The 125,812-nt window shown below is 44.4% G+C and overlaps 2 protein-coding genes across 2 annotated transcripts; both read left to right on the plus strand.

Moving 5' to 3' along the window:
- The first annotated feature begins 25,423 nt into the window (after positions 1–25,423).
- Positions 25,424–69,219, plus strand: LOC130283359 (cystathionine gamma-lyase-like). The gene is made up of 12 exons (XM_056532747.1): positions 25,424–25,876; positions 28,459–28,540; positions 32,420–32,515; positions 36,941–37,050; positions 44,226–44,357; positions 48,134–48,191; positions 48,365–48,442; positions 52,028–52,180; positions 53,254–53,375; positions 59,352–59,404; positions 65,871–66,009; positions 68,788–69,219. The coding sequence occupies exons 1-12, from the start codon at positions 25,703–25,705 to the stop codon at positions 68,851–68,853; spliced, it is 1,263 nt and encodes a 420-aa protein (XP_056388722.1). The 5' UTR covers positions 25,424–25,702; the 3' UTR covers positions 68,854–69,219.
- Positions 69,220–81,495: 12,276 nt separating this feature from the next.
- On the plus strand, positions 81,496–107,397 carry LOC130283357 (cystathionine gamma-lyase-like). The gene is made up of 12 exons (XM_056532746.1): positions 81,496–81,749; positions 83,715–83,796; positions 84,741–84,836; positions 86,896–87,005; positions 92,474–92,605; positions 94,440–94,497; positions 94,653–94,730; positions 97,850–98,002; positions 99,309–99,430; positions 101,113–101,165; positions 102,816–102,954; positions 106,205–107,397. Exons 1-12 carry the CDS (start codon positions 81,576–81,578, stop codon positions 106,268–106,270), a joined length of 1,263 nt encoding a protein of 420 aa, XP_056388721.1. The 5' UTR covers positions 81,496–81,575; the 3' UTR covers positions 106,271–107,397.
- The last annotated feature ends 18,415 nt before the right edge of the window (positions 107,398–125,812 follow it).

Genomic DNA, 125,812 nt, shown 5'->3' on the forward strand with positions numbered 1-125,812 from the left:
AAATAATACTGTAACCTACTGTACCCCCTGCATATAAAACTATCATCCACTGTACCTCCTGCATATAATACTGCCACCCACTGTACCCCCTGAATATAATACTGCCACCCACTGTACCCCCTGAATATAATAATGCCACCTACTGTACCCCCTGAATATAATCCTGCCATCCACTGTACCTCCTGAATATAATACTGCCACATACAGTACATACACACACACACACCATTCATGCATACAGTACACACACACATCATAGACACACCGCCTCCGCCCCCCCCCCACATGCATAATACATACACACATCATGCATACACACATCATACATACACATATCATACATACACCCGCCGCCTCCAGATCCCCCCCCCCCCCCCCCCCCGCATAATACATCTCCTAATAGAGATGAGCGAACTTACAGTAAATTCGATTTGTCACTAACTTCTCGGCTCGGCAGTTGATAACTTATTCTGCATATATTAGTTCAGCTTTCAGGTGCTCCCGTGGTCTGGAGACTCTTTCCTAGGACTGTATCCACCTTTTCCAGCCCACCGGAGCACCTGAAGGCTGAATTCATTTATGCAGGATAAGTCATCAACTGCCGAGCCGAGAAGTTCGAGACGAATCGAATTTACTGTAAGTACGCTCATCTCTAATCTCCACACATCATACATACATATTGTTTACACACATCTACCATTCATAAACACACATCATTCATACATCATAGATACAGTACATATACACACATCATTCATACAGTACGTACACATCTTACACACACACCATACATACAAACGCTGTCTCCGGACCCCAAATTCTATGATCACCTCATGAACAAGCAGATACCATTATTCAGGATGGCTGAACAGCCCACAAACAGCCCGCCCCACAGATTCAATACATTTTCTGCCGCAGATTTGCCGTGGTAGATTTTGCTACCCATTGAAGTCAATGGGCAGCAAAATCTGCTGAAGCAAATCTGCAGCAAAAATACGCGAATGCACCCTTAGGGTACGTTCACACGCGTGGGTTTTCCGCTGCGTATTTGAAAGTGGACGGGCTCTTCTCGGCTGTCCGCAATTTATGCTGCGGAATATCTGCCACAGTCCCTACTGACTTCAATGGGGCTTGCAGCGGATTTTCCACAATGTACATTCCGCCGTGGAAAATCGGCTGCGGACAGCCGAGAAGAGCCCGCCCCCTTTCAAATACGCAGCGGAAAACCCGCTAAAAAATCTGCGCGTGTGAACGTACCCTTAGGGTAGGGTCACATGTAACAGATCAGTAGTGTATGTTACTCTGCTGATCCGTCAATGACCTGACCCTATAGTGTGCCTCCAGCTGTGCTTCCGTGTCCTGCTTACAGCAGCAATCTGCCGCTACAAGCCGCTCCACGAGGTCTCAGAGTACACAGTATGTGCCCACGGTAACTCGCAGGTCCCTGTGTGGCTGCTTGTTAGTGGCAGATTGCTGTTGTGAGCAGCACACGGGGTGAAAACAGCAGGAGGCACTCTATAGAGTCAAGTCATCGGAGGATCCGCAGCAGAAAATACGCTGCGGATCTGTTACATGTAACCCTACCCTAATATTAATCTGTACAGGATGATTTATGATGAGGTTTCCACTATATATATTTTTTTCTCTAACTTAAAGGAGAACTCCAGGATGCAAAAATTGTCATTCAGACTGCCGGCAGTAAAATAATAAATATACATACCTGCTGTCGCTCCCCAGGTGCCTCCAGTAACCCGCTCGTCTCGGCCGCGATACTCTTCCCGGTTGCTGGTGGTCGGTGAGTCACACTGCCGCTCAGCCTATCGCCGGCCGAGGTGGGACTTTGCTGCAGCCGGTGATTGGCTAAGTGCAGTATTACTCACCGACAACCTGGAAAAGGATCGTGGCGGAGGCCGGAGTGGGTTACTGGAGGCACCTGGGGAGCGACCGCAGGTATGTATATTTATTATTTTACTGCCGGCAGTCTGAATGACAATTTCTGCATCCTGGAGTACTCCTTTAAGACATTTACTGTTAGCCAGTGTTTTCCAACCATGGCACCTCCAGCTGTTGCAAAACTACAACTCCCAGCATGCCCAGACAGTCTTTGGCTATCCAAGCATGCTGGGAGTTTTAGTTTTGCAACAGCAGGAGACACAAAACTACAAATCCCAGCATGCCCAAACAACCTTTGGCTGTCCAGGCATGCTGAGAGTTGTAGTTTTACAACAGCTGAAGGCACCATGTTTGGAAAACACTGGCTTCTGACATCAGAGGATGTCACTATGCGCAACTACTATGACGTGAGCGCAGGAACTTCATAGCCATGCCATAAATGAACGGCGCTGCACGCTGGAGCGCCGTACATTTATAGTGTGCAGGGTTTACTCCTACCGGGCGGGATATCGGGGTCCGCTAGCGGGAGGGAAGGGAAGCGTCCTGCGGGCAGCCGTGCATAAGGGTCCTGCGGGCGGGCAGCTGTGCATAAGGGTCCTGCGGGCGGGCGTCCGTGCATAACAGAAGGAGAGAGAAGCGGGACTTCCTGTTGGCGCCGTACGTGCCCTGCCCCTCCTCCTCCACTCACTCAATGTGGCGGAAAGGCAGGGGTGGGATAGTCAGCAGGGGTGGGATAGTCAGCAGGGGTGGGATAGTCGCTCAGGTCCCACCGCAGGTCATGTTGACTCCGCTGCTGCCTAACGGACAGGTCTGGTAGCAGCGGCTGTCATACTGATTAATTAACACGATGGCGGTGCCGGCCATCATGTGATTGTGGCAAAGGGGGCCCTGCGGTCCCCCCTGGCTAACGGGCCCGGTCGCCATGGCAACCGTTGCGACCTCTATAGCTACGCCACTGCCTATCAGTCACGTTATCGCTGAGACCAATGCCGCTGACTCTTCAGCAGTGTTTCTCAACCTATATCTCTCCACCTGTTGCAAAGCTATACCTCAGTCCTCAGACCAGTGTTTCCCAACCAATGTGCCTCCAGCTGTTGCAAAACTACAACTCCCAGCATGCCTTCCTTGCTAGGAAATGTAGTTTTGCAACAGCTGGAGGCACCCTGGTTGGGAAACACTGCCTCATACAAACCCATAATAGCCTTCAGCTGTCAGGGCATGATTTTAGTTTTGCAGCAGCTGGAAAGCTACATATTGGCAAACATTGCTCTGTTGCATACAAAGCTATCCATAGATTGATTGGCAAGCCTGTTGAAGCCAGACACCTACCCACAGCTGCCCGATCTCCCATGCACTCCTAACTGTAGAGCATTGTGTGGTGTCCCGGTACAGGACATGGTCCTGTACCATCTCTAGGTCCGCTCCAGAAGAGTCCCTGCAGTCCATAGGGCTCTCCTACAGGGCTCACCCCTTGCTCACCCCTTGCTCACCTTCTGTTAATGTGTTGTGTACATATTGTTAATTATACATAAAGTTGTACAAATGTATAGAGTTTAGTCATGTGAACCACTGTCATGTGACACTACCCAGTGGGCCATGGGCACAGGAACCACAGGCTTAGCAACCAATGGGCTTTAGTCCAGCTTCCCTAGTATATAAGGGGCTGTAGTCTCTAAACTCTCGCTCTTGATTCCTGGATTCATAAGAAAGCACAATACCTGTAGTATCTAAATTCATCTAATCTAGGCCAAAGCCTAAAGAACCTGCAGCCACTTCAAAACGTGAGTTATCAAGCTCTATCTGCAATTCTAGTGACTACTACTCAACTCAAGTCTAAATTCATCTCATCTAGGCCAAAGCCTAAAAAACTTGCAGCCACTTCAAAACGTGAGTTATCAAGCTCTATCTGCAATTCTAGTGACTACTACTCAACTCAAGTCTAAATTCATCTCATCTAGGCCAAATCCTAAAGAACCTGCAGCCACTTCAAAATGTGAGTTATCAAGCTCTATCTGCAATTCTAGTGACTACTACTCAACTCAAGTCTAAATTCATCTCATCTAGGCCAAAGCCTAAAGAACCTGCAGCCACTTCAAAACGTGAGTTATCAAGCTCTATCTGCAATTCTAGTGACTACTACTCAACTCAAGTCTAAATTCATCTCATCTAGGCCAAAGCCTAAAAAACGTGCAGCCACTTCAAAACGTGAGTTATCAAGCTCTATCTGCAATTCTAGTGACTACTACTCAACTCAAGTCTAAATTCATCTCATCTAGGCCAAAGCCTAAAGAACTTGCAGCCACTTCAAAACGTGAGTTATCAAGCTCTATCTACAATTCTAGTGACTACTACTCAACTCAAGTCTAAATTCATCTCATCTAGGCCAAAGCCTAAAGAACTTGCAGCCACTTCAAAACGTGAGTTATCGAGCTCTATCTACAATTATAGTGACTACTACTCAACTCAAGGATAATATTAGTAGCACAGTGGCCTGCATAGATATTCTCAATACTACAAGTCCCAGCAAGCCTGCGAGGTATCCTGCATCCCGGTTGCCTCTAGAGAAACTGCATATTTGTAAAGACTGTTTAATAATAATTCCAAGTAAAAGTTCCTGTAGTGGACATTCCTTTATTGCCTGCCGTTTCTGGGTTGGTTGTCGGCAGGGCCTTATACCGAAACAACCACACCCTGGCGTCACGACTAATCAGGGGTTAATAATATCTTACCCCACAGGGTTAATACCACCAGACCCTGCTACACCATTGCAACACCCCAGACACCACAATTGTAAGGTACACCTGTCTAGAATAGGGCCTGTTCATAATTGTTGTTAAAAGGCCTAGATGGGCCTGGTCCAAGCACTTGTGTGTACATCCTCTGACCCTGAGGGAGCTGAGGTACAAGTCAAACCTGATGCCTGAGTGAGGTAAAAGAGGTATTATAAAAGGTATATGATAAATGAAAGCCCCTATAGATCGTGAAGGAGCCCATAGAGTCTTTAAAGGGGTACTCCGGTGGGAGACTTTTTTTTTTTTTTTTTTTTATAAATCAACTGGTGCCAGAAAGTTAAACAGATTTGTAAATTACTTCTATTAAAAAGTCTTAATCCTTCCAGTACTTATTAGCTGCTGAATACTACAGAGGAAATGCTTTTCTTTTTGGAACACAGAGCTCTCTGCTGACATCACGAGCACAGTGCTCTCTTCTGACACCTCTGTCCATTTTAGGAACTGTCCAGAGCAGCTTAGATAGTTCAGACATTTATGCACACGGTGATACCACATAATATGTTTCTAAAAAAAAAATGTACGCTTTTTGGGGGTAAAATGGGAAAAACTGACAATTTTCATTTCTATTGGGGGAGATTTTTCACTTTTTTTTACTTTTTATTTTTAAGTTTTTCAACTTTTTTTTCAACTTTTTATGTCCCCATAGCGGACTATCTATAGCAATCATTTGATTGCTAATACTGTTCAGTGCTATGCATAGGACATAGCACTGATCAGTATTATCGGCTATCTCCTGCTCTGGTCTGCTCGATCTCAGACCAGAGCAGGAGACGCCGAGAGACGGCCGGAGCCAGGTGAGGGGACCTCCGTCCGCCATTACAGATGATCGGATCCCCGCGGCAGCTCTGCGGGCGATCCGATCATCTATTTTAACATGCGCATTGCCGCAGATGCCGTGATCTGTACTGATCATGGCATCTGAGGGGTTAATGGCAGACATTATTGGCCAGTCCCCGGCTGCCGTGTATGACGCGAGCACCGCTCCGATGCTCGCGGTCATACACAGGACGTAAATGTACGTCCTGGTGCGAGAAGTACCGCCAAACCAGGACGTACATTTACGTCCGTGGTGGTTAAGGGGATAAAGACTCTATGGGCTCCTTCAAGAATACGGGTTTGTCTGAGGCAGTGTATCCCAACCAGGGTACCTCCAGCTGTTACAAAACTACATCTCCCAGAAAGCCCTGGCAGCCCCAGGTTGGAGATCAGTCATACTGTAGATATACTCATGGATGTAAAAGCAAGACCTAAGTTAAAGGGGTGCTCCGGTGGAAAACTTTTTTTTTTAAATGAACTGGTGCCAGAAAGTTAAACAGATTTGTAAATGACTTCTATTTAAAAATCTTAATCCTTTCAGTACTTATTAGCTGCTGTACACTACAGAGGAAATTATTTTCTTATTGAATTTCTTTTTTGGTCTTGTCCACAGTGCTCTCTGCTGACACCTCTGTCCGTGTCAGGAACTGTCCAGAGCAGCATAGGTTTGCTATGGGGATTTTCTCCTGGACAGTTCCCCATACGGGGATCAGGTGTCAGCAGAGAGCACTGTGGACAAGACAAAAAAGAAATTAAAAAAGAAAAGAATTTCCTCTGTAGCATACAGCTGCTAATAAGTACTGGAAGGCTAAAGATTTTTTAATAGAAGTACTTTACAAATCGGTTTAACTTTCTGGCACCAGTTGATTTAAAAAATAAATATGTTTTCCACCGGTTTACTACGGTTTTCACAGTCAAACTGTGACTCCGGTCGGCTCATTAAAGTCAATGGATTTCAGTGCCGATCCGGCTGGGGTACGGGAGCTCACGGTTTTCCCCTCCCCCAGCCGGATTCGGCAGCCGTAGTCTGAAAACGAGGTGTGTATGCGACTGGTGTGATGTTCCCTTGTGATTGCCACGTCATGACTTTGTCCACTTATTCTCCAGCTATCAATGTGTCCAGGACTCATCAGTCCTCCATTTTATCATTCATTGCTGCCTTGCTCTGCACTAGAGATGAGCGAACTTACAGTAAATTTGATTCGTCACGAACTTCTCGGCTCGGCAGTTGATGACTTTTCCTGCATAAATTAGTTCAACATTCAGGTGCTCCCGTGGGCTGGAAAAGGTGGATACAGTCCTAGGAGACTCTTTCCTAGGACTGTATCCACCTTTTCCAGCCCACCGGAGCACCGGAAAGCTGAACTAATTTATGCAGGAAAAGTCATCAACTGCCGAGCCGAGAAGTTCGTGACGAATCGAATTTACTGTAAGTTCGCTCATCTCTACTCTGCACCATAACCGTGTTTCCTTCTTGGTGTGGAAATTTCAGTGTTGAGGAGGGAACATCACACTAGTCCTAAAATGTACTGTAGCCAGACCCCTCTAGTCTTCATTCCAGGTACACTGAGAGATTGGGACACTTTGGAAAAATGGCCATACCACTGGGTCTATGACCAAACCAGATTAAAGGGGTACTCCACCTCTAGATATCTTATCCCCTATCCAAAGCATAGGGGATAAGCTGTCTGATCGTGGGGGTCCCCCCCACTGGCTGCGCCGGCACTCCAGACATCTGGTACACGGAGCAAACTTCGCTCTGTGCCAGATGACTGGCGATGCGGGGCGGAGGCTCGTCTTGCTCGTGATGTCACGGCCACGCCCCCTCAATGCAAGCCTATGGGAGGGGGCGTGACGGATGTCACGCCCCCTCCCATAGACTTGCATTGAGGGGGCATGGCCGTGACGTCACGAGCCTCCGGTGCTGCACCCGACGCGCTAAGCGAACGCCGGGTGCAGCAGGGAGATCACGGGGGATTGGGGATAAGATGTCTAGGGGCGGAGTACCCCTTTAAACTCGTTTGGCCGTGGACCCAGTGGTATGGCCATTTTTTTCCAAAGTGTACCAGGAACTGGTTTTCAACTAGACAACATGCAAAATATGGTTGGATAAGAGGGTGGTCTTCTCAAAGAAGTGTTCTTTTGGGGTCACTAACGAGTCCAGGTGAGGATATTGTGGTATTATATGGGGGCACATGGAGTGAGACACTAGACATGTTGGGACGCAGTGTGTTTAGTGGGTTGTATGTAGACCCTATGAGGATTGCAACTAAATTCTGTTCTCCCAATCAGCATTTTGTTTACTTTAATTGGGCCATTACTACTAGGAGGGTACTAATTCTCATTGGGGAATACAGTTTGTGTCTTACACCCAATGCTCTCTGGGAGAAAAGATATGCAAAATATTTGTAGTAAATAGAAATAGTGTTTGTCGTGAATATTCGCAATTCGCGAAATCACGAATATTGCGAATATATTCAAAATTACGAATATTCACTTTTTTTCCGCATATGAGAATATTCCTTTTTTTCACTTGTGGGCCAATTAGAATGATGCAAATATACTTATCAGAGGTTATCAACAACATCCCTAGCAACCAATAGTAAAGTTGGCCATCCCCTCACTGTTTTCTTCCTCGAATATGCGAATCTAACGAATATGGGAAATTTGCCAATAAAGGACGAATATTTGTATATATATTCTTTAAATATTGCGAATTCTAATATGGCCAATGCCGCTCATTACTACTCAGAAATAAGAAAATATCCCCTTTACTGCAATCGATAGGTATCTAATCTCTAATTCAATACCTGACTAGGGATATCAGCCAAACCCAAGAAACTTAACTGCCAATTGATACCTGGAATTAGAACTTTGTCAACACGAGGATCCTTCTCCGAAAACATGGCCGCTGCCAGAGCGTTATAGAAATGTTGTCTCATTCAGAGATGTAAGGTCTTCAGGCCGTGGTTGCACAGGTAACAATCGAATGGGGATTGGATGGCGCCAAGATTGTTAAATTCGGTATGTAACGCAAATATTTGAGGTTTATGACACATGGAGTAGGATGGAGAGATGAAATACAAACAGGAATTTAATATGATCCTCCGGCTCTGAAATGCAGTAGACACTACAGGGACTGACATCCGACAGAAGAAGAGAAGCGTTAGCCTTGATCAAACAGTGAAGTAGCAAAATAATAAAACTATAAAACTAGCAACTATGGGAAAGCAGTGTAACGCATACAGATTTCTATTGGAAATTCACAGCAAAAATCAGGAAGAAATTCACAACATAAATGAAACAATTCTATGTGTGGCGTGCACCTAAATCCAGGCAGGCATTTCCCACCACATGACTTGTCTGTCTCTGGTCCTGGCAGCAGCTCCAAACTCTGGACCAATCAGGACAGCTGATGAGCCATCAGTATCTACCTCTGGGTGGACAATTTGCATTGCCTGTGATAGAGGTTTTGTACTTGCAGAAGCTCCCATGTACTCCTGACCTTTTGGCTTGTTCCCTGACTACTCCTTTGCTTAGTGATTTGGTACTACGTGACTTACTGGTTGTGACTTGGCCTTCCTGACCTTGCTCTTTCTGTTTGTTTGTTTGTTTGTTTGTCTGATTGCTGTTTATCTATCTGTCCCTTGGTTAACCCTTTGTGTTCTGACTTTCTCCCTGACCTACATACTAGTCTCTTTTTGCGTTTGACCTTGCTCCGTCCTGCAATTGTTCAGAGTAGGGACCATCACCCAGTTTGGAGTTGGTCACATAAGGCAGATCGTCATGTAGGCAGGAAAAGGAGTTGTGGGTGAGCTGCACTTCTCCCTGTCCTGCAGCTCTGTAATCCAGTATCCACTCCATAAGTTCGCATATGGTGCTCTGTATGATACAGTCTTCTACAAATATAGTCCAGACTTACTAAAACTGTCTAATTCTTAGACTATGGATGCTTTAGATTTATTATACTGTATCATGCTTGCATTGCGTTTGAGACACCTGTCACATTCTTAAGGTGTTTAGTCTAAATTGAGAACAATTATTAGTTGGCTGAAACTGCACCATAATCTTGCTCCAGAATTTTGATGCACGGTGTCACAACTTAAAGGGTTTGTCCAATGATGAAAACTATTTTCAACTGTCTAATAAATGCACATATATTGGTAAATAAGGTTATTTTACTACTTTTCCTATGCTTTTGATGCAAACAGTCTGCTTTGTTGTCTTCAGCCCAATCTCCTGTCTAGTGTACATCCTGAATGGACTTCCTGTTCCTGTGTATTGGACACTCTAGCTCGAAATTCAGCCAACTCTATCTCCCTCCCACTATATGAGATTGGTGACAGTTGAGAGTGTAGTGGAAAGGGGATAGAGTTGGCTGAATTCCTGGCTAGAGTGTCCTGTGCACAGGAACAGGGAGTCCATTAAAGGATGTACAGCAGACAGAAAGTTGGGGCTGAAGACAACAGAGCAGACAGTTTGCATAAAAAGCAGAAGGAAAGCATAAAAGACATCAGAAAGGTAGTAAAATAACTTTATTCATCAATTTATGTTAATTTATTAGACAGTTGAAAATACTTCATCGTCAGACAACCCCTTTAAGCTAGGCCTCTCTTGTTGACCACTGTGAAAGAGTGTCTAATAAGTGTCTACAACTTATAATAAGTGTGGTGCAAGAATTCTGGCGCATTTCCAGTAATAAATTTGCCCCATCGTGACCTCTCCTGGGTACAACAACTACTCTGTGATAGCTGTAATAAGATATATATGTGATATAGATATATATAGATATATATTTTTGTAGTGTCACCTTTTGCTGCACCATGACTGCCATGGATTAAAGAATACCTAAAAGTTTTTTTTTAAATGTTTTCGCATGTCATAAGTTTTGATCAGTGATTGATTGTGACCCTACCACCAATTTCCATAACAATTGGGCAAAAGCACTTAGGCGAGTGCTGTGCCCCTCCATTTCTTAGGGTGGGTTCACACCTAGATATGAGCTGCATAGGCCATATTCGAATTCGCGAATATTCGCGAATATATGGACGAATATTCGTCATATATTCGCTAAATTAGCATATTTGTAATATTCTCGTTTTATTTTCGCATATGCGAAAATTAACATATGCAAAAATTAGCATATACAAAAATTAGCATATGCGAAAATTCGCACGCCAGTCTCACACAGTAGTATTACAGCCTTCTTTACACCACACAAGCTGGAAGCAGAGAGGGATGATCACTGTGATGTGTACTGTAAAAAAAAAAAAAAATTCGTAATTACGAATATATAATGCTATATTCGCGAATATTCGTGAATTCGCCAATATGCGATATTCGCAAATAAAATTCGCATTGCGAATATTCGCGAGCAACACTATTCACACCACGTTTTTCTAAGTACGTTTCCCGTATACGTTTTCATTATTGAAAACATATGGAACTGTAATGAAAACCGTATACAGAGAGAGAAATAATTGAAAACCGTATGCACCCAGATGCATCCGGTTGCGTACTGTTTGCTTGCAATACAGTTTTCTCCCGTACTCTAAACTGTAGTTGACCACGGTTTTGTCTCCGGTTTAAAAACCGTACTGTAACCGCATACGTTTTTTTTTTTAACATGGACGTCAATGGAAAACGCACATGTATACGGTTCAATACGGGAAACCGTATACAGTTTTTACTTTGCACATGCACATTTGCATCCTAAAGTCCCCACCCAAGACCCCTCCCATTAAAAATGGACAAAATTATCAAAAACGTATGTTTTTTTTTTTTTATTAAAATGGACGGAACTGTATGCACTTTTAAAAACAGTATATGGTTTAAATAACGCATACGGTTTACTTTTTCCCATACTGTTCCATCCTTTTTTTTTGCTATACGGTTTTCTTTAGAAAAACTGATTGAAAACAGTATGGCAAAAACGTGATGTGAACCCAGCCTTATAGGTGCCCTTCGTAGATCAGATCATGGGGTGCACAGATTCCTAGAAAGTTTGTGAAAATGGGTAGAAATTCAGCTTTCCGAGAAAAGCGTGTAAAATAAAAGAGAGGCACAGAAGTCATGGTCTGCTACCTCTGTATTATAGGAATTACAAGGGGGTCACCCAATTACTTTTTTTTTAAATAAATTATAGAAACTTCTTAATTGCCTCATTGAAGTTCACCAGAGTGTCTTCTCATACAGTAGTTTTGATCCCAGACCTCACAGCAGCTACCTGGTGGCATTAGAAACTCTACTAAATGTTGGGATTGGAAACTCTTCCCAATGCAATCACAACTATATAAAATGTTAAGCTCTAGCTCCCCTAGTGGTAAATGTCATGAACTACAGCGGTCTGAATACATAGTAAATAACCAAACAATTCCACAAGAGGAAACTCTTCACTCCCTTTCATACAGTTTGTCGCAGTCGACTAAAATTAATCCCATGATGACATCAGTATGTCATGAAACACGAAGAGTTAAAGGGGTACTCCGGTGGAAAACCTTTATTTTATTTTATTTTTTTTAATCAACTGGTGCCAGAAAGTTACACAGATTTGTAAATTACTTCTATAAAAAAATATTTTCTCCTTCCAGTACTTATTAGCTACTGAATACTACAGAGGAAATTCTTTTCTTTTTGGAACACAGAGCTCTCTGCTGACCTCACGAGCACAGTGCTCTCTGCTGACATCTCTGTCCATTTTAGGAACTGTCCAGAGCAGCATATGTTTTCTATGGGGATTTTCTCCTACTCTGGACTAGTTCTTAAAATGGACAGAGATGTCAGCAGAGAGCACTGTGCTCGTGAGGTCAGCAGAGAGCTCTGTGTTCCAAAAAGAAAAGAATTTCCTCTGTAGTATTCAGCAGCTAATAAGTACTGGAAGGATTAAGATTTTTTAATAGAAGTAATTTACAAATCTGTTTAACTTTTTGACACCAGTTGAATTTAAAAAAATAAAAATAATAATAATAATAATAATAATAATAATAATAAATAAATTTCCACCGGAAATTTTAAATGTTTATTTAAATGCCCTTTAAATGTTATTCATTCAAAAAAACAGTATTTTCTAATTAAGTTCAAATGTTTAGATGAAGGCGCAGTTTGGGGGGATATCTACTGTGCAGTGTTGGAAAACAGTCTATTGAGGCCCTGACCCAGTGTTTCCCAACCAGGGTGCTTCCAGCTGTTGCAAAATTACAACTCCCAGCATGCCCGGACAGCCTTCGGCTGTCCGGGCATGCTGGGAGTTGTAGTTTTGCAACAGCTGGAGGCGCCCTGGTTGGGAAACACTGCCCTGACCAAACAAACAGGTGGCTCGTGCACAGACTGCCCCCTGGTGGGCAAAGCCATTACTACTAGCAGTTTCATACTGCAGCAGACTTACATTTGTAAACATGTGCAATAGATAAAATAAGTCACATGAACAGATTTAATAGGTAACTCAATGAACTGTCACTTGTTCCGGTGACAATAATGTCATGTGATTACACCAGTCAATCGCTTCCATAATGTATCCAATCCCCCCCCACAACTTGCACCCCTGTCCTCAGTAACATCTCGTGGGTACCACCCTGCCGTTTTAGGCAGGGGTTTTGGGCAGTCCATAGTTAATTAACACCCCCTCTTTTTCTTGCACTAGCCTGGAGGTAATGGGGTTATCAGTTAGGGGTTAATCAGGGGTGGGATGCAGGACAGGAAGGGGTGGGATGCAGGACAGGAAGGGGTGGGCAGTATGGGGTATATAAGCCCATCCTCTTCCTCTTACCTGAATGTCCAGCAGGAGTTCCCACCCATCCGTCCTTCCTTTTATTGTTGGTTTCCGTGTTGTTTTTATCCCCTTTTTATAAAAAAAAAACTATAATAATAATAATAATAATAATAAAAAAGGAGAGATAATTGGAATTTAATTTCTTTATAATTATCTGTTCCTTATCATTTGTCGGATGTTTGTGGTGTTTGGGATGTTTGTTTCGGCAGGTTCGCTTGCCTGGAAGAAGATGGCAGTCACCTTCGGTTGCTGGTTTTCCTTTGGATTTTGAAGTCACGGCTGGCGGTACAGGAGTGAATTGGATAAATAATGGAGATGGATGGCTGAGTTGCCCGCCAGTCAATGCCGGCGGCTGGCAGTGCGCTTCCTCTCTGGTCACCAACCTACAGGAGGTTGGAGGTTCATTTTACATCCATGTTAAGTTGATTCGATAAAGCTGTGGCCGACCCCCCACGTCCACTTAAGGTTAACACTTATTATGTCGTTATTGGGGGGGGGGGAGAAAAAAGGGGGAATGTATTGGTACGGGTGTGAGGGGAGCCTTTCACATAGTCCAGGATCACAGGTCACTGCCCCCCCCCCCCACAAGGTCAGCACACTCCTCTCCTGCTGTCCTCATTCCCTTAATCAGATTCGCTACAGATTTTTTCATGGCCACCCAAATGTATCCACAGGAATTAGCATCTGTGGTGGGCCACGGGGGTGCGATGTGAGGTGTATGGGGCAGATGTTGTAGCCCTGGGGCAGATGGTGTCAACCCCTAAATGTTGTAGTTTTCGTTTGGGTCAGCTGTTGACCCACAGGCTGTATCGGGGCATGCTGGGAGTTGTACTTAGTAACTTACTGCAACTCCCGAATTTAATTTAAAAAAAAAGTGACCATCAAAACAAAAAATTGGGTGCAAAAAATGAGCCTCATACATCCCCGTATAAGGAGAAATAAAATAAAATTACTCCCCCGCAAAATTTTTCCCCTGCATATGTGTAACCTGTGATGTCACGCATATATAATTAATTATGCAAACTAGCATGGCCAGTGATTTTGTGCAAGAAAGGTGGCGACCCTACTCTGCACAGTTTTGATAAATCTCCCCCAGAGACTTTAAAGTCCACAGGGTGCTCAAGTCTGCAGATTTGTCGCAGATTTTCTGCGTGGATTTCACCACATTTATATAGCGGGGGAAATCCACAGCAGAAAATTCTCACTTGTCCTTATTTCACCTTGGCTAATAAAACCATGTACAGTAATTTATCGAGTCACCAGGTTAGAAGAAGTTAAATTTTGACTTATCAGAACCTTGGACAAATTTCCAAGTTAAGATTAACCCAGCAGTCAGCACAGTGCACATTATAAAAACTTTTTGCACCATCACAGTATAAATGTTAAAGGAGTACTCCAGGATCTGAAAATGTATCCCCTAACCCAGTGGTCTTCAACCTGCGGACCTCCAGATGTTGCAAAACTACAACTCCCAGCATGCCGGACAGCCGTTGGCTGTCCGGGCATGCTGGGAGTTGTAGTTTTGAAACATCTTGAGCTCCGCAGGTTGAAGAACACTGCCCTATCCTATCCTAAGGATATGGGATAAGTGTTGGATCGCGGGGGTCCGACTACTGAGACCCCCCCGCAATCTCCCATACGGGGCCCCCGCAATCTGCAAAAAGGGGGCGTGTCGACCACCACACTAAGCGGCGGCTGACACATACCCTAAATATAACTCTATAGAAGAGCCGGAGCTCTGCATTCGGCAATCTCCAGCTGCAATACTGCTGCATTGAGGGGGCGTGTCGGCCGACGCTTCGTGCAGTGGTTGACACGCCCCCTTTCTGCGGACTGCCGGGGGCCCCATATGGGAGAATGCAGGGGGTCCCAGCGGTCAGACCCCCCTGCTATCTGACACTTTTTTCAGATCCTGGAGTACTCCTTCGCCAAAATTAAGTTCCATATCCAGGTAGTAAAATGTATTTGGCACTACCCTGTCCAACTCCAAAAAGCGTATTGTTACCTACAAAGGCACCAACCACCCAAAGAAAGGAACTCTTGACTACCTCCAAAAAGGAGCTTTTAACTGCATTACCCTCTTCACTCCTCAGCCGCCAGGACTGGGTGCCAAGGAATGCTGTGTTTAAGAGGGGGAGTTTGTGGTATCCCAGCACCAAAGGCTGTCCTTCAGACTTCCTCATGCGGACCTGCGACACAGGTGTTGGGCCCACTAGAAGACTGGTTGTTATTGTTATTCTGATCATCCACTTTATCGAATAGTTAATATATTTTTCATAAGTACTATGTTATTTAGTTATGTGTTATGCCTTTAAAAGTGAAGCAGTGCAAGCCCATGTGACCCTGTATGCCCAATTGGAACCCCTAAACTTTTAGGTATATAGAGTAATGGAGTTGCCCTGAGTTCAGTTCTAGTCACTGTTGAGAGCAGAGCCCCCAGTGTGGTAAAGGTGTGAGGTGTGTGGAGAAACTCTGAGGGAAGGCCCAAAACAAAATGTTATCGCAAGTCTTATCCAGTCATTCTGCAAGGATCACCGCACGGTGGAAGTTCATGCCCTGGCGGAGAAAGCTACATGATCTTGAAAAAACCCTAGCTACCTGGAAAATCTCCAGTATTTAATCAAAGAAACATATCTAGTTGAGACCAATATATGGAGGGTGGAATTTGACCACTAACTCATAGACTACCAAAAAGGCAGCCCAAAAAAAACCTTTTTTCCCATATATCAAAAAAGTGAGATTAAAAGTGCAATCTTTATTGTATTAGGTTCGCACTTAGTAGTGTTTTAAAATATAGAGCACCATGTCGTCCTACTTCTTTAAATAAATATATATATATATATATATATATATATATATATATAAATAGACCATCTGGTCTAATGAATTGAATACACACTGAAGCGTGTATTCAATTCATTAGACCGGATGGTCTATTTTTATATATATATATATATATATATATATATATATATATTTATTTATTTAAAGAAGTAGGACGACATGGTGCTCTATATTTTAAAACACTACTAAGTGCGAACCTAATACAATAAAGATTGCACTTTTAATCTCACTTTTTTGATATATGGGAAAAAAGGGTTTTTTTGGGCTGCCTTTTTGGTAGTCTATGAGTTAGCAGTATTTAATCAATTGGGTGAAAAGCCCCACAAGTCCCAGTAAGGGAACAGGGCTCCCAAGGGGTTACACTGCATCCTCTCACTCTACACCATACTGTTGGTGAGTAATACCATCTGCACCCTGCTCAGTAAAAGGCAGTTTTACATAACCCAACGTCGTTGTGTTTCTTTACTCCTCGGGTCTGGCCCAGGAGAAGCTGTCTCCAACCTTGCACCGTGTATAGGCTAAAGGTCCCCTGGCGTCACGAAGGGATAAGATATTTCCTAGCACCTTGTGGCTACACCATATCTATAGGTGCACAGATACAGAATCCTATAGTGTATAGTTATATCTATGGGTGTATATATACAGAATCCTGTAGTATATAGTTATATCTATAGGTGTATAGATACAGAATCCTGTAGTGTATAGTTATATCTATAGGTGTATAGATACAGAATCCTGTAGTGTATAGTTATATCTATAGGTGTATAGATACAGAATCCCGTAGTGTATTATCTATAGGTGTATAGATACAGAATCCCGTAGTGTATTATCTATAGGTGCACAGATACAGAATCCTATAGTGTATAGTTATATCTATGGGTGTATATATACAGAATCCTGTAGTATATAGTTATATCTATAGGTGTATAGATACAGAATCCTGTAGTGTATCGTTATATCTATAGGTGTACAGATACAAAATCCTGTAGTGTATAGTTATATCTATAGGTGTACAGATACAGAATCCTGTAGTGTATAGTTATATCTATAGGTGTACAGATACAGAATCCTGTAGTGTATAGTTATATCTATAGGTGTACATATACAAAATCCCGTAGTGTATATAGTTATATCTATAGGTGTATAGATATAGAATCCCGTAGTGTATAGTTATATCTATAGGTGTACAGATACAGAATCCTGTAGTGTATAGTTACATCTATAGGTGTACAGATATAGAATCATGTAGTATATAGCTATATCTATAGGTGTACAGATACAGAATCCTGTTGTGTATAGGTATATCTATAGGTGTATAGATACAGAATCCTGTAGTGTATAGTTATATCTATAGGTGTACATATACAGAATCCCGTAGTGTATATAGTTATATCTATAGGTGTATAGATATAGAATCCCGTAGTGTATAGTTATATCTATAGGTGTATAGATACAGAATCCTGTAGTATATAGTTATATCTATAGGTGTACAGATACAGAATCCTGTAGTATATAGCTATATCTATAGGTGTACAGATACAGAATCCTGTTGTGTATAGGTATATCTATAGGTGTACAGATACAGAATCCTGTAGTGTATAGTTACATCTATAGGTGTATAGATACAGAATCCTGTAGTGTATAGTTATATCTATAGGTGTACAGATACAGAATCCTGTAGTGTATATAGTTATATCTATAGGTGTACAGATACAGAATCCTGTAGTGTATAGTTATATCTATAGGTGCACAGATACAGAATCCTGTAGTGTATAGGTATATCTATAGGTGTATAGATACAGAATCCTGTAGTATATAGTTATATCTATGGGTGTATAGATACAGAATCCTGTAGTATATAGTTATATCTATAGGTGTATAGATACAGAATCCTGTAGTGTATAGTTATATCTATGGGTGTATAGATACAGAATCCTGTAGTGTATAGTTATATCTATAAGTGTATAGATACAGAATCCCGTAGTGTATGTAGTTATATCTATAGGTGTATAGATACAGAATCCCGTAGTGTATAGTTATATCTATAGGTGTACAGATACAGAATCCTGTAGTGTATAGTTATATCTATAGGTGCACAGATACAGAATCCTGTAGTGTGTAGTTATATCTATAGGTGTATAGATACAGAATCCTGTAGTGTATAGTTACATCTATAGGTGTATAGATACAGAATCCTGTAGTATATAGTTATATCTATAGGTGTACAGATACAGAATCCTGTAGTGTATATAGTTATATCTATAGGTGTATAGATACAGAATCCCGTAGTGTATAGTTATATCTATGGGTGTATAGATACAGAATCCTGTAGTATATAGTTATATCTATAGGTGTACATATACAGAATCCTGTAGTGTATAGTTATATCTATAGGTGTATAGATACAGAATCCTGTAGTGTATAGTTATATCTATAAGTGTATAGATACAGAATCCTGTAGTGTATAGTTATATCTATAGGTGTATAGATACAGAATCCTGTAGTATATAGTTATATCTATAGGTGTATAGATACAGAATCCTGTAGTGTATAGTTATATCTATGGGTGTATAGATACAGAATCCTGTAGTGTATAGATATATCTATAGGTGTATAGATACAGAATCCTGTAGTGTATAGTTATATCTATAGGTGCACAGATACAGAATCCTGTAGTGTATAGTTATATCTATAGGTGTATAGATACAGAATCCTGTAGTGTATAGTTATATCTATAGGTGCACAGATACAGAATCCTGTAGTGTATAGTTATATCTATGGGTGTATAGATACAGAATCCTGTAGTGTATAGTTATATCTATAGGTGTACAGATACAGAATCCTGTAGTATATAGTTATATCTATGGGTGTATAGATACAGAATCCTGTAGTGTATAGTTATATCTATAGGTGTATAGATACAGAATCCTGTAGTATATAGTTATATCTATGGGTGTATAGATACAGAATCCTGTAGTGTATAGATATATCTATAGGTGTATAGATACAGAATCCTGTAGTGTATAGTTATATCTATGGGTGTATAGATACAGAATCCTGTAGTGTATAGATATATCTATAGGTGTATAGATACAGAATCCTGTAGTGTATAGTTATATCTATAGGTGCACAGATACAGAATCCTGTAGTGTATAGTTATATCTATGGGTGTATAGATACAGAATCCTGTAGTGTATAGTTATATCTATAGGTGTACAGATACAGAATCCTGTAGTATATAGTTATATCTATGGGTGTATAGATACAGAATCCTGTAGTATATAGTTATATCTATGGGTGTATAGATACAGAATCCTGTAGTATATAGTTATATCTATAGGTGTATAGATGCAGAATCCTGTAGTGTATAGTTATATCTATAGGTGCACAGATACAGAATCCTGTAGTATATAGTTATATCTATAGGTGTATAGATACAGAATCCTGTAGTGTATTGTTATATCTATGGGTGTATAGATACAGAATCCTGTAGTGTATAGTTATATCTATAGGTGTATAGATACAGAATCCTGTAGTATATAGTTATATCTATAGGTGTATAGATACAGAATCCTGTAGTATATAGTTATATCTATGGGTGTATAGATACAGAATCCTGTAGTATATAGTTATATCTATAGGTGCACAGATAGAGAATCCTGTAGTATATAGTTATATCTATAGGTGTACAGATACAGAATCCTGTAGTATATAGTTATATCTATGGGTGTACAGATACAGAATCCTGTAGTATATAGTTATATCTATAGGTGTACATATACAGAATCCTGTAGTGTATATAGTTATATCTATAGGTGTATAGATATAGAATCCCGTAGTGTATAGTTATATCTATAGGTGTACAGATACAGAATCCTGTAGTATATAGCTATATCTATAGGTGTACAGATACAGAATCCTGTAGTGTATAGTTATATATATATATAGGTGTATAGATACAGAATCCTGTAGTGTATATAGTTATATCTATAGGTGTATAGATACAGAATCCTGTAGTGTATATAGTTATATCTATAGGTGTACAGATACAGAATCCTGTAGTGTATATAGTTATATCTATAGGTGAATAGATACAGAATCCTGTAGTGTATAGTTATATCTATAGGTGTATAGATACAGAATCCTGTAGTGTATAGTTATATCTATAGGTGTATAGATACAGAAGCCTGTAGTGTATAGTTATATCTATAGGTGTACATATACAGAATCCTGTAGTGTATAGTTATATCTATAGGTGTATAGATACAGAATCCTGTAGTGTATAGTTATATCTATAGGTGCACAGATACAGAATCCTGTAGTATATAGTTATATCTATAGGTGTACAGATACAGAATCCTGTAGTGTATAGTTATATCTATAGGTGTATAGATACAGAATCCTGTAGTGTATAGTTATATCTATAGGTGTATAGATACAGAATCCCGTAGTGTATAGTTATATCTATAGGTGTATAGATACAGAATCCTGTAGTGTATAGTTATATCTATAGGTGTACATATACAGAATCCTGTAGTGTATAGTTATATCTATAGTTGTATAGATACAGAATCCTGTAGTGTATAGTTATATCTATAGGTGCACAGATACAGAAACCGGTAGTATATAGTTATATCTATAGGTGTACAGATACAGAATCCTGTAGTGTATAGTTATATCTATTGGTGTATAGATACAGAATCCTGTAGTGTATAGTTATATCTATAGGTGCACAGATACAGAATCCTGTAGTATATAGTTATATCTATAGGTGTACAGATACAGAATCCTGTAGTGTATAGTTATATCTATAGGTGTATAGTTATATCTATAGGTGTATAGATACAGAATCCTGTAGTGTATAGTTATATCTATGGGTGTATAGATACAGAATCCTGTAGTGTATAGTTATATCTATAGGTGCACAGATACAGAATCCTGTAGTATATAGTTATATATATATGTGTATAGATACAGAATCCTGTAGTGTATATAGTTATATCTATAGGTGTATAGATATAGAATCCCGTAGTGTATTGTTATATCTATAGGTGCACAGATACAGAATCCTGTAGTGTATAGTTATATCTATAAGTGCATAGATACAGAATCCTGTAGTGTATAGTTATATCTATAGGTGCATAGATACAGAATCCTGTAGTGTATAGTTATATCTATAGGTGCATAGATACAGAATCCTGTAGTGTATAGTTATATCTATAGGTGCACAGATACAGAATCCTGTAGTGTATAGTTATATCTATAGGTGTAGAGATACAGAATCCTGTAGTGTATAGTTATATCTATAGGTGTATAGATACAGAATCCTGTAGTGTATAGTTATATCTATAGGTGTACAGATACAGAATCCTGTAGTGTATATAGTTATATCTATAGGTGTACAGATACAGAATCCTGTAGTGTATAGTTATATCTATAGGTGTATAGATACAGAATCCTGTAGTGCATAGTTATATCTATAGGTGTACAGATACAGAATCCTGTAGTGTATATAGTTATATCTATAGGTGTATAGATACAGAATCCTGTAGTGTATAGTTATATCTATAGATGTATAGATACAGAATCCTGTAGTGTATATAGTTATATCTATAGGTGTATAGATACAGAATCCTGTAGTGTATAGTTATATCTATAGGTGTATAGATACAGAATCCTGTAGTATATAGTTATATCTATGTGTGTACAGATACATAATCCTGTAGTATATAGTTATATATATATAGGTGTATAGATACAGAATCCCGTAGTGTATAGTTATATCTATAGGTGTATAGATACAGAATCCTGTAGTGTATAGTTATATCTATAGGTGTATAGATACAGAATCCTGTAGTGTATAGTTATATCTAGAGGTGTATAGATACAGAATCCTGTAGTGTATAGTTACATCTATAGGTGTATAGATACAGAATCCTGTAGTATATAGTTATATCTATAGGTGTACAGATACAGAATCCTGTAGTGTATATAGTTATATCTATAGGTGTATAGATACAGAATCCTGTAGTGTATAGTTATATCTATAGGTGTATAGATACAGTATCCCGTAGTGTATAGTTATATCTATGGGTGTATAGATACAGAATCCTGTAGTATATAGTTATATCTATAGGTGTATAGATACAGAATCCTGTAGTGTATAGTTATATCTATGGGTGTATAGATACAGAATCCTGTAGTGTATAGTTACATCTATAGGTGTATAGATACAGAATCCTGTAGTATATAGTTATATCTATAGGTGTACATATACAGAATCCTGTAGTATATAGTTATATCTATGGGTGTATAGATACAGAATCCTGTAGTATATAGTTATATCTATAGGTGTATAGATACAGAATCCTGTAGTGTATAGTTATATCTATGGGTGTATAGATACAGAATCCTGTAGTGTATAGTTATATCTATAGGTGTATAGATACATAATCCTGTAGTGTATAGTTATATCTATAGGTGCACAGATACAGAATCCTGTAGTATATAGTTATATCTATAGGTGTACATATACAGAATCCTGTAGTATATAGTTATATCTATGGGTGTATAGATACAGAATCATGTAGTGTATAGTTATATCTATAGGTGTATAGATACAGAATCCTGTAGTGTATAGTTATATCTATAGGTGTACAGATACAGAATCCTGTAGTGTATAGTTATATCTATAGGTGTATAGATACAGAATCCTGTAGTGTATAGTTATATCTAGAGGTGTATAGATACAGAATCCTGTAGTGTATAGTTATATCTATAGGTGTATAGATACAGAATCCTGTAGTGTATAGTTATATCTATAGGTGTACAGATACAGAATCCTGTAGTGTATATAGTTATATCTATAGGTGTATAGATACAGAATCCTGTAGTGTATAGTTATATCTATGGGTGTATAGATACAGAATCCTGTAGTATATAGTTATATCTATAGGTGTACAGATACAGAATCCTGTAGTGTATATAGTTATATCTATAGGTGTATAGATACAGAATCCTGTAGTGTATAGTTATATCTATGGGTGTATAGATACAGAATCCTGTAGTGTATAGTTATATCTATAGGTGTATAGATACAGAATCCTGTAGTGTATAGTTATATCTATAGGTGCACAGATACAGAATCCTGTAGTATATAGTTATATCTATAGGTGTACATATACAGAATCCTGTAGTATATAGTTATATCTATGGGTGTATAGATACAGAATCCTGTAGTATATAGTTATATCTATAGGTGTATAGATACAGAATCCTGTAGTGTATAGTTATATCTATGGGTGTATAGATACAGAATCCTGTAGTGTATAGTTATATCTATAGGTGTATAGATACAGAATCCTGTAGTGTATAGATATATATCTAGAGGTGTATAGATACAGAATCCCGTAGTATATAGTTATATATAGGTGTATAGATACAGAATCCTGTAGTGTATAGTTATATCTATAGGTGTATAGATACATAATCCTGTAGTATATAGTTATATCTATAGGTGTATAGATACAGAATCCTGTAGTATATAGCTATATCTATAGGTGTACAGATACATAATCCTGTAGTGTATAGTTATATCTATGGGTGTATAGATACAGAATCCTGTAGTATATAGTTATATCTATAGGTGTACATATACAGAATCCTGTAGTATATAGTTATATCTATGGGTGTATAGACACAGAATCCTGTAGTATATAGTTATATCTATAGGTGTATAGATACAGAATCCTGTAGTGTATAGTTATATCTATGGGTGTATAGATACAGAATCCTGTAGTGTATAGTTATATCTATAGGTGTATAGATACAGAATCCTGTAGTGTATAGTTATATCTATAGGTGCACAGATACAGAATCCTGTAGTATATAGTTATATCTATAGGTGTACATATACAGAATCCTGTAGTATATAGTTATATCTATGGGTGTATAGATACAGAATCCTGTAGTATATAGTTATATCTATAGGTGTATAGATACAGAATCCTGTAGTGTATAGTTATATCTATAGGTGTATAGATACAGAATCCTGTAGTGTATAGATATATATCTACAGGTGTATAGATACAGAATCCTGTAGTGTATAGTTATATCTATGGGTGTATAGATACAGAATCCTGTAGTGTATAGATATATATCTAGAGGTGTATAGATACAGAATCCCGTAGTATATAGTTATATATATAGGTGTATAGATACAGAATCCTGTAGTGTATAGTTATATCTATAGGTGTATAGATACATAATCCTGTAGTATATAGTTATATCTATAGGTGTATAGATACAGAATCCTGTAGTATATAGCTATATCTATAGGTGTACAGATACATAATCCTGTAGTGTATAGTTATATCTATAGGTGTATAGATACATAATCCTGTAGTATATAGTTATATCTATAGGTGTACATATACAGAATCCTGTAGTATATAGCTATATATATAGGTGTACAGATACAGAATCCTGTAGTGTATAGTTATATCTATAGGTGTATAGATACAGAATCCTGTAGTGTATATAGTTATATCTATAGGTGTACAGATACATAATTCTGTAGTATATAGTTATATCTATAGGTGTATAGATACAGAATCCTGTAGTGTATAGTTATATCTATGGGTGTATAGATACAGAATCCTGTAGTGTATAGATATATATCTAGAGGTGTATAGATACAGAATCCTGTAGTGTATAGTTATATCTATAGGTGTACAGATACATAATCCTGTAGTGTATAGTTATATCTATAGGTGTATAGATACATAATCCTGTAGTATATAGTTATATCTATAGGTGTATAGATACAGAATCCTGTAGTATATAGCTATATATATAGGTGTACAGATACAGAATCCTGTAGTGTATTGTTATATCTATAGGTGTATAGATACAGAATCCTGTAGTGTATAGTTATATCTATAGGTGTATAGATACAGAATCCTGTAGTGTATAGTTATATCTATAGGTGTATAGATACAGAATCCTGTAGTGTATAGTTATATCTATGTGTGGCTGATGGACTCTCTTTTTTTGCAAACCAAATGAATTATGTTAACATATGAAAATTCAGCGAGCGCTAGGATCACTCCGAAATGTGCGGCCTCATAGACGGCAATGCATTTCCGTGCTGAATCCGCAAAAAAAACACTTAATAGGTTCAATGTTTTTGCGGACGCCGGAATCAGGATTTCTGCCACGTGAACAGGACCGCAGAATCCCCTTGAAATCAATGGGACTCGGAATGTACGTGCGGAATATTTATACGGAATTCTGCCGTGTGAACATACCCTAAGGATGCAACAGATTTATACAACAGCTGGAGCCACTTCCATAAATCTTTTGAAGACTGTTTAGTCTAAGTTTACGCCGCCTAAGAATCGTTTAGTAACTCTGGGTCATCGGACGCTTGTATAGTTGCAGTATAAAATCTTTAACCCCTTCCTAGTGATGTTGATGAAGACGACAACGCCTCCAGGCTCAACCAATGCCCTACAGCCAGGGAATGGGGATCTGTTTATAAAGAGGCGTAGGTTCAGGGCACAATGCCACCACAGCCGGCAGCAGCAGCATGCAGCAGGAGAACAAGCAATGTCCAGCACAGGGCTACCTGGAGCTTTTCAAACACTTCGCCACCGAGGCCATTCACACCGGGCAGGAACCTGAGCAATGGAAGTCTATGGCGGTGGTGCCCCCCATCTTTCTCACCACCACCTTCAAGCAGCACAGTCCAGGAGAGTTTGCGGTGAGTTTCCTTCCACTACTTTATGATTCTTATATCTAGGTTCCTCTTCAGATCCTGAGCAACTTGCACTGATCACAGAAATGTTCATCTTATTTCTATCTGTAGCGAAATCCCCGCTCTATAGTTGTAATGACACACATATATATATATATATATATATATATATATACACAGTGGTCCCTCAAGTTACAATATTAATTGGTTCCGGGACGACCATTGTATGTTGAAACCATTGTATGTTGAGACCATATCTCTATAGAAACCTGATAATTGCTTCTGAAGCCACCAAAATGTCATCCAGAAATAGGAAAAAGTGAGAATTAAAGAAAAATAAGTAGATAACTAATATAGATAAAGCAAATCCTTACATATAAAAGTAAGAAAGATCTGCTGGGAGCTGTAAATCACTGTCTATGTCAGTGTTTCCCAAGCAGGGAGCCTCCAGCTGTTGCAAAACTACAACTCCCAGCATGCCCGGACAGCCTTCGGCTGTCCGGGCATGCTGGGAGTTGTAGTTTTGCAACAGCTGGAGGCACCCTGCGTGGGAAACACTGGTCTATGTAGAGGATAGGAGCTTCTTCGGGGTCCTGTACAGTACATGCAATGTCCTAAAAAAGTAACGTGGAGTCGCCCTCAACTGGTGTCCAAAGGAGAAGGTAACCCTGGTACAGGTAAAGAGTACAGAACATGTAATACCTCCCTGTACTGTAGGGGGCGCTACCAGACAACAGTCAGTGCATACGCTTCAGTAATACAGGTGTTTTACCAGTAAATTGCCCATTCTGATTGGTCAGTTCCTCCAGTTGTGACACGTTTCACAGATCTGGACTGTCCGTAATATTGTATGTTGAGTCTGGTTTCAAGTTACAATGGTCCAGAAAAGATAATTGTATGTTGAAACTATTGTATGTTGAGGCCATTGTAAGTTGAGGGATCACTGTGTATCTATATATATATATATATATATATATATATATATATATAGGCAAAAAACAGAGCGGTTGCAGCACTGAAATCAGATGAAAAAAGTGGGTAGCTTTAAAGGGGTATTCCAGGCAAAACCTTTTTTATATATATATCAATAGGCTCCGGAAAGTTAAACAGATTTGTAAATAACTTCTATTAAAAAATCTTAATCCTTCCAGTACTTATTAGCTGCTGAATACTACAGAGGAAATTATTTTCTTTTTGGAACACAGAGCTCTCTGCTGACATCACGAGCACAGTGCTCTCTGCTGACATCTCTGTCCATTTTAAGAACTGTCCAGAGTAGGAGAAAATCCCCATAGAAAACATATGCTGCTCTGGACAGTTCCTAAAATGGACAGAGAGGTCAGCAGAGAGCACTGTGCTCGTGATGTCAGCAGAGAGCTCTGTGTTCCAAAAAGAAAAGACTTTCCTCTGTAGTATTCAGCAGCTAATAAGTACTGGAAGGATTAAGATTTTTTAATAGAAGTAATTTACAAATCTGTTTAACTTTCTGGCACCAGTTGATTTAAAAATAAAAAAAAGTTTTCCACCGGAGTACCCCTTTAAAAAAAGGCCTCTGAAAAATGAAAGCTGGGATCTGATTGGTTGCTATAGGCAACAGTTCCATCATTCGTCTGCACAAAGTTTGATCAATCTCCCCCATAATGCCTGGTGCTTGTGAAATACAATCTCCGCTGTTATAAACAGCAGCTGCTGGGTTAATCTTAACTTGGAGATTCGCCCAAGTCTAAAGTCCAATTTCTGTCCCACGTTAACTTATTCTTAGGACCTTGTCTCGCCACGCTAGATAAAACCAGGGTCATATTAGAGTTTATATGACCCTGGTTTATCAAAAATGGTGAAATTATGTCCTAAGAGCAAGTTCACACAGGACAGACATTTTCTTGAGTCCTGGTCATCACTTTTAGGGTGCGTTCCCACACGGCGTATACACAGCGTATTTCACACTTGGCAAAATTTGCGGCAGAAGCGGGAAATACGCTGCGTATTCCTTGCTCACTATACACAGGGCTTTCCGGCGGCAGCCCTATGCGTGTAGTGAGTTTTGGAGGCGGAGGAGGCGCACGTCACAGTCACGCCGGCACACGCCCCCGCCTCTAAAACTCACTACACACATAGGGAAAGCCCTGTGTATAGTGAGCAAGGAATATGCAGCGTATTTCCCGCTGCTGCCGCAAATTTTGCCAAGTGTGAAATACGCTGCGTATACGTCGTGTGGGAACTTGCAGGATTTAAAAAATAAATAAAAATGCCCAAAAAAAGACATACATTAAAAAACGCCATGTGGTGAGTTGTTAGCTGGGATTCAATAGGGAAATATGAAACGCCAGACCCACATAGTGTTTTTGTATTTAGCTTTTTTTCCGCCTTTTGTGGTGTTGTTAGGCTCAGTAGCAGCACTCTAGCTTTGGCATTTTTTTTCAAGACATTGTGGCATTTTTCCTCCCTTAGACTTCTATAGGATGAAAAAAAAAACATAGGTCAACAAATATTGGTGTTTTTTCTGGCATTTTGTTTCCTAATTCTATACTATATAAAGCATAAACCAGCAGAAATATTTCTTTGCATTTATATATTTATTTATTTTTTAGGGTTATGAGTACAGCCGATGTGGAAACCCAACAAGGGACTGTCTGCAGAAAGCTGTCGCCGCCCTTGATGGGGCCAAATACTGTAAGATTTCAGATGTTGATTGGTCAATTGTTTTTTCGGGTCACAAATTGCAGTTGTACAAGACTCTGTTCACATCTCAAATGAGAAATTTGAGGAAACATTGGTGGTAAGGCCATGACCCATTTCGGTGGTACCTGGAGTACTCGCCATTGTGTGATGATGAAGTCCTCAGTCATGACAAACTATGGCTTCACCGGTCATAACAACTAGAGAACAGGCCCTCAGTCTATTGGCCAAACATGTACTCCGGAATATAAAAACGTATCCACTATCCTCAGTGTCAGATTGCAGGGGGGGGGGGGGGGATTCCCGAACACAGCGCTTCGGCTCTCCCATAGAGATGCATTGAGGGAGCGTGTCAGCCATCCCAGTGGTCAACACGCCCCATTAAAGGGGTACTCCGGTGAAAACCTTTTTTCTTTTAAATCAACTGGTGGCAGAAAGTTAAACATATTTGTGAATTACTTCTATTAAAAAATATTAATCCTTCCAGTACTTATTAGCTGTTGAATGCTACAGAGGAAATTCCTTTCTTTTTGGAACACTGATGACATCATGAGCACAGTGCTCTCTGCTGACATCTCTGTCCATTTTAGCAACCATGCATAGCAGATCTATTCTAAGGGCAGCATGGTGGCTCAGTGGTTAGCACTGCTGCCTTGCAGTGCTGGGACTTGGGTTCAAATCCCACTAAGGACAACAATAAATAAAGACTTATTATTATTATTATAATAACGTCAGCAGAGAGAACTGTGCTCGTGATGTCATCAGAGAGCATTCCAAAAAGAAAAGAATTTCCTCTGTAGTATTCAGCAGCTAATAAGTACAGGAAGGATTACGATTTTTTAATAGAAGTAATTTACAAATCTGTTTAAAGGGGTACTCCGGTGAAAACTTTTTTTCTTTTAAATCAACTGGTGGCAGAAAGTTAAACATATTTGTAAATTACTTCTATTAAAAAATGTTAATCCTTCCTGTACTTATTAGCTGCTGAATACTACAGAGGAAATTCTTTTCTTTTTGGAATGCTCTCTGATGACATCACGAGCACAGTTCTCTCTGCTGACGTTATTATAATAATAATACCACTTTATTTATTGTTGTCCTTAGTGGGATTTGAACCCAAGTCCCCAGCACTGCAAGGCAGCAGTGCTAACCACTGAGCCACCATGCTGCCCTTAGCATGCATCTGCTATGCATCTGCTATGCATGGTTGCTAAAATGGACAGAGATGTCAGCAGAGAGCACTGTGCTCGTGATGTCATCAGTGTTCCAAAAAGAAAAGAATTTCCTCTGTAGCATTCAACAGCTAATAAGTACTGGAAGGATTAAGATTTTTTAATAGAAGTAATTTACAAACATGTTTAACTTTCTGCCACCAGTTGATTTAAAAGAAAAAAGGTTTTCACCAGAGTACCCCTTTAACTTGAAATCTTATGACCTTGGATGCCTTGTCGTAAAGAAATAAACCAAATCTTGCAATAAATGTAATTTTTGTGTGTATTTGTGCTATATAGTGATCCCTCAACTTACAATGGCCTCAACATACAATAGTTTCAACATACAATGGACTTTTCTGGACCATTGTAACTTGAAACCAGACTCAACATACAATGTACAGACAGTCCAGATCTGTCATACCTGTCATAACTGGAGGAACTGACCAATCAGAATGGGCATTCACTGGTAAATCAGTGGGTAGGGGTAGCGCCCCCTACAGTACAGGGAGGAAATACAAGTTCTGTACTACTCCTTACCTGTGCCAGGGTTAGCTGCTCCTTTGGACACCAAGTAAGGGCAGCTCCATTTGGGACACTGTGTGTTCTGTATAGGACCCTGAAGAAGCTCCTGTCCTCTACATAAACCATTGTTTCCCAACCAGGGTGCCTCCAGCTGTTGCAAAACTACAACTCCCAGCATGCCCGGACAGCCAACGGCTGTCCGGGCATTCTGGGAGTTGTAGTTTTACAACAGCTGGAGGCACCCTGCTTGGGAAACTCTGACATAGTCAGTGATTTACAGCTCCCAGCAGATCTTTCTTACTTTTATATGTAAGGATTTGCTTTATCTATATTAGTTATCTACTTATTTTTCTTTAATCCTCACTTTTTCCTATTTTTGGATGACATTTTGGGGCTTCAGAACCAATTACCAGGTTTCCATAGAGTTATGGTCTCAACACACAATGGTTTCAACATACAGTGGTCCCTCAACATACGATGGTAATTCGTTCCAAACGAGCCATCGTTTGTCGAATCCATCGTATGTTGAGGGATTCATGCAATGTAAAGTATAGGAAGCTGTACTCACCTGTCCCCGCCGCTCGCGATGGTGTCCCCGCCTCTCCCGATGGTGATCGCGGCCTCCGCTGGGCTCTCCTGGTCTTCTCCGGTCCTCTGCTGTCTTCTCCGGTCCTCCGCTGTCTTCTCCGGTCCTCTTCTGTCTTCTCCGGTCCTCTGCTGACTTCTCCGGTCCTCTGCTGTCTTCTCCGGTCCTCTGCTGTCTTCTCCGGTCCTCTGCTGTCTTCTCCGGTCCTCTGCTGTCTTCTCCGGTCCTCTGCTGTCTTCTCCGGTCCTCTGCTGTCTTCTCCGGTCCTCTGCTGTCTTCTCCGGTCCTCTGCTGTCTTCTCCGGTCCTCTTCTGTCTTCTCCGGTCCTCTTCTGTCTTCTTCGGTCCTCTGCTGTCTTCTCCGGTCCTCTTCTGTCTTCTCCGGTCCTCTTCTGTCTTCTCCGGTCCTCTGCTGTCTTCTCCGGTCCTCTTCTGTCTTCTCCGGTCCTCTGCTGTCTTCTCCGGTCCTCTGCTGTCTTCTCCAGTCCTCTTCTGTCTTCTCCGGTCCTCTTCTGTCTTCTCCGGTCCTCTTCTGTCTTCTCCGGTCCTCTGCTGTCTTCTCCGGTCCTCTGCTGTCTTCTCCGGTCCTCTTCTGTCTTCTCCGGTCCTCTGCTGTCTTCTCCGGTCCTCTGCTGTCTTCTCCGGTCCTCTGCTGTCTTCTCCGGTCCTCTGCTGTCTTCTCCGGTCCTCTTCTGTCTTCTCCGGTCCTCTTCTGTCTTCTCCGGTCCTCTGCTGTCTTCTCCGGTCCTCTTCTGTCTTCTCCGGTCCTCTGCTGTCTTCTCCGGTCCTCTTCTGTCTTCTCCGGTCCTCTTCTGTCTTCTCCGGTCCTCTGCTGTCTTCTCCGGTCCTCTTCTGTCTTCTCCGGTCCTCTGCTGTCTTCTCCGGTCCTCTGCTGTCTTCTCCGGTCCTCTGCTGTCTTCTCCGGTCCTCTGCTGTCTTCTCCGGTCCTCTTCTGTCTTCTCCGGTCCTCTTCTGTCTTCTCCGGTCCTCTGCTGTCTTCTCCGGTCCTCTTCTGTCTTCTCCGGTCCTCTGCTGTCTTCTCCAGTCCTCTTCTGTCTTCTCCGGTCCTCTGCTGTCTTCTCCGGTCCTCTGCTGTCTTCTCCGGTCCTCTGCTTTCTTCCGCAACGCCTTACTGGGCCTGCGTAGCGACGTCATTACGCCGCTGCGTACGCCATTCCTATTGGATGACGTGCGCAGCAGCGTTTTGACGTCATCGGAGAGGGCCGAGAAGACACCGGAAGACCAGCGCTGGACCCGGAGGGCACCCCGGAGCATCGTGGAGGGGTAAGTAATACTTACCGCACCACACGGGGAACATTAAGCTGCTATCCGGCAGCAGCTTAAGCATTTGGCGGTGCCGGATAGCACTTAATGCGATGGCCCCGACATAAAAAAGCATTGTATGTCGATTTAATCATATGTCGGGGCCATCGTAGGTCGGGGGGTCACTGTACAATGGGCGTCCAAGAACCAATTAATATTGTAACTTGAGGGACCACTGTATTATCCTTGGCGGTGTTCCATTACTGCTCTTTGTGTTCTTTTTATTCAGGTTTGTCTTATGCGTCGGGCCTGTCTGCAGTACTAAATGTTGCCCACCTTCTGGAAGCTGGAGACCACATCATCTGTAATTGTATTGTGTATGGAGGTAAAATCACAATCACTTGCCTGCAAATATTGCTTTCAAATATAAAGTGCTGAGAGGGTAGAGAAATAAAAAAAACATCCAAATTGAAATGATATCTAAAAATTTTTTTTTATTGAAATCTTACTAGAATTTTCCACCTATAAATCAGCCTTTTCAGTTTAAAGTATAATAAATGAGAAAAGAGAAAAAAAGAAATAAAAAAAAGAAACACACACACGCGCCCCTAGTGCGGTACTGTGAGAAATATTTGGCAAAGGTAAAGGAATCACGCTGTGGGCACAACACCATATAGAGCATAAGAAAAGACTCCGCAACGCGTTTCTTGCCCGTAAAGGGCACTTCATCAGGCAATCGATACACATGCCTGATGAAGTGCGCTTTACAGTCAAGAAACGCGTTGCGGTTGTGTTCTGAATAAACCATATGAAGTAAATCCCTGCATTACGGACTTTTCTTCTACTACGCTGCGCCGGACTAGGATCCAGCTTTTACACTTGCTACTTTTGCTGCTTTTCAGTTTAAAGGGGATTTCTGTTCTTACACAAAATGCAACAAAGTACTTATGTGACTGAATTCTGACCAGAGGATAGCACCAAACCCTGCCCAGCTCTGTGCTGCACCTCTGTTTTAATGCTGCCAGAGCTTTCTGTTGGCTGACAATGTAACGGACTACAGTTTACATGATTCTTCTCAGTCATGGCCTCTATTTACAGCTGCCTGCGTACCCCTCTATTTACAGCTGCCTGCGTACCCCTCTATTTACAGCTGCCTGCGTACCCCTCTATTTACAGCTGCCTGCGTACCCCTCTATTTACAGCTGCCTGCGTACCCCTCTATTTACAGCTGCCTGCGTACCCCTCTATTTACAGCTGCCTGCGTACCCCTCTATTTACAGCTGCCTGCGTACCCCTCTATTTACAGCTGCCTGCGTACCCCTCTATTTACAGCTGCCTGCGTACCCCTCTAATTTACAGCTGCCTGCGTACCCCTCTATTTACAGCTGCCTGCGTACCCCTCTATTTACAGCTGCCTGCGTACCCCTCTATTTACAGCTGCCTGCGTACCCCTCTCTTTACAGCTGCCTGCATACCCCTCTATTTACAGCTGCCTGCGTACCCCTCTCTTTACAGCTGCCTGCGTACCCCTCTTTACAGCTGCCTGCGTACCCCTCTATTTACAGCTGCCTGCGTACCCCTCTATTTACAGCTGCCTGCGTACCCCTCTAATTTACAGCTGCCTGCGTACCCCTCTATTTACAGCTGCCTGCGTACCCCTCTATTTACAGCTGCCTGCGTACCCCTCTATTTACAGCTGCCTGCGTACCCCTCTCTTTACAGCTGCCTGCATACCCCTCTATTTACAGCTGCCTGCGTACCCCTCTCTTTACAGCTGCCTGCGTACCCCTCTTTACAGCTGCCTGCGTACCCCTCTATTTACAGCTGCCTCCGTACCCCTCTATTTACAGCTGCCTGCGTACCCCTCCTATTTACAGCTGCCTGCGTACCCCTCTATTTACAGCTGCCTGCGTACCCCTCTATTTACAGCTGTCTGCGTACCCCTCTATTTACAGCTGCCTGCGTACCCCTCTATTTACAGCTGCCTGCGTACCCCTCTAATTTACAGCTGCCTGCGTACCCCTCTATTTACAGCTGCCTGCGTACCCCTCTATTTACAGCTGCCTGCGTACCCCTCTATTTACAGCTGCCTGCGTACCCCTCTATTTACAGCTGCCTGCGTACCCCTCTATTTACAGCTGCCTGCGTACCCCTCTTTACAGCTGCCTGCGTACCCCTCTATTTACAGCTGCCTGCGTACCCCTCTATTTACAGCTGCCTGCGTACCCCTCTCTTTACAGCTGCCTGCGTACCCCTCTATTTACAGCTGTCTGCGTACCCCTCTATTTACAGCTGCCTGTGTACCCCTCTATTTACAGCTGCCTGCGTACCCCTCTATTTACAGCTGCCTGCGTACCCCTCTATTTACAGCTGCCTGCGTACCCCTGTATTTACAGCTGTCTGCGTACCCCTCTATTTACAGCTGCCTGCGTACCCCTCTATTTACAGCTGCCTGCGTACCCCTCTAATTTACAGCTGCCTGCGTACCCCTCTATTTACAGCTGCCTGCGTACCCCTCTATTTACAGCTGCCTGCGTACCCCTCTATTTACAGCTGCCTGCGTACCCCTCTAATTTACAGCTGCCTGCGTACCCCTCTATTTACAGCTGCCTGCGTACCCCTCTATTTACAGCTGCCTGCGTACCCCTCTATTTACAGCTGCCTGTGTACCCCTCTATTTACAGCTGCCTGCGTACCCCTCTATTTACAGCTGCCTGCATACCCCTCTATTTACAGCTGCCTGCGTACCCCTCTATTTACAGCTGCCTGCGTACCCCTCTCTTTACAGCTGCCTGCGTACCCCTCTTTACAGCTGCCTGCGTACCCCTCTTTACAGCTGCCTGCGTACCCCTCTATTTACAGCTGCCTCCGTACCCCTCTATTTACAGCTGCCTGCGTACCCCTCCTATTTACAGCTGCCTGCGTACCCCTCTATTTACAGCTGCCTGCGTACCCCTCTATTTACAGCTGCCTGCGTACCCCTCTATTTACAGCTGTCTGCGTACCCCTCTATTTACAGCTGCCTGCGTACCCCTCTATTTACAGCTGCCTGCGTACCCCTCTCTTTCCAGCTGCCTGCGTACCCCTCTTTACAGCTGCCTGCGTAGCCCTCTATTTACAGCTGCCTGCGTACCCCTCTATTTACAGCTGCCTGCGTACCCCTCCTATTTACAGCTGCCAGCGTACACCTCTATTTACAGCTGCCTGCGTACCCCTCTATTTACAGCTGCCTGCGTACCCCTCTATTTACAGCTGCCTGCGTACCCCTCTATTTACAGCTGCCTGCGTAGCCCTCTATTTACAGCTGCCTGCGTACCCCTCTATTTACAGCTGCCTGCGTACCCCTCTATTTACAGCTGCCTGCGTACCCCTCTATTTACAGCTGCCTGCGTACCCCTCTATTTACAGCTGCCTGCGTACCCCTCTATTTACAGCTGCCTGCGTACCCCTCTATTGCACGATGTAAAGCAGTGTTGTAATACTCACTGGCCCTTATTTACTAAGAGTGTTGTGTAGTTTTCTTTGTGGGTTTTAATTCCCTACAATTAATTTTCCACGGTATTTACTAAGATTTCCCTACATTTTCCACTTTTCCCTACATTTTCCACTTTTCCCTACATTTTGCTTTTTTTTACACCTGCTCTGATCTGTCGGGTTTTCCTCAGCTCAAATCCACCACATTTTCTGTGGAAACCTTAGTAAATATGTTGTTTTTTTTTTTTTTTGTGAAAATGTCGGGAGCACGCTCCTTTTTGGAGACCACACCCCCTTTGCCTGGCGGCCGTGACACTTTTTCGGGTTTTCTTAAAAATGGAGAGTCAGTCTGTTGTTTTTTTTCAATTCTGGTGCAAAATCTGGCGCAGACAGAATTTCTGGCGCAATGCGACAGAATTTGGCGCACAACCCGACAAAACATGTCAGGTTTGCGATAGTAAATGAGGACCACTGTCTGCTCTGTTGCTCTGTTTCTTAGTAACTGTACATTATTTGATGCCAAGTATGTTAAACATGATCCCCTCCTGAAATGTAGGGAGAATAAGGAGAAGGACAGAATTTCCGTGGGACTGGCTAACTATCTAAGGTGTATGGAGATGTTCTGACCCTTCCCTGACAGCGGATGTACGGAAGGGGGGGGGGAGGAGAATTGGGCCTGTTAATTATTCCCTGTCTCCCCATTGGGAATCACAGACATCAGATTGTCAGCAGATCTGCAGATAAGTATCTCTTGGATGAGCATCTTAAAGGTGTTATCCTGTAGATAGAGGATAAATTTAAAGGGGTACTCCGGCCCTAAGACATCTTATCCCCTATCCAAAGGATCCCCAGCGGCAGGACCCCCGCGGTTAGACATCTTATCCCCTATCATTTGATAAGATGTCCCCCGCTATGCAAGTCTATGGGAGGGGGCGTGACGGCCGTCACGCCCCCTCCCATAGACTTGAATAGCGGGGCGTCACGTCACACGCGGGCGGAGTCGTGACATCACGATACTCCGGCCCCGTGGTCGGCACCCGGCAGTTTTGTGAGATGGCAGCGCGGAGTGCAGTTCAAAGAGGTGGGTGACAAATGTAAGATTGCGGGGGTCCCCAGCGGCGGGAACCCCGCGGTCAGACGTCTCATCCCCTATCATTTGGATAGGGGATAAGATGTCTTAGGGCCGGAGTACCCCTTTAATGTACAGGAGTTCCCCTTTAACCAAAGACTGAGAATTGATCGATGCATTGCTGCCACCCCCCCCCCCCAATAACGTCCGTCATTGCTGTAGCAGGATAAGATGATCCATGACTGCACAATTTGTTTTTCCCGGCAGGTACACACAAATATTTTACAAAACTTGGAACAAGAATGGGCATGAAGGTGACGTTTGTTGACTGTACTGACCTAAATTCTTTGGACGCTGCGATCACCCCAGATACCAAGGTAAGTGATGTCTGTGTATAAAGTGACTGAGGATGTGACCCCCTTAGACACGAGACCCGAGTCCAAGATACTAGGATGAGGTGAGGGACTATGGGGTATACCCCTTCTAGAGCAACCCATATACAGTGACCCCTCGACCTACGATGGCCCCGACATACGATAATTTCCCCATACAATCACTCTCAGAGTCCATCGCATGTTGAAGGCAGCATCAACATACGATGCTTTGTATTTCGGGGCCATCGCATAAACGGCTATCCGGCAGCGCAGACTGCTTCAGCTGCCACCGGATAGCCGTTTACGGTGCCCCGTGTGGTCCGCTGACGATCACTTACCTGTCCTCGGGGCTCCGGCGCCTCCTCTTCGGGATCCCCTGCATCGTCGGCGCTCTCCATCGTCGTCATCACGTCGCTGCGCACGCCGTCCAGTCATCCAATAGGAGCGGCGTGCGTAACAACGTGATGGCGGTGACGGAGAGCAAGGATGCCGGGGAAGAAGAGGCCTTGCCAGAGCGTCAGGGACACCACGGGGACGCGGCGACAGCGATGGACGGCGACATCCAGGGCAGCGGTGACGAGCGATGACGGTCCGGAGCGGCGGGGACAGGTGAGTACAACTTCCTCTACCAGTGGTCTACAACCTGCGGACCTCCAGATGTTGCAAAACTACAACTCCCAGCATACACAGCTGGGTGTTGTAGTTTTGCAACATCTGGAGGTCCGCAGGTTGTAGACCACTGTCCTATACTTTCCATTGCACGGATCCCTCAACATACGATGGTTTCAACAAACGATGGTCCATTTGGAACGGATTACCATCGTATGTTGGCGGATCACTGTACAGTATGTTATAAAAGGATACGCCCATCTTTTTAACTTTTTTGGAGGAAAGATGGGGGCAGGATCGGTATTTTGCACAGGAGATTGTTTTAGCCACAGACTCAGCATTTTGTTGTTGCTTATCTTCTCTTTCTATTATGACAAACAGTGAAATGGTTCCCCCACCCGCACCCGCGCACCGTAGGTTGAGAATAAAAGTGCCGATACACCTTCAATAACTGTTGGCCAAACATTCAGTTGGACAGATGGCTCTCTCTCCCATTCATCCTATACAAATGAACGTTTGGTGAGAAGAGCTGCGGGATGAGGGTAAGCTGCTGCCAGACAGCTCTGGTGGTGTCTTATCTTTCTAAAAACTACAAGGTTCGGTAGTTTAAATCCAACATGTCTAATTCTTTTCTCCACACCTTCATCTGTTAGGGTACGTTCCCACACGGCGTATTTTGCTGCGTATTTGCTGCGTATTTGGTGCTGCGTATTTTCCTACCCATTGACTTCAACAGAGAAAATAAAATACGCAGCAGCAAATACGCAGCAAATACGCCGTGTGGTAATGTACCCTTAGGGAACATTTGGGAGGCCTCCATACACATTAGACAGTCGTAGTTCTGCTGAAATTGTCAAATATATGTAGCGTATTTTTCGCCCTATAGGACGCACCGGCATATAAGACGCACCCAATTTTGAAGGTGCAAAATCTAGAAAAAAAAGATTCTGAACCCAACAGTGATCTTCAACCTGCGGAAATCCAGATGTTGCAAAACTACAACTCCCAGCATGCCCGGACAGCCGTTGGCTGTCCGGGCATGCTGGGAGTTGTAGTTTTGCAACATCTGAAGGTCCGCAGGTTGAAGACCACTGGTATAGGAGGTAATACTCACGTGTCCCCGCCGCTCCGGACCCATCACCGCTGCCCTGGATGTCGCTCCATCGCTGTCGCCGCGTCCCCGTGGTGTCCCCGACGCTCCGGACGTCTTCTTCCCCGGGACCCACGCTCTCCGTCGCCGTTATCACGTCGCTACGCACGCTGCTCCTATTGGATGACGTTGAAGGAGAGCGCCGGCCATGCAGGGGATCCAGTCACAGAGCAGACACCGAGGAGGCAGGTAAGGTCCCTCCCGGTGTCCTGTAAGCTGTTCGGGACGCCGCGAATTCACCGCGGCGGTCCTGAACAGCGTGACTGAGCAGCCAAGTTACTGTCACTTTCCCTTCAGACGCTGCAGTCAGCTTTGATCGCCGTGTCTGAAGGGTTAATACAGGGCATCACCGCGATCAGCGATGTCCTGTATTCGCCGCGGGTCCCGGCCGTTGATGGCCGCAGGGACCGACCCGATAGGTGTGTATTCGCCGTATAAGATGCACCGAATTTTTCCCCCCAGTTTTGGGGAAGAAAAAGTGCGTCTTATACAGTGAAAAATACGGTATATGTTTAAAGAAACAGTGCTTCACAAAAAGTGTGGTTCTCCGAAAATGTAAGTCAATTTGAAGTGATTTTGTTGAAATAGCAGCAACACTGCAAATAATATGCAAGGGTGACATCTATTTATTAATTCACTACTCGCCCATAGTCAGAAATAAGCACCACCTGAGGTGAGATACTCACCTCTCCTCATGGATAGTGCAGCTCAATCTGCGCCCCTTCATACACAGATGTGTGGTGAGGGTGTGATGAGGGCAGATGGAATTACCCTGGGGCATATGGCATTAATCCCTTGTGTTCGTGATGCCAGGGTGTGGTTTATCCTCTACACCACCCCATGGAATACCGCTGGATCCTGGGCTAGGCACGGGGGCAAATAATGACTCCGATAGCAAGTTACGGAACAACGGCAGCTTTACTGAGTCAGACAGATGTAATAGTCTATACAGCTTGGCTAGGCCCAAGGAGGTGACCAGTGACTTCAGAGACCAAAGGGCTTGCTGGGACTTATGGTGGACTTGGACAATTTAATGCAGGGCCATGCTGACTTGAGACAGACTTAACTTGAGACTGACTTGACTGAGACTGACTATGACTGACATCACCGCGTTTGTAGCTTACCAGGTTAGGTGCTAGCTGGCCGGTATCCTCCTCTCTCTTCTAGAATGTTCTTGGATCTAGTTAACCAGATTGAACAAGCTCTTTTGATACAAACACTCAATGGATAAGAAATGACTCCACTCTGTAATCCTCGCTATGGCTTTGTTTACTCGGTCCAGATGTCTCTAGGGAGAAGGGTACACTTGGGCCCAGCTCTTCCACTTCTGCTTCCCTCCCTTGCTGACTTAAAGGGGTACTCTGCCCCTAGACATCTTATCCCCTATCCAAAGGATAGAGGATAAGATGTCAGATCGCCGGGGTCCCGCTGCTGGGCACCCCGGGGATCGCCGCTGCAGCACCCCGCTATCATTACTGCGCAGAGCAAGATCCCTCTGCACGTAATGACGGGCAATACAGGGGCCGGAGCATCGTTACATCACGGCTCCGCCCCTCGTGATGTCACGACCCGCCCACGTCAATACAAGTCTATGGGAGGGGGCGTGGCGGTCATCACGCCCCCTGCCATAGACTTGCATTAAGGGGACGGGCCGTGATGTCATAAGGGGTGGAGCCATGACGTCATGCTGCTCCGGCCCCTGTATCACCCGTCATTACGCACAGAGCAAACTTGCTCTGTGCAGTAATGATGGCGGGGTGCTGCAGCAGCGATCACCAGGGTCCCCAGCAGCGGGACCGCGGCGATCTAACATCTTATCCCCTATCCTTTGGATAGGGGATAAGATGCCAGGGGCGGAGTACCCCTTTAAAGGGGTACTCTGGTGGAAAACTATTTTTTTATGAACTGGTGCCAGAAAGTTAAACAGATTTGTAAATGACTTCTATTAAAAAATCTTTACCCTTCCTGTACTTTTTAGCAGCTGTATGCTACAAAGGAATTCTGTTCTTTTTGAATATCTTTTTTGTCTTGTCCAAAGTGCTCTCTGCTGACACCTCTGTCCGTGTCAGGAACTGTCCAGAGCAGGAGAAAATCCACATAGCAAACCTATGCCGCTCTGGACAGTTCCTGATACGGGCATCAGGTGTCAGCAAAGACAAAAAAGAAATTCAAAAAGAATAGAATTTCCTCTGTAGCATACAGCTGCTAAAAAGTACAGGAAGGTTAAAGATTTTTTAATAGAAGTAATTTACAAATCTGTTTAACTTTCTGGCACCAGTTGACTTATAAAGACCTTAAAAAAAAATGTTTTCCACCGGAGTTCCCCTTTAACCCCTTAAGGACACATGACGTACTGGAACGTCATGTGTCCACTCCCGATCTATAACGCGGGGCCACGGCGTGGCCCCGCGTCATAGCGGGTCGGGCCCGGCCTCTAACAACGGCCGGGACCCGTGGCTAATAGCGCGCGGCATTGATCGCTGTGCCGCGCGCTATTAACCCTTTAGACGCGGCGTTCAAAGTTGAACGCCGCGTCTAAAGTGAAACCGAAAGCATGCCGGCTAGCTCAGTGGGCTGTTCGGGATAGCCGCGGTGAAATCGCGGCATCCCGAACAGTTGACAGGACAGCGGGAGGGCCCCTACCTGCCTCCTCGCTGTCCGATCGCCGAATGACAGCTCAGTGCCTGAGATCCAGGCATGAGCAGTCATGCGGCAGAATCATCGATCACTGGTTTCTTATGAGAAACCAGTGATCAATGTAAAAGATCAGTGTGTGCAGTGTTATAGGTCCCTATGGGACCTATAACACTGCAAAAAAAAAGTGCAAAAAAAAAGTGAATAAACATCATTTAACCCCTTCCCTATTAAAAGTTTGAATCACCCCCCTTTTCCCATAAAAGAAAAAACACAGTGTAAATAAAAATAAAAATAAACATAAATGGTATCGCCGCGTGCGGAAATGTCCGAATTATAAAAATATATCGTTAATTAAACCGCACGGTCAATGGCGTGCGCGCAAAAAAATTCCAAAGTCCAAAATAGTGCATTTTTGGTCACTTTTTATATCATGAAAAAATGAATAAAAAGCGATCAATAAGTCCTATCAATGCAAAAATGGTACCGTTAAAAACTTAAGATCACGGCGCAAAAAATGAGCCCTCATACCGCCCCATACACGGAAAAATAAAAAAGTTATAGGGGTCAGAAGATGACAATTTTAAACGTATTAATTTTCCTGCATGTAGTTATGATTTTTTCCAGAAGTCCGACAAAATCAAACCTATATAAGTAGGGTATCATTTTAATCGTATGGACCTACAGAATACATATCAGGTGTCATTTTTACCGAAAAATGTACTACGTAGAAACGGAAGCCCCCAAAAGTTACAAAACAGCGGTTTTTTTTAAATTTTGTCGCACAATGATTTTTTTTCCCGCTTCACCATAGATTTTTGGGCAAAATGACTGATGTCATTACAAAGTAGAATTGGTGGCGCAAAAAATAAGCCATCATATGGATTTTTAGGTGTAAATTTGAAAGAGTTATGATTTTTTAAAGGCAAGGAGCAAAAAACGAAAATGCAAAAACGGAAAAACCTCCGGTCCTTAAGGGGTTAAGGACCTTCAAAATTCCTTGCAATGCTTTGGGGTCTGCAACTCACTGGGGCACTGTGTTGAAAGTTCTAAGCCACTCTGTCTCTGGGACTGTCCAGTCTAAGCGAGTGGTACTGGAAGGCTGACTCTCTCCCTTAGGGTGGGTTCACACCACGATTTTCTATACAGTTTTTGGATACGGTTTTAAAAAAAACAAACGTATGCAACTGTACAGAAAACCGCGCCCATAGACTTTCCATTCAAAACCGTGTGCACCATATTGCATATGGCTGTCTTCATTTTTCACACCACACAGTTATTTACTTTTTTTTTTTCTGGACAGAAAACCGTGGCCTACCACGGTTTTTGGTCCAGGTGAAAAACCGTATTGACCCGTATACGTTTTTTTTTTTACATGGGAGTCAATGGGAACCGTACAGACCTGTTTGTGCGTACGGATCCATCCAGTTTTTACCATACGGTTTTTGACTTTGCACAGTTTTTTTTCTTGGAATTTCAATCAAACAAGTGAAACTTTATTCATAATGGAGTGAAAAGTTCAAAACGTATGCGTTTTTTTTTCTTAAAAAACGGATGCAACCGGACATCACTTTTCAAACCGTATACAGATAAAACTTTGTACACACGTTTTGATACAGTTTAGTCAGGTTTTGAGGAATCCGTTTTTTTATCAAAAACCTGAAAAAAAAACTGTATTGCAAAAACGTGGTGCGAACCCAGACTTAGCACGGCACCTCCGGAGCTCCTTTCTTGCTGCCTGCCAACTCCAGACTTTCTCTTTCTTGGCTAAAACACACAGAACTCCTCCTTACCCCTCTCAGTCTCAGCCACTGGGAACCCCCGCGATCTTCTGCACGGCCCCCAGTAAGTCACATGCACCGAGCGATCTCTAGATATATCTCTCTGGGAGATACAGAGATACGCAAACGCTGCATCTCCATCTCTTCCATTGACTTGAGAGTTGCTCCGAAGCATAGCACTGCCGGTGTTCTCAACATAAGTGTTAAGAACGCTGGGGTGCCCGGTAAGAGATTGCAGGGGTCCCAGCAGTCGGACCCCCTGCAATCAGACATCTCATCCCCTATCCTTTGGATGGCATCGGAGTACCACTTTAGGGAGGTACTCCACTGGCCAGCATTCAGAACTAAATGTTCTGAGCGCTGTTTTCACGCTGGGGGGTGTCGGCCACACCCCTCGTGACTTCAATGTCAATGGGAGGGGGTGTCAGGGCCATCATGCCCCCCTCCCATAGACTTGCATTAAGGAGGCGTGGTCGTGACATCATGAGGGACGTGGCCGACCCTTGCAGCATGAAAACAGCGCTCAGAACATTTTGTTCCGATTGCTGGCCAGTGGAGCACCCCTTTTAAAGGGGTACTCCACTGCCCCAGTGTCCGGGAACATTTAGTTCAGAATGCTGGGTGAGAACTGTGGGGGTCATGACGTCACACCACGCCCCCTCAATGCAAGTCTATGGGAGGGGGCGTGACGTCCGTCACGCCCCCTCCCATAGACTTGCATTGAGGGGGTGTGACGTCTTCACCCCCACACCCAGCGTTCTGAACTAAATGTTCCGGACGCTGGCCAGTGGAGTACCCCTTTAATGGGACAGCTGACCGATCCAATTATCTGCATTGCTGAGCACCAGGCAGGCGCTGTTATATTGCACAAGACCTCATGGATGTACCGTTTAGGGAAAGGGCATTTAGCGAAAGTGATTGGCGCCCACCACGTCACCGTAGTAGTGGATCGGCCCAGTTACTGATTTGGCTTTAACTAAAACCTGTTTTCTTTCCTATCCAAGCTCGTGTGGATCGAAACCCCAACAAACCCAAATGTAGTGGTCATTGATATACAAGGTTGTGCCGATATTGTTCACAAGCATCAAGGTGTGCTTCTGGCCGTGGATAACACCTTTATGTCCGCCTATTTCCAGGTAAGTGATTCTGGTAAACGTTCAGGACACTCACTGTGGGTTTATTTGTATTTGTTGCATCCTGTCCATTTCCACATTCTCAGCCACATGACAACTTCTTGCGGAACGTAGCTGAAATAGTTGTGAAGTTTTTTTTAATAATTTTTTTTATTTTTCCTTCTCTCTCTGTGCCAGAAGGTGGGGTGGGGGTGGCTTTAGGGTTGGGGGGGGGGGGGGGGTATTAATAATGAATAGGCACACTTTTCGGATGTAGATAAGGACAAGTATGGCTATATGGCCTCTTTTTTCTCTTTTTAATGTTGATATGTATATCTGAATCGTATATGGTAATTTTGTAAATTTTATTTTTAAAAGAAATAAAGAAATAAAAAAAATAAAAAAAAAAATAGTTGTGAAGTAGTTGAAATAGTTGTGCTGGGACACTGCTATCACGTGACAGCTATCACGCCCCCTCCCATAGGCTTGCATTGAGGGGCGGAGCGTGACGTCACACGGGGGCGGAGCCGTGACATCACAATGCTCCGGCCCTGTGGTCGCCGGTAATCAGACCCGGAGCGAACACGCTCCGGGGACTGATTATAAATGGGGTGCCGCGTGCAAGATCACGGGGGTCCCCAGCGGCGGGACTCCAGCGATCAGTATTCTTAAAGTGCCATAGAGGCCTATGGGGATATTACAGTACAGTATAAGCAAAATATCCGCTGAATCAGCACAAATCTGAGGAGATTTATCAAAATCTGTGCAGAGGGAAAGTTGACCAGTTGCCCATAGCAACCAATCAGATGGCTTCTTTTATATTTCAGAGGCCTTTTAAAAAATGAAAAAAGCGATCTGATTGGTTGCTATGGGCAACTCAGCAACTTTTCCCCTGCGCAGGTTTTGATAAATCTCCTCAATTGTCTCTAAATGTTTCAACTCTGTGGGGTTTGCAAATGTGGAAGAATATGTAAAAGAATAATCTGGTTTTGCTACAGGAAGCTCTACAGCAGCGGTCTTCAACCTGCGGACCTCCAGATGTTGCAAAACTACAACTCCCAGCATGCCCGGACAGCCGTTGGCTGTCCGGGCATGCTGGGAGTTGTAGTTTTGCAACATCTGGAGGTCCGCAGGTTGAAGACCGCTGCTGTAGAGCTTCCGGCTATGTTCACACAGCAGAATTTCCGAGCGTAATTCCGCCAAAAAATTCTGCTAGAAAATTCTGCCAATTTTAGTGCACATTACCTTCAATGGGGATTCCACTGTCTAATTCACACTGCGGACATTCCTCCATGGAAATTTCGCATTCTGGATACTGCAAAAAATTACAAGATGTGTCTTTAAATTTTGCGGAATTCCGTTCAGAGCCCCATTGCCGTTAATGTGACTTTGAATTCGAGTGGAATATGTGTTTTAAAAGCACAAAAAGTAAAAAAATAAATAAAAATTCACAGTCCGCTTTTCTGAGTTGAATTCAAGCGGAATAGCAGAATAAGGAAAATTTGATAGAAGTGATGGATTTTTTTTTTACAATGTTTGAGGCTTCGTTCATAATCGACAATTTTGAGAAAAATTCTGTTTGGGGTTATCCAGGAAAAAACTTTTTTTATATAAATATATATCAACTGGCTCCAGAAAGTTAAACAGATTTGTAAATGACTTCTATTAAAAAAATCTTAATCCTTTCAGTACTTATGAGCTTCTGAAGTTAAGGTTGTTCTTTTCTTTCTAAGTGCTCTCTGATGACACGTGTCTCGGGAAACGCCCAGTTTAGAAGCCAATCCCCATAGCAAACCTCTTCTAAACTGGGCGTTTCCCGAGATACGTGTCATCAGAGAGCACTTAGACAGAAAAGAACAACCTTAAGTTCAGAAGCTCATAAGTACTGAAAGGATTAAGATTTTTTTAATAGAAGTCATTTACAAATCTGTTTAACTTTCTGGAGCCAGTTGAAAAAAAGTTTTCCTGTATCAGGTTTTTGATGAAAAACGGATTCCTCGAAACCTGACTAAACTGTATCAAAACGTGTGTACAAATTTCAACCCGTATACAGTTAAAAACCTGTATACAGTTTGCAAAATGATGTCCGGTTGCATCCGTTTTGTAAGAAAAAAAAAATGTATGCGTTTTTAACTTTCCTCTCCATTTTGAATAAAGTTTGACTTGTTTGATTGAAATTCCAAGAAAAAAAACTGTGCAAAGTAAAAAACCGTATGGTGAAAACCGGATGGAACCGTACCCACATACAGTTCTGTAGGGTTCCCATTGACTCCCATGTTAAAAAAAAAACGTATACAGTTCAATACAGTTTTTCACCCGAACCAAAAAATGTGGTAGACTATGGATTTGGGTACTGGTAAAAAAAAAAACTGACAAAACCGTACAGGATGCAAAACGGACACAACCTGATGCATCTTTTGGCTTACGGTTTTCAATGGAGAGTCAATGCATACGGTTTTCAATGCGGTTCCGTACGGTTTTCCCATTGAAAACGTACAGTGGTCCCTCAAGTTACAATATTAATTGGTTCCAGGACGACCATTGTATGTTGAAACCATTGTATGTTGAGACCAGAACTCTATGGAAACCTGGTAATTGGTTCTAAAGGCACCAAAATTGTCATCCAAAAAAATTAGGAAAAAGTGAGGATTAAAGAAATGTAAGTAGATAACTAATATAGATAAAGCAAATCCTTACATATAAAAGTAAGAAAGATCTGCTGGGAGCTGTAATCACTGTCTGTGTAAGTGTTTCCCAAGCATGGAGCCCCCAGCTGTTGCAAAACTACAACTCCCACCATGCCCGGACAGCCGAAGGCTGTCCGGGCATGCTGGGAGTTGTAGTTTTTCAACAGCTGGGGGCACCCTCCTTGGGAAACACTGGTCTATGTAGAGGACAGGAGCTTCTTCGGGGTCTTGTACAGTACACAGTGTCCTAAAAAAGTAACATGGAGCCGACCTCACCTGATGTCCAGAGGAGCAGGTAACCCTGGTACAGGTAAAGTGTACAGAACATGTAATACCTTCCTGTACTGTAGGGGGTGCTACTAGATATCAGTCAGTGCATACACTTCAGTAATACAGGTAAAATGTACAGAACATGTAATACCTTCCTGTGCTGTAGGGGGTGCTACTAGATATCAGTCAGTGCATACACTTCAGTAATACAGGTAAAATGTACAGAACATGTAATACCTTCCTGTACTGTAGGGGGCGCTACTAGATATCAGTCAGTGCATACACTTCAGTAATACAGATAAAGAGTACAGAACATGTAATACCTTCCTGTACTGTAGGGGGCGCTACTAGATATCAGTCAGTGCATACACTTCAGTAATACAGGTAAAGAATACAGAACATGTAATACCTCCCTGTACTGTAGGGGTCGCTACCAGACACCAGTCAGTGCATGCACTTCAGTAATACAGGTAAAATGTACAGAACATGTAATACCTTCCTGTACTGTAGGGGGCGCTACTAGATATCAGTCATACACTTCAGTAATATAGGGGTTTTACCAGTGAATGCCCATTCTGATTGGTCGGATCTTCCAGCCATTGACACGTTTCACAGATCTGGACTGTCCGTAGCATTGCATGTTGAGTCTGGTTTCAACTTACAATGGTCCAGAAAAGACCATTGTATGTTGAAACTATTGTATGTTGAGGCCATTGTAAGTTGAGGGATCACTGTATACGGGAACTGTTGCAAAAACGTGGTGTGAGTGCAGCCTTAAATCGTTTATTTTGCATAGAGATGATGTATTGCGAACAGTAACGATTAACCCTTTTTTCCCTCCAGCGGCCATTGTCTCTGGGAGCAGATATCTGTATGTATTCCGCAACCAAATATATGAATGGTAAGTGAGCCCCCCACAGGGTGTATGGGGGGGGGGGATGATCCGCCCTTCTGTTAGTTGGTAAATGAGACAGTTTCCCAAGAACGCACAGCAAATATCCCCCAAAATAGCCTTTTCATTTGAACGTTTTTACTTTTACAGAGAAAAATCACATTTCGCTCTTGGTGTTTCAGGCCACTCTGATGTCCTCATGGGATTGGTGTCTGTAAACTGCGACACACTGTACGAAAAGTTAAAGTTGCTTCAGATGGGTGAGTAAAGACGTAATGATGAGTTTTCGTTCCTAGGATTATGGAAGGGTCTGGACACTTGTCGGTTCAAATAATTGCAATTCACAGAGTTTGCCACTAGGGGAGCAAGAGGTTACAAATCTACCTTTAGGACATGGCCACTAGAAATGAGCGAATTTACAGTAAATTCGATTCGTCACGAACTTCTCGGCTCGGCAGTTGATGACTTATCCTGCATAAATTAGTTCAGCTTTCCGGTGCTCCGGTGGGCTGGAAAAGGTGGATACAGTCCTAGGAAAGAGTCTCCTAGGACTGTATCCACCTTTTCCAGCCCACGGGTGCACCTGAAAGCTGAACTAATTTATGCAGGATAAGTCATCAACTGCCGAGCCGAGAAGTCCGTGACGAATCGAATTTACTGTAAATTCGCTCATCTCTAATGGCCACACATAAATGCTGTGGATTTTCCTCAGCAGAAAATCTGCGGTATTCCTGCACTGAAATCTGCAGTTGTAGCGGGCATTATCACAAGTGGGCTGCAGCTTTTGTAGAGATGTATCCAGATCGGTGATCTGTACACATCCCTGGTAACTAACACAATAATTTCTGTGGCGCCCAATGCATCAGCGTAGGTCACCACTGAAAGTATGTAAATGAGCATGGGCTCCTTCTAAAGACAGGTGTCCCTGTTTATTTCAAAGTGTGAAAGATGAGTCACCATGACCAACACCATTACCACCATACTGATACTGAATAAAAACCACTGTGCACAGACCAATACCCCCCATACAGTGACATTATATTGGTAGACCGTATACATGATTACAGTGCATCTATATCCAGTGACTCGCAGAGGGCATCTTCTTGAAGTCGTCCTCTTTCTTCTCTATTTTGCTCGGACCGTCATAAAGACGTCTTCCAACCCTAACTCGTCTATGCAGAATCTGCCAGACAACAAGCATATTAGAATCTGCACCTTTGTAGCACATTCTCCACCTCTTCCTTACCCTTAAGTCCCTAAATAATGGCTCCCTTGGTGCCCTGCATATTATGAGGGAGTAGGTAAGCTAGTTGGGGGGAGGGTAGGAGGATTGTATGGTGGTGGGTAGGTAATTCACCCTTATTAGGTAGATGCCCCAAGTACAATGGCGCAAAAAAGTATTTAGTCAGCCACCAATTGTGCACGTTCCGCAGGGAATTCCACAGTGTGAACTTAACATTAGTGTGAATGGGTCTCCGCGAGACCCGTTTACACTGCGGAATTTCTGCGGCGGACAATTTAGCCACTGAAATTGTTCCGCGCAAAGAAAGAACATGTTCATTCTTTGCGCGGATTCTGCGAGCACTGCATAGCTTTCAATGGTGACGGCTTAGTGCCCCGCGGCCCTAGCGCAGAAGCATCCTCGTGGCGGCCGCCAGGAGGAATCTCCGCACGCGGAATTCAGCGAGCGGAGATTCCACAGTGTAAACCCACCCTTAAAAAGATAAGAGGCCTGTAATTTTCATCATAGGTTATAATCTCAACTATGAGAGACATAATGAGACAAAAAATTCCATAAAATCCCATTGTCTGATTTTTAAAGAATTTATTAGCAAATTTTGGTGGAAAATAAGTATTTGGTCACCTACAAACAAGCAAGATTTCTGTCTCTCACAGACCTGTAACTTCTTCTTTAAGAGTCTCCTCTGTCCTCCACTTGTTGTCAGTATAAAAGACACCTGTCCACAACCTCAAACAGTCACACTCCAAACTCCACTATGGCCAAGACCAAAGAGCTGTCGAAGGACACCAGAAACAAAATTGTAGACCTGCACCAGGCTGGGAAGACTGAATCTGCAATAGGCAAGCAGCTTGGTGTGAAGAAATCAACTGTGTGAGCAATTATTAGAAAATGGAAGACATACAAGACCACTGATAATCTCCCGCAATCTGGGGCTCCACTCAAGATCTCACCCCATGGTGTCAAAATGATCACAAGAACGGTGAGCAAAAATCCCAGAACCACACAGGGGGACCTAGTGAATGAACTGCAGAGAGCTGGGACCAAAGTAACAAAGGCTACCATCAGTAACACACTACAGCGCCAGGGACTCAAATCATGCAGTGCCAGACGTGTCCTCCTGGTTAAGCCAGTACATGTCCGGGCCTGTCTGAAGTTTGCTAGAGAGCATTTGGATGATCCAGAAGATGATTGGGAGCATGTCATATGGTCAGATGAAACCAAAGTAGAACTTTTTGGTAAAAACTCAACTCGTCGTGTTTGGAGGAAAAAGAATGCTTAGTTGCATCTAAAGAACACCATACCTACTGTGAAGCATGGGGGTGGAAACATCATGCTTTGGGGCTGTTTTTCTGCTAAGGGATCAGGAGGACTGATCCGTGTAAAGTAAAGAATGAATGGGGCCATGTATCATGAGATTTTGAGTGAAAACCTCCTTCCATCAGCAAGGGCATTGAAGATGAAACGTGGCTGAGTCTTTCAGCATGGCAATGATCCAAAACACACCACCCGGGCAATGAAGGAGTGGCTTTGTAAGAAGCATTTCAAAGTCCTGGAGTGGCCTAGCCAGTCTCCAGATCTCAACCCCATAGAAAAGCATTGGTGGGAGTAGAAAATCCGTGTTGCCCAGCGACAGCCCCAAAACATCACTGCTCTAGAGGAGATCTGCATGAGGAATGGGGCAAAATACCAGCAACAGTGTGTGAAAACCTTGTGAAGACTTACAGAAAACATTTGATCTCTGTCATTGCCAAAAAAGGGGATATAACAAAGTATTGAGATGAACTTTTCTTATTGACCAAATACTTATTTTCCACCATAATTTGCAAATAAATTATTTAAAAATCAGTCAATGGGATTTTATGCCTTTTTTTTTTTTTTTTTCTCATTCTGTCTCTCATAGTTGAGGTTATAACCTATGATGAAAATTACAGCAGCCTCTCATCTTTATAAGTGGGAGAACTTGCACATTTGAAGGCTGACTAAATACTTTTTTACCCACAATATCACACCTCAGTAGGTAGGTTGATAATTCCCCTCTTCAAATTAGATAGATAACCCCCTCCCCCCTCGTGGGGAATATATCTACTTTGGTCCTTCAAGTTAAAGCTTTCAGTCAGGGTGTGCTGCCACTAATCTTCAGGCTGCATTCAATGGCCACTACAACTTCTTGAAAGGCATTAGGCTCCCCTGGTTCCACTCTGCCTATCTCACTGCATAAACTTCTGTATTGTAAAAGACCTGCTACCTCGATCATCAGTAAAGAGACAGTTATCCATAACCTGACATCTATGTATTCATTATCCCGCGCCTGGCCCAGAAGAAGCTGTGACAACCTCGGTCCCTGTAGGTTAACGGTGCCCTGGTGTCACGAACTCCAAGTCATGAGTCACGTACCACAGTCTGTCCAGTTCCCCGTGGCTGTCACACATGTCATTATAAAATGCCAAAAGTTTTTCCAAATTACAGGAATCCTTTAATACATGGCAGTAGTGGTACAGCACAAAATCCCGCTGCGTGTTCTTAAATCCAAGACATGACTTATATGTTTTCTCCAGGTTTTCATGCTGCAGTTTTCCAGCAGAAATGTTCTTATATCCTACAGATCTTGGCGCCATCCCATCCCCTCTTGAATGCTACCTGTGCAACCGCGGCCTGAAGACCTTACATCTCAGAATGAGGCAACATTTCCATAACGCTCTGGCAGCGGCCATGTTTCTGGAGAAGGATCCTCGTGTTGACAAAATTCTATTTCCAGGTAAATCTAAGTATTATCAATGATGCAGTTGAGTGTCTCTGGTTTGGTCTGTACCCTTGTGAGATATTGAATTACAAATCAGGTACTTAAAGATGGCACTAATGGGGTTGAGATCTGGAGACTGGCTAGGCCACTCCAGGACCTAAAAATGCTTCTTACGAAGCCACTCCTTCATATCCCGGGCAGTGTGTTTGGGATCATGGTTAGTCCATGGTTCAAATTCTGGGGTCCCTTGTCTCAATGCTGTGAATGCCAAGTATAGTATATAAGCTATGGGTTCCTTCCGGAGGAGAGATCATTTGCATACCTTTTTTCCCAGAGAGCATTGCCTGTTAGACACCCAACTGTATCCCCCAATGAGAATTAGTACCCTCCTAGTAGTAATGGCCTAATTAAAGTAAACAAAATGCTGATTGTGAGAACAGAATTTAGTTGTAATCCTTATAGCTTTGGTGTCCATACTACCCACTAAGCTCACTGCGTCCCAATATGTCTAGTGTCTCACTCCATGTGCCCCCATATAATACCACAATATCCTCACCTGGACTCTTTAGAACACTTCTTTGAGAAGACCATCCTCTTATCCAACCATATTTTGCATGTTGTTGTGTTGAAAAACACTTTGGAAAAAAATGGCCATACCATTGGGTCCACGGCCAAACGAGTTTAAAGGGGCACTCCACTTCTAGACATCTTATCCCCTTTCTCCCGCGATCTCCCTGTTGAGCCCGGCGGCTCGTGACGTCACGGCCAAACCCCCGCTCGTGACGTCACGGCCACGCCCCATCAATGCAAGCCTATGGGAGGGGGCGTGACATCCGTCACGCCCCCTCCCATAGGCTTGCATTGAGGGGGCGTGGCCGTGACAACACGAACAAGACGTGACGAAAGGCAGACAAAAAGCTGATTGGGAGAACAAAGTTTAGTCGCAATCCTCATAGCTTTGGGGTCCATACAACCCACTAAACACACTGCATCCCAACATGTCTAGCGTCTCACTCCATGTGCCCCCATATAACACCACAATGTCCTCACCTGGACTCCTCCTATACACTGTGACCCTCTTGTTTCAGGGCTGCCATCTCACCCACAGTACGAGCTCACCAAGCGTCAGAGCACTGGAGCTGGAGGGATGATGGCAATTTACATTAAAGGCAACCTGGAGCATGCAAAGATCTTCCTCAGGAGCCTGAAGGTAAATGACTACAAATGTATATAAACCTCCTATGTACGGCACCCTCAAAGGAAGCTTAAAGGGGTTAGTAAAATGAGTCTGATATACATAAGATATATATACAGGGTGGGCCATTTCTATGGATCCACCTTAATAAAATGGGAATGGTTGGTGATATTAACTTCCTGTTTGTGGCACATTAGTATATCTGAGGGGGGAAACTTTTCAAGATGGGTGGTGACCATGGCGGCCATCTTGAAGTCGGCCATTTTGAATCCAACTTTTGTTTTTTTCAATAGGAAGAGGGTCATGTGACACATCAAACTTATTGGGAATTTCACAAGAAAAACAATGATGTGCTTGGTTTTAACGTAACTTTATTCTTTCATGAGTTATTTACAAGTTTCTGACCACTTATAAAATGTGTTCAATGTGCTGCCCATTGTGTTGGATTGTCAATGCAACCCTCTTCTCTATATACTGCTATATAATACTATATACACCGCAGGAAAAATGCTAGCACAGGCTTCCGGTATCCGTATACACTGCTATATACTACTATATACACCGCAGGAGAAATGACAGCACAGGCTTCCAGTATTCGTATACACTGCTATATACTACTATATACACCGCAGGAGAAATGCTAGCACAGGCTTCCAGTATCTGTATACACAGCTATATACTACTATATACACCGCAGGAGAAATGCTAGCACAGGCTTCCAGTATATACACTGCTATATACTACTATATACACCGCAGGAGAAATGCTAGCACAGGCTTCAGTATTCGTATATACTGCTATATACTACTATATACACCGCAGGAGAAATGCTAGCACAGGCTTCCAGTATCCGTATACACTGCTATATACTACTATATACACCGCAGGAGAAATGCTAGCACAGGCTTCCAGTATCCGTATACACTGCTATATACTACTATATACACAGCAGGAGAAATGCTAGCGCAGGCTTCCAGTATCCGTATACACTGCTATATACACCGCAGGAGAAATGCTAGCACAGGCTTCCAGTATCCGTATACACTGCTATATACTACTATATACACCGCAGGAGAAATGCTAGCACAGGCTTCCAGTATCTGTATACACTGCTATATACTACTATATACATCGCAGGAGAAATGCTAACACAGGCTTCCAGTATCTGTATACACTGCTATATACTATATACACCGCAGGAGAAATGCTAGCACAGGCTTCCAGTATCCGTAGTTTCAGGTGCTGCACATCTCGTATCTTCACAGCATAGACAATTGCCTTCAGATGACCCCAAAGATAAAAGTCTAAGGGGGTCAGATCGGGAGACCTTGGGGGCCATTCAACGGGCCCACGATGACCAATCCACTTGATGTGTTTCCCGCTTTATGCACTGAAGCTGCACGTTCCCGGAGTTTTTCCACCAAGATGGTGACCACCACATTATGGGTGTCAGGTCCGAGCATTCCTAGATGAAAAGTTTCCTGGAAAGTGGATTGATCGTCGTGGGCCAGTTGAATGGCTCCCAAGGTCTCCCCGTCTGACCCCCTTAGACTTTTATCTTTGGGGTCACCTGAAGGCAATTGTCTATGCTGTGAAGATACGAGATGTGCAGCACCTGAAACTACGGATACTGGAAGCCTGTGCTAGCATTTCTCCTGCGGTGTATATAGTAGTATATAGCAGTGTATACGGACACTGGAAGCCTGTGCTAGCATTTCTCCTGCGGTGTATATAGTAGTATATAGCAGTGTATACGGATACTGGAAGCCTGTGCTAGCATTTCTCCTGCGGTGTATATAGTAGTATATAGCAGTGTATACGGATACTGGAAGCCTGTGCTAGCATTTCTCCTGCGGTGTATATAGTAGTATATAGCAGTGTATACGGATACTGGAAGCCTGTGCTAGCATTTCTCCTGCGGTGTATATAGTAGTATGTAGCAGTGTATACAGTTACTGGAAGCCTGTGCTAGCATTTCTCCAGCGGTGTATATAGTAGTATATAGCAGTGTATACGGATACTGGAAGCCTGTGCTAGCATTTCTCCTGCGGTGTATATAGTAGTATATAGCAGTGTATACGGATACTGGAAGCCTGTGCTAGCATTTCTCCTGCGGTGTATATAGTAGTATATAGCAGTGTATACGGATACTGGAGGCCTGTGCTAGCATTTCTCCTGCGGTGTATATAGTAATATATATAAGTGTCTACGGATACTTGAAGCCTGTGCTAGCATTTCTCCTGCGGTGTATATAGTAGTATATAGCAGTATATAGAGAAGAGGGTTGCATTGACAATCCAACACAATGGGCAGCACATTGAACACATTTTATAAGTGGTCAGAAACTTGTAAATAACTCATGAAAGAATAAAGTTATGTTAAAACCAAGAACATCATTGTTTTTCTTGTGAAATTCCCAATAGGTTTGATGTGTCACATGACCCTCTTCCTATTGAAAAAAACAAAAGTTGGATTCAAAATGGCCGACTTCAAAATGGCCGACATGGTCACCACCCATCTTGAAAAGTTTCCCCCCTCACATATACTAATGTGCCACAAACAGGAAGTTAATATCACCAACCATTCCCATTTTATTAAGGTGGATCCATAGAAATGGCCGACCCTGTATATTTGTAGAACAAGCGACATGCAGCCTGGAGTCATTTTAAAAACTACCTCCTGGGAAATCACCGTACCACTGGTTCCACAACCAAATCAAAGCAATGTGAGCTACTAGTGCACCTGAAATGACCATAAGAGGGGTCCGGCTACAATACATTATGCCCCCCACACCATAATACTGGGAGTAGTTTCGATGTAACTTTTTCTCCTTAAAGGGGTACTCCACTGGAAAACATTAATTTTATAAATCAACCGGTGCCAGAAAGTTAAACAGATTTGTAAATTTCTTCTATATAAAAATCTTAATCCTTCTAGTACTTATCAGCTGCTGTATGCTCCACAGGAAGTTGTGTAGTTCTTTCCCTTCGGACCACAGTGCTCTCTGCTGACACCTCTGTCCATTTTAGGAACTGTCCAGAGTAGAAACAAATCCCCAGAGGAAACCTCTCCTGCTCTGGATTGTTCCTAAAATGGTCAGAGGTGTCAGCAGAGAGCACTGTGGTCAGACAGAAAAGAAATTCAAAAAGAAAAAGAACTTCCTGTGGAACATACAGCAGCTGATAAGTACTGGAAGGATTAAGATTTTTTAATAGAAGTAATTTACAAATCTGTTTAACTTTCTGGCACCAGTTGATTTATTAAAAAAATTTTTTCCAGTGGAGTTCCCCTTTAGGATTGAAATTGCAACATCAAATACAGCACACAAGCTTATGGTACAGAGCAAGTCAGGAATGGCGGCTGGAATGGCGGTCTGTGCTCTTTGGGGAAGAGTCCCGCTTATATTCCGGATGCAATGATAACTGGAGATTTGATGGAGACCACATTTGCAACGCCATGAAGAGAACCTTACATTGGGACTAGAGATGAGCGAACTTACAGTAAATTCGATTCGTCACGAACTTCTCGGCTCGGCAGTTGATGAATTTTCCTGCATAAATTAGTTCAGCTTTCCGGTGCTCTAGAAAAGGTGGATACAGTCCTAGGAGACTCTTTCCTAGGACTGTATCCACCTTTTCCAGCCCACCTGAGCACCGGAAAGCTGAACTAATTTACGCAGTATAAAGTCATCAACTGCCGAGCCGAGAAGTTCGTGACGAATCGAATTTACTGTAAGTTCGCTCATCTCTAATTGGAACATTTCACTGGTCCAACTCCCAGTATAAGGGTGTGGGGTGGCATAATTTACGGTAGCCGGACTCCTCTAATCTATGGGGAGCCAGCTTTAGCAACCTACAAGGGTGCAGAGTCTACAGGCCCAGCTGTAACATCTGTGGGCAAATGTGCCACAGCATACCATAGGGCAGTGTTTCCCAACCTGGGTGCCTCCAGCTGTTGCAAAACTACAACTCCCAGCATGCCCGGACAGCCAAAGGCTGTCCGGGCATGCTGGGAGTTGTAGTTTTGCAACAGCTGGAGGCACCCTGTTGGGAAACACTGTCATAGGGAACCTGTATACCTCAGTGCCCTAGCTATATCTCATCTTGTATCAAGGCTAAAGGTGCCCAACATGGTACTAGACCCTCCTTTCTATTGTACAGTTTCCCCCAATAAACTTATCCTTTCCCTTTAAAGGGGTTATCCAGGAAAAAAAAAAAAAAAACTCTTTTTTTATACGTATATCAACTGGCTCCAGAAAGTTAAAGAGATTTGTAAATTAATTACATTAAATCCTTTCAGTACTTATGAGCTGCTGAAGTTGAGTTGTTCTTTTCTGTCTAAGTGCTCTGTGAGGACATCTGTCTCGGGAACTGTCCAGAGTAGAAGCAAATCCCCATAGCAAACCTCTTCTACTCTGAGACAGACAGAGGTGTCAGCAGAGAGCACTGTGGTCAGACAGAAAAGAACAACTCAACTTCAGCAGCTGATAATTATTGGAAGGATTAAGATTTTTTTTTTTTTTTTTTTTTTATATAGAAGTAATTTACAAATCTGTTTAACTTTCTGGAGCCAGTTGATATGAAAAAATAAAGTTTTTTCCTGGAATACCCCTTTAATATTGTAATCACTTCCATAGATCACCATTGCAGTCACATTTACAGAGTTCTATTAGATTCCAATAACGCCATCTTGGTGCGTTTTATATTTCTGGACAACCCCCTGGCTGTAGATATGGGATAAGCAGTAGTGACTGACTCTCTTGCCTTGTGGTAACAATATTGCGGACACCTCTTGGCACAGATTAGGAAGCATTTACCAAACCATTGTTGGCACCTGCTGGTATATTTACCATATTAATGTTGTGATTCCAAACATTGACCATATCACTAAGTGCCTGTTATTTCTCTGATCTCTAAATATGTGCTCAAACAGCTTCTAATCTGCAAATACTCAGCACTTAAAGGGGTTCTCCGGTGGAAAACTTTTTTTTTTTTTTTTTTTTTTAAATCAACTGGTGCCAGAATGATAAACAGATTTGTAAATTACTTCTATTAAAAAAAATCTTAATCCTTCCAGTACTTATTATCTGCTGAGTACTACAGAGGAAATTATTTTCTTTTTGGAACACAGAGCTCTCTGCTGACATCACGAGCACAGTGCTCTCTGCTGACATCTCTGTCCATTTTAAGAACTGTCCAGAGTAGGAGAAAATCCCCATAGAAAATATATGCTGCTCTGAACAGTTCCTAAAATGGACAGAGATGTCAGAAGAGAGCACTGTGCTCGAGATGTCAGCAGAGAGCTCTGTGTTCCAAAAAGAAAAGAATTTCCTCTGTAGTATTCAGCAGCTAATAAGTACTGGAAGGATTAAGATTGTTTTAACAGAAGTAATTTACAAATCTGTTTAACTTTCTGGCACCAGTTGATTTAAAAAAATAATGTTTTCCACCGGAGTACCCCTTAAAGGGGTACTCCGGGGGAAAACATTGTCTTTTTTTAAATCAACTGGTGCCAGAAAGTTAAACAGATTTGTAAATTACTTCTCTTAAAAAAATCTTTACCCTTCCAGTACTTTTTAGCAGCTGTATGCTACAGAGGAAATTCTATTCTTTTTGAGTTTCTTTTTTGTCTTGTCCACAGTGCTCTCTGCTGACACCTCTGCCCGTGTCAGGAACTGTCCAGGGCAGGAGAAAATCCCCATTGCAAACCTATGCTGCTCAGGACAGTTCCTGACACGGGCAGAGGTGTCAGCAGAGAGCACTGTGGACAAGACAAAAAAGAAATTCAAAAAGAATAGAATTTCCTCTGTAGCATACAGCTGCTAAAAAGTACTGGAAGGATAAAGATTTTTTAATTGAAGTCATTTACAAATCTGTTTAATTTTCTGGCACCAGCTGATTAAAAAAAAAAATGTTTTCCACCGGAGTACCCCTTTAATGGAGTATAAAGTAGAGCAGCAAAGTAAAAAAGACAGAATTCTTATTTCCTCAGGTGTTTGCACTCGCTGACAGTCTTGGAGGATATGACAGTCTGGCTGCGCATCCGTAAGTATATCTGACATTCCTGCCGTATAACAGCGGCTCCTAGGAGCAGAGAGGCTTTTCTACCCCCTCGGGCCCCAGGACCAGGCGCTATTCCTACCTCAGCCCCCTGTGGGTCAGTGAGTGTACACACAGGGGCCTGGACCACGTTCACCTAGTAGGGTCGCCACCTTTGTTGGAAAAAAAATACCGGCCATGCTAATTTGCATAACTAATTAATTATATATGCGTGACATCACAGGACACACATATGTGGGGGAAATTTTGTCCTATTCTGACCCCTATAACTTTTTTATTCCTTCTTATACAGGGATGTATGAGGCTCATTTTTTGCGCCCCGATCTGCAGTTTTTAATGGTATCATTTTTGTTTTGATGGGACTTTTTTGATGGCTTTTTTTAATTAAATTTGTGAGTTTCAGTTAGTTACTAACTACAACTCCCAGCATGCCCTGATACAGCCTGTGGCTCAGCAGCTGCCCCAAACGAAAACTACAACTCCCAGCATGTTGGACTATATAGTAGTATATAGTTTAGGTCAGTGTTTCCAAACCAGGGGTGCCTCCAGCTGTTGCAAAACTACAACTCCCAGCATGTTGGACTGGGGTGTCCCGGTACCGTATTACATACAGTCCCTTGGTAGGGGTCCCAAAAGTCAGAGTTCCTAGGAACTGTGGGGTCCTCAGGTTTAGTCTTCTCCTAGTCACCCCTTAAATAATTAATATATGACTCAGGTAAATGTAAATAAATGTATATAAAAGTGTACTTACCTTGCGCTGGCGTCGCAGGACCTGCGGGTCACGTGACGAGGCTTTAGTCTCTATGGTTAATGCAAAAGACCTTTGGAGGTTCATAGGCCATGTGATACCCACAATGCCTTGTGAGGCTGATTGACAGATGGCGTGGACCAATCCTAGAACGGCCAGCCCCTGCCCGCCCATATAAGGGAGCTGCGGCCATTATTCTCTCTCTTGGGTTGCTGTCACTGAATGAGGTAGGACCTCCGCAACTTTCAGCGACAATTACTAGGCCAAAGCCTTGTGGCCTCCGCTGAATTACACAGTGAGTTCTTCTAAATTCCCCGTAATTATTGGCAAGGACCCTGGACCTAAACATAACCCTAAATCCAGCAGATCTGCGCATACTAAATCCCTACAAGTTAAAGAATTTACGAAAAGTCCCAACCAACAGTCAATCTCAGCCAAGCTGTTCATAGATTCTGTTACAAAGACTGTTCTTATGTTCGTATGTTACAGAAAATCTTCAGTAAAGTTTACGCAAGTTTTCAGCGAAGCTCTGGTTGTGGACAATACTTTATTATTCTGCAAACACCTATCGTCCTTGGGAAGGGTGGCGATAGGCCAAGTCATACAGCATTTAACCCTCACCCTGGCGTCACGACTGGCAAGGCTTAATAACACCCTTTATAACCTGCACAGCAATATCCCGATCTCAATTCACACCCTCAAGGCGACCACCACAGGACTATATAGTAGTATATAGTATAGGTCAGTGTTTCCCAACCAGGGGCGCCTCCAGCTGTTGCAAAACTACAACTCCCAGCATGCCCTGATACAGCAGCTGCCCCAAATGAAAACTACAACTCCCAGCATGTTGGACTATATAGTAGTATATAGAATAGGTCAGTGTTTCCAAACCAGGAGTGCCTCCAGCTGTTGCAAAACTACAACTCCCAGCATGCCCTGATACAGCAGCTGCCCCAAATGAAAACTACAACTCCCAGCATGTTGGACTATATAGTAGTATATAGTATAGGTCAGTGTTTCCAAACCAGGGGTGCCTCCAGCTGTTGCAAAACTACAACTCCCAGCATGCCCTGATACAGCAGCTGCCCCAAATGAAAACTACAACTCCCAGCATGTTGGACTATATAGTAGTATATAGTATAGGTCAGTGTTTCCCAACCAGGGGTGCCTCCAGCTGTTGCAAAACTACAACTCCCAGCATGCCCTAATACAGCAGCTGCCCCAAATGAAAACTACAACTCCCAGCATGTTGCACTATATAGTAGTATATAGTATAGGTCAGTGTTTCCAAATCAGGGGTGCCTCCAGCTGTTGCAAAACTACAACTCCCAGCATGCCCTGATACAGCAGCTGCCCCAAATGAAAACTACAACTCCCAGCATGTTGCACTATATAGTAGTATATAGTATAGGTCAGTGTTTCCAAATCAGGGGTGCCTCCAGCTGTTGCAAAACTACAACTCCCAGCATGCCCTGATACAGCAGCTGCCCCAAATGAAAACTACAACTCCCAGCATGTTGCACTATATAGTAGTATATAGTATAGGTCAGTGTTTCCAAATCAGGGGTGCCTCCAGCTGTTGCAAAACTACAACTCCCAGCATGCCCTGATACAGCAGCTGCCCCAAATGAAAACTACAACTCCCAGCATGTTGCACTATATAGTAGTATATAGTATAGGTCAGTGTTTCCAAATCAGGGGTGCCTCCAGCTGTTGCAAAACTACAACTCCCAGCATGCCCGGACAGCCGTTGGCTGTCCGGGCATGCTGAGAGTTGTAATTTTGCAACAGCTGGAGGCGCTCTGGTTGGGAAACACTGGTATAGTATATGGTGCAAAATTCTGGGAGTAGGAGTATTGGTTGGATAAATACCGGCCATTGCATTGACATTATCTTTAATATATAAATACCGGCAGGGTGGCCAAAATACCGGCTGTGCCGGTAAAATACCGGCAGGGTGGCAACCCTATGACCTAGGAGCATTCACTTGTGGTCATTGCAACCAAGTGGGACAAACTAAGTGACCTTACCCTATGCATGGAGCAAAGTGGCTTGAGTTGTAGGGTAAATATGCAGACTTATACCCTTTACCTATTAAAAAGGGGTGGGATGGGTGATGCACGACGCAATGAAGTTGGTGGTAAGCGAGCACCCGCAGTGTTTAAGAGTGGACAGTTTCCCACAAAGATAGGCCGACACATCAGCCTTAAAGGGGTACTCTGGTAAACTTTTATTTTTTTAAATCAACTGGTGCCAGAAAGTTAAACAGATTTGTAAATTACTTTTATTAAACAAAAAATCTTAATCCTTCCAGTACTTATTAGCTGCTGAACACTACAGAGGAAATTCTTTTCTTTTTGGAACACAGAGCTCTCTGCTGAATCACGAGCACAGTGCTCTCTGCTGACACCTCTGTCCATTGTAAGAACTGTCCAGACTAGGAGAAAATCCCCATAGCAAACATATGATGCTCTGGACAGTTCCTAAAATGGACAGAGGTGTCAGCGGAGAGCACTGTGCTCGTGATGTCAGCAGAGAGCTCTGTGTTCCAAAAAGAAAAGAATTTCCTCTGCAGTATGCAGCAGTTAATAAGTACTGGAAGGATTAAGATTTTTATATAGAAGTAATTTAAAAATCTGTTTAACTTTCTGGCACCAGTTGATTAAAAAAAAAAAAAAAAATCCACCGGAGTACCCCTTTAAACATATACATCATTTATATCTCAAGCATGAACCCGTAATATTCATATAACAAGATCCTGATAACTACTAACATTCTCCCGTGTGGATTTGAGATGTCGCTAAAGCAATAAGAAGCTTTTTGAATATCGTGCTGGAAAATGCAATTTGGAGGGCGCTGGGCCTGTTCAGATATGGTAGAGTGACCTGATATGGCTTAGCTGTACACCCCTAATTGGAATGACCTGATATGGCTTCGCTGTACATCCCTAATTGGAATGACCTGATATGGCTTCACTGTACATCCCTGATTGGAATGACCTGATATGGCTTCGCTGTACATCCCTAATTGGAATGACCTGATATGGCTTCGCTGTACATCCCTGATTGGAATGACCTGATATGGCTTCGCTGTACACCCCTAATTGGAATGACCTGATATGGCTTCGCTGTACATCCCTGATTGGAATGACCTGATATGGCTTCGCTGTACATCCCTAATTGGAATGACCTGATATGGCTTCGCTGTACATCCCTAATTGGAATGACCTGATATGGCTTCGCTGTACATCCCTAATTGGAATGACCTGATATGGCTTCGCTGTACATCCCTAATTGGAATGACCTGATATGGCTTCGCTGTACATCCCTGATTGGAATGACCTGATATGGCTTCGCTGTACATCCCTAATTGGAATGACCTGATATGGCTTCGCTGTACATCCCTGATTGGAATGACCTGATATGGCTTCGCTGTACATCCCTAATTGGAATGACCTGATATGGCTTCGCTGTACATCCCTGATTGGAATGACCTGATATGGCTTTGCTGTACACCCCTAATTGGAATGACCTGATATGGCTTCGCTGTACATCCCTGATTGGAATGACCTGATATGGCTTCGCTGTACATCCCTAATTGGAATGACCTGATATGGCTTCGCTGTACATCCCTGATTGGAATGACCTGATATGGCTTTGCTGTACACCCCTAATTGGAATGACCTGATATGGCTTCGCTGTACATCTCTAATTGGAATGACCTGATATGGCTTCGCTGTACATCCCTGATTGGAATGACCTGATATGGCTTCGCTGTACATCCCTGATTGGAATGACCTGATATGGCTTCGCTGTACATCCCTGATTGGAATGACCTGATATGGCTTCGCTGTACATCCTTGATTGGAATGACCTGATATGGCTTCGCTGTACATCCCTAATTGGAATGACCTGATATGGCTTCGCTGTACATCCCTGATTGGAATGACCTGATATGGCTTCGCTGTACATCCCTAATTGGATAGCAGCATACGAAGAACTAAAAGGAGAAGTCCAGTTCAGAAAGATTCTGTTCCGTCATCCCTGGGCTTCCAGCATATAAAACAACAAAGTAGACTTACCTACCATCACTCCGTCAGTATCCCAGTATTGCCGCTCCAGTTTTGTGGTGCCGGTGGTCAACATGTGACACTGCGGATCAGCCTATCGCCAGCGACAGCAATGTCCCGCCTCGGCCAGCGATAGATGGGCTATGTTCACACTGCCACTGTGCACCGCTAAAGAACGCTCCGTCACTCAGTCCGTTCAAAGGACTGAAGTTGGGCAGCGAACAAAATAATATATATCCAATCTTTTAACTTTCACTTAGACACCGGGACTCACCCAGTAAAGCCGCCACTAAGCCTACGATACGGCTTACACCCCAAAATGCAGCATGCGGAATCGTTTAAAAGCGGAAACTCCCGCAAACAATTCAGAGATGTCGCCATGATGTTACCAGTAATCCAATGTTTAAGAGGGGAAAGTTGCCCTTCCCAAAAATACAGATGGAAACATCGGCCTTAAAGGGGTACTCCGGTGCTCCAGCGTTCTTATCCTTTTGTTTAGAACGCTCAGACCTGGAGTCCGTGATCGTGATGTCTCGATCACGCCCCCTCATGACGTCATGACATGCCCCCTCCATTCATGTCTATGGGAAGGGGCGTGTTGGCCAACATGCCCCTTCCCATAGACATGAATGGAGGGGGCATTACGGGATGTCACAAGGGGGCGTGGTCGCAACGTCACGACCAATGCTGCAGGAACTTGGCATTTGTTTAGAACGCCGAGTGCTGCTGGGGCCCTCTGTGATAGGACATCTTATCCCCAGTCCTTTGGATAGGGGATAAGATGTCTAGCAGCGAATTACCCCTTAAAGGGGTACTCCTGTGGAAAACTTTTTTTTTTTTTTTTTTTTTTTATCAACTGGTGCCAGAAAGTTAAACAGATTTGTAAATCACTTCTATTAAAAAATCTTAATCCTTCCAGTACTTTTTAGGGGCTGTATACTAAAGAGAAATCCAAAAAAGAAATACATTTCCTCTGATGTCATGACCACAGTGCTCTCTGCTGACCTCTGCTGTCCATTTTAGGAACTGTCCAGAGCAGCATATGTTTGCTATGAGGATTTTCTCCTGCTCTGGACAGTTCCTAAAATGGACAGCAGAGGTCAGCAGAGAGCACTGTGCTCGTGACATCAGAGGAAATGCATTTCTTATTTGGATTTCTCTTTAGTATACAGCCCCTAAAAAGTACTGGAAGGATTAAGATTTTTTAATAGAAGTAATTTACAAATCTGTTTAACTTTCTGGCACCAGTTGATTAAATAAAATAAAAAGTTTTACACGGGAGTACCCCTTTAAATCACTCATCTGAACTGGCTTTTCATATGGGAGTTTTATTGTAGTTAACTAATTACTGACTGATTTTTACAATAAACATTTACAGGCACTATTCTAGACTATTCTAGACTATTGTAGGCTGCCATATATAACAGGAGATCGGAAGCTGTGGGTTGGTGTCCGGCTTCAGTTGGGTTGCCAATCTCCATACAGCAGAGTAATGGTTTAGCAGATCCTACAGTAAAATGTGCAGGAGGAGGACAGATGGGCTCGTAAGTGGATCATGTCCTTTCAGCACTTATGGTCCTTGTAATACTCTTCTCCCTCTTGTGTAGATAAATAATCTGTCCCCTCTTGTGTAGAGCCATCATGACTCACGCCTCAGTACCGGAGGAAGAGCGAGCGCGCCTGAAGATCACCGACAACCTCATTCGCCTCTCCATAGGGTTGGAGGACACAGTAGACATTATAGAGGACCTGGACCAAGCATTGCAGGTTGCGGTGAGTACTCATGGGTCCCAAAATCAAAAACATTGAAGGCTATTAGAGGGGTTTTGCACTAAAAGGTCCACATGACTGGACCTCCTCATTGATAAATTTCAAGATACCTGCATATATAGAAAAAATTATTTAAAAAAAACAAAAATGGAGGCCAGCACCTCGTGTATTACCCTCAATCAGGGTTGCCGCCTTTCTTGCAAAAAAATACCGGCCATGTTAAATTTGCATAATTAATTATATATGCGTGACATCACAGGATACACATATAAAGGGGACATTTTGTCCTATTCTGACCCTTATAACTTTTTTTATTTCTCCTTATACGGCCTGTATGACGGCTCGTTTCCTGATCATAGGGCTCACAAGGGTTTTATGTTCTGTACAAAATTCCATGATCCTCAAGATAGGCCAACCATATCTGATCGTATGGGTCCGAGGTGCAGAACTGCGTGCATTTTTACATCAGCCTCTCCCCTCAGATGTCTGGAGATTTCCGAATATACAGCGAGGGGAGGGGAAAGGAGGAGCTGTGCAGGACGCAGTTCTGCACGTCCCTCACCTCGTACACAGCGCCCTCCTCGCCCCTCCCTCTGGATTCTCACAGCCCCACTCCTGGACGTAGATTTTAACAGCTGTGAAAATCTACGTCCTTGGGGCGGTGGGAATGGGGTGGGAATCCCTCTCCTGCCGAGGGAGGTGCACAGCCCCCTGGACCCAAATTTACACAATGGCTCAGTGACACCACCACAAGTAGAGATTTTTAAAGCCCCGCTCCTGGATGTAGATTTTCACAGCTGTCAAAATCTCCATCTAGGAGCGGCAGCTAAAACAAACTTGTGGTGTCCCGGTACCGTATTGCATACCGTACCTAGTGTGGTGGTCCCCAAAGTCAGAGTAACTACGCTCAGGCAGGCCCCTAGTCACCTCTTCTCTGCTCTAATTCTATAATGTTGATATATGTACATATTTAGTAATTATATATATTTAATATACTGTATAGTACTTACCTTGTTTAGCGTCGCAGGACCTTCGGTCATGTGGCCATGTTAAAATCCTCTAGGGTATGTTGGAGGACCTTTGGAGGTCCTTGGGTCACATGTTGCCCATAATCCTTTGTAATGGTGATTGACATCAGTATGGACCAATTAGCTCTAGTCCAGCCCCTGCCCATATAAGGGAGCTGTAGCCAATGATCGCTCTCTTGGGTTGCTGCTCTTGTGGATGCCGGACTAGCAGGACGGATCTGCGCAAGTTGCAAAGAAACGCTAGGCCTGAAAACCTATCGGCCTCAGCTGAACTAAACCGTGAATTCTAAACTATTCCCCGCTAATGCTAGTGTAACTACTGGACCGCAACTAAATCCCCTAAATCCAGTGGAACAGCGCATATTACCTTAAAGACTCTAAATTGCTAACCTTTGTCAATCTCCAAGAAAGCAGTTGTATGTATAGAGACTGTTCCGGTTATGAAGCTTGCATAAAATCTTCAGTAAAAGTTACACCTGTTTCAGCAAACTCTCCGGTTGTGGACATTCCATTATTATCTACCTCCCTATCGCTCTTGGGAAGGGTGGCGGTAGGACAAGCATTACAGAGGAGCCCTCACCCTGGCGTCACGAATAGCAAGGGTTAACAAGCACCCTTTAGTCACTGCACAGCTACAGCCCCATATACCCTACTCCCCCCAGGCTATGACAAAGGAAAGCACTCCATAGTGTGATCGCCTGATGAAGCGGTTTGCCACGCCTGCCTGATCCTGTGGTTCTTTTGGAGGAAATTGTGTGTTCATCTTGGAGCGGGGCTGTGGAAATCTAAGTCCCTCCTCCTGAGGGAGGGGCGAGGAGGCAGCTGTGTACGGGGGGGAGGGACGTGCAGAACTGCGTCCTGCACAGCTCCGCCTTCCCCCTCCCCTCGCTGTATGTTCGGAAATCTCCAGACAACTGATGGGAGGGGCCAATGTAAATATGCAGGGGGGCGCTGTTCTGCACCTCACACCAGCAACCCACCAATCATCAGTTTACCAGAGCCCCTGCACCCACATCTACACAGTGATTAGAGAAGACGGCTCTATTTTAGGTGTAATGCAGCTCCCCTTGAAGTAAATAGAAGCGGAGCTGCAGTAACCCAACACGAACACAGCACAATGTAAGGCGCTGTCTCCCTACAGCTCCATTTACTGCAGGCATGTGTGCACAGTGGTTCAGATGAATAGCTGATCAGTGGGGTTCTGGGTGTCGGACCCCCACAATCAGATATTAAAGGGATATTCCAGGAAAAAACTTTTTGACATATCAACTGGCTCCAGAAAGTTAAAACAGATTTGTAAATTACTTCTATTAAAAAATCTTAATCCTTTCAGTACTTATGAGCTTCTGAAGTTAAAGTTGTTCTTTTCTGTCTAAGTGCTCTCTGATGACACGTGTCTTGGGAACTGTCCGGAGTAGAAGAGGTTTGCTATGGGGATTTTCTTCTAAACTGGGCGGTTCCCGAGACAGGTGTCATCGGAAAGCATTTAGACAGAAAAGAACAACTCAACTTCAGAAGCTCATAAGTACTGAAAGGATTTAGATTTTTTTTTAATAGAAGTAATTTAAAAATCTGTTTAACTTTCCGGAGCCAGTTGATATATAAAAAAAGTTTTTGCCTGGATAACCCCTTTAAATTTTAATATAATAAAGATTTATCATTAAAGAATGTTATATCTATTTTTTTTTGTTACCCTTCATTATCTGTAACATTTTTAGAAGCAATAATCAATTTCTTTTTTCTTCTCTTACAGCACCCGGACCTTACAAACCCGACCAAGGTGGAGGATTTACTGCAGCATCTGAAGCTGAGCTGCTGAATATTATTAACCTTCACAATCTGATTCACAAATATAATAGGATTGTTATAGTGAAATACAGTGGGGATCAAAAGTTTTGGCACCCCAGGTAAAAAAATGTATTAATGTACATAAAGAAGCCAAGGAAAGATGGAAAAATCTCCAAATTACAGATTAGACATTCTTATAATATGTCAACAAAAGTTAGATTTTATTTCCATCATTTACACTTTCAAAAGTATAAGTATTGTATGTACAGTATAAAGTGGATTACCGTATATACTCGAGTATAAGCCGAGTTTTTCAGCACGATTTTTCGTGCTGAAAACACCCCCCTCGGCTTATACTCGAGTGAACTCTCCAACCGCAGTGGTCTTCAACCTGCGGACCTCCAGAGGTTTCAAAACTACAACTCCCAGCAAGCCCGGGCAGCCATCGGCTGTCCGGGCTTGCTGGGAGTTGTAGTTTTGAAACCTCCGGAGGTCCGCAGGTTGAAGACCACTGCGGCCTTCGACATCATCCAGCCCCCTCTCACCCCCCTTTAGTTCTATACAGTACTCACCTCCGCTCGGCGCTGGTCCGGTGCTGCAGGACTGTCCGGAGAGGAGGTGGTCCGGTGGGATAGTGGTTCCGGGCTGCTATCTTCACCGGGGAGGCCGCTTCTAAGCGCTTCGGGCCCGGCCCCAGAATAGTCACGTTGCCTTGACAACGACGCAGAGGTACGTTCATTGCCAACGTAATTCTGCGTCATTGTCAAGGCAACGCCTCTATTCCGGGCCGAAAGCGCGGAGAAGAGGCGCCCCCGGTGAAGATAGCAGCCCGGAACCACTATCCCACCGGACCACCTCCTCTCCGGACAGCCCTGCAGCACCGGACCAGCGCCGAGCGGAGGTGAGTACTGTACAGAACTAAAGGGGGTGAGAGGGGGCTGGATGATGTCGGTGGCCGCAGTGGTCTTCAACCTGCGGACCTCCGGAGGTTTCAAAACTACAACTCCCAGCAAGCCCGGACAGCCGATGGCTGCCCGGGCTTGCTGGGAGTTGTAGTTTTGAAACCTCTGGAGGTCCGCAGGTTGAAGACCACTGGGGGCGGATGATGAGAAGAGGATGATGAAGGGGGGGGGGGGATGATGACAAGAAGATGATGAAGGGGGGGTGTGGGATGATGAAGGGGGGTGGGGATGATGACAAGGGGATGATGAAGGGGGGTGGGGATGATGACAAGGGGATGATGAAGGGGGGTGGGGATGATGACAAGGGGATGATGAAGGGGGGATGTGTGGGATGATGACAAGGGGATGATGGCAGGTGATGATGATGAGGGTCTGGATGATGACAGGCGGTGATGATGATGAGGATGTTAATGACGGGTCTGGATGATGACAGGGGGGGATGATGTATTTCCCACCCTAGGCTTATACTCGAGTCAATAACTTTTCCTGGGATTTTGGGTTGAAATTAGGGGTCTCGGCTTATACTCGGGTCGGCTTATACTCGAGTATATACGGTACATATAGAATAACAACCACAATTCTATGATAATCCCACCCTTGGGTCTGGTTTGAGGATTGTTCTGTTCCTTTATTACGATATATTTTACACTTTATAGGCTGCTCTCAGATAAAGATGTCTGATACCTGGAGAACATCCTGTAATCCGTAGTAAATTGTTATATAAATTGTTATATACTCTGGTTTGTCCATTTGTCCTTCAAACTTCAATAAACTGGTATGACTTTTAACTACAGATTTTTTACTACAGAGTCAACGTATTGTGCTTTAATATCCCTGATAAGACGTCAGCCGCAGTCATTTTTTAATACAAAGTCAATCAGAACATCAGTTGAAATCATGTGTTTTGATCATATTTCCTTTACATGATTTTGGTGGCCGCCATCTTTCCTAAGCTGCTGTCAGAGTCAGGACAAGATATCTGTGGGTCTATGGCTTAAAAATGCTAAGGTTCGCCTCTCGTCCCTTAGGCCTCATTCAGATGGCTGTAATTCGGCCTCATTTTACTGTTCTTTTTAAGACAGGACGTTTAAGCCCAACTGCATATCTACAGTGGGGCAAAAAAGTATTTAGTCAGCCACCAATTGTGCAAGTTCTTCCACTTATACATTTTCATCATAGGTTATAACCTCAATTATGAGAGACATAATGAGAAAAAAAATCCATAAAATCACATTGTCTGATTTTTAAAGAATTTATTTGCAAATTATGGTGGAAAATAAGTATTTGGTCATTAAGAAAAGTTAATCTCAATACTTTGTTATATCCCCTTTGTTGGCAATGACAGAGGTCAAACATTTTCTGTCTTCACAAGGTTTTCACACACTGTTGCTGGTATTTGGCCCATTCCTCCATGCAGATCTCCTCTAGAGCAGTGATGTTTTGGGGCTGTCGCTGGGCAACACAGATTTTCAACTCCCACCAAAAGTTTTCTATGGCGATGAGATCTGAAGGGACATCTCTTAATAGCAGACACTTTTTTTTCATCCCCCGTGAATGTCCCCTATTGGGAGATTCTACTGTACCAAACCATGACCACAATAATAACCATCATGTAGTAACAGGATAATACTACAGTACTGATACAGAATAAAACCACTATACACAGACCAGTATCACCAATGACACTGCTATACAAGGGACAAATTATTGTACCACACGATGACTACACATTATTATCATACAGTGACTGGATAATACTACCACACTGATAACACCGCTATACACAGACAGGAATGACCCCAGCTCTACAGACCATATCAGTGATTACATAAAGTTACATCAGGTGACCTCTTCTCTGGTCACAGTCAATCACATTTCAGCGCAGAGGACCTCAGGAGAATGTCAAATCCACTGAGAACCCCTGCACCTGAACCTGCTGGCAAGGTAAAAAGAACAACAGGGGAGGAGGGAAGAGGAAAAGTGATGTGGCATGAGGGGGGGAGATGGGATCATTTGGAAAAGGTGGAATAAAGTGGCATAGGGGGATAAAGGGGGAATGAAATGGCACGGGGAGGGGAGAAATGGCACAGGGGATGATAAAGAGGGGGTGATGAATTAAAGAGTGAAATAAAGGAGTAATAAAAAAGCACAGGGGGGATCAAGGGGGAATGATGTGGCACAGGGGGAAAGGGTGGATGATTTGGCACAAGGCACGGGAATAAAGTGGCACAGGGTATTAAGAGGCAAGGAAATGGTACAGGGGGAGATAAGGGGGTGATTAAATGGCACTGGGAGATTCTCCTTTAATATTGCATATTATCATGTTTTATGGGTAATTACACTCTGGAGTGAGTACAATACAGTATTCTGCATTTAGAAAGATTTTCAAGGCCACTCCAGGACCTTGAAATGCTTCTTACGAAGCCACTCCTTCATTGCCCGGGTGGTGTGTTTGGGATCATTGTCATGCTGAAAGACCCAGCCACGTTTCATCTTCAATACCCTTGCTGATGGAAGGAGGTTTCCACTCAAAATCTCACGATACATGACCTCTTGCCTTGGTCCCTTTGCTGAAAAACAGCCCCGAAGCATAATGTTTCCACCCCCATGCTTCACAGTAGGTATGGTGTTCTTTAGATGCAACTCAGCATTCTTTCACCTCTAAGCACGAGTTGCGTTTTTACCAAAAAGTTCTACTTTGGTTTCATCTGACCATATGACATTCTCCCAATCCTCTTCTTGATCAATCAAATGCTCTCTAGCAAACTTCAGATGGGCCCGGGCATGTACTGGCTTAACCCCTTAAGGACGCAGCTCATAATCACCTTAAAGGGGTACTCCGGTGGAAAACTTTTTTTTTTTTAAATCAACTGGTGGCAGAACGTTAAACAGATTTGTAAATTACTTCTATTAAAAAATCTTAATCCTTCCAGTATTTATTAGCTGCTGAATACAGCAGAGGAAATTCTTTTCTTTTTGCAACACAGAGCTCTCTGCTGACATCACGAGCACAGTGCTCTCTGCTGACATATCTGTCCATTTTAAGAACTGTCCAGAGTAGGAGAAAATCCCTATAGCAAACATATGCTGCTCTGGACAGTTCCTAAAATGGACAGAGATGACAGCAGAGAGCACTGTTCTCGTGATGTCAGTGTTGGCAGGGGACCCACTCTTCGGCAGTCACCAAAGATGAGGGTCTTTAGAACTTCCTCTTGGAACTGCAGGTATGTCCCTGCGTTGCCAGCGTACTGGGATAGTACAAAAGAGTTTTACATGGCAATCTGTACCATGTGGAAGACAACTTTTTTGTACCATACCCGTGTTTTCCGCACGGCATTATATGGCTTGAGGACTTGCTCAGAAAGATCAACTCCCCTCATATACTGATTGTAGTCCAGAATGGGAAAATTTTTATTTATTTTTTTACTCCTAACCTGTCCCTACCTAATCGAAACTGTCCCTGATGGCTTTCTGTACAAAGGGGCCACAGAAAGGGAGCAAGGGGGTACTTTTTTCACTCTGAGAGGGGAGATGGCAGCACGGGGCTCCGTCCTGCACACCAGATCACTAAAGAATGGTGGGCAGAATGGAGCAACATTCTCCTACACCCACCTCCCCATACTGCTGTGATTGGTGCAGTCACTCCGGCCCCCCAATCACAGCTGTACTGGGGGTGGCAACACTGCCACCTCCCAGTACACTACGGATGATGATTGGTGGTGTATATTACACTGCCAATCATCATTCTTATACGGGTCATTGGGTCACATGTGACCCCCATGACCCTGGATTCGCTGCAGATCGTCGGTTGGTATTTACCGGCGATCTGAGGCGATCGACCATATGCGGGGGTCTCACGACCCCCTCCGGCGATGAGCCGGAATGCCTGCTGAATGATTTAAGCAGGCATCCCGATCTGGTCCCCGGCCAGCAAGCGGCTGGAACCAGAGTCGCCGAAAATCGCCGGTCTGAAGTGACCGCCGATTTCTGGCAATCGTCAACATGCGGGGGTCTCAGGACCCCCCTCGGCGATGTGCCAGGATTCCTGCTGAATGATTTCAGCAGGCATCGCAGTCCGGTCCCCGACCAGCTGGCGGTAGGGACCAAAATTCCCACGGGCGTACCTGTACGCCCTGCGTCCTTAAGGACACAAGAGGTTAAGCAGGGGGACACGTCTGGCACTGCATGATTTGAGTCCCTGGCGGTGTAGTGTGTTACTGATGGTAGCCTTTGGTACTTTGGTCCCTGCAGGTCATTTGCTAGGCCTCCCTGTGTGGTTCTGGGATTTTTGCTCACCGTTCTTGTGATCATTTTGACACCATGGGGTGAGATCTTTCGTGGAGCCCCAGATCGAGGGAGACGATCAGTGGTCTTGTATGTCTTCCATTTTCTAATAATTGCTCCCACAGTTGATTTCTTCACACCAAGCTGCTTGCCTATTGCAGATTCAGTCTTCCCAGCCTGGTGCAGGTCTACAATTTTGTTTCTGGTGTCCTTCGACAGCTCTTTGTTCTTGGCCATAGTGGAGTTTGGAGTGTGACTGTTTGAGGTTGTGGACAGGTGTCTTTTATACTGATAACAAGTTCAAACAGGAGCCATTAATACAGGTAACGAGTGGAGGACAGAGGAGACTCTTAACCCCTTAAGGACTCAGTCCATTTTGGCCTTAAGGACTCAGACAATTTAATTTTTACGTTTTCATTTTTTCCTCCTCGCCTTCTAAAAATCATAACTCTTTTATATTTTCATCCACAGACTAGTATGAGGGCTTGTTTTTTGCGCGACCAGTTGTCCTTTGTAATGACATCACTCATTATATCATAAAATGTATGGCGCAACCAAAAAACACTATTTTTGTGGGGAAATTAAAACGAAAAACGCAATTTTGCTAATTTTGGAAGGTTTCGTTTTCACGCCTTACAATTTATGGTAAAAATGACGTGTGTTCTTTATTCTGAGGGTCAATACGATTAAAATGATACCCATTATTATATACTTTTATATTATTGTTGCGCTTAAAAAAAATCACAAACTTTTTAACCAAATTAGTACGTTTATAATCCCTTTATTTTGATGACCTATAACTTTTTTATTTTTCCGTATAAGCGGCGGTATGGGGGCTCATTTTTTGCGCCATGATCTGTACTTTTTTTTTGATACCACATTTGCATATAAAAAACTTTTAATACATTTTTTATAATTTTTTTTTTAATAAAATGTATTAAAAAAGTAGGAATTTTGGACTTTTAAAATTTTTTTTCGTTCACGCCGTTCACCGTACGGGATCATTAACATTTTATTTTAATAGTTCGGACATTTACGCACGCGGCGATACCAAATATGTCTATAAAAAATGTTTTTTACGCTTTTTGGGGGTAAAATAGGAAAAAACGGACGTTTTACTTTTTTATTGGGGGAGGGGATTTTTCACTTTTTTTTTACTTTTACTTTTACATTTTTTTACATTTTTTTTTACACTTGAATAGTCCCCATAGGGGACTATTCATAACAATACCATGATTGCTAATACTGATCTGTTCTATGTATAGGACATAGAACAGATCAGTATTATCGGTCATCTCCTGCTCTGGTCTGCTCGATCACAGACCAGAGCAGGAGACGCCGGGAGCCGCACGGAGGAAGGAGAGGGGACCTCCGTGCGGCGTTATGAATGATCGGATCCCCGCAGCAGCGCTGCGGGCGATCCGATCGTTCATTTTAATCGCGAACTGCCGCAGATGCCGGGATCTGTATTGATCCCGGCACCTGAGGGGTTAATGGCGGACGCCCGCGAGATCGCGGGCGTCGGCCATTGCCGGCGGGTCCCTGGCTGCGATCAGCAGCCGGGATCAGCCGCGCATGACACGGGCATCGCTCCGATGCCCGCGGTTATGCTTAGGACGTAAATGTACGTCCTGGTGCGTTAAGTACCACCTCACCAGGACGTACATTTACGTCCTGCGTCCTTAAGGGGTTAAAGAAGAAGTTACAGGTCTGTGAGAGCCAGAAATCTTGCTTGTTTGTAGGTGACCAAATACTTATTTTACCAATGAATTCATTAGAATTCCTGCACTGTGATTTCCTGTATTTTTCCCCCATTCTGTCTCTCATAGTTGAGGTTATAACCTATGATGACAATTACAGCCTCTCATCTTTATAAGTGGGAGAACTTGCACAATTAGTGGCTGACTAAATACTTTTTTCCCCACTGTAAGTGCAGTGTCCCCCTTTGTACTCTGCCGGGTACAATTACAGTGCTGGGATCAGATTATCATCTCGGCTGCAGCACCCCATACATCTGGTGCATGGAGCGAACTTCGACTGACAAATGCGGGGCAGAGGCTCACGATGTCACAGCCACGCCCCGTTCATTACATCACAGCCACGCCCCGTTCATTACATCACAGCCACGCCCCGTTCATTACATCACAAGCCAAGCCCCGTTCATTACATCACAGCCACGCCCCGTTCATTACATCACAGCCACGCCCCGTTCATTACATCACAGCCACACCCCGTTCATTACATCACGGCCTTTGGATAGGGGATAAGATGTCTAGGGGGCGGAGTACTTGTAATACACAGTTGGCTAGACAATGGAAAAAAGCAATGTCCATGATTTGAAGACCCAGAAGGGGTAGTAACTCACGATTGGACCAATCGTTTCCCAGATTTTCAGGACTTTATTTTCTTTAGGGATAAATCTTCTTTACAAAGTGGAGTTAAGCTTGTAACAGACACAGAGCTCAGATCTTCCATCAGCTCAATACCTTGGAAGCGACGGCGTTTCGGGGCCGTGCTCCCTTAGTCATGCGTACCAGGTGTGGAGGGAGGGAGGATTATATAGAGATACAAGGTAAACACCTATTCAGATAAGTAGAGCATTATTTGAAAATCACATGCAATCATTTTTAGCAAGAGCTCATATTTTAAAATAGCGTATTATCAGAATGCTTTAAAGGGGTACTCTACCCCTAGACATCTTATTCCCTATCCCCAGTGATTCTTAACCTTGTTGGAGGTACTGAACCCCACAGTTTCCTATGCGCATTCACTGAACCCCTTTTAATTGGAAAAATAAAATATGATTTTTTCAATTCAAAACATAGGAGCTATATATATATACGTATATATTTATACATAGGAGGTATATATTTAAGTATATATTTATACATAGGAGGTATATATTTATACATAGGAGGTATATATTTAAGTATATATTTATACATAGGAGGTATATATTTAAGTATATTATTTATATACATAGGAGGTATATATTTAAGTATATATTTATACATAGGAGGTATATATTTAAGTATATATTTATACATAGGAGGTATATATTTAAGTATATATTTATACATAGGAGGTATATATTTAAGTATATATTTATACATAGGAGGTATATATTTAAGTATATATTATACATAGGAGGTATATATTTAAGTATATATTTATACATAGGAGGTATATATTTAAGTATATATTTATACATAGGAGGTATATATTTAAGTATATATTTATACATAGGAGGGTATATATTTAAGTATATATTTATACATAGGAGGTATATATTTAAGTATATATTTATACATAGGAGGTATATATTTAAGTATATATTTATACATAGGAGGTATATATTTAAGTATATATTTATACATAGGAGGTATATATTTACGTATATATTTATACATAGGTGCACAAAATGAACAAAACCATTAAGAACAAAGAACAAAAACATGATGTTCACACAAAAACATAATGAATATTTACTGCAAATCAGTGACTTCTGCTGTCGTCTTTCAGAGACCTGTTCAGAAATGCGCGGCTTTACCTTGGCAAGTGCCACTCCCATGTCATTTTCGCAACAATGGCAGTATCCCCCCACATTAGGCAGGCAGTGTTCCCCCCACATTAGGCAGACAGTGTTCCCCCACACATTAGGGAGGCAGTGTTCCCCCACATTAGGCAGGCAGTGTTCCCCCACATTAGGCAGGCAGTGTTCCCCCACACATTAGGCAGGCAGTGTTCCCCCACACATTAGGCAGGCAGTGTTCCCCCACATTAGGGCGGCAGTGTTCCCCCCACATTAGGCAGACAGTGTTCCCCCACACATTAGGCAGGCAGTGTTCCCCCACATTAGGGCGGCAGTGTTCCCCCCACATTAGGCAGACAGTGTTCCCCCACACATTAGGCAGGCAGTGTTCCCCCACATTAGGCAGGCAGTGTTCCCCCACATTAGGCAGACAGTGTTCCCCCACATATTAGGCAGGCAGTGTTCCCCCCCACATTAGGCAGACAGTGTTCCCCCACACATTAGGCAGGCAGTGTTCCCCCACATTAGGCAGGCAGTGTTCCCCCACATTAGGCAGACAGTGTTCCCCCACACATTAGGCAGGCAGTGTTCCCCCACATTAGGCAGGCAGTATGTTCCCCCACATTAGGCAGGCAGTGTACCCCCACATTAGGCAGGCAGTGTTCCCCCCACATTAGGCAGGCAGTGTTCCCCCACATTAGGGCGGCAGTGTTCCCCCCACATTAGGCAGACAGTGTTCCCCCACACATTAGGCAGGCAGTGTTCCCCCACATTAGGCAGGCAGTGTTCCCCCACATTAGGGCGGCAGTGTTCCCCCCACATTAGGCAGACAGTGTTCCCCCACACATTAGGCAGGCAGTGTTCCCCCACATTAGGCAGGCAGTGTTCCCCCACATTAGGCAGACAGTGTTCCCCCACATATTAGGCAGGCAGTGTTCCCCCACATTAGGGCGGCAGTGTTCCCCCCACATTAGGCAGACAGTGTTCCCCCACACATTAGGCAGGCAGTGTTCCCCCACATTAGGCAGGCAGTGTTCCCCCACATTAGGCAGACAGTGTTCCCCCACACATTAGGCAGGCAGTGTTCCCCCACATTAGGCAGGCAGTATGTTCCCCCACATTAGGCAGGCAGTGTTCCCCCACATTAGGCAGGCAGTGTTCCCCCCCACATTAGGCAGACAGTGTTTCCCCACACATTAGGCAGACAGTGTTCCCCCACACATTAGGCAGGCAGTGTTCCCCCCACATTAGGCAGGCAGTGTTCCCCCACATTAGGCAGGCAGTGTTCCCCCCACATTAGGCAGGCAGTGTTCCCCCACATTAGGCAAGCAGTGTTCCCCCCACATTAGGCAGGCAGTGTTCCCCCACATTAGGCAGGCAGTGTTCCCCCACATTAGGCAGGCAGTGTTCCCCCACATTAGGCAGGCAGTGTTCCCCCCACATTAGGCAGGCAGTGTTCCCCCCACACATTAGGCAGACAGTGTTCCCCCACATTAGCCAGACAGTGTTCCCCCACATTAGGCAGACAGTGTTCCCCCCACATTAGGCAGGCAGTGTTCCCCCCACATTAGGCAGACAGTGTTCCCCCCACATTAGGCAGGCAGTGTTCCCCCCACATTAGGCAGGCAGTGTTCCCCCACATTAGGGTGGCAGTGTTCCCCCCACATTAGGCAGGCAGTCTTCCCCCACACATTAGGCAGGCAGTGTTCCCCCACATTAGGCAGGCAGTGTTCCCCCACATTAGGCAGGCAGTGTTCCCCCCCACATTAGGCAGGCCGTGTTCTCCCCACATTAGGGTGGCAGTGTTCCCCCCCACATTAGGCAGGCAGTGTTCCCCCACACATTAGGCAGGCAGTGTTCCCCCACACATTAGGCAGGCAGTGTTCCCCCACATTAGGCAGGCAGTGTTCCCCCACATTAGGCAGGCAGTGTTCTCCCACACATTAGGCAGGCAGTGTTCCCCCACATTAGGCAGGCAATGTTCCCCCACACATTAGGCAGGCAGTGTTCCCCCCACATTAGGCAGGCAGTGTTCCCTCCACATTAGGCAGGCAGTGTTCCCTCCACATTAGGCAGGCAGTGTTCCCCCCACATTAGGCAGGCAGTGTTCCCCCACATTAGGCAGACAGTGTTCCCCCACATTAGGCAGACAGTGTTCCCCCACATTAGGCAGGCAGTGTTCCCCACACATTAGGCAGGCAGTGTTCCCCACACATTAGGCAGGCAGTGTTCCCCCCACATTAGGCAGGCAGTGTTCCCCCCACATTAGGCAGGCAGTGCTCACTTTTGCTCCGTATCCAGTTTTCTGGCTGGACTGAAAACTGCAGCACACAACGGTTTACAGTCCGGCCAGAAAACTGGATATGGGGCAAAAATGAGCCGACCGGAGTCACTAACGAGATCGGGGACGGCTGGGATACGGGATTCCCAACCCCACAGCCGGATCCAATCCCCATATGGACAAAACGTAGTGTGAATGCAGCCTAAAAATGCAACAGCCAGAGTCCCTTTGATATACAGCAATCCCTCAACTTACAATGGCCTCAACATACAATGGACTTTTCTGGACCATTGTAACTTGAAACCAGACTCAACATACAATGTACAGACAGTCCAGATCTGTGAAACGTGTCAATACCCGGAAGAACTGACCAAACAGAATGGACATTTCACTGGTGAAGCCCCTGTACTCCTGAAGTGCATGCACTAACTGGCTGTCTGGTAGCGCCCTCTACAGTAGAGCGAGATACTGCATGTTCTGTACTTCTCTGTACCTGTGCCAGGGATGGCTGCTCCAGGTGAGGGCGGCTCCATGTTACTTTCTTTTAGGACACTGTGTATTCTGTACAGGACCCTGAAGAAGCTCCTGTCCTCTACATAGACAGTGATTACAGCTCCAGCAGATCCTTATTACTTTTATATAATATAAGGTATGGCTTTATCTATATTAGTTATCTACTTTTTTTTTACTTTTTTTTTTGTTTAATCCTCACTTTTTCCTATTTTTGGATGACATTTTGGGGCTTCAGAACCAATTACCAGGTTCCCATAGAGTTCTGGTCTCAACATACAATGGTGTCAACATACAATGGGCGTCCTGGAACCGATTAATATTGTAAATTGAGGGAGCGCTGTATCTAGTGCACTTTCAAAGCCTGTTTAGTCTAAGTTTACACTGGCTTAAGGCTGCATTCACACCACGTTTCTGCAATACAGTTCCCGTATACGTTTTCAATGTGAAAACCGTATGGAACCGTATTTAAAACCGTATGCATTGACTCTCCATTGAAAACCGTATGCCAAAAGATGCATCAGGTTGTGTCCGTTTTGCATCCTGTACGGTTTTGTCCATTTTTTTCCCCGTACCCAAAACCGCAGCCTAACCCGGTTTTTGGTCTGGGTGAAAAACTGTATTAAACCGTATACGTTTTTTTTTTTTTTTAACATGGGAGTCAATGGGAACCGTGCAGAACTGTATGTGCGTACGGTTCCATCCGGTTTTCACCATACGGTTTTTGACTTTGCACAGTTTTTTTTCTTGGAATTTCAATCAAACAAGTGAAACTTTATTCAAAGTGGAGTGAAAAGTTAAAAACGTATAATTTTTTTTTTTCTTACAAAACGGGTGCAACCGGACATCATTTTTCAAACCTTATACGGTTTTTAACTGTATACGGGTTGAAATTTGTACACACGTTTTGATACAGTTTAGTCCGGTTTTGAGGAATCCGTTTTTCATCAAAAACCTGATACGGGAACTGTATTGCAAAGAAGTGGTGTGAATGCAGCCTAAGATTTAGACTGGTTCAGTAAATCTGGATCACAGTCGCTTCATTTGAACTCTACTCCCCCCCCCCCCCAGTGATGATAAAGACGACAACGCCTCCAGACTCAACCAATGCCCGACAGCCAGGGAGTGGGATCTGCTTACAAGGAGGGATCAGTACAGAGCGCACCACCACAACCGGCAGCAGCATGCAGCAGGAGAACAAGCAATGTCCAGCACAGGGCTACCTGGAGCCTTTCAAACACTTCGCCACCGAGGCCATTCACACCGGGCAGGAACCTGAGCAATGGAAGTCTATGGCGGTGGTGCCCCCCATCTTTCTCACCACCACCTTCAAGCAGCACAGTCCAGGAGAGCATGCGGTGAGTCTCATGACAATGCACTATACCACATGCACCATGCACCTGTTAAGATCCTGAGTAATTAGCTCTTATTTCCTTACTGCAGTTATTTTTAGTATAACACATTTGCGCATTTTCTTGCACTTTGCGTGATTCCAGAGCACGTTCCTCGGCTCTTATTTCCGATGTGTCTATCTGTAGTGAAATCCCCGCTCTGTTGTAATATTGCAATTATATTTTATTTGATGTCACATGACATAATCCGAGAACCTCATTTGCCCGCAGAGAGATTTCGCTATCATCAGCTGTCAAGAAGTTCCGCAGCAGCTTCCAGCATTATCATCCCCTTTGCTCCTGTTCCCCCCTCCAACTGAAGTAGTAGCTGCTGTTAAATAATGGATTTAGGATTATTTATTACTACATTACTAGGATTATTTAGTACTACAGATCCCAGCACACTGTAATCTTTAGGCTTCGTAAAATGTATTTCCAGACAAAACCGGTTATAAAATGAATAAACCCTTTGTGTCCGGAATGTGCTGACACAGATGTCTTCGCGTCTGTACATTTTAAAGGAATGTTGGGTCAATCTGCTGGTGGGAACAACCAGGGGCCAGATTAAGGCTGCCTGGAAGACGGAGCACTTCATTATGATGCCCCCGCCCCCGTCAGTTCCCCCACATTAGGTGGTAGTTCCCCCAGATTAGGTGCAGTACAAGTGCCTGCACATTAGGTGTGCAGTACAGTTCCCCCACATTAGGTGTGCAGTACAGTTCCCCCACATTAGGTGTGCAGTACAGTTCCCCCACATTAGGTGTGCAGTACAGTTCCCCCACATTAGGTGTGCAGTACAGTTCCCCCACATTAGGTGTGCAGTATAGTTCCCCCACATTAGGTGCAGTATAGTTCCCCCCCACATTAGGTGCAGTATAGTTCCCCCCCACATTAGGTGCAGTATAGTTCCCCCCCACATTAGGTGCAGTATAGTTCCCCCCCACATTAGGTGCAGTATAGTTCCCCCCACACTAGGTGCAGTATAGTTCCCCCCCCCCCACATTAGGTGCAGTATAGTTCCCCCCCCCCCCACATTAGGTGCAGTATAGTTCCCCCCCCCCCCCCACATTAGGTGCAGTATAGTTCCCCCCCCCACATTAGGTGCAGTATAGTTCACCCCCCCCACATTAGGTGCAGTATAGTTCCCCCCCCCCCCACATTAGGTGCAGTATAGTTCCCCCCCCCCCACATTAGGTGCAGTATAGTCCCCCCCCCCCCCCACATTAGGTGCAGTATAGTTCCCCCCCCCATTAGGTGCAGTATAGTTCCCCCCCCACATTAGGTTGGCAGTGTAGTTCCCCCCACATTAGGTTGGCAGTATAGTTCCCCCCACATTAGGTTGGCAGTATAGTTCCCCCCACATTTGGTTGGCAGTATAGTTCCCCCACATTAGGTTGGCAGTGTAGTTCCCCCCACATTAGGTTGGCAGTGTAGTTCCCCCCACATTAGGTTGGCAGTATAGTTCCCCCCCACATTAGGTTGGCAGTATAGTTCCCCCCACATTAGGTTGGCAGTATAGTTCCCCCCACATTAGGTTGGCAGTATAGTTCCCCCACATTAGGTTGGCAGTATAGTTCCCCCCACAGACATACAGCCTTCAGCCATATACAGTGTATGGCTTGAGGCTGGCCCACTTCAGTGCCCCACTGCCCCACTTCAGTGTTCCGACCACTGCTCCGGGGTCACGATCTACAGCTATGGCCTATGGGCCATAGCAGTAAGTCCCGGGACCGGAGGAGGGGTGGTCGGAACCCTGAAGATGACGTGCTGGTCACTTACCATGCGCGCACGTCCTCCTCACTGCTCCGCTCCGCTTGGCAGTATGTTTTTCCCAATTCTTCAATAAAGTTTTTTTTTCTGTTTTTACTATATAAAGCATAAACCAGTAGAAATATTTCTTTGTATTAATATATATATATATTTATTTTTTAGGGTTACGACTACAGCCGTTGTGGAAACCCAACAAGGGACTGTCTGCAGAAAGCTGTCGCCGCCCTTGATGGGGCCAAATACTGTAAGATTTCAGATGTTGATTGGTCAATAGTTTTTTCGGGTCACAAATTGCAGTTGTACAAGACTCTGTTCACATCTCAAATGAGAAATTAGGAAAACCTTTGGTGACAAGGCCATGACCCATGTGCCCTATGTATTGTGCTTCAGAATTTTGGTGGTACGTGGTGTGCTCGCCATTGTGTGACGATGATGTCATCAGTCATGACAAACTATGGCTTCCCCTGTCCATAACAGGACCTCAGTCTTTTGGCCAAACATGCACTTATCGGGCATATAACCTCTTCCAGAGCCATGAAGTGTGTTTAAAGGGGTACTCCACCTCTAGACATCTTATCTCCTATCTAAATTATAGGGGATAAGATTTCTGATTGCAGGGGTTCCACATCTGGGGACCCCCACGTTCTTGGCTGCGGCACCCCAGACATCTGGTGCACGGAGCGAACTTTGCTCTGTGGCGGATGACTGGTGATGCGGGGCAGAGGCTCATGACGTCATGCCCCCTCAATGCAAGTCTATGGAAGGAGGTGTGAAAGGGCGTCGCACGGGGCGGAGCCTTGATGTTCAATCAGACCCGGAGTGAACACGCTTTGGGGACTGATATTAACGGGGTGCGAGACCCCCTGCGATCAGGCATCTTATCCCCTATCCTTTGGATAGGGGATAAGATGTCTAAGAGCGGAGTACCCTTTAAGCCCTAATACAACTCTGTCAATGGACAAATACAAATGTTATGGGTCGTAGAAGGTAAGGAGAAAGATAATGTAGAAAATGCCAAAGATCTAAACTTGGTGGGGAACGGGTTAATATCAGATGACCTCTGATGTCTTGTCATAAAGAAATAAACCAAAGTTTGCAAGAAATGATTATAATTTTTTTGTGTATTTTTGCTGTATTGTACTTGGCGGTGATCTATTATAATCTGCTGTTCTTGCTCTTTCTGTCCAGGTTTGTCTTATGCGTCGGGCCTGTCTGCAGTACTAAATGTTGCCCACCTTCTGGAAGCTGGAGACCACATCATCTGTAATTGTATTGTGTATGGAGGTAAAATCACAATCACTTGCCTGCAAATATTGCTTTCAAATATAAAGTGCTGAAAGGGTAGAGATGTCAATAAAACATGCAAATCGATTTGATATCTGCAAAAGTAAAAAGTATTACCATGGATAAAAACCTATCCAAAGTATAGCGAATAAGTTTTGGATCACGGGGGGTCCCGACTCTCTCCAGGAGCGGCACATCATGACCCCAGAAAGACCCCACCCCCCACCTTTTATAGATTTTTATTGGAGTGCCAGAGATAGCTGAACGGCCCTCCCATAGAGATATATGGAGGGGGCATGGCGGCCCCAGCTTTATGCAGCGGTCTTGACATGCCACTCCCAGGGAAAGCCGGGGCCCGTACAGGATATTGCTAACATTTTCCACCCATTTACCCCCATAGATCTGCCTCTCCAGTTTAAAGGGGTTTCATGAGCTTATATAAATACAGTAAAGTAAATGTGTCTGAACTCTAACCAGAGGATACCACCATAGCACAAAAGGTCTGTGCTGCACCTCTGTTTTAAAGGGGTACTCCCATGGAAAACTTTTTTTTTATTTTTTTATTTTTTTATTAACTGGTGCCAGAAAGTTAAACAGATTTGTAAATCACTTCTATTAAAAAATCTTAATCCTTCCAGTACTTTTTAGGGGCTGTATCCTAAAGAGAAATCCAAAAAAGAAATGCATTTCCTCTGATGTCATGACCACAGTGCTCTCTGCTGACCTCTGCTGTCCATTTCATGAACTGTCCAGAGCAGGAAAAAATCCCCATAGCAAACATATGCTGCTCTGGCCTGTTCCTAAAATGGACAGCAGAGGTCAGCAGAGAGCACTGTGGTCATGACATCAGAGGAAATGCATTTCTTTTTTGGATTTCTCTTTAGTATTCAGCAGCTGGGCGGTTCCCGAGACACGTGTCATCAGAGAGCACTTAGACAGAAAAGAACAACCTTAACTTCAGAAGCTAATAAGTACTGGAAGGATTAAGATTTTTTTAATAGAAGTGATTTACAAATATGTTTAACTTTCTGGCACCAGTTGATTTAAAAAATAAAAATAAAAAATAAGTTTTCCACTAGAGTATCCCTTTAATGCTTTGTTTCATTGTCAAATAAGCTGCCAATAGAGGTGATTGATTATTCCCGGTCTCCCTTTTGGGAATCATCAGATTCCCAGCTGATCTGCAGATAAAAATCCTGTATGAGCTTCTAAAAGGGGCATCCGGTATTTTAAAACTAATCTGCAGGATAGGGGATAAGTATCTAATCTTTAGGGTCCAACAGCTGGGACCCCCGTGATCTCTAGAGTGGGCAACCATCACTCCCTGTGCATGGAGCAGCCCCATGCACTGTCTATGGGAGCGTAGGAGATACCAAGTGCTGTGCGGACACAGGGAGAGATGAGGCCTTGTTCGGGAGAAGAGGTCAAACCAGACACTTATCCTGTAGATAGGGTATATACGATTTAAAGGGGTATTCCAGGAAAAAACTTTTTTATATATATATATATATATATATATATATATATATATATATCAACTGGCTCCAGAAAGTTGAACATATTTGTAAATTACTTCTATTAAAAAATCTTAATCCTTTCAGTACTTATGAGCTTTTGAAGTTAAGGTTGTTCTTTTCTGTCTAAATCCTCTCTGATGACACGTGTCTCAGGAACCGCCCAGTTTAGAAGCAAATCCCCATAGCAAACCTTTTCTAAACTGGGTGGTTCCCGAGGACACGTGTCATCAGAGAGCACTTAGACAGAAAAGAACAACCTTAACTTCAGAAGCTCATAAGTACTGAAAGGATTAAGATTTTTTTAATAGAAGTAATTTACAAATCTGTTTAACTTTCTGGAGCCAGTTAATAAATTAAATTATATATATATATATATATGTATGTATATATGTATGTATGTATTTTCCTGGATAACCCCTTTAAAGTACTGAAGAACCCCTTTAAACGAAAACTGATCAATGCATTGCTGCCCCCGATAACGTCCGTCATTCCTGTAGCAGGATTAGATGATATGTCACTGCGCAATTTGTTTTTCCCGGCAGGTACACACAAATATTTCTCCAACCTTGCTACAAGAATGGGCATGAAGGTGACTTTCGTTGACTGCACTGATCTAAATTCTTTGGAAGCTGCGATCACCCCAGATACCAAGGTAAGTGATGTCTGTGTATATATAGTGACTGATGGAGTTCTGACTCCTAGACACACCCGAGTCCAGGATCCTATGATCAGGTGGAGGACAATACTCTATAGAGCAGTGGTCTCCAACCTGCGGACCTCCAGATGTTGCAAAACTACAACTCCCAGCATGCCCGGACAGCCAGCGGCTGTCCGGGCATGCTGGGAGTTGTAGTTTTGCAACATCTGGAGGTCCGCAGGTTGGAGACCACTGCTCTATAGAGATGGGGTACTCCTCTTCTGAAGCATTCCATTTTTTGTTATAATAGGATACCCAAAATATATATATATATATATATATATATATATATATATATATATTTATTATTATTATTATTATTATATTTTTTTTTTTTTTTTTGGGGGGGGGGCAGAAAGTTGCCAATTATTTAGCACAAATAAACCAAATACTGGCGACAAATGCTGGCGATTATGTAGTCGATAAACTGGCTTGACTTTGTGTATTAAAGGGGTACTCCGCCCCTAGACATCTTATCCCCTATCCAAAGGATAGAGGATAAGATGTCTGATCGCGGGGGTCCCACCGCTGGGGACCCCTGCGATCTCCCTGCTGCACCAGGCGTTCGTATAGAGCATCGGGTGCAGCGCCGGAGGCTCGTGACGTCAAGGTCGCCCCGCGCTCGTGAGGTCACGCCCACGCCCCCCTCAATGCAAGTCTATAAGTCTAAGGGAGGCCGTCATGCCCCTCCCATAGACTTGCATTGAGGGGGGGCATGGCAGCGACGTCACCGGCACGGAGCGAAGTTCGCTTCGTGCAGCGGATGTCTGGGGTGCCGCAATCGAGATCGCGGGGGTCTCCAGCGGCGGGACCCCCACACGATCAGACATTTTATTCCCTATCGTTTGGATAGGGGATAAGTTGTCTAGGGGCGGAGTACCCCTTTAACTTATTACTGAGCAAAGGAGGTGAGAATGGAATCTCACTTTTGTGTAAGTGGGGAAAGTCTCTAAACAGATCAATAGTCCTTCTCACAGACCGTGTCAGACAGTTCTTTATTTAGGCGCTGGCCGGGCTGACTCCCCCTCTCTCTCTCCTCAAATGTACCTAGACCACCAGGTAGACCAAGCTCTTCTGATGGATTTACACTCTCGATGGATAAGAAATTACTTGCCATATTTTTCGCCATATAAGACGCACCCAATTTTAAAGGAGGAAAATCTAGAAAAAAAAGATTCTGAACCAAATACAATGTAAAGTATAGGATCTCCAACCTGCGGACCTAACAGTGATCTTCAACCTGCGGACCTCCAGATGTTGCAAGACTACAACTCCCAGCATTCCCGGACAGCCGTTGGCTGTCCGGGCATGCCAGGAGTTGTAGTTTTGCAACATCTGGAGGTCCGCAGGTTGAAGACCACTGGTATAGGAGGTAATACTCACGTGTCCCCGCCGCTCCGGACCCGTCACCGCTGCCCTGAATGTCGCCCTCAATCACTGTCGCCGCGTCCCCGGGGTGTCCCCTTTGCTCCGGAACGTCTCTGCTGCCCAGGATCCTTGCTCTCCGTCTCCGTCGTCGCTACGCACGCCGCTACGGCGTGCGCGACGACGTGATGACGACGAAGGAGAGCGCCGGCCATGCAGGGGATCCCGGCACAGAGCAGTCATACGCCGATCGGACACCGAGGAGGTAGGTAGGGTCCCTCCCGGTGTCCTGTAAGCTGTTCGGGACGCCGCGATTTCACCGCGGCGGTCCCGAATAGCCCGACTGAGCAGCCGGGTTAGTTTCACTTTCGCTTCAGGCGCGGCGGTCAGCTTTGATCGCCGCGTCTCAAGGGTTAATACAGGGCATCACCGGTGATGTCCTGAATTAGCCGCGGGTCCTGGCCATTGATGGCCGCATGGATCGCCGCGATATGACAGGGTTTTAATGTGTATTTGTCATATAAGACGCACCAACCTTTCGCCCCCCCCCCCCCTAGTTTTGGGGAAGAAAAAGTGCGTCTTATACGGCGAAAAATACGGTACATAGACTTACATAGCCCCACTGTATGGTTGGGATTATCCAGCCAGACGTCTTTAGATAGTGGGGTACACTCGGACCTACGGTAGGTCTTTCACTTCTGTTTCCCTCCCATGCTGACCTTCAGCCTACATCCGCGCTACTTTGGTGCCTGCAACTCACTGGGACACTAGCTCAGAACCGGCGACACACTTTGGCCCTCAGAATGTTTAGTCTAAGAAAGCGGTATTGGAACTCTGACTCTTACTTAGCGCGGCACCTCCGGAGCTCCTTTCTTGCCGCCTGCTAAAGTTAGACTTTTTTTTGTTTCTTGGCTACAACACGCAGAACTCCTCCTCGCTGTGCTAAGTCTCATGATCTGCTCTTCCCTTCTGGCACCCTTAAAGGGGTTATCCAGGAAAAAACTTTTTTTTTAAATATATCAACTGGCTCCAGAAAGTTAAAGAGATTTGTAAATTACTTCTATTAAAACATCTTAATCCATTCAGTACTTATGAGCTGCTGAAGTTGAGTTGTTCTTTTCTGTCTAAGTGCTCTCTGATGACACCTGTCTCGGGAACCGTCCAGAGTAGAAGCAAATCCCCATAGCAAACTTCTTCTGCTTTGTGCAGTTCCCGAGACAAGCAGAGATGTCAGCAGAGAGCACTGTTGCCAGACAGAAAAGAACAACTCAACTTCATCAGCTGATAATTATTAGAAGGATTAAAATTGTTAAATAGAAGTAATTTACAAATCTGTTTAACTTTCTGGAGCCAGTTTGGAGACCATTGCTTTAACCCCTTAACGACGCAGGACGTATATTTACGTCCTGCGCCGGCTCCTGCGATATGAAGCGGGATCGCGCCGCGATCCCGCATCATATCGCGTGGGTCCCGGCGCTAATCAACGGCCGGGACCCGCGGCTAATACCACACATCGCCGATCGCGGCGATGTGCGGTATTAACCCTTTAGAAGCGGCGGTCAAAGCTGACCGCCGCTTCTAAAGTGAAACTGAAAGTATCCCGGCTGCTCAGTCGGGCTGTTCGGGACCGCCGCGGTGAAATCGCGGCGTCCCGAACAGCTGATCGGACACCAGGAGGGCTCTTACCTGCCTCCTCGGTGTCCGATCGACGAATGACTGCTCTGTGCCTGAGATCCAGGCAGGAGCAGTCAAGCGTCGATAATGCTGATCACAGGCGTGTTAATACACGCCTGTGATCAGGATGAAAGATCAGTGTGTGCAGTGTTATAGGTCCCTATGGGACCTATAACACTACAAAAAAAAAGTAAAAAAAAAGTGTTAATAAAGGTCATTTAACCCCTTCCCTAATAAAAGTTTGAATCACCCCCCTTTTCCCATAAGAAAAATAAAACAGTGTAAAAAAAAATAAAAATAAACATATGTGGTATCGCCGCGTGCGTAAATGTCCGAACTATAAAAATATATCATTAATTAAGCCGTACGGTCAATGGCGTACGCGCAAAAAAATTCCAAAGTCCAAAAAAGCGTATTTTGGTAACTTTTTATAACATTAAAAAATGAATAAAAAGTGATCAAAAAGTCAGATCAAAACAAAAATCATACCAATAAAAACTTCAGATCACGGCGCAAAAAATGAGTCCTCATACCGCCCCGTACGTGGAAAAATAAAAAAGTTATAGGGGTCAGAAGATGACATTTTTAAACGTATAAATTTTCCTGCATGTAGTTATGATTTTTTCCAGAAGTGCGACAAAATCAAACCTATATAAGTAGGGTATCATTTTAACCATATGGACCTACAGAATAATGAAAAGGTGTCATTTTTACCGAAATATGCACTGCGTAGAAACGGAAGCCCCCAAAAGTTACAAAATGGCGTTTTTTTTTCGATTTTGTCGCACAATGATTTTTTTTTCCGTTTCGCCGTGCATTTTTGGGTAAAATGACTAATGTCACTGCAAAGTAGAATTGGCGACGCAAAAAATAAGCCATAATATGGATTTTTATGTGGAAAATTGAAAGGGTTATGATTTTTTAAAGGTAAGGAGGAAAAAACGAAAGTGCAAAAACGGAAAAACCCTGAGTCCTTAAGGGGTTAAAGGGGCATTCCACTGGCCAGCATTCGGAAGTAAATGTTCCAAACGCTGTTTTCGCAGCGCAAAAACACCGTTTGGAACATTTACTTCCAAATGCTGGCCAGTGGAGTGCCCCTTTAAAGCAATGGTCTCCAAACTGTGGACCCTCCAAATGTTGCAAAACTACAACTCCTGGCATGCCTTGACAGTCAATGGCTGTCCAGGTGTGCTGAAAGTTGTAGTCCTCCACAGTTTAGAGACCACTGCCTTAATGGGACAGATGCCTGATCCAGTTGTCTATACAGCGGGTTAAACACATTTGCTGCTGCTGATTCATGGAATGTCATATTACACATGGCCTCATGGATGCGCCATTTAGGGAAAGGACATTTAGTGAAAGTGATTGGCGCCTACTAGGGATCGACCGATATCGTTTTTTTTAGGGCAGATACCGATAATCGGTGGAGGTTAGGGCCGATAGCCGATAACTTATACCGATATTCCGGTATAAGTTATCGGCTATTTATCCCCCCGCGACATCGCTGCAGATCATTTATTTAAAGCGGGCACTTTAAATCAATGCACTGCAGTGGCTTTTGCGGTGCCATAGGCCGCCGCCGACACCCGCTTCTCTCCCCCTACCTATCAGGGTGGTCGGGGCCATCCATCCTTCCTGTAGTGTCCGGCGGCATTCCGGGTGGAAGGTGAACCGGTCCGGGCTGTCCTTCTTCTCCGGGGGTCATGTTGTCCACTCCGGGCAGGCTCCGGCCTAGTAACGCAGCATAGACGCCGCTGCGCAGTGACGCCCGTGCGCAGCAACTCCCCTGACGTCACGGCGTAGCGATGTCTATGCAGCGTACTAGGCCGGAGCCTGCCCAGTGTGGAGAAGATGACCCCCGGAGAAGGACAGCCCGGACCGGTTCACCCTCCACCCGGAATGCCGCCGGACACTACAGGAAGGATGGATGGCCCGGAATACCCCCATTACGGGTAAGTTTAATTTTTTTTGTTGACTCGGAGGGTGGGGGAGGGGCCCGACCGGTATAGCGGTATGGGCAAAAATCCATACTGTGGGAGAAAAAAACAACGGTATCCGGTTCATACCGGTATACCGCCCAGCACTATGGTGGGGGGTGCGACACGGTGCGGTGGGTCGGAGGGGCGGCCGCAGTGCGGCGGGTCGGGGGGGGGTGGTCGCCGTGCGGTGGAGGCGGTGCGGGGGGGGCGGGGCATTATCAGCTTATCGGCAAGGTAATTGCTGATACCGATAATGCCCAAAATCGTGCTTATCGGCCGATAATATCGCCCATACCGATATTCGGTCGATCCCTAGCGCCTACCACATCAACGTATTAGTGGATCTGCCCAGTGACCTACTTTGGCTTTAACAAAAATATATTTACTTTTCTTTTTCTATCCAAGCTTGTGTGGATCGAAAGCCCAACGAACCCAACTGTTGAGGTTATTGATATACAAGGTTGTGCTGATATCGTTCACAAGCATCAAGATGTCCTCCTGGGTGTGGATAACTCTTTCATGTCTGCCTATTTCCAGGTTAGTGATTTTAGTTAACATCCAGGACAATTACTATGGATTTGTTGCATCCTGATCATTTCTATCTGTTGCAAATCAGGCAATGATACACTCAGCCACACAAGAACTTATCGTGGAAAGTAGCTTTAACAGTTGTACTGGGACACTACAAACCCCCCTTCTTAAATTTAGCAGTCCTCTGCGACACTGTTAGAGAGTGGCACCTAGACTTAAAAGACAATATACAAGCATAATCAAATATACAAGCATTCTCCAATTTAAAGTTATGAACAGGATTGTTATTGTTTTCCACCCTATTAAAGCATTTTTTTTTTTTTTTAAGAACAGGATAATACTATATAGTAGGAGAATCCACCGATACTTACAGGATTTGGCACATTGTATACACTAAATGTTCCAGAAAATACCACAGTAGTGCAAAATATATTAGACTAGATTAAGGAGGAGGAATACGCTGATTATGTAGGCAGTGACCTGTTAACTCATATGATTGTATCGAGGACAGGGCTGCATTTGATTAGGGCAGGGCTGTGACTTGGGGATTAGATGCCTTTATAAATGTAACACATTGCAGTGGTTGGCTGTCATAGTCACAGAAAAACAGGAAAGTTCTGGCCAAAATGCAAATGTGGTGTCCCAGTACCAGAGTGCGTCCTGTCAGGTAAACATTGCTTCAGGTGCATGCGCTAGGCATTGCTGCTCAGGTAATGCTTTGATATCCATTGTAATCTTTGCCTGTTAAAGATACAGTGCAACACAATATTAATTAAGAAATGCACAGGATATCTGTAAGGAGGTATGATGCAGAGTACTCATGTGACCCTGATTGCCCAATGGGAGGGGGGAGGAGTTATTCAGTCTAAGTCAACGCTCACTCCAAGTGTTGAGCTAAGGGCAGAAGCCCAGTGTGAGCTGCAGAGTGGAGAAGAGACACCTCACACTCCAGCTGTCTCTTCTCCACACCGCGCCATTCTGCAAGTGTTCCCCGCCCAGAAGGACCCAGTGAGTTGACGGGCCACACAGTGATAGTTCATACCCTGGCGGTGTAGCATTAAATTGGACACAATCAGAACCCTAGTCAGGCCTGAGCATTAGGTCTAAAGTCCCAAGTAAAATAATTCAAGTCACAGCAAGTCTACAGGGCTCCCAATGGTTACTCTTCATCTCCTCTACTCTGCTCTGTGAGGATTGTAACATCTACTCCTGCCTCAGTAAAGACAGTTATTCGTAACCCGGCATTGGTGTATTTCTTATCCCACGCCTGGCCCAGGAGAAGCTGTCCCATCCTCGGATCATGTAGGTTAACGGCCTCACTATCATACCCATACATCCTGCACACAGTACCCCCATCATTGGGCGCCACACAAACGTTTTCGAAAACTTCAAAACCCCTTGAAAGGTAATAGAATGTTAAATTCGATTTAGACCCATACATTGCAAATTGGGCAATCAGGTCCATTTAAAAAGTAGCATATACTATAATTAAGCAATGAAAGTAATTGCTTTATACTCTTATACTTTTTCTAAAGTGCAATAGGGGCCTGTGGGGATGCTACAGTACAAATCGGACACAAATAAAATAAAAAACGTGGTGTGAACAGAGCTCCAATTGTCCTTTTCGATAAAACTTTATTAGAAAAACAATGTACCCACTAACAATAATAAGTGTCAAATCTGCTGAATCGGTACAAATTGTCTCTAAATGTTTAAATTCCATGAGGTTTGCAAATGTGGTGGAATAATCTGCAATTTGCTACAAGAAGCCCTACAGTTTTATAGGAATGATGGATTCTATTACGAAATAGTTAAACATAACACTTTTTTTTCCCTTCAGCGGCCATTGTCTCTGGGAGCAGATATCTGTATGTATTCCGCAACTAAATTTATGAATGGTAAGTGAGCCCCCCACAGGGGGGATGATCGGCCCTTCTGTTCAGTTAATAAGGCAGTTTCCCAAGACCCCAAAATAGCCTTTTCATCTGAACATTTTTACTTTTATTTAAAAAAAAATAATTTTTTAAATCCCATTCCGCTCTTGGTATTTCAGGCCACTCTGATGTCCTCATGGGATTGGTGTCTGTAAACTGCGACACACTATACGAAAAGTTAAAGTTTCTTCAGATGGGTGAGTAAAGACGTAATGACGATTTTTTGAATATAAAAAATGTTTGGGCACTTGTTTGTTCAGATAATTGCAATTCATGGAGTTTGCCATTAGGGGAGCTAGAGAACACAGCCACACATACAGCAGATGATTTGGATTTTCCTCAGCAGAAAATCTGCAATATTTCTGCACTGAAATTTGGGGATTTTGTTGAGGATATGTTGCTGATTATGAATCGCAAGTGGGCTGCGGCCCTTCCATCGCTTTGTGTAGAGCTGTGTACATGACCGGTGATCTGGACACATCCCTGGTCACATACACAATGGTTTCTCTGCCGCCCAATGCATTAGAGTAGGACACCACCGAAAGTGTGCAAAATGTGTCCCTGCTTCTTTCAAAGTGTGCCAAATGTGCTACCATGACTGCTACCATTACCACGATATAGTAACTGGATAATACCACCATACTGATACTGAATACCCCCATTTTATGGTAGATACCAGCTCGGCACAGGCCCAAACCTCAATGAAGACTTCTTCTAACCATGACTCCTCTATGCAGAATCTGCCGGACGACAAACATATTCGCTTCCCTCAGTGCCCCAAATAATGCTTTCCTGGGCGCTCTGCATAGTATGAGAGAGTAGGTAAGTTTGTTGGGCGGAGGGTAGGAGCAAGGCTCAGAAATTGTGGGGCCCCTTACACAACGCAAGACCAGGGCCCCCAGTGGCCCGCTCCCAAATTTGCCCCAGGGTCCGCCATGCAGTTTTATTGCACCAGTACAGTGACCCCCCCCCCCCCCCCCGACCTACGATGGCCCGACATACGATAATTTCAACATACGATGGCCTCTCAGAAGCAGCATCAACATACGATGCTTTTGTATGTCGGGGCCATCGCATAAGCGGCTATCCGGCAGCGCAGACTGCTTCAGCTGCCACCGGATAGCCGTTTACGCTGCCCCTTGTGGTCCGCTGACGATCACTTACCTGTCCTCGGGGCTCCGGCGCGTCCTCTTCGGGATCCCCTGCATCGTCGGCGCTCTCCATCTTCGTCATCACGTCGCTGCGCACGCCGTCCCGTCATCCAATAAGAGCGGCGTGCGTAGCAACGTGATGGCGGCGATGGAGAGCGCGGATGCCGGGGAAGCAGAGGCCTTGCCGGAGCGTCGGGGACACCACGGGGACGCGGAGACAGCGATGGAAGGCGACATCCAGGGCAGCGGTGACGAGCGGTGACGGTCCGGAGCGGCGGGGACACGTGAATATAACCTCCAATACCAGTGGTCTTCAACCTGCGGATCTCCAGATGTTGCAAAACTACAACTCCCAGCATGCCCGGACAGCCGTTGGCTGTCCGGGCATGCTGGGTGTTGCAGTTTTGCAACATCTGGAGGTCCGCAGGTTGTAGACCACTGTCCTATACTTTACATTGCACGGACCCCTCAACATACGATGGTTTCAACAAGCGATGGTCCATTTGGAACGGATTACCATCGTATGTTGAGGGACCACTGTATATAAGGGGAAATATTGCCATTATACATATTACCAGTATACAAGGAGGAATATTATAACCATACATATTACCATCATAATATTGGTACTGATCAATTCTGTATACTAAAACCAATCATACCTTTTTGTACAAAAATCAGCATGCTTAAAATTCTCCTCTTCTGACCCCTATAACTTTTAGATTTTGTGGTAAATGGGGATGTATGAGGCTCATTTTTTTTTGCATTGTGATCTGTACTTTATCCCGGGACCATTTTTGTCTCGATGGGATTTTTTGATCGCTTTTTATAAAAAAAAATTTATGGTGGCCAAATTTTTTTAAATTGTTTTACGCATTTATGCAGATGGTGATAACGTATATGATATATTTATTTTTGTTTTAGTACAAAATTTTATTTAAAAAGGGGGGTGATTTAGATTTTTATTAGGGAAGGGGTTTATTCACATTTGCTACAATTTCCTGCATTTAGACGTGCAAACAACTTTGATCTAGGCATCTAAAGGGTTAATGCCGGACACCTTCCTAATCGGTGATGACCGGCATTTGCCGTAGGTCCTTCTGCTAATAGTTTCCCCTGTAAAGTTGTTTTAGGCCCCTCTCACATCTGCCTTCCACTGCAATTTAATATTTCTGCCTCGGGCCCCCAGTCGTATTTTGTTCTTTTTTGCACAGTAACAGTTACCTCTGTCCACTGTCCTCCTCTGGCCAGGCTCTTCTTTTTGGGGCACCGCTCTCCTCTCCTGCAGAAATCTTCTCCCTGCTGTGCGCGGCTCCTCTGCATAGCGCAACGTGCGTACCTCCCGGCGGCCAGTGCTGTTTTAAAGAGAGAGCAGCTGCGGCGCAGTGTGTGGACTGATTGACTGACTGACTGTACAGTCAGTCAATCAGTGTATAGTGTGACGGTCCCAGCGGTCTGAGTGACTGTCACTCACTGACTAGCGAACATAAAAAAAAAAGTGTCAGTTCCGGCCGGGCCTCTTACTGGGGTATCCCTTGTACCCCCCTGATGGCGGCCCTGGGTAGAAGGATTGTATAGTGGTGGGTAGATAATCTGCCCATATTATGTAGATGCTCCCAATAGGTAGGTAGATAAATTCCCCCTCCCCCCCCCCCCCAGTAGGTAGGTATATAGGTAATCTAAACTAACCCCCACCCTGCGTTTAGGTAGATTCCTCTTGTAGATAAATAGGGAATCCCAGTGGTAGATAGGGAATTAGGTAATTCCTCCTAATTGGTAGGCAATGCCCCTTTGGTAGGTACGTAATGCTCCCCGGTAGGTGGGTAGGTGGGGCCCCCGGCCACTAAAACAAAGGGACAGAAGTGCTTAGCTGAGAGGTGTGCCCTGCTCTCCTTGGCTTTCGTTAAAGTGTTTGTTTGGATTCATACAAAATCTATGAGCATTTCTATGAATCCATAAACCGAACACACTGAGCAGAGGCGATGAGGAACAATGGGGCACAGTGCCCGGCTGATGGTGGTGGTCCTGGCACCTGTCTTGGCACCGTGCTCCCGCCAGTGAACATTTTTGGCCATGCTGCGCCTTCTTTAATCCATGGGGTGTCCTATATTTTTCCAGGTTTTAATGCTGTCGTTTTCTAGCAGAAATCTTCTTGTATCGTGCAGATCTTGGCACCGTCCCATCCCCTCTTGAATGCTACCTGTGCAACCGCGGCCTGAAGACCTTACATCTCAGAATGAGGCAACATTTCCATAACGCTCTGGCAGCGGCCATGTTTTTGGAGAAGGATCCTCGTGTTGACAAAGTTATGTTTCCAGGTAAAACTCAGTATTGTTAATGTTAAGTGTCTCATTTGGCTGATATCCCTAGAGAAATGTTGAATTACAAAGCAGCTACCTATAGATGGCGCTAAAGAGACAGTTTTCTTCCTTCTGGAAGAGAGATAATTTTTTCTCCAGAGAGCATCGTTGCCTGTAAGACATAAACAGTATCTCACTGAGGAGTATTAGGACCCTACTGGTAATAATGTGTGGTGTCCCAATGGAGAACAAATCTGTCTTCCTGGCCTGTCAGGTGGATGTTACCTAGAGTGTCTGCTCCATGCCCACTACTTGGATTTAAATGCACAATTTATTGCACTGTAATATACTGTCTATGCACTGTTATGCTTTATTGTGTCCTAAGGGGTTAACTTGCCTGTGCAGGAGGATGTTGAGGGGATCCCATGTCTGCTTCAGCCAATTAGGGCTGCTCCCCTGCCTCTCCCAAGTCTTGCTAGACAGGGCGGAGTTAGTTGAGTCTGCAGTCAGTTAAGAGGAGACAGGAGAGTGGAGGTCCCCTCCAGACTTCTGCTGTGGACCTGTACCTCACCACATGGGGACAGGCCTTGGAGATCCAGTTGCTGCACCAATCTGTCCCTGAGCAACAGCACCCTTCACAGGATCCCTCTGACCAGACCTTGCACTGTCCAAGTCAAGTTTAGGCAAGTCAAGCTCTAAAAGGATAGCAGGAGATAGATAGCCTTAGGCAACTCCGGTCCCATTAGGATTCCCAAATAAAGAGCAGAGTAAGTGTTTGTCGGCTCCAAAGTCTTAAGCAAGCTACACACTTAATTCAAGCTATAAACAACAGTCTAAAATATAATTCACCAAGCAAGAAACTAGTTAGTCAGCAAGGAATACAGGTCCCATAGTGCGTAGAAGCAGCTGTGATCACTAAAGCATTCTCCAGCGAACTTTGCACTAAATACTGAACTGTTCCTGTTTAACTTTACTCATGAACTTGCAGGCTTAAGTAGTTTCCGTAACCCGCTTGGCCCAGGAGGCTGCTATCCTTGGAGTGTGGAGGTTAAAACTACCCAGGTGTCACAAACTGTGTCTATTTCTTACCCACAACCCCCACCAGCACACTTCACAGCAGTGGTCACCACAAATGGTCAAATGGCTAACAAAAAGCTGCTTGGGAGAACAGAGTTTAGTTGCAAATGTAATTAATTGGGATCCATACAACTGGTTAAACACACTGCATCCCAACATGTCTAGCGTCTCACTCCGTGTGCCCCCATATAACACCACTATGTCCTCACCTGGACTCCTCCTATACACTGTGACCCTCTTGTTTCAGGGCTGCCATCTCACCCACAGTACGAGCTCACCAAGCGTCAGAGCACTGGAGCTGGAGGGATGATGGGAATTTACATTAAAGGCAACCTGGAGCATGCAAAGATCTTCCTCAGGAGCCTGAAGGTAAATGACTACAAATTTATATAAATAAAATTTATATGAATAAATATAAAATAAGATTTATATAAATCTCTACTGTTAAAGGAAGCTTAAAGGGGCTAGAAAAATGGCCTGAAGATTAGAGGGGTCTCTCTACCATACATTATGCCACCCCACACCATAATCCTAGGGGTAGGATCGGTGTGACCTTTCTTCCTTAAAGAAGATCTCCAGCGGAAAAAAACATTCCCCCCCCCCCCCCCCCCCCTCCTGCGATAGTTTTTTTTACCACTGGACATCTTCTTTAGCATTGAAATTGCAACACCAAGATGTGCAAGATTATGATACAGAACAAGTTGGCAATGAAGGCTGTAATGGAGGTCAGTCCTCTATTGTGGGATGCAATGATAGCTGAAGATTGGTCTGGAAACCACATTTGAAATGCAATGAAGAGGAATTTACAAGGGAATGTCCCACCGGTCCTACTCCCAGTATAATAGTGTGGGGTGGCATAATTTACGGTAGCCGGAATCCTCTAGTCTATGGGGAGCAAGGTTTAGCAACCTACGAGGGTGCAGGATCTACAGGCCCAGCTGTAACATTTGTGGGCAAATGTGCCACAGGATACCATACAGAACCTTTATACCTCCATGCCCAACTGTATCTCATCTTGTGTCAAGGTTAATGGCGCCCAACAGGATACAACAGCTTGTTTTAGATTGTACAGTTTCCCCAATAAACTTATCCTTTCACTTTTATTATTGTAATCACTTTGTCACATATAGGCAGGGAACAGTGAAGCCCTAACTCACCCACAGCCGCTGTCCCTACCTATTGCCTATCCACGCTAAGTGACAGGTCGACAAGCATGATGATAAACCCTCCCTGCTAAGTGCTGGGGCAGCGTTTTCAAAACAATAAATTACAAAACAGACGGAGTCGGAAAACAGCTGGAGGCACACAAACTGAGATACAATCATAGACACAGGGTCAAATCAATGTCAGTGTAGCCGAGGTCGGTATCAGGAAATAGCTGAGTACAGGAACGCAGAGCAAGAGAAGAGCCAAAGCGAAAAGCCAAAGATCAATAAACAAGCTGGTATCCAGTAAGCAGGAGGTGTCAGCTAAGGTATAACCTATCACCGACGCTGGACTGATCACTGCTCCTAGCTTACATAGGAAGATGGTCAGTGATACACCCTCCTGATAGGTAGCAGAGCTGAGAACCACACCCAGACGACACAGGTGAGCTCCCAGCAGCTCCAGTGCAACTAGAGTCATTTAACTCTTCGTGTATGGCCAGAGCCAGACGTTACACACTTACTTATATTAGCATTACATTCACAACTAGAAAGTTTTATTTTATTCCAATAACTCAATCTTAGTGCGTTTTTTATATTTCTGGACAACCCCCTGGCTGTAGATATGGGATAAGCAGTAGCGACTGACTCTCTTGCCTTGTGGTAACAATATTGCGGGCACCTCTTGGTACAGATTAGGAAGCATTTACCAAACCATAGTTGGCACCTGCTGGTATATTTACCATATTAATGTTGTAATTCCAAGCATTGACCATACTGATGAGCGCCTTTTGTATCTAAATGTGCTCAAACAGCTTCTAATCTAGAAATACTCAGCAATGAATGGAGTATAAAGCAGAGCATCAAAGTGGGAAAAGACTGAATTCTGATTTGTGATTTCCACAGGTTATTGCACTTGCTGACAGTCTTGGAGGATATGAGAGTCTGGCTTCGCATTCGTGAGTATATCTGACAATAAGGCTCTATGGTATTGATCTCCATCCTGGGGCTGAAGACTCTGAGTTCCTACCTGATCTATAACAGTACCTTTTTATACTACTGGTGTCTGAGTATCAGAGAAGCTTTTCTACCTCCTCAGGCACCAGTTCCAGGTGCAACTCCTAACTTAGCTCCCTGTGGGTCAGTGGGTGTACACACAAGTGCCTAGACCAGGTTCCCCTAGGAGCATTCACTTGTGGCCATGGCAGCCAAGTGTGACAAACCAAGCGAACTTACCCTATGTATGGAGCATAGCGGCTTGAGTTGTGCCTTGGTTGCCGTGGGTAAATATACCTATAAGAAGCATACCCTCATTAAAAGTAAGTATAAAAGAATGAAAACAATTTAAAAAGGGGTGGGGCACGCTGCAATGACATTGCCAGTAAGCAAGGTCCCGCAGTGATCTCTATACCTAACAATAGAAAATGTGGATGCCTGCTACTTATAAATGATGATGTAATGTGATAGCCTTATAGCTAAGTGGTAAAATCTATTGGGCGCATTGGTAAAATGGTATGGCCTTTAATAACCATGGAGGTAATACTAAATCATACCTCCAGTGACGAGGGTGACAGAACTAGAATCAATCCAGCAATGACAGACTCCACCGAATACTCCAGTAACATGCCTGAGCCTTAAGGTGTAGCATATTAATTTCATGTGACTGAACATGAAAACTTGACAGACTTAATATAAACCACAATTTAGCCTGTAGATGTGCCAGGTCTTAGAATCACGCTGATAGAGCCTGTGAACGTGACAGGTCTTAGAACAGAAAACAAGCATCATACACATTAAGTATTACCTTCTGATCCAAAGAAGTCTGTGCGTGAATAGTTTCCTTGCCAACCTGAACAGGTGGTAGGTATAACGGATAAAAATGAAGCAACCCACAAAAAGACGTGACAGGTATAATAGGAATGGCATGATGTAGAACCTGAAGACGTGACGGGTATACTAGAAATGCAATGATGTGTAATCTGAAAACATAACATGTATAATATAGATAATCAATGATATGTCACCTGACTATACTTGGATTACAAAAACTAAGCTATAACTTGTAAAATACAATTAAAAGATACATACAGGGCTATGTAAAATACAAGAAACTAAACCTTGTCATAGTCAAACAATATGTGACGGGTGCTACAATTGTTCAAGGAAAAAGCTTGAGATGCATACCTGCCACATGATGATGCTATAAAACTAACCTGATATAACCCATTATTAACCCATTAATTAACACCTCGAAACTGTAAAAAAAATTGAATGCATGTCTCTGAGAACTGTAATGTTATAAAAACCTAAATGTCTCTCCTAAAACTGATTGCAATATTTGGAGTTAGTAGGAATTTTTCTCTAGTATAGGGTAATTGGCATTAACCTCATAAGGAATTTTTGGCGTCCTCTGAATCAACTTGGTAGGGACACAATAGGGATATAGGTTAAACTTGATGAACCTTATGAACTATGTTACTAAGGTTTGCTTCCAATTCCTGTTCAGATTTGTACATCCATCCATCCATCCATGATAAATAGGCTCGTAAGCAGCTTATGTCCTTCCAGCATTTTATGGTCCATGAAATAATCTGTCCCCTCTTGTGTAGAGCCATCATGAGTCACCCCTCAGTGCCGGAGGAGGAGCGAGCGCGCCTGAATATCACCGACAACCTCATTCGCCTCTCCATAGGGTTGGAGGACACAGAAGACATCATAAAGGACCTGGACCAAGCATTGCAGGCCGTGGTGAGTCCCCAAATGCAAAAACATCACAGGTTATTAGAGATGTTACACTGAAAGGTATACACAGCTGTCCACATGACTGCACTGAAAAATGTAAGGTATATTCCGGGCCTATCTTCAAGATATCTGCATATATTGGATATATAAAATCGTGCCTCATGTATAACCCTCAATACAATACAGTGACCCCCCGACTTATGATGGCCCCAACATATGATCATTTCAACATATGATGGCCTCTCAGAGCCCATCGTATGTTGAAGGCAGCATCGACATATGATGCTGCTGTGTGTCGGGGCCATCATACAAACAGCTATCTGACAGCGCTGACAACTTCAGCAACTAACAGATAGTTGTTTAATGTGCCCCGTGTGCCCCGTTCTGCCTCCTGTTACTCACATGCTGTCCTGCTAACTCATACAGGCTTCCACTGTGAGCTCCGTGTAAGCCCCCCCCCCACCCCCAGTGCAGCCATAGCCAATAGCCTGCAGCATCTTGCTGCAGGCATCCAATGAGCTGCTGGCTGCCCTCCCCTTCCTTTCCTATAGAGCTGTAGTCGGCAGGATGGTAATGGAGGACATTCTGTCCCCCCTGAAGGTATTTAAAGAACTGTACAGTACTGTATGCGATGTCACACATCACATACAAAACATATACACACACTATACACCCCATACATCAATGTTTCCCTATCAGTGTGCCTCCAGCTGTTGCAAAATTATAACTCCCAGCATGCCCAGACAGTGAATGGCTGTACATGCATGCTGGGAGTTGTAGTTGTGCAACAGCTGGAGGCACCCTGGTTTGTTAAACACTCCCCATACACTCCACATACAATGGTCATCCCAGAACCAATTAGCAGTTTCCCATAGAGATATGTATTCAACATACAATGGTTCCGAGGCCCCAGAACCAATTACCATTTTTACATAGACATATGTACTCGACATATGATGGTTTCAACATATGATGGTTCTCCTGGAACCAATTAATATCATATGTTGAGGGACCATTGTATAGAGAAAAGGAGCTAAAGTCTAGCCGCACACCTTTTGAACGCATATAAAGACTCATATCACCACTATTAATTATGGGGTATAAAGAAACCAGTCTGTGGACCATTGTTATGCCGGGTGACACCAGGTCTGAAAGCTTCCAGAAGTCTGTTTAGGATCAAGGAATTTTGTGTGGAAAATAACACTATTGTTGTTGGCACACACTGGAAATTTAGAGATTTTCCAGAACCCCTGTGTCAGATGATCAAAGGTCCAGTTAACTTCAGATGAAATATGACAATAGATGTTACAATAACACTTTGTGAAGGTACAACCTCCTTCATTAGATTAGAGATCTCCCATCTGATGAAGGGGATTGTACCTCAGAAACACGTTGTTATTGCCATTGTTTTGTTTCATTTGGAATAAAGTGGACCACGTGTCCTGGAAAATCTCTAAATTTGCTGATCATAGGGTTAACAAATATTTTCTTCTGTAAAAAATTCCTAGATAGGAATGCAGCTCCGCTTGAAGCAATAGAAGTTGAGCTGCAGTAACCCAACACGAACACAGCACAATGTACGGAGCTGGAGGCAGCTGTGGGTTTGTGTGTAAAGTGGCTCAGGCAAAGAGCTGATCGGTGGGGTTCCCCCCCCACAATCAGATATTAATGGCCTTTCTGGTCATTAGTAAGTCCTAGAAAGTCACTTTAAAGGGGTACTCCGGCCCTAAGACATCTTATCCCCTTATCCAAAGGATAGGAGATAAGCTTTCTGACCGTGGGGGTCCCCCGCAATCTTGCATTCGGCACCCACCTCTTTGAGCTGCTCACAAACTGCCCACGTCACGACTCTGCCCACGTGTGACGTCACGCCCCGCCCCCCGCTATGCAAGTCTATGGGAGGGGGCATAGCGGGGGCGGGGCGTGATGTCACACGGGGGCAGAGTAGTGTCGTCACGATACTCCGGCTCGTGGTCGGCAACCGGCAGTTAATGAGCTGGCAGAGCGGCGTGCAGCTCAAAGAGGTGGGTGCCGAATGCAAGATTGTGGGGGTCCCCAGCGGCGGGACCCCCGCGGTCAGACATCTTATCCCCTATTCTTTGGATAGCGGATAAGATATCTTAGGGCCGGAGTACCCCTTTAAAGTAAGTCCTTGGTCTAGTTTTCTATTGTCATACTTTTGGCGCAATTCTAACATTTTAGGCTGGGTTCATGTACAGTACTTTTAATGTTTTATTTTTTTAAACAAAAGTAATTGCGGGTTTTCCTATGTGCATTACATTCTGTATCTTAGTTTATGGCCCCTTCTGGTGTCTTACTGTTAAGAATTTGAGAAACACTAGAAAAAAAAAAACACCTGCTACAAATGTAACAAAATATGGCTATGTACACACCTGACACATTGGTGCATATGTTTGGTTTATGTTCCGGTGAGAGATGCCAGAGTGTATGCCGCAGTAAGTTATAGGCCCCCCTATTGTCCGGGCAGGGGCCCAAAGAGTTCCCTTTTTCCATCCATTGGGTGTTAGGGGCCTGCATACATTTTAATTTAATTTATTTTCTGTATGGTAAAATACATACTGTAGTAAAGCATGGTCTGGATAGAACTTAAACAATTTTATCAAAAACTCTTGCCATAAATTTCCAGTGTTTTTATAACACTCTTCACAAGGGAAAAAAGCAGCAAGTACATATAAAGGGGTATTCCAGGAAACTTTTTTTTTTATATCAACTAGCTCCAGAAAGTTAAACAGATTTGTAAATTACTTCTATTAAAAAATCTTAATCCTTTCAATAATTATCAGCTGCTGAAGTTGAGTTGTTCTTTTCTGTCTGGCAACAGTGCTCTCTGCTGACATCTCTGCTTGTCTCAGGAACTGCACAGTGTAGAAGAGGTTCGCTATGGGGATTTGCTTCTAAACTGGGTGGTTCCCGAAACAGGTGTCATCAGAGAGCACTTAGACAGAAAAGAACAACTCAACTTCAGCAGCTCATAAGTACTGAGAGGATCACGATTTTTTTTATAGAAGTAATTTACAAATCTGTTTAACTTTCTGGAGCCAGTTGATAGATATAGAGATAGATAGATAGATAGAGAGAGAGATATAGATATATATATATATATATATATATATATATATATATATATATGTTTTTTCCTGGATAATCCCTTTTAAATTAATTACAATATATGACCCTTAATTACCAGTAACATTTTTAGAAGCAATAATCAATTTCTTTTTTTCTTCTCTTATAGTACCCGGACCTTACAAACCCGACCAAGGTGGAGGATTTACTGCAGCATCTGAAGTTGAACTGCTGAATATTATTAACCTGTTTAATCTTCACAAATATAATAGGATTGTTACAGTGAAATTAGTAATGTAATGTATGTACACAACAACTCCACCAGCAGAATAGTGAGTACAGCTCTGGAGTATAATACAGGATATAACTCAGGATCAGTACAGGATAAGTAATGTAATGTATGTACACAGTGACCTCACCAGCAGAATAGTGAGTGCAGCTCTGGAGTATAATACAGGATATAACACAGGATCAGTACAGGATAAGTAATGTAATGTATGTACACAGTGACCTCACCAGCAGAATAGTGAGTACAGCTCTGGAATATAATACAGGATATAACTCAGGATCAGTACAGGATAAGTAATGTAATGTATGTACACAATGACCTCACCAGCATAATAGTGAGTGCAGCTCTGGAGTATAATACAGGATATAACTCAGGATCAGTACAGGATAAGTAATGTAATGTATGTACACAGTGACCTCACTAGCAGAATAGTGAGTACAGCTCTGGAGTATAATACAGGATATAACTCAGGATCAGTACAGGATAAGTAATGTAATGTATGTACACAGTGACTTCACCAGCAGAATAGTGAGTACAGCTCTGGAGTATAATACAGGATATAACTCAGGATCAGTACAGGATAAGTAATGTAATGTATGTACACAGTGACCTCACCAGCAGAATAGTGAGTACAGCTCTGGAGTATAATACAGGATATAACTCAGGATCAGTACAGGATAAGTAATGTAATGTATGTACACAGTGACCTCACCAGCAGAATAGTGAGAACAGCTCTGGAGTATAATACAGGATATAACTCAGGATCAAGAATAAAAAAGTTGGTGCAGCTCACAATTAATCACTAGCCGAGGTAAAACGGACAAACGTCTATAACCCAAGGTGTGAAATTATTACTCTAAAACTGTGTAAAAAGTAGCACAAACCTCAAGGTTAGTGTAATATTACATATACTTTTTGGATCATATTACTCTAAGACCGTGCATTAAGTAAACATAGTTTTTTTTTTTTTTTGTTAAAATGACATATCGCATAAATTCCCCACATAGGGCCCTTGCGGGAGGAATAGGTTAATATTGCATGTAACATACAAAAAGATCAATAAAATATAATAAAATCACAACCATAGGAAGTAGTGAATTATACTGTTTGTCTAGCGTTCTGATAGTTTGGTAGTTGTAAATGACATTGTCTATACAGTGGTCCCTCAACATACGATGGTAATCCCTTCCAAATGGACCATCGTTTGTTGAAACTAGAGATGAGCGAACTTACAGTAAATTCGATTCGTCACGAACTTCTCGGCTCGCCAGTTGATGACTTATCCTGCATAAATGAGTTCAGTTTTCAGGTGCTCTGGTGGGCTGGAAAAGGTGGATACAGTTCTAGGAAAGAGTCTCCTAGGACTGTATCCACCTTTTCCAGCCCACGTGAGCACCTGAAAGCTGAACTAATTTATGCAGGAAAAGGCATCAACTGCCGAGCCGAGAAGTTCATGACGAATCGAATTTACTGTAAGTTCGCTCATCTCTAGTTGAAACCATCGTATGTTGAGGGATCCGCGCAATGTAAAGTATAGGACAGTGGTCTACAACCTGCGGACCTCCAGCTGTTACAAAACTACAACACCCAGCATGCCCGGACAGCCAACGGCTGTCCGGGCATGCTGGGAGTTGTAGTTTTGCAACAACTGGAGGTCCGCAAGTTGAAGACCACTGGTATTAAAGGTTGTACTCACGTGTCCCCGTCGCTCCTGATTGTCACCGCTGCCCTGGATGTCGCCTTCCATTGCTGTCGCCGCGTCCCCGGGGTGTCCCCGATGCTCCGGCAAGGCCTCTGCTTCCCCGGCATCCTCGCTCTCCGTCGCCGCCATCACGTCGCTACGCACGCCGCTCCTATTGGATGACGGGACGGCGTGCGCAGCGACGTGATGACGACGATGGAGATCGCCGACGATGAAGGGGATCCCGAAGAGGACGCGCCGGAGCCCCGAGGACAGGTAAGTGATCGTCACCGGGCCACACGGTGCACCGTAAACGGCTATCCGGTGGCAGCTGAAGCAGTCTGCGCTGCCGGATAGCCGTTTATGCGATGGCCCCGACATACAAATGCATCGTATGCTGATGCTGTCTTCAACATGCAATGGACTCCGAGAGTGATTGTATGCTGAAATGATCGTATGTCGGGGCCATCGTAGGTCGGGGGGGGGTCACTGTATATGTATTGGTAATGAGATAATTAACTGTCCATATATTATCATAGATTATGTGGATGAAATATTATGAAGGTGAAGTACTCCGTGTTACCCGTTGTGAGTTCCGTCTCCTGTGCAGCGATACTTGTACTCAAACAGAGCTCGGGCTGGTCTTTAGGCGCTGGCGAGCGCTGTTTGCGGCTGGTCCAGGCTGAGCTGGACCCGGTGGATGTCGCACGGTATTTCACGGACTGAGATGGCAGCGGCGTCTGACGTCAGCCGGGAGATGGTGTCACCGGAGCGGCAGTGTCAGCAGGGAGCCAAGATGGTACGGCAACAGTGATGAATAGCAACTTAAATTGTTCCGGGCTCGCAGTGGCGAACAGACCACTAGAACTTCCAATGTGTGTTTGCAGCTAAACGCGTTTCAGGATACTCAGGCACATAGTATTCGACCCCTTCCTCAGTAGCTATCTAGGCTAGAGGGGTATGCGGAGGTGGCGTGATCAACCCACCACAAGTCAGGCGACGTCGTACAACGTGTGAGCTAGATGAACTTTGACCTCTGTGGAAACAGTTTGAACTGAGCCCTTTTGTTAAAACTAGTTTTCTCTACCCCTAAACAAGTTTCAATTGACATTTGGTTTTAGATGAGCAGTCAATTCTAGTTTGTACGAAGGCGTTTGGAGAAAATTGGTGTTTCAACAAAGGCGTTCAGTAAAAACTGTTTTTAACTAGGAAAAACAGTCAATTCTAGTTTTCACTTAGGCATTCAGTCAAAACTAGTTTTCACTATGGAAAACTAGTTTTAACTTAAAATAGTTTTAACTGTAACATATATACAGGGTGGGCCATTTCTATGGATACACCTTAATAAAATGGGAGTGGTTGGTGATATTAACTTCCTGTTTGTGGCACATTAGTATATGTGAGGGGGGAAACTTTTCAAAATGGGTGGTGACCATGGCGGCCATTTTGAAGTCAGCCATTTTGAATCCAACTTTTGCTTTTTCAATAGGAAGAGGGTCATGTGACCCATCAAACTTATTATGAATTTCAGAAGAAAAACAATGATGTGCTTGGTTTTAAAGTAACTTTATTCTTTCATGAGTTATTTACAAGTTTCTGACCACTTATAAAATGTGCTCAATGTGCTGCCCATTGTGTTGGATTGTCAATGCAACCCTCTTCTCTATATACTGCTATATACTACTATATACACCGCAGGAGAAATGCTAGCACAGGCTTCCAGTATCCGCATACACTGCTATATACTACTATATACACCGCAGGAGAAATGCTAGCACAGGCTTCCAGTATCCGTATACACTGCTATATACTACTATATACACCGCAGGAGAAATGCTAGCACAGGCTTCCAGTATCCGTATACACTGCTATATACTACTATATACACCGCAGGAGAAATGCTAGCACAGGCTTCCAGTATCCGTATACACTGCTATATACTACTATATACACAGCAGGAGAAATGCTAGCACAGGCTTCCAGTATCCGTATATTCTGCTATATACTACTATATACACCGCAGGAGAAATGCTAGCACAGGCTTCCAGTATCCGTATATTCTGCTATATACTACTATATACACCGCAGGAGAAATGCTAGCACAGGCTTCCAGTATCCGTAGTTTCAGGTGCTGCACATCTCGTATCTTCACAGCATAGACATTTGCCTTCAGATGACCCCAAAGATAAAAGTCTAAGGGGGGCAGATCGGGAGACCTTGGGGCCATTCAACTGGCCCACGACGACCAATCCCCTTTCCAGGAAACTGTTCATCTAGGAATGCTCGGACCTGACACCCATAATGTGGTGGTCACCATCTTGCTGGGAAAAACTCCGGGAACGTGCAGCTTCAGTGCATAAAGAGGGAAACAATTTCGCATATCCAGTGGCCTTGAGGTTTCCATTGATGAAGAATGGACCCACTATCTTTGTACCCCATATACCACACCATACTATCAAATTTTGTGTTCCAACAGTCTTGGAGGGATCTATCCAATGTGGGTTAGTGTCAGACCAATAGCGCTGTTTTTTTTGTTAACTTCCCCATTCACATAAAAGTTTGCCTCATCACTGAACGAAATCTTCTGCATAAACTGAGGGTCCTGTTCACATTTTTGTTTTGCCCATTCTGCAAATTCAGTGCGCCGATCTGGGTCATCCTCGTTGAGATGCTGCAGTAGCTGGAGTTTGTAAGGTGCCATTTGTGAGTAGCTAATATCCGCCGAAGGGATGTCCGACTAATGCCTCTCTCCAGTGACATGCGGTGAGTGCTACGCTGTGGGCTCTTGATGAATGAAGCAAGGACAGCCACTGATGTTTCTTCATTAGTGACAGATGGGTAGGGTGTCTTGCATTGAAATCTGCTGCAATGACCCGGTTACTGCGTTCACCAGACATCAACACAATTTCTATCCACTCCCCACGTGTTAACCTCGACGACATGTCAATGGCTGTAAACAAAGAGAAACTTGTAAAGAACTCATGAAAGAATAAAGTTACGCTAAAACCAAGCACACCAGTGTTTTTCTTGTGCAATTCCAAATAAGTTTGATGTGTCACATGACCTTCCTATTGAAAAAACAAAAGTTAGATTCAAAATGGCTGACCTCAAAATGGCCGCCATGGTCACCACCCATCTTGAAAAGTTTCCCCCCCTCACATATACTAATGTGCCACAAACAGGAAGTTAATATCACCAACCATTCCCATTTTATTAAGGTGTATCCATATAAATGGCCGACCCTGTATATACATACATATATATTGGCCACCACTCCCTTTGGGACACAAAGATTTAAAGTTTTGTGTACACACTGGATGATGTGCACATGTGCCGACTGGTCAGACTGTTCCCATAAAGAAAACGGAAGCAGCTAAGGTAAGAAAGAAGAGGGATCACGACATAAATACTGTATATTATTGGTGGAGGCTGCAGTGATGGTTGATTTTCTGGAAGTTTCTCCAATCTGCACATAGGAAGTTTGGAGTTCAGACAGTGACCATTGGGTTCTTGGTCAGCTCTCTAACCAAGGCCTTTCTCCCTAAATTACTTATTTGGTGGGGTGGCAGCTCTAGGAAGACCCTGGTTGTTCCTTCTTCTTCCATGTAGTAATTATGGAGGCTACTGTGCTTATGGGAACGTTCCTGACTCTGAGCTCTACAAGCTGTCCTTTCCCCTCATGTCTTGGTTATTGCTCTGATATACAGTGTCAGCTGTGAGACCTTATAAAGACAGGGCTGTGGCTTTCCAAATCCTGTCTCTGAGCTCTACAGGTAGTTATTTCCTCCTCCTGTCTTGTTTGTTTGCTCTGATATACATTGCCAGCTGTGAGACCTTTATATAGACAGGACAGGAGTTCGCCACGGGCGACTTCAATCAAGGTGGAGAAACATCTCAGAGATGATCTAGAGAAATGGGAGGAGCCAGAGCCAAATATCACAGCAAAGGGTCTGAATACTTCTGTTTATGTACAATTTTTTCTTTTTTTTTTATAAATTTGCACAAATTCCAAAAATTCTTTTTCCACATTCTCATTATGAGGTTTTGAGGGTAGAATGTTGAGGAAAAACTTTTATTTTATTGTAGCACAAGGAAGCAACATAACAAAATGTGAAAAAAGTCAAAGGGTGTGAAGACTTTCCAAAAGCAGCATTAGATGCCATAACAGGTATGTAACAGCAGGGGGTACCATAACAGGGGGTACCATAACAGGGGGTACCATAACAGGGGGTACCATAGCAGGGGGTACCATAGCAGGGGGTACCATAGCAGGGGGTACCATAACAGGGGGTACCATAGCAGGGGGTACCATAGCAGGGGGTACCATAGCAGGGGGTACCATAACAGGGGGTACCATAGCAGGCGGTACCATAGCAGGGGGTACCATAGCAGGGGTACCATAACAGGGGGTACCATAGCAGGGGGTACCATAGCAGGGGTACCATAACAGGGGGTACCATAGCAGGGGTACCATAACAGGGGGTACCATAGCAGGGGTACCATAACAGGGGGTACCATAGCAGGGGGTACCATAGCAGGGGTACCATAACAGGGGGTACCATAACAGGGGGTACCATAGCAGGGGGTACCATAGCAGGGGGTACCATAACAGGGGGTACCATAGCAGGGGTACCATAACAGGGGGTACCATAACAGGGGGTACCATAGCAGGGGGTACCATAACACTACCCACGGGAGCATTTATTTTAAATTATTACAGAATTATTACAAAATTGTGAGATCTAACAGAGGAAATTAAAAAAAAAAAATAATTTCAGACAAACCCCAATAACCACCGCAAAAAAAATAGTTAAAAAAATAAGATTATTATTAAAGGGTTAAACATCTGATGGGGGGAAAAAAATCTAAGTGCTACCTGATGCACCAGAGAAGATAGACAGCGTGGAGAATACTTGATATTTTTTGCAAGTGGGTCCCTTGGTTAAAGGGGTACTCCGGCCCTAAGACATCTTATCTCCAAAGGATAGGGGATAAGATGTCTGACCGCGGGGGTCCCGCTGCTGGGGACCCCCGCAATCTTGCATTCGGCACCCACCTCTTTGAGCTGCACGCTGCGCTGCCAGCTACAAAACTGCCGGGTGCTGACCACGGGGCCGGAGCATCGTGACATCATGACTCCGCCCCCGTGTGACATCACGCCCCGCCCTCACTATGCAAGTCTATGGGAGGGGGCGTGACGGCCGTCACGCCCCCTCCCATAGACTTACATAGCGCCCCCTCCCATAGACTTACATTCACTTTCTTTAAAGGGGTAAGCCAGCTACAAAACTGCCTGGTGCCGACCACGGGACCGGAGTATCGTGACATCATGACTCCGCCCCCGTGTGATGTGACGCTCCGCCCCCCACTATGTAAGTCTATGGGAGGGGGCGTGACGGCCGTCACGCCCCCTCCCATAGACTTACATAGCGGGGGGCGGGGCATGACATCACGGGGGAGCGGAGTTGTGACGTCACGATACTCCGGCCCCGTGGTCGGCACCCGGCAGTTTGTGCCGGAGTACCCCTTTAAAGAAAGTGAATTTATATAACACAGATAGAAGACACACCTGATATAAACATTTTAGGGACCATTCCGCTTGGAAAATATGGTGCAGCAGCCTCCTATTGTTCTCAATGAGATTCTGCTGCACCATTCACATTATGGAATTTCCGTTGTGGAATTTCCAGAACGTAGACTCCGCAATAAAGAATGAACATTATCCGAAATGCATTGGCGTCTATTGAGACCACATTTCTGAGCGGTCCTAGTGCCGGCTTGTTTCGTCTGCTCTCGACGGAATCTCCCCTAAAATAACTCCGGGCAGAGATTCCGTAGTGTGAATGAGCCCTTGGTATTGCAGCTACCTTGTAGCTATCCATACAGCATGCCCTATTACTATTATGGATCATAGTCCAATCCTCTGACGTTCGGTGCCCGCGTGCCGCAGTACAGATGGCGTTCTGTGGCTGATTCCAGGATCCCCATGTGATCTTCTGCTTCACGAACTCCTCCTTAGCTTTTTCATGTGGCCAGAATAAAAGGTTTGCAGGAGCGGGCGCCTAACGCCATCTGCTGCCTCCCCTCTTCTCTGTGCCATCTCAGTGTTTGCACATATATAATGCTGACACCTGCCCGTGCCCACTGTCACATGCTTTTCTTGAATGACTGATCGCCCACATTATCTGCCGGATTTTCTCCACCAGCATTTATTTAGTCAGCTCGGAGAACCTTGTGTTAAAGGGATATTCCAGAAAAAAAACTTTTATATATATATATATATATATATATATATATATATATATATATATCAACTGGCTCCAGAAAGTTAAAAAGATTTGTAAATTTCTTCTATTAAAAAAATCTTAATCCTTTCAGTACTTATGAGCTTCTGAAGTTAAGGTTGTTCTTATCTGTCTAAATCCTCTCTGATGACCCTTATCTCGGGAACCGCCCAGTTTAGAAGAAGTTTGCTATGGGGATTTGCTTCTAAACTGGTGTCATCAGAGAGGATTTAGACAGAAAAGAACAACCTTAACTTCAGAAGCTCATAAGTACTGAAAGGATTAAGATGTTTTAATAGAAGTAATTTACAAATCTGTTTAACTTTCTGGAGCCAGTTGATTTTATTTATATATATATATATATATATATATATATGTATATATATATATATATATATATATATATATATAAAGTTTTTTCCTGGATAACCCCTTTAAATCTACTTCTTTTCCAGTGAGAATATTAGTAAATTGTATCTGGATCACATGTTGCCACCTCAGCCTGGTATCTGGTGCGGTTGTCAGATCAGACACGTGACGATATTTACCACTGGCTAGAGTAGTGTTTTCCAACACAGCCTTTGCCTTTCCAAGCATGCTCAAGGTTTTAGTTTTAAAACTGCTGGGGGAAAGCATCCTACATACCTACCTGGGGGGTGGGGGGGGGAGGCTGGGAGGGAAGCCACCTAGTTATGGGAGAGAAAAAGCCACCAACCTACTTAAAGAGGTACTTCGGTGCAAAACGTTATTTTTGTTTTTGTTTTTATCAACTGGTGCCAGAAAGTCAAACAGAATTGTAAATGACTTCTATTAAAAAATCTTAATCCTTCCAGTACTTATTAGCTGCTAAATACTACAGAGGAAATTCTTTTCTTTTTGGAACACAGAGCTCTCTGCTGACATCCCGAGCACAGTGCTCTCTGCTGACATCTCTGTCCATTTTAGGAACTGTTCAGAGCAGCATATGTTTTCTATGGGGATTTTCTCCTACTCTGGACAGTTCCTAAAATGGACAGAGATGTCAGCAGAGAGCACTGTGCTCGTGATTCAGCAGAGAGCTCTGTGTTCCAAAAAGAAAAGAATTTCCTCTGTAGTATTCAGCAGCTAATAAGTACTGGAAGGATTAAGATTTTTTAATAGAAGTGATTTACAAATCTGTTTAACTTTCTGGCACCAGTTCATAAAATAAAAAAGTTTGCCACCAGAGTACCCCTTTAACTACAAGTGAGGCTGGGGGAACCCTTCTACCTACGAGGGGGGGGGGGGGTGTTGGGGAAAGCCACTTACCCATGGGTGGGGGGGCTAGGGGGAAGCCTCCTACCTACCTATGGGAGGGGGATTGGAGGAGTCACCACGGGGTAGCCTACTATCCACCTATGGAGTTGGGAAAGCCTCCTGCCTATCTAATATAAGGGTGGGGAAGCCTTCCTACCTACCACCCTAATATAAGGGGGGGGGGAGTGAAGAGATCTGCCTAGCTAAAATAGGTAAATAGAGGGTGTGTAACTACTCTATTGAAGCACAAAGCGGACTTAAAGGGATTATCTGGCTGAAGGGTTTTGTTTTTTTAAAAGCATGCCCATTCTACTATAAAAAAAAACAAAAAAAACCTTTACTTACCTCCAGCGGTCTCTCTAGTCTCCGGCTCTGGTTCCCCATCTGCAATCCTCTTCCTGAGAAAAAGCGTGACGCTTGGGCTTGGAGTGATGTCGGGGCCAAATGTGTCATACTGCTGCTCAGCCAATCACTGACTGCAGTGATGTCCTACCCCGGACAGTGATTGGCTGAGCAGCAGTATGACACTCTGGGCCCCAACGTCACTCTGGACCCAAGTGTCGCAATTTCCCAAAGCAAGAGGATCACAGCCGGGGACCGGAGCAGGATACCGGAGGCAATGCAGGAGTGCTGGAGGTAAGTAAAGGTTTTATTTTTATTATTATTAACCCCTTAACGACCAAGGACGTATATTTACGTCCTTAACCGACTCCCGCGATATAAGGCAGGGTCACAAGGTGTCACCCCGTGTCATATCGCGTCGGACCCGGCATGTAAAGCTGGGACCCAGGCCTAATAGCGCGGCAGCGATCACGGTGCCACGCTATTAACCCTTTAGATGCGGTGTTCAAAGTGTAATGCCATGTCTAAAATGAAAGTAAAAGCTTCCCGGCTGCTCAGTGGGGCTGATCGGGGCCACCACAGTGAAAATGCGGAGTCCCGATCGGCTAGGACACGAGCGGAGGTCTTCTTACCCCTATGGGGGCTATAACACTGCAAAAAAAAAAGTGTAACAAAAAAAAGTTAATAAATGTAATTTAACCCTTTCCTTAATAAAAGTCCAAATCACCCCCCTTTTCCCGTTAAAAAAAACATAAATAAAAATAAATATAAACATATGTGGTATCGCCGCGTGCGTAAATGTCCGAACTATAAAAATATATCATTCATTAAACTGCACGGTCAATGGAGTACGCGCAAAAAAATTCCATAGTCCAAAATAAAATTTTTGGTCAATTTTTGAATAAAAAGCGATCAAAAAGTCCGATCAATACAAAAATGGTACAGCTAAAAACTTCAGATCACGGTGCAAAACATGAGCCCTCATATCTCCCCATTCGCGATAAAATAAAAAAGTTATAGGGGTCAGAAGATGCCAATTTTAAATATATACATTTTCCTGCATGTAGTTATGATTTATTCCAGAAGTACAAAAAAATCAAACCTATATAAGTAGGGGATCATTATAATTGTATGGACCTACAGAATAAAGATAAGGTGTTGTTTTTACAGAAAAATGTACTGCGTAGAAACGGAAGCCCCCAAAAGTTACAAAATTGTGTTTTTTCTTCAATTTTTTCTTCAATTGTTTCAATAGTTTTTTCCCTTTCGCCATAGATTTTTGGGTAAAAATACTGATGTCACTGCAAAGTAGAATTGGTGGCGCAAAAAATAAGCCATAATATGGATTTTAAGTTGCAAAATTGAGTTATGATTTTTAAAAGGTAAGGAGGAAAAAAACAAAGTGCAAAAACGGAAAAACTCGTGCTCCTTAAGGGGTTAAAGGGGTACTCCGGCGCAAAACATCTTATCCTCTATCAAAAGGACAAGAGATAAGATGCTAGATTGCGGGGGTCCCGCTGGAGGGGACCCCCGCAATCTCCGGGCCTGCAGCAGCGGCGTCGGAAACACGTGGAGCTCCAGTGTTCGTGGCGTCACGCCTCCTCCCATAGACCTGAATAGAGGGGGCGTGGCAGCTGTAGTCGCCAGTCATTCGGCACGGAGTGGAGTTTGCTCCACGCACAGATGACGGGGGTGCCGCGCTGGGGGTCCCCAGTGGCAAGAGAGAGAGAGAGAGAGATGAATAAAGGGATACGTCTGTGCCAGTGGCTGGTTATTATCCCCAGTCCTAGTTATTATCCCCAGTCCTAGTTATTATCCCCAGTCCTGGTTATTATCCCCAGTCCTGGTTATTATCCCCAGTCCTAGTTATTATCCCCAGTCCTGGTTATTATCCCCAGTCCTAGTTATTATCCTCAGTCCTGGTTATTATCCCCAGTCCTGGTTATTATCCCCAGTCCTAGTTATTATCCCCAGTCCTAGTTATTATCCCCAGTCCTGGTTATTATCCCCAGTCCTGGTTATTATCCCCAGTCCTGTTTATTATCCCCAGTCCTGGTTATTATCCCCAGTCCTAGTTATTATCCCCAGTCCTGGTTATTATCCCCAGTCCTAGTTATTATCCCCAGTCCTGGTTATTATCCCCAGTCCTGGTTATTATCCCCAGTCCTAGTTATTATCCCCAGTGCTGGTTATTATCCCCAGTCCTAGTTATTATCCCCAGTCCTGGTTATTATCCCCAGTCCTAGTTATTATTACCAGTCCTGGTTATTATCCCCAGTCCTGGTTATTATCCCCAGTCCTAGTTATTATTACCAGTCCTGGTTATTATCCCCAGTCCTGGTTATTATCCCCAGTCCTGGTTATTATCCCCAGTCCTGGTTTTTATCCCCAGTCCTAGTTATTATCCCCAGTCCTGGTTATTATCCCCAGTCCTAGTTATTATCCCCAGTCCTGGTTATTATCCCCAGTCCTAGTTATTATCCCCAGTGCTGGTTATTATCCCCAGTCCTAGTTATTATCCCCAGTCCTGGTTATTATCCCCAGTCCTAGTTATTATCCCCAGTCCTAGTTATTATCCCCAGTCCTGGTTATTATCCCCAGTCCTAGTTATTATCCCCAGTGCTGGTTATTAGCCACAGTCCTAGTTATTATCCCCAGTCCTGGTTATTATCCCCAGTCCTAGTTATTATCCCCAGTCCTAGTTATTATCCCCAGTCCTAGTTATTATCCCCAGTCCTGGTTGTTACGCCGAGCGCTCCGGGTCCCCGCTCCTCCCCGGAGCGCTCGCTTCACTCCCTCCGCTGCAGCGCTCCGGTCACGTCCTCTGACCCGGGGCGCTGCGATCCCGCTGCCAGCCGGGATGCGATTCGCGATGCGGGTAGCGCCCGCTCGCGATGCGCACCCCGGCTCCCCTACCTGACTCGCTCCCCGTCTGTTCTGTCCCGGCGCGCGCGGCCCCGCTCCCTAGGGCGCGCGCGCGCCGGGTCTCTGCGATTTAAAGGGCCACTGCGCCGCTGATTGGCGCAGTGGTTCCAATTAGGGTAATCACCTGTGCACTTCCCTATATTACCTCACTTCCCTTGCACTCCCTTGCCGGATCTTGTTGCCTTAGTGCCAGTGAAAGCGTTCCTTGTGTGTTCCTTGCCTGTGTTTCCAGACCTTCTGCCGTTGCCCCTGACTACGATCCTTGCTGCCTGCCCCGACCTTCTGCTACGTCCGACCTTGCTTCTGCCTACTCCCTTGTACCGCGCCTATCTTCAGCAGCCAGAGAGGTGAGCCGTTGCTAGTGGATACGACCTGGTCACTACCGCCGCAGCAAGACCATCCCGCTTTGCGGCGGGCTCTGGTGAAAACCAGTAGTGGCTTAGAACCGGTCCACTAGCACGGTCCACGCCAATCCCTCTCTGGCACAGAGGGTCCACTACCTGCCAGCCGGCATCGTGACAGTAGATCCGGCCATGGATCCCGCTGAAGTTCCTCTGCCAGTTGTCGCTGACCTCACCACGGTGGTCGCCCAGCAGTCACAACAGATAGCGCAACAAGGCCAACAGCTGTCTCAACTGACCGTTATGCTACAACAGTTACTACCACAGCTTCAGCAGTCATCTCCTCCGCCAGCTCCTGCACCTCCTCCGCAGCGAGTGGCCGCTCCTGGGATACGCTTATCCTTGCCGGATAAATTTGATGGGGACTCTAAGTTTTGCCGTGGCTTTCTTTCCCAATGTTCCCTGCATCTGGAGATGATGTCGGACCTGTTTCCCACTGAAAGGTCTAAGGTGGCTTTCGTAGTCAGTCTTCTGTCCGGAAAAGCCCTGTCATGGGCCACACCGCTCTGGGACCGCAATGACCCCGTCACTGCCTCTGTACACTCCTTCTTCTCGGAAATCCGAAGTGTCTTTGAGGAACCTGCCCGAGCCTCTTCTGCTGAGACTGCCCTGTTGAACCTGGTCCAGGGTAATTCTTCCGTTGGCGAGTATGCCGTACAGTTCCGTACACTTGCTTCAGAATTGTCCTGGAATAATGAGGCCCTCTGCGCGACCTTCAAAAAAGGCCTATCCAGCAACATTAAAGATGTTCTGGCCGCACGAGAAATTCCTGCTAATCTACATGAACTTATTCACCTAGCCACTCGCATTGACATGCGTTTTTCTGAAAGGCGTCAGGAACTCCGCCAAGATATGGACTCTGTTCGCACGAGGCGTTTCGTCTCCTCGGCTCCTCTCTCCTCTGGTCCCCTGCAATCTGTTCCTGTGCCTCCCGCCGTGGAGGCTATGCAGGTCGACCGGTCTCGCCTGACACCTCAAGAGAGGACACAACGCCGTATGGAGAACCTCTGCCTGTACTGTGCTAGTACCGAACACTTCCTGAGGGATTGTCCTATCCGTCCTCCCCGCCTGGAAAGACGTACGCTGACTCCGCACAAAGGTGAGACAGTCCTTGATGTCTTCTCTGCTTCTCCACGTCTTACTGTGCCTGTGCGGATGTCTGCCTCTGCCTTCTCCTTCTCTACGGTGGCCTTCTTGGACTCTGGATCTGCAGGAAATTTTATTTTGGCCTCTCTCGTCTACAGGTTCAACATCCCGGTGACCAGTCTTGCCAGACCCCTCTACATCAATTGTGTAAATAATGAAAGATTGGACTGTACCATACGTTTCCGCACGGAGCCCCTTCTTATGAGCATCGGAGCTCATCATGAGAGGATTGAACTTTTGGTCCTCCCCAATTGCACCTCAGAAATTCTCCTTGGACTTCCCTGGCTTCAACTTCATTCCCCAACCCTGGATTGGTCCACTGGGGAGATCAAGAGTTGGGGGTCCTCTTGTTCCAAGAACTGTCTAAAACCGGTTCCCAGTAACCCTTGCCGTAACTCTGTGGTTCCTCCAGTAACCGGTCTCCCTAAGGCCTATATGGACTTCGCGGATGTTTTCTGCAAAAAACAAGCTGAGACTCTACCTCCTCACAGGCCTTATGATTGCCCTATCGACCTCCTCCCGGGCACTACTCCACCCCGGGGCAGAATTTATCCTCTCTCTGCCCCAGAGACTCTTGCCATGTCCGAATACGTCCAGGAGAATCTAAAAAAGGGCTTTATCCGTAAATCCTCCTCTCCTGCCGGAGCCGGATTTTTCTTTGTGTCCAAAAAAGATGGCTCCCTACGTCCTTGCATTGACTACCGCGGTCTTAATAAAATCACGGTTAAGAACCGCTACCCCTTACCCCTCATCTCTGAACTCTTTGATCGCCTCCAAGGTGCCCACATCTTCACTAAATTGGACTTAAGAGGCGCCTATAACCTCATCCGCATCAGAGAGGGGGACGAGTGGAAAACGGCATTTAACACCAGAGATGGACACTTTGAGTATCTGGTCATGCCCTTTGGACTGTGCAATGCCCCTGCCGTCTTCCAAGACTTTGTCAATGAAATTTTTCGTGATCTGTTATACTCCTGTGTTGTTGTATATCTGGACGATATCCTAATTTTTTCTGCCAATCTAGAAGAACACCGCCAGCATGTCCGTATGGTTCTTCAGAGACTTCGTGACAACCAACTCTATGCCAAAATTGAGAAATGTCTGTTTGAATGCCAATCTCTTCCTTTTCTAGGATATTTGGTCTCTGGCCAGGGACTACAGATGGATCCAGACAAACTCTCTGCCGTCTTAGATTGGCCACGCCCCTCCGGACTCCGTGCTATCCAACGCTTTTTGGGGTTCGCCAATTATTACAGGCAATTTATTCCACATTTTTCTACCATTGTGGCTCCTATCGTGGCTTTAACCAAAAAAAATGCTGATCCCAAGTCCTGGCCTCCTCAAGCAGAAGACGCCTTTAAACGACTCAAGTCTGCCTTTTCTTCGGCTCCCGTGCTCTCCAGACCTGACCCTTCCAAACCCTTCCTATTGGAGGTTGATGCCTCCTCAGTGGGAGCTGGAGCTGTTCTTCTACAAAAAAATTCTTCCGGGCATGCTGTCACTTGTGGTTTTTTCTCTAGGACCTTCTCTCCAGCGGAGAGGAACTACTCCATCGGGGATCGAGAGCTTTTAGCCATTAAATTAGCACTTGAGGAATGGAGGCATCTGCTGGAGGGATCAAGATTTCCTGTTATTATCTACACCGACCACAAGAACCTCTCCTACCTCCAGTCTGCCCAACGGCTGAATCCTCGCCAGGCCCGGTGGTCTCTGTTCTTTGCCCGATTTAATTTTGAGATTCACTTTCGTCCTGCCGATAAGAACATTAGGGCCGATGCTCTCTCTCGTTCCTCGGATGCCTCAGAAGTTGATCTCCCTCCGCAACACATCATTCCACCTGACTGCCTGATCTCCACTTCTCCTGCCTCCATCAGGCAGACTCCTCCAGGAAAGACCTTTGTTTCTCCACGCCAACGCCTCGGAATCCTCAAATGGGGTCACTCCTCCCATCTCGCAGGTCATGCGGGCATCAAGAAATCTGTGCAACTCATCTCCCGCTTCTATTGGTGGCCGACTCTGGAGACGGATGTTGGGGACTTTGTGCGAGCCTGCACTATCTGTGCCCGGGATAAGACTCCTCGCCAGAAGCCCGCTGGTTTTCTTCATCCTCTGCCTGTCCCCGAACAGCCTTGGTCTCTGATTGGTATGGATTTTATTACTGATTTACCCCCTTCCCGTGGCAACACTGTTATTTGGGTGGTCGTTGATCGATTCTCCAAAATGGCACATTTCATCCCTCTTCCTGGTCTTCCTTCTGCGCCTCAGTTGGCTAAACAATTTTTTGTACACATTTTTCGTCTTCACGGGTTGCCTACGCAGATTGTCTCGGATAGAGGTGTCCAATTCGTGTCTAAATTCTGGAGGGCTCTCTGTAAACAACTCAAGATTAAATTAAATTTTTCCTCTGCATATCATCCTCAATCCAATGGACAAGTAGAAAGAATTAACCAGATCTTGGGTGATTATTTGCGACATTTTGTTTCCTCCCGCCAGGATGACTGGGCAGATCTCCTTCCATGGGCCGAATTCTCGTATAACTTCAGGGTCTCTGAATCTTCCTCCAAATCCCCATTTTTCGTGGTGTACGGCCGTCACCCTCTTCCCCCCCTCCCTACCCCCTTGCCCTCTGGTCTGCCCGCTGTGGATGAAATTTCTCGTGACCTTTCCATTATATGGAGAGAGACCCAAAATTCTCTCTTACAGGCTTCTTCACGCATGAAGAGGTTCGCGGATAAGAAAAGAAGAGCTCCCCCCGTTTTTTCCCCTGGAGACAAGGTATGGCTCTCCGCTAAATATGTCCGCTTCCGTGTCCCTAGCTACAAGTTGGGACCACGCTATCTTGGTCCTTTCAAAATTTTGTGTCAAATTAATCCTGTCTCTTATAAACTTCTTCTTCCTCCTTCTCTTCGTATCCCTAATGCCTTTCACGTCTCTCTTCTCAAACCACTCATCCTCAACCGTTTTTCTCCCAAATCTGTTCCTCCCACTCCTGTTTCCGGCTCCTCGGACGTCTTCTCGGTCAAGGAAATTTTGGCTGCCAAAAAGGTCAGAGGGAAAAATTTTTTTTTAGTAGACTGGGAGGGTTGTGGTCCTGAAGAGAGATCCTGGGAACCTGAGGACAACATCCTTGACAAAAGTCTGCTCCTCAGGTTCTCAGGCTCCAAGAAGAGGGGGAGACCCAAGGGGGGGGGTACTGTTACGCCGAGCGCTCCGGGTCCCCGCTCCTCCCCGGAGCGCTCGCTTCACTCCCTCCGCTGCAGCGCTCCGGTCAAGTCCTCTGACCCGGGGCGCTGCGATCCCGCTGCCAGCCGGGATGCGATTCGCGATGCGGGTAGCGCCCGCTCGCGATGCGCACCCCGGCTCCCCTACCTGACTCGCTCCCCGTCTGTTCTGTCCCGGCGCGCGCGGCCCCGCTCCCTAGGGCGCGCGCGCGCCGGGTCTCTGCGATTTAAAGGGCCACTGCGCCGCTGATTGGCGCAGTGGTTCCAATTAGGGTAATCACCTGTGCACTTCCCTATATTACCTCACTTCCCTTGCACTCCCTTGCCGGATCTTGTTGCCTTAGTGCCAGTGAAAGCGTTCCTTGTGTGTTCCTTGCCTGTGTTTCCAGACCTTCTGCCGTTGCCCCTGACTACGATCCTTGCTGCCTGCCCCGACCTTCTGCTACGTCCGACCTTGCTTCTGCCTACTCCCTTGTACCGCGCCTATCTTCAGCAGCCAGAGAGGTGAGCCGTTGCTAGTGGATACGACCTGGTCACTACCGCCGCAGCAAGACCATCCCGCTTTGTGGCGGGCTCTGGTGAAAACCAGTAGTGGCTTAGAACCGGTCCACTAGCACGGTCCACGCCAATCCCTCTCTGGCACAGAGGGTCCACTACCTGCCAGCCGGCATCGTGACACTGGTTATTATCCCCAGTCCTAGTTATTATCCCCAGTCCTGTTATTATCCCCAGTCCTAGTTATTATCCCCAGTCCTGGTTATTATCCCCAGTCCTAGTTATTATCCCCAGTCCTGGTTATTATCCCCAGTCCTGGTTATTATCCCCAGTCCTGGTTATTATACCCAGTCCTAGTTATTATCCCCAGTCCTGGTTATTATCCCCAGTCCTAGTTATTATCCCCAGTGCTGGTTATTATCCCCAGTCCTAGTTATTATCCCCAGTCCTGGTTATTATCCCCAGTCCTAGTTATTATCCCCAGTCCTAGTTATTATCCCCAGTCCTGGTTATTATCCCCAGTCCTAGTTATTATCCCCAGTGCTGGTTATTAGCCACAGTCCTAGTTATTATCCCCAGTCCTGGTTATTATCCCCAGTCCTAGTTATTATCCCCAGTCCTAGTTATTATCCCCAGTCCTGGTTATTATCCCCAGTCCTGGTTATTATCCCCAGTCCTAGTTATTATCCCCAGTCCTGGTTATTATCCCCAGTCCTAGTTATTATCCCCAGTCCTGGTTATTATCCCCAGTCCTAGTTATTATCCCCAGTCCTGGATATTATCCCCAGTCCTGGTTATTATCCCCAGTCCTGGTTATTATCCCCAGTCCTAGTTATTATCCCCAGTCCTGGTTATTATCCCCAGTCCTAGTTATTATCCCCAGTGCTGGTTATTATCCCCAGTCCTAGTTATTATCCCCAGTCCTGGTTATTATCCCCAGTCCTAGTTATTATCCCCAGTCCTAGTTATTATCCCCAGTCCTGGTTATTATCCCCAGTCCTAGTTATTATCCCCAGTGCTGGTTATTAGCCACAGTCCTAGTTATTATCCCCAGTCCTGGTTATTATCCCCAGTCCTAGTTATTATCCCCAGTCCTAGTTATTATCCCCAGTCCTAGTTATTATCCCCAGTCCTGGTTATTATCCCCAGTCCTAGTTATTATCCCCAGTCCTAGTTATTATCCCCAGTGCTGGTTATTATCCCCAGTCCTGGTTATTATCCCCAGTGCTGGTTATCCCCAGTCCTAGTTATTATCCCCAGCCCTAGTTATTATCCCCAGTCCTGCTTATTATCCCCAGTCCTAGTTATTATCCCCAGTCCTGGTTATTATCCCCAGTCCTAGTTATTATCCCCAGTCCTGGTTTTTATCCCCAGTCCTTGTTATTATCCCCAGTGCTGGTTATTATCCCCAGTCCTGGTTATTATCCCCAGTCCTAGTTATTATCCCCAATCCTGGCTATTATCCCCAGTCCTAGTTATTATCCCCAGTGCTGGTTATCATCCCCAGTCCTAGTTATTATCCCCAGTCCTGGTTATTATCCCCAGTGCTGGTTATTATCCCCAGTCCTAGTTATTATCCCCAGTCCTGGTTATTATCCCCAGTGCTGGTTATTATTCCCAGTCCTGGTTATTATCCCCAGTCCTGATTATATCCCCAGTCCTGGTTATTATCCCCAGTCCTGGTTATTATCCCCAGTCCTGGTTATTATCCCCAGTCC

Source organism: Hyla sarda, chromosome 7, assembly GCF_029499605.1.
Source record: "Hyla sarda isolate aHylSar1 chromosome 7, aHylSar1.hap1, whole genome shotgun sequence".
Lineage (NCBI taxonomy): Eukaryota > Metazoa > Chordata > Amphibia > Anura > Hylidae > Hyla > Hyla sarda.

Excerpts from the sequence above, each read along its gene's own strand:
- LOC130283357 (XM_056532746.1), top strand. The coding sequence starts at position 81,576 with ATGCAGCAGGAGAACAAGCAATGTCCAGCACAGGGCTACCTGGAGCCT. Across the intron at positions 83,797-84,740 it reads CCTTGATGGGGCCAAATACT|GTTTGTCTTATGCGTCGGGC; the intron begins GTAAGATTTCAG and ends CTTTCTGTCCAG. Across the intron at positions 99,431-101,112 it reads TCTTCCTCAGGAGCCTGAAG|GTTATTGCACTTGCTGACAG; the intron begins GTAAATGACTAC and ends TGATTTCCACAG.
- LOC130283359 (XM_056532747.1), top strand. The coding sequence starts at position 25,703 with ATGCAGCAGGAGAACAAGCAATGTCCAGCACAGGGCTACCTGGAGCTT. Across the intron at positions 53,376-59,351 it reads TCTTCCTCAGGAGCCTGAAG|GTGTTTGCACTCGCTGACAG; the intron begins GTAAATGACTAC and ends TTATTTCCTCAG. Across the intron at positions 66,010-68,787 it reads ACCAAGCATTGCAGGTTGCG|CACCCGGACCTTACAAACCC; the intron begins GTGAGTACTCAT and ends CTTCTCTTACAG.